This window comes from Coffea arabica, chromosome 3c, assembly GCF_036785885.1.
Source record: "Coffea arabica cultivar ET-39 chromosome 3c, Coffea Arabica ET-39 HiFi, whole genome shotgun sequence".
NCBI classification, from domain to species: domain Eukaryota; kingdom Viridiplantae; phylum Streptophyta; class Magnoliopsida; order Gentianales; family Rubiaceae; genus Coffea; species Coffea arabica.
This window is the reverse complement of record NC_092314.1, coordinates 4577359-4679142: the sequence shown is the minus strand read 5'-3', so window position 1 is coordinate 4679142 and position 101784 is coordinate 4577359. Positions and strand designations below refer to the sequence as shown.

At 34.7% G+C, this 101784-nt stretch overlaps 10 protein-coding genes across 12 annotated transcripts; 6 read left to right on the top strand and 4 right to left on the bottom strand.

Moving 5' to 3' along the window:
* Positions 1-3182: 3182 nt before the first annotated feature.
* On the top strand, positions 3183-5220 carry LOC140037583 (11S globulin seed storage protein Ana o 2.0101-like). The gene is made up of 4 exons (XM_072081985.1): positions 3183-3552; positions 3664-3968; positions 4081-4542; positions 4622-5220. The coding sequence occupies exons 1-4, from the start codon at positions 3249-3251 to the stop codon at positions 5012-5014; spliced, it is 1464 nt and encodes a 487-aa protein (XP_071938086.1). The 5' UTR covers positions 3183-3248; the 3' UTR covers positions 5015-5220.
* On the bottom strand, positions 4626-12732 carry LOC113734293 (uncharacterized). The gene is made up of 8 exons (XM_072083275.1): positions 11992-12732; positions 11322-11696; positions 10218-10442; positions 8714-9031; positions 8036-8417; positions 6953-7103; positions 5748-6160; positions 4626-5602 (listed from the first exon to the last, which is right to left on the bottom strand). The coding sequence occupies exons 1-5, from the start codon at positions 12304-12306 to the stop codon at positions 8052-8054; spliced, it is 1599 nt and encodes a 532-aa protein (XP_071939376.1). The 5' UTR covers positions 12307-12732; the 3' UTR covers positions 4626-5602; positions 5748-6160; positions 6953-7103; positions 8036-8051.
* A 9591-nt stretch (positions 12733-22323) lies between these two features.
* On the top strand, positions 22324-25449 carry LOC140037582 (malate dehydrogenase-like). The gene is made up of 7 exons (XM_072081984.1): positions 22324-22521; positions 23349-23507; positions 23621-23796; positions 24184-24461; positions 24581-24716; positions 24798-24909; positions 25124-25449. Exons 1-7 carry the CDS (start codon positions 22479-22481, stop codon positions 25216-25218), a joined length of 999 nt encoding a protein of 332 aa, XP_071938085.1. The 5' UTR covers positions 22324-22478; the 3' UTR covers positions 25219-25449.
* Positions 25450-31459: 6010 nt separating this feature from the next.
* Positions 31460-34005, bottom strand: LOC140037581 (transcription factor MYB4-like). The gene is made up of 3 exons (XM_072081983.1): positions 33720-34005; positions 33283-33412; positions 31460-32512 (listed from the first exon to the last, which is right to left on the bottom strand). Exons 1-3 carry the CDS (start codon positions 33850-33852, stop codon positions 31927-31929), a joined length of 849 nt encoding a protein of 282 aa, XP_071938084.1. The 5' UTR covers positions 33853-34005; the 3' UTR covers positions 31460-31926.
* Positions 34006-46139: 12134 nt separating this feature from the next.
* Positions 46140-49573, bottom strand: LOC140037580 (chromatin modification-related protein eaf6-like). Its single transcript, XM_072081982.1, has 7 exons — positions 49377-49573; positions 49097-49191; positions 48298-48398; positions 47950-48019; positions 46971-46998; positions 46824-46884; positions 46140-46503 (listed from the first exon to the last, which is right to left on the bottom strand). The coding sequence occupies exons 1-7, from the start codon at positions 49387-49389 to the stop codon at positions 46395-46397; spliced, it is 477 nt and encodes a 158-aa protein (XP_071938083.1). The 5' UTR covers positions 49390-49573; the 3' UTR covers positions 46140-46394.
* A 6317-nt stretch (positions 49574-55890) lies between these two features.
* LOC140037579 (actin-depolymerizing factor-like) lies at positions 55891-59041 on the top strand. The gene is made up of 3 exons (XM_072081981.1): positions 55891-56113; positions 57393-57658; positions 58510-59041. The coding sequence occupies exons 1-3, from the start codon at positions 55919-55921 to the stop codon at positions 58658-58660; spliced, it is 612 nt and encodes a 203-aa protein (XP_071938082.1). The 5' UTR covers positions 55891-55918; the 3' UTR covers positions 58661-59041.
* A 2877-nt stretch (positions 59042-61918) lies between these two features.
* LOC113735387 (putative disease resistance protein At1g50180) lies at positions 61919-63570 on the top strand. Its single transcript, XM_027262398.1, has 5 exons — positions 61919-62269; positions 62430-62448; positions 62596-62739; positions 62925-63314; positions 63362-63570. The coding sequence occupies exons 1-5, from the start codon at positions 61919-61921 to the stop codon at positions 63568-63570; spliced, it is 1113 nt and encodes a 370-aa protein (XP_027118199.1).
* A 2262-nt stretch (positions 63571-65832) lies between these two features.
* Positions 65833-73214, top strand: LOC140037578 (cryptochrome-1-like). Of its 3 annotated transcripts, none has more exons than XM_072081980.1 (6): positions 65833-66923; positions 67998-68219; positions 68524-69230; positions 69592-70276; positions 70546-70603; positions 71716-71971. In XM_072081980.1, the coding sequence occupies exons 1-5, from the start codon at positions 66611-66613 to the stop codon at positions 70560-70562; spliced, it is 1944 nt and encodes a 647-aa protein (XP_071938081.1). In that variant the 5' UTR covers positions 65833-66610; the 3' UTR covers positions 70563-70603; positions 71716-71971. The 3 variants fall into 3 exon arrangements, 2 of the variants coding, with proteins under 2 accessions (XP_071938081.1, XP_071938079.1); XR_011841480.1 differs by lacking the exon at positions 70546-70603 and adding an exon at positions 72616-73214 and having other exon boundaries at positions 65835-66923; positions 71716-71833; XM_072081978.1 differs by lacking the exon at positions 70546-70603 and having other exon boundaries at positions 65835-66923.
* A 3283-nt stretch (positions 73215-76497) lies between these two features.
* LOC113734882 (phosphoenolpyruvate carboxylase kinase 2) lies at positions 76498-79353 on the top strand. The gene is made up of 3 exons (XM_027261642.2): positions 76498-76942; positions 77906-78344; positions 78974-79353. Exons 1-3 carry the CDS (start codon positions 76598-76600, stop codon positions 79057-79059), a joined length of 870 nt encoding a protein of 289 aa, XP_027117443.2. The 5' UTR covers positions 76498-76597; the 3' UTR covers positions 79060-79353.
* A 4218-nt stretch (positions 79354-83571) lies between these two features.
* LOC140037577 (low affinity inorganic phosphate transporter 1-like) lies at positions 83572-87520 on the bottom strand. Its single transcript, XM_072081977.1, has 2 exons — positions 87218-87520; positions 83572-85522 (listed from the first exon to the last, which is right to left on the bottom strand). The coding sequence occupies exon 2, from the start codon at positions 85457-85459 to the stop codon at positions 83834-83836; it is 1626 nt and encodes a 541-aa protein (XP_071938078.1). The 5' UTR covers positions 85460-85522; positions 87218-87520; the 3' UTR covers positions 83572-83833.
* Positions 87521-101784: the final 14264 nt, after the last annotated feature.

Genomic DNA, 101784 nt, shown 5'->3' with positions numbered 1-101784 from the left:
ACTAATTTTTTTCTGATGTTTTCTATGTTCTTGGGTTGCATCATAATTTGTTGAGTATAAGCCAATTATCTGAGAAAAAAAAAATGATATTAGTATCCGAATGGTACTTGTACCATTTTTTATAAAAAATATTGGAATAATTGCTAGTGTATCAATGATTTCAAATCGCTTAGTTGCATTGAATTTGAGTTCTATCAATTTTTTTGTTTGAATATGGTGATAAAAGATAGTAATTAGTTATGGCATATATGATTTGGCCATTTGAATTTTGACAATTTCAAACTTTTGACCAGTAAAAAAATGGTTGGTAGATTGCCTAATACTAGAAATCCTATTAGAGTCTGTGATATATGCGTTTTGAGAAAGCAATAGAGGGATGCTTTTTAGATTGACATATCATGGAGGGCCAAAAAATCATTGGAAATTATTCACTCAGACTTGTGCACTATGGTTTCTTCTAATGGTAGTTGCAGGTATTTTATTACCTTTATTGATGATTTCAGTAGAAAAGTCTTGGTATATTTTTTGAAACAAAAATATAATGCCTGTGATATTTTTAAAATTTTAAAAACTTTTGTTAAAGACAAAGTGGGTATCAAATTAAAATTTTGAGAACAAATAGGGGTCAGGAATATTTGTTGTGTGATGATTTTTTTTGAAAAAAATGTGATACATCATCAATTGACTACCAGGTACATTTTCCAACAAAATGGAGTGGCAGACAGGAAGAATATAACAGTTATGGATATGTAAATCCTACCTACTTTAAAAGTTTGGTAGAAAATTTGAGATATTTGACGTCTATGAGGCCAGATATCAATTTTGCTGTTGGTGTGATTAACAAGTTTATGAAAAATCCACGTCAGTCACATTTGCAGGCGGTTAAGAGAATTTTGAAATATATTGAAAGTACTCGCAGTGTTGGCATTTTATATTCAGAAAATTATCCAGTTGAATTGTTTGGCTACACTGATAGTGATTGACCAGGTGATACAATAGAGAAGAAGAGTACTTCAAGTTATGCATTTTTTATTGGTTCTGACTTATTTTCCTTGAGTTCAAAGAAACGACAGGTGATTGCATTGTTTATAGCGGAGGCAGAGTATATTGCAGCAGCTAATAGTGCTAATCAAGTTTTATGGTTACATTGCATGTTTGGTATTCTACAATACAAGCAGGTTGATCCTACGAAAATTTATTATGATAGTAAGTCAGCTATTGAGTTGTCCAAGAATTTAGTACTTCATGGATGTAACAAGCATATTGGTATCAAATATCACTTCACACGTGAGTTGGTTCGAGATAGAGAGAGGTTGAAATTGATTATTGCAGAATTAAATAGTAAGCGGCTGACATTTTTCACCAAGATATTGAAGATAGAGATTTTTGTCGAGTTGAAGAATATGTTAGGTATGTCCAAGTTAGAGGAGACTGGTTTAATGGAGGCAATATAGAAACACAAACCAAGCCTTTATTATTTGTTTATGCTGTCATGTGGGATTGGTAAGTAGTATTGTTGGTTGGTAGGGTGATCCCATGGGATTGAATTTCTTATGACTAGCAGAGTTAGTAATAGAAGTTAGCCGCCAAGGGGTTTTGATGTGTAGCCGTTGCGTCCGTCTTTTAGCCTTAAGAAGAAGTAGTAACCTCCGTTGTGTTTTGCATAGTGTAGCCAGAGCCTTGTTATGATTAATAGAAAATTTTCCTGTGCCTCAATATCGTTTTTTTTTTATTGTTTCTGTGGGTTTTGTGTATTTATCAATTTGGGTCCACCACCTCTTCCAACCATGATCTTAAGCATATCAGCTCACTTCCACTCTATTTCTTTACCATGATTTTAAGTACAATAATTTCCTAAAAAATCAAAAAAGAATCATATCTATGAATTTTGAGAAAAGCATATATATGCTCTAACATGATTCTACATATAATAGTGGATTATTAAAAATTATTAATTACATATTTTTGAAATGAGCACCATCGGTGTACCAAAAGCACTAATGATTATAACACTAAACATGCAAAGTTGAGTAATTAATTGAAACTGAAATTACACATAGACAAAAACTCAACTAAACAATGTTAGAATGGAATAGATTAGAGAACCATTGATTGATCTAACTCTGGAACTGGGGTTAAGACAGTCTTCCCAAGCAACTTTTTTTGTCCATGATTTGGCTATCATATCACCATCTTGAAATTTGTTCAGACACACTATGGGAGGCTGGAATCAATAGCTTGGACTTGGATCATTTCTAGAAGCTGATGATCATTATTGCTCAAATATTGAATTTGATACAAATGTCAGTGGAATCAACTTCGTACTTTCTTTTTTTTTCTCTTTTCTTTTGGAGTTCAAGCCTACCTACAAGGGGAAGGATAGAGGAAATGCATAGAGGGAGATTTAACCTCTACCCAAGCGGCAGATACAATGGGTCACGATACAGCTGGTTTATTGATGTATTACAGCGGAAAACGATGTAGATGAGCAACCTTTTCAAGAACATAATTCAATTCAATTGTTAGACGTAAAACTCTATTCCATGTCAAATTGGGTTTCTGGCTCTATCTTTTAGTTTGATCCAACATGGATTGGCTGCCTTTTGTTTGCTAATAAAGATTTTAAATCATGGAATTTCCCTGTAGAATGCCTTTAATTACGTGCCACTAGACTAGAAACGGTAATTGTTTAACAGATATTTATTCCAGGCATTGAAATTATGAACTGCAACAGTCATTTGCCTAGAAGTGAAAACCAATTGTCTTCAATAAAGGTGAATAAAAATCGATGAAGATAGATAGGTACTAGAAACTTAAAAGCAGAAGATGATAGGTGTGATGTAATACGCAGCAGTTGTGATCATCTTTCCATATCACATCTCGAAAGATCCCAAGATGAATGTGTGTTTGATTTGGGGTTTGATTCATCAAAAGCCATCGTAGCAGATAATGCACCTTACCATGCCATTGCTAAAGTACAAAAATTTCATGCAAATACAAACACAAAAGGATTGAACAATACATGTCAGAAACTCATTGCCACCAAGGCTTACACATCATCCTTGGTGTAAAGAAGTGTTCCTCTTCATCAGCCATGCACAAGACTGAGTAGCCAAGTGTAAAATGAAAATTTTGACGTGTCGATTCCTCATCTTCCATTACATGTTATAAAAGGAGCCATTTCCAAGCTCTAATCGCCGCATCCCCTCACCACAAAAACACACTACACTCTCCTCTGTTGTCAGAGAATGGCTCACTCTCATATGATTTCTCTTTCCTCGTACGTTCTTCTCTTGTTCCTCGGCTGTTTGGCTCAACTAGGGAGACCAGAGCCAAGGCTCGGGGGTAAAACTCAGTGCAATATTCAGAAGCTTAATGCACAAGAACCATCCTTCAGGTTCCCATCAGAGGCTGGTTTAACTGAATTCTGGGATTCTAATAATCCAGAATTTGGGTGCGCTGGTGTGGAATTTGAGCGTAACACTGTCCAACCTAAGGGCCTTCGTTTGCCTCATTACTCTAACGTGCCGAAATTCGTCTACGTTGTCGAAGGCAAGTTTCATTTCCCATCTTTCCATTATTTCTGGAAGTTTTTCTCTATTTTCTTCTTAATGATCGTATAATTGATTTTTTTCATGATTTAATCATTTTGGCATAATGCAGGTACCGGTGTTCAAGGCACTGTGATCCCTGGTTGTGCTGAAACATTTGAATCCCAGGGCGAATCATTTTCGGGTGGTCAGGAACAGCCGGGCAAAGGGCAAGAAGGTTCCAAAGGTGGTCAGGAAGGGCAAAGGCAAAGGTTTCCAGACCGCCATCAGAAGCTCAGAAGGTTCCAAAAAGGAGATGTCCTTATATTGCTTCCTGGTTTCACTCAGTGGACATATAATGATGGAGATGTTCCGCTTGTCACTGTCGCACTTCTTGATGTTGCCAATGAGGCTAATCAGCTTGATTTGCAGTCCAGGGTAAGAAAACTATCATTCCAAACTTGCCAAGTATTAATCAAAAAATAATCTCTTTCTGGGCATATTTTATTGCGGTACCATCTTAATAAAAAAAATTTTTTTTTACTTTCAGAAATTTTTCCTAGCCGGAAACCCGCAACAGGGTGGTGGAAAGGAAGGCCATCAAGGCCAGCAGCAGCAGCATAGAAACATCTTCTCAGGATTTGATGACCAACTTTTGGCTGATGCTTTCAATGTTGACCTCAAAATAATACAGAAATTGAAGGGTCCGAAAGATAAAAGGGGTAGCACAGTCCGAGCTGAAAAACTTCAACTGTTCCTGCCTGAATATAGTGAGCAAGAGCAACAACCCCAACAACAGCAGGAGCAGCAACAACAGGGTGTTGGAAGAGGATGGAGATCCAATGGACTTGAGGAAACTTTGTGCACGGTGAAGCTTAGTGAAAACATTGGCCTCCCCCAAGAGGCTGATGTATTCAATCCTCGTGCTGGCCGCATTACCACTGTTAATAGCCAAAAGATTCCTATCCTCAGCAGCCTCCAACTTAGTGCAGAAAGAGGATTCCTCTACAGCGTAAGCAAACACAATAGCATTAATACATAAATTTTGTTACGTGAAATGAGTGATTGAGTTTGTTGTTTGGTAATTGCAGAATGCCATTTTTGCACCACACTGGAATATCAATGCACATAGTGCCCTGTATGTGATTAGAGGAAATGCAAGAATTCAGGTGGTGGATCACAAAGGAAACAAAGTTTTTGACGATGAAGTAAAACAGGGTCAGCTAATAATTGTGCCACAATACTTTGCTGTGATCAAGAAAGCTGGAAACGAAGGATTTGAGTACGTTGCATTCAAGACGAACGACAATGCCATGATTAACCCACTCGTTGGAAGACTTTCGGCATTGCGAGCAATTCCTGAGGAAGTTTTGAGGAGCTCTTTCCAAATTTCCAGCGAGGAAGCTGAGGAATTGAAGTATGGAAGACAGGAGGCTTTGCTTTTGAGTGAGCAGTCTCAGCAGGGAAAAAGGGAAGTTGCTTGAGCTAATTATGTAAAAATAATCGTATATTAGTCCATGCATAGTCTACCAACTATATGTGTGAATCTAATTCCAAAATAAAATGGTCAATGGATGTAAAGACATGGCAATCCAAGCCTTACTACTGGCGTTGATTGCGAGAAGTTTGATGTTTGGTGACCATGAGTCAATAATAAACTATGATAATTAATGTAAAATTTTCCCATTCAGTTCTTGTTCCATTCCCTCCAGGTCCTCTATTGATGATTTTACAGCTCAGTCATGTTCTTTAGTTTTGGAACTCCAAGATACCCTGCATGTTCTTGAAGATAACATAACACCATTCCTGTAAGAATTTGTGTAGAAAGTTCACTGGAGCTTCCATGAAATAACTTCAAATAAAAGGAAAGGTACAATACGAACTTAATCTATGTTGTTTAGGCGGTCTCTCCCGTACCCCAAGTTACTTTGCTGCATAGACTAATTCTCCAAATGTTTGCAGTTATTCTTAGCTACAATAAAGATTACACAGATTCCACTTCTAGCCTGTCCTTCCCAATTGAAGCAGAGGAGTCTTCTGATTCAGTTGAGACTTGTAGTACATGATCAGGCCTGATTACCAAGTACTTCCAAATTTTAGTCTCAATAAGAAGCAAAGAAGAAAGTATTATCAGCTGATCCTCAGCCATAGAAGAATCAAATGATATGAACTAACATAAACAATTTAGCATTTACACTGGCTTTAACATAGCATTACCTGATTTGCCGAGGGAATTCTGAAGTACAATGTTCAAAAGCCAGTATCTCTCTGCTTGCTGAATGGGGCGTACTTTTTTGCCTCTAGCAGACTCCTCTTTTCCGTGACAAAACATGTTTTGGGAGTTCCCATTTGGTTCTGAAGTAAATATCTGGGGGAAGCCGTACAACTTGCACATTGGTTTGGGACTGCACTTGATCTTCAAGTCAGATATCTGTGCTTTGGAGGCGGAGTTGCCATATCCTGTATAGACATACCAAAATAAAAGCTATTAATCTAATGAGAAACCAATAGAACACAATTTCAATTTCAGTGCTGAAGGACAATACAGAGGGAAAGAAACTTGCATCTTGGACTCTTGATGTTCTTACTAGTCTTGTCATGGAAATCTTGAATTTGTTCACCAGAAGTACCTTTTATCACAAGATCAACACCCTCTTCAGCATAAAGCCAGAGGACATTAGCTTTGATGACAACAAAAGTACTACTAAATAGTGTCTGCTTCTCATTCAGCATTTTATGATAAGAACTCCCTATCCATCATAAATCTGATTCCAGATCCACGTTTTACACTTTACAGTGTTAAAACCACCAATGTAATTATCATTGTTGCCAACTTTTTGATGATCCATTTATAACCATTTTTCAACCGGTATTGTTGGATTATTGACTGTTGAAACTATCAACGCCTTTTTATGTAATCACAATAAGAGGTATGAACTTTGAAAAGTTCCCTTTCCTTATAATTCTTCATAGGTTGAGGTTGGATTGGGAGCTTTATCAGTTATCAACACAAAATATCAATACGGCGCCTAAAGATCTCTAGAGAGTAGAGAAGGACTGTAACCTAAGGGAACTGGAAATTCTACTGAATCGCCATAGCGCCTATTATAATAACCTCCATAAAATGCAACACAAAACCTCTATCATCCCCAAAAATTGAAAATATCAAAAGCAACAAAAGTTTGTGATGTGTCATCTAGATTTTAATGCAATGGTAGATTGCGACCATCAGTAATCAGTTTTGGCTCTTGAAAAGCCATCAAGGTTGCTGTTCCATTGCAGAGATAAACAGACCATAGCAATTTTCCTTTCAAGAAATTGAAAGTGAAAGCCAATGGACCCAACAATGAACAAATTAGTCATGCCTCACCTTCCATAAGCTTGTCTGACATAAACAGCAGAGATGTAAAAGTGCATAATACCTGCTGAGGAGATGAAGGAAGAACAGTAGAATGCAGTTGACCCTCATCAGTCGCGTGACTCTCGTCAACCACTAGTTGTTTTCTTTTTCTTCTAGCTTTCTTCCAACACTTCTCCATTTTGTTATGCCTAATTTCTTCCTTCATTTCTTGTCTGATCTTGACACTAATGTTACATTAGAATGGCATGCGAGAAATCCAGGAAAATTATAAAAGTAATAAGCATTCACATTCCTCTACAAATTATAAGCATTCCCCAGTAATAAGCGATGCTTAATTTTCTTAAGCATTCTATTATTTAGACTTAGATGCATCAAAATTTCTTATTAACATCAAACAGGGTCCTAAACGCCTAATAAAGTTACTAATTTTCATTGCATAAGAGGAGAACTTCTTAACTCATAACATGTCATACAAATTAAGCCATGAGCATGAACAGGATAAAAGAAACACTAACCATCTATATATATATATATATATATATATATATATGTGTGTGTGTGAAAGTAGTTATTTTTAATCAGAGTTGTTTCTCACTTCTACGTGGCCTACCTAATTGAAAAGAATTAACGGGTTCTGGGCCACTTGGTTTTTACCCATATTAAATTCTATTTGGATTATATTATATGTTTAAAAATTATATCTAATTTTAAAATAACTTTAAAAAACAACTAATCTTATCTTAATGATTCTGTTTTCTATCAAATTATATTTAGCCCATCATATTTAAAATGATGCATTTCAAGTGCTCAAATACTCAAGACTCAGCAATTCGGTTGGAATGCAACACTGATCTCATTCTCTTTTTCTCCTTTTACCTGAAAATTATGTGCTCATCACAGTAAAAGACAGTAGTCGATAGTTCTGTCTTTAATATTCTAATTTTGATGATTAACAAACTGTTAATGAAAAAGAACTAATGCTTTATTTGATTATTTGAATGAAAATTGTAGTATATAGTGGATTATCAAGTAGATACAATATATCAGAACATAGAGTTTCCAAGGCAAATGAAAGCAAAAATACACATTCTACATACTGATCAAGAGGAAAACATTATTAGGACATAAAATTATCATTCCCTACATGTTTTAGTTCTTGATCACTCGTTTGATGAATTCTGAACCAGTATAACGTTGCGTCGGTTGGAAAAGTAAGCAAGCATCTTATGCTTTGGTGGCAACTCTTCCTTAATCAAGGGGTGGTTGAGAAAATTATTGATCCAGTTTGTGATAGCTGGGAATTTTGACGAGTCAAGAATTTTCATCGAAACAATTTCCTCGTACACGGGGAGTTGGTAAGAAATGAAGCCAGCCACAAGGTCTACAAAACCAATTTTATCTCCTCCAAAAAACTTTTTCCCATTTAGCTCCTTTTCCATCTTCTCCAAGGCCTCCATAGCTGCTTTTTTGGCTCTTTCGTGGTCTTCACCTCTTGAACATAGAGCTTCCCATGCATATGCTTGAAGCTACATTAACAAGACATAATGATGAAGCATAACTTAGGATACAATTGTTCAACAATAGACTCTTTAAATAAAATACTAAGGCACGATTATTGAAACTAATACAGATTATGGCAACTAATAAGCTAGTCTGCTATTACATTGATCTATCATGTGGCAAGTTAGTTTAGGTTGCAAATTAAATTGGTAGAGAGTTAGCCGAAGTTTGAAAATGATTTTCATCAAGAAAATTAAGTTGCACACGAAGGAAGTTATTCTAGTAATGATCATCAAAGACAGCAAGCAAAAATGTTAATTACCTTTTCTGCAGCAAATTTAGCCCAGAAACGAGAATTGGCTCTTTCATAAGGATCTTGAGGCAACAACGGACTATGTTTCCACACTTCATCAATATATTCCAGGATTACAATTGACTCTGGTATTGGTTTTCCATCATGAACTAGCACAGGAACTTGTCCCTTAACAGGATTCAGCTTCAAAAGTAAAGGGCTCTTGTTGAATACGTCTTCTTCAATGTATTCATACTCTATCCCCTTCAGTTTCAGTGCCCACTTCACTCTTAGAACATATGGGCTCACCCAAAATCCCAAGAGCTTCACTCCCTGATTTTCTTCCATTTACACTTGGTAGTCTTACCGTGCTTGGGCACTGGCATTTAATAGTCTTTGTTGGAAGAGCTATAGTTTGTGATCATCGTATTTGACCATTATTATGGAGACACATCATGCATGACGACATCAAAATTATGATATTGTATGGCATTGACCATTTTATGTTATTTTTACTTTTTAATTTGGACTTTAAGGAATGCAAGTGATAATTGGATTGGATTGAAAATGCCCTTTTTAGAATTTAAGGCACATCTAAGGTAGGTCTGCCAATCGGGCTATATGAGTTGGGCTTTCATAAGCTCAGATTCAACTCATTTAATTTGTAACACTTTCGGATTTCGGATCATGAGTTTCGAATTAATAAATGTGAAGATCATACTCAACTCACAAAATATTCGAATTTTTATCCTTATTCGGGTTTAGCTCAATCTCACTTATTATTCCTCAATTTTCTTAATATAATTACTATAACTATTACATTGTAAAATTAATTTAACATTCACAAGATTATAACACTAAAACTAAACATAAACAAGCAACAGTTCTTGTAAAGTAAATAAACCAAGAATTTTTCAACAGTATTTATATTTAATTCATTCAAAATACATGGAAAATGGTAATAAAACATGGGTCATAAGCCAATACAACTTCAACGGTTGGAACTTCCTCATAGCTTTATGATTTGAATCCAAACATACTTGATGATTTGTGTTTTTAGACAAAAACAAATCAACCAATATTGTGTCAATACAAAAATTTATTAAACCAATAAGAAAAATTAGTTTCAGTTATGGATTATCAATATTGGCTCTCAAGAAAGTTCATAAAGGAGTCTTCAGATGTATTTTTGTATTTTATAATTTGTATATATTTAGTATTTAATAATAATATATTTGAATAAATAATTATATATACTATCAAAAAATAATATTATATATATCATTATATATATATATATATAGGTAATTAAAGGGTCAGGTCTATATCGAATTTAAATCTAATAAGGCCCAAGCTTGACTCTCTGTTCATATTTAATTCGGATCTAATTTTTAGGTTCAATTTTAGACCTGCTCATTGAAAGGTTGGGTTCATTGGATTTTGGGCCCGAACGAATCAAGTTCGGGCTGACCCGGCTCTATTGACTGTCTTAATCTAAGGATCAAGTAGCCATTCATTAATAAATTGTCCACACCTTCTCTTCAGTAAATTTAGCCCAAAAGCGTGCTTGGGCTCTTTCATAAGGATCTTGAGGCAACAGGTGAGTCTGTTTCCACACCTCATCAATGTATTCCAGAATGATTATGGATTCTGAATTTGGTTTTCCATTGTGAACAAGAACGGGAACCCTTCCATGAACACGATTCAACTTCAACAGCAAAGAGCTCTTATTGTATGTATCTTCTTCTATGTCTTCACACTGAATCCAGTCCCCACTTCACCCTTTGAACAAATGGGCTTTACGCAGAATCCTAAGAGCTTTACCCCCACCAGTTTCTTCTATTTTAGAGTTAGAGACTTGGGAAATTCGGAAGCTGCAAAATATAACCCTGGTATCTATGAACTTGTAAAAGAGCAAGATCAAGTCATCTAGTTGAATTTAAGCAAGCAATACGCTGGTGACATGAAGAACAAATGGCCTTGATTCTGGGACTTAGTCAATCACCATCCAAATTGGATTTTGTTTCTTTGCATTGACCTTTTCTATTTTCTTCCAGTATTTTAACTTTCAATCTACTGCAGATACTTAAAAAATTTCGAATACGTACTTTCTCATTTTTTTGTAGATTAGTTTACATGGTGAAAAATGATTCTTTTAACTTGTTAATGTTTCCATATAGAAGACTAGCAAAAATGTTCCTTCCGTTTGGTAACGAGTGATCTCAGCCAACAGACTGGTTTTGAATGGTTTTGGGCTTTACTGCAACATGCAGTCAGATTTAGGCTTCAGTGGAGTGTTAGGCAGTAACTTTGACATTAATCTCTGTCTTCTGCTATTTGCATTACTACTTATCACCTCATTAGCATAGCAAATAAATGTCAAAAGAATATTTCAGACTTAGCCTTTACCGTACCGAAGTTGCATATCTCGAGGAAACTCAGTTCAACCAGTTTCTTGAAGCACAGATGAAAAAAACTCAGCTAATAAGCCCTTTCACTATACAGATTTCAACAGATTCTTTTATTTTGGACAGACAACAAAAAGGTCCAACACAAGTACCTTGTACATCTACAAAGCTGCCTAGTTTTGTCGAGTGAAACACTGCAAAACGTCTCCAGAACAGGGATGCGTCTGTTAAGCATTTCGGCAAGAATCTTTTTCATCAGATATTTCTTTACTGCGTTTTGCGTAGTAATCAAACATCAGATCCTTTGCTGGCAAATCATCCTTGATCACTGGATGGTTGAGAAAATTGTAGATCCAATCGAATGTCGCTGGGAATTTTGATGAGTCAAGGATTTTCATGGATCCAACTTCCTCAAAAACAGGCAGTTGGTAAGAAATAAAGCCAGCTACAAGGTCCACGAATCCAATTGTTTCCCCTCCAAAAAACTTTGTCCCTTTCAGTTTCAGCTCCTCTTCAAACTTCTCCAATGCCTCTATAGATGATTTTACAGCTTTTTCACGCTCTTCACCTCTCGAACATAAAGCATCCCATGTAGACTCTCGAACCTGAATAATGCATAACATCAATACGAAATTAGGCTTCAATTGAAGCTCAAATCCCTTTTTGTAAAATCAATTTCTAATGCAGCAAAACGCTTTCATCCCCCCCCCCTAGCTATAAAGTAGCATGGGAGAAGATAAGAGCATGAGCTGCAAAATTTTTTATTTTTTATTTTGGTGGAGAACTGGTAAAAACTTCTGCTACGACGAAGGGTTGTCATAAGAAATGCTCAATTTTTAGTTTTTCGTGCTCGTGCTATGAATTAAAGGTAGATTCGAGGATCAAGGGAGAATTTATTACCTTCTCTTCAGCAAATTTAGCCCAGAAACGTGCTTGTGCTCTTTCATAAGGATCATGGGGTAACAAGGGGTTCTGTTTCCAGACCTCATCAATATATTCAAGAATGAGTATGGATTCTGAAATTGGTTTTCGATTGTGAACAAGAACAGGCACCAATTTCTGAACAGGATTTAACTTCAAAAGCAAAGAGCTCTTGTCGAATAGATCTTCTTCAATGTATTCATACTCAACACCCTTAAGTTTGAGCGCCCACTTCACCCTCTGAACAAATGGGCTTGCCCAGAATCCCAAGAGCCACACCCTTTGGCTTTGCATCGAGAATTTTTCCTAATCCTCCTCCTCCTCCTCCTCCTCCGCGGCCGTATTTGATCCTTTTTACCCTGTTGTTTTCCTGGAATTTCTTGGAGAATATCTCGAAGACTAGAGAAATCACATGAACAATATCTGGGCTTGTCTAATCTTTGATCTCATTCTTTGCGGTTCTCAATTCATATAATTATCAGTCGACACAAGGACTTGCCCACGTACTATGCAAATGATGACAGACTCAGTAATTTGTAAGATTTACTTTTACAGAGATTGGTTAAGGAATTCTATGAAGGCTAAAACAAAAAAGTATAAATGAGTAAATTTTTTGGTAGTTGACTCACCGTTTCAACTATTTGTTTCTTTACATTTTCTATAAAAAAAAAATTATATTTTTTCCTTTATAAGAAGATAGCTTCATCAGGGATTAAAAATGGAGCTTTCTAATCAGTAAAGCTGGCATCACATTCCATGGTGTCAAGCTTCTTGATAGGTGCAAACAAATATTGGTCGTCGTAATCATGATGAACTTGTTTTTTCACATAATTTGATCCGCATATTATTGTTTGCCTCAATTAAAACCAGGCCCCATAATGTAAAGCGACAGGAGAAACCAACAAGAAGGCACGTAACATCGAACATCATCATTTTTTTTTTTTTCGGATAATAAATAGTTCAGTGGATTTAGTTCCAGTCACCACCATAGCATGATGGACCATATCTTCAAATGTGCAGTCGTGGACAATGCAATTCAATCGAAGACATAAGAGACCCTCTCACGTCAAATTCACTAATCTTGTTGGGTGACAATTGTTTTGATTTTATATGTGACTTGAGTTAGTGAAATTTACTTGACAATGTCTCATTTGAACAATCGAATTGGAATCGAAAACTTCCGCAACTAAGAATTTAAAGTCACAAACCACGCGTTATAGGGATTCTTATGATCATCCACTCGAACACACAACCTTTTCAACCTTTCATGAAAAAAAAAAAAATGATCTATCCTTATCAACACTACCGGCTTGTGCTCGCACAAAATCATTTGTTTTACAAAATTTTAGCATCACATACAGGTGAACATGTGGTCTCCATTAACCATACACTAAAGTACGCACCTTACGGATCGCCCTCGGGGCTTTGGTCTAATGGTAGTATCCTAATTAGGTGAGTATCACTGTTAAAAATTGAATTTCCGGTGGAACAACGCCCACACGGCTTAGGCAGGTTGGTGTAGGACACGTGTGGACTAGTCTGGTGATTTAGGATACCACACGTGGTCATATAACAAAAAAAGGTTTGGGGCCACTTACTATAGTGCTAATTAATTTTACTTTCTAATATAATAATTTTTTCAAAATATTGTTGGGGCAATTCATTAGTAATTCGTAGGACAGTTTTGAAAAATTTGTATGCTTCAAAAGGGTGAAAATAAAATTTTATGGATCTACACAATAGCCGCACATATAAATTGCGAATGTTGGGATCCTTTGAAAATGTTAGTGATTGCCGCTCATGCAAATAACAAAAGTAAATTTCACGGAAATTGGTTTTAAAATTTTTTTTTGATTTGAAAATTAACTTGTTAAAGAATTTTATGAAATTAAAAATACGTTAAGGAGTAGTAGTTTCTCAGGTAATTATTTTATGCATATGGATAGTTAATAGTCTAAAATTCCCAATAAAACAACAGAAAAAAAAGTCATTTTTTAAAAAAAGGCAATGTTTACTAGAAGCTAAGAATCCACTAAAAAAAATGGGGGAGTAGTAGCTACAGTTACATGACATTGCATACGAAATTCAGGAGCTGAGTTTCTAGGATAACAACTTTTTTATTTAAATGTAGAACAGAACCTCGAAACTGGCCTAAAGTTGCATTAGTCTCAAAAGTTAATAGTTGGAGGGTCAAAAGTTAAACTTTATAATAATTTGAGGGCCATTGTTGCGCATGTCCAGCTATTTTTGTTAAACATAACAGTTCAAGTTGACAAAAGGACTAGAATTATATGTTTTAATTAATTAGATGGCTAAAACTTATTAATTAATAGTTAAAGGGTCAAAAGTTAAATTTTGTAATAGTTGAAGGACCATTGGGATATTTTGCTCAAAAAAAAAGTTCCCATAAGGCCTTCCTTAAAACATGCTGAGTTTGTTTGGATAAGAGTTTATTTGCATGATTTATTTAAGATAATTACTGTAATACTTTTTGTGATGTGACGTATGTAAGATAAAAAGGTGACTGGAAAGATAAAAAAATGGTTGAAATTTGTGAAGTAAATTTTTTTATTTGAAATGAAGGCAATCCAAACAAACTCAGTGTATTCAATAATGTGTTCTAACTCTCTGAACCATGTGGCACCTTGATTTTCGTACAGTGTTTGTTGTCAACTTCCGAACCCTCCAAGCGACCTTTTCGTACGGTACGAAGGATCGAACAGTAGCTACCATAGACATAGCCGTGTGCGAGAGTGTGTGGAGAGGAGATGGTTGAGTTTATTTTTGTATCTTACGGCAAAAGTTTTACAAAGAAATATCTTCTCCTAGTGGTTAGGAAAATAACGGATTTAAGTGAATTTAATCGTGCTATGAGTATCAATCCAAATGCCGTATGCACTAGCCTAAAAGAGTTTAGAGGGGCTCATGCTCCAATTTAAGAAATGTTTTGATTAGGCATAACAAGTTAAGAATCTTTGGGGAGGGAGAGTTGGGTTGGATGATACGGAGAGAGAGAATGTAAGTAAGAGATCTCGAATTCGAATCCTCCCGCTTACACTAAAATAAAAAAAATAACTTAAAAAAAAGTTAAGAGCCTTTAGACCATTAAGTATTTTGTGTAATTTAAACTCTTTTGTATTTTAAATTTTAAATTTTGTATTTCAGTTTTAGGTACCTTTTGGGTCTTGAAATTATTTTCAAGTTTTGTATTCTCCTTTTTGTACTCTCTGTTATAGTACTCTCTTTCATCTTTCTATTATAGTAAATCTACTGTCCTCTTTTTGTTACCCCTCTTTTGTATTGGGTTGGCATAGGTCATTTTCGGCCGATGGGTTGGCATAGGTCACTTCCCACGTAAAATTTCTTGTATTTATCTGTTTGATTTGTTAGTGTCTTTATTGAGTTAGTAAAAATCCTATTATTCTTCTTGTTGGTCAATTTCTTGATACCCAACCCAACCTCTGTGTTTTCAAATTCGGACCAGATCGGCCGGTCCAACCGGTTGAACCGGAAACCGGTCAAGTATCCGGTCCGAGTTGGTCATCAAAACCGGGAGATTCAAAATCCTGTCAACTCCGGTCAAAACCCGGGTTTGACCGGTACAGAACCGGAAAAACCGGTCCAACGGGAGATTTTGTAAAAAAAGTTCAAACTTTTTTAATATTATGTTTTGGCCCCCTAAATTGTGAAAACTTATTAATATACCTCAAATATTTCATACTTTATAAATATTGTCCTAAAATTTGATGTTATTTTTCAATTAAATCCATAATTTTAATTCTAAACTTGTTAATGTTTATTAAATAATATAAATTGTTATTTGATTGTTCTAATTTATTTGTATTTTCTTGTTAAATATATTTGAAACATCAAATATATATGAATATACTTTTATTAATATCAATATGTTATTGGATATTTTATATACAATAATTTAATTTTTAAATAATTTTTATTTATGACGTCATCCGGTTCGACCCCTATCGAATCCCGATCGAATCCATTGACCCCTGACCTCGATCGAGTCGATATCCGGTCCGGTTTTGAAAACATAGCCCAACCTAACAGACTGCCAGTGTGTGAGTATGTGTAGACCAGGACAGATAGCGTGGCGAGAGGATATGAATCATCCAGTACCTGCAAAACAGAGGGAAAAAATGCTGAAATGGGACGGATTTTGCCTCGTTCTCAGAGCAGCAGTTGTATTGCTGCCTATAAGATGGGGGAAAAACCCCCGAGAAGAGCAAGCTCCAGGAACCAATTTGAGGTCTACAATCAATTCCATATATAAAATTGACCTGACCCTTAATTCTGATCATAATCATGGATGGATATATTTGGGTCAAGATATTTTCTGTCAGCTGATGAAGAGGGAAAAATTTCTGTGGCCAATGACCAGACTTTTAACTACTCTCTTTTATGGGAATTTGTCTATTAGATTAGAACTCCATGTGAAAGAAAAATCGAAACGAGAAATAGGGAAGAGGAATTGACTCTTTTATAGTCAGGATAAAGGGTGGTGCCTCTTTTCTGGCTGTAAAGATGGAAGGTTGTCAATACTTTTTTGTCATCGCCAGCTACTTTTAGGTGAAGAAAACCACACAACAAAGTGTGTTAACCTCGATTTTTTTTCCTTGTCCGTTAAGGAAAGACATAAATTATCTAGATACATTTTAAACACTAAAATAATTACTAATTCACAAATTTAAATACCCTCTATATAATTTAAATAACTAGGAGGATTCAAATGAATTTCAAATTTTTTGTCAAATTTCTCGATCGAAACCCATTCAGTTATTTAACTGCTAAAACAATGCAAGTATCGCTAGTACTTTTTTTTTTTTTTTCACAATTTTCTACCTAAACAAGTTGTCCAGCTCAAAAATCGAAGCATTCAGATTCACAACTAGCATGCAGGAGCAATAAATAAAGTCTCAATCGTTCTTGCCTTTTCTTAAGGAATGATCAATGTGTTGTAGGCCCTAACTCATCTCCACTACACTGAAAAAGTCCATTAGCAGGAATATATGAAGCTAATCAATACTTGGGACCCAAGATTTCTTCGGCCAGCAAGGTTTTCAAGGCTACCGAAAGTTAGAATTGTTTTGCCACAAATGACCTAGCATTTCTTGGCCCCGATCCCAGCAGCCATTCTTTAATCACGTAAATTTTTTGCGTTCTAACGACCCAATCAAATTGGAGAAAATATTTCACTTAAATGCTTACACACATCCAAAGAATGATTGACGGTGACATTTGTTAGATTCATGAGTAAAGAGTTATATCTCACATTAGTCTGAGAGATAGAAAAAAAATAATTACTATGTAAGTAAGGGTCCGAAATCTAACGGCATAAATTTTTGGATCATAATTGAATTTCTGACTTATATATTGAACTTTTTAATGGATTCTCTTAAGACGTTTCTTCCTATCAATATAAATCAATAAACCGCTTCCAAAAGAAAAATTAATTACTCTAGTAGTAGTCTTTTACTCAAAGAACAAAAAGGTCATAAAACCGTTCTCCAATTTCAACCTGTTTCTACAGTCATTATGCTCTATTTTTCTTTCTCTATTTTGGGTTCACAAAATCAGCTTCTTCTTCATTCTTGTACAAAACAATACAATGGCATTTTAGTTATTTGAGGAGAACTGCATAGGCATCTTGTACTACCACCCTGAATTAATGAAGCAATTTGTGCCAAGAAAAGAATGAGCAAAGATGCCCTTGACCAGGACTTTGCTAGAGACTTGAAACCACCCAGCCTTAAGTTTTTATGCACTGAAGCAGCAAATAAAATCCAACCTTCTCCTCTTTCTTTTCAATTCCTTGTACCAAGATATCCTCTCAACTCAATCACCAAAGTTCCTAGCCAAATACCCAACGATCTCTTGAATGTCCCGCTTCAACTTGGCTAAGAAGCTTTTGCCCGCTAAGAAGGCGTGGAAGAGCTTCAAAACCAAATTCCAATCAAAACTACAGAAACTAAAGACCTCCAAAGCCATAAAAAGAACCAAGAAATATTGCATCCATACTTTGAACTCCATTCGAGTTTTCATTCCCTGCAAATTATATGCTCTGATCAACCGTTCCCCTTTGCGTTCTCGCCTCCGTTTTTATCATCACGACCACCAGCACACCGGGAGTTCTTCAGCTATATATGTTGATGAACTATTTCCAGGGCATGCTAGGCATTACAGCTCCTTAGCAAAAATGGTAGCATCCAGCAGTTCAGCTGGTAATAAGGTGAAACTCGAAGAAACAACGAGCAGTAATGTTGTGAAAAAGCATCATCAAATTGCTGCACCAGGTCTGAAGATTCTTGAAAAGAAGATCAAGGGTGGCGAGACGAGTACAAGCGCAGCGGCTAGTGCTGCTGATGCTTGGAAAATCCCTCTCTCGCCACACCTTCGTTGTGTGGATGAGAGAGCTGAGGATTTCATCTCCAAGTTTCACCAAGAGATGAAGCTTGAAAGAGAGCAATCCATCATTGATTTCCATGAGATGTTGGCTCGTGGTACCTAATAGTACTGAAACGACTCAGATCAGCATAGTACACAAGAAAATCTTAAGACGTACAACAAGAGGATTTGATTTGACTGAGGCTTCAGATACAGAGTGAGATTTGGTTACATTTAATTCATTTATATTTTGGCTTCCCAAAATTTTGAATGGGGTCCAAAATCATCCTCCTTTTTCTCTTCCGTATTGGTGTGGCTTGTAAGTTGTAACTAGTAGATGAAAGCATAAGTGTGAGGCATTAATGCTTGTTCAATATCTTGTGGATTGTTCTGTTTAAGATTATTTGCTCAGGATTGTATATGAGTGAAATGACAAAAATATATTGGTTTTCGCTTTCAAAGGGGTCAAATTAGCTTGGAACTGAGATTGTTGTCCACAGTTTGGTATTCATTGTTGTTTTATTTTCATGACAGCTATTTGATATTCTTGATCATCTCCCATATTGAACGGACCATGGATAGCTACAATTAGACGTTTTAGTTGAGATGTTTGTAGGTAGGGACGTAAGCGAGTCGAGTCACTGTCGAGCAGCTTGGTTAACGACTTGGCTTGAACTCGGTCAAATCGAGATCGAGTCGAGTCTCGAGCTATTCGAATATACTTTCGAGTTGAGTTTGAATCAGGAATTTGTTGCTTGTGGTTCGTTGAGTCGGATATAATTAATTAATATATATAATTTAAATAATATATATGTATTATAATTATAAAATAATCGTTATGGGTATAATTTATACTGAATTTATAAGTGTATATTTTCCGAGTCGAGTCTTGAGTTAAAAAAAATTTCTTTGAGTCAAGCCTCGAGTTGCGATTTTTAGGCTCGATCGAGCTCGAGCTAGTTACATATAAGTCGAGTTGATCTCGAGTATAGCAATACTCGAGCTCGGCTTGACTCGAGTGCATTCCTATTTGTAGGATTCTAAATATCTTGTGGCATGAAGACTAAATATTCGCTGGCCTTTTCTTCCCCCTTGGTTTTGTTAATCTTCAAAGTCGTATATTTTCAAAGTCATTTACCCTCAATTTTCATTAAATTGAAGCTTTAATCATATTTAACCAACTTAAACCTGTAAAATAAATTATATCTTAAAACTGATTCTAACTTGTCATTGTCTCAATGTGATCTAGTTGTCGCATTAGATTCCTCAACATATTGTACAATTGCAAGTGGACAAAAACACTTTTCCAACAACACCATATTCACGAGGTTCCACAAATTTCTAAAATGACTCAAAATTAAGTGGAAAGGCAAAGTCATAATCTCTTAGCCTGTAAACTTATCATTTTCTAGAATATTGGCATGTGAAAAAGGCCCTTTTTGGTAGTTTCATAATTGAATTTGTTAATTGATGGTACACATAGAACTAGTTTTTTGAATGATAGCCAGTGTTAGAACTAGACGCTGTTTTAGTGGAAAAGTTTATCAATTTGACTCTCTATTTTCAAGCCCAAAAGTGACCATCCAAATGCCTTCGTACGTTATTTTTGTGGATAACATGAAAAAAAAAATGAAAATTTTGCATCTTTTGGTAAAAAGAAAGGAGAGCTATACGTGTTATATTCTTTGCTTTCACAAATATATCTGTCTCTAGTACCTTGCATACTAAATTGAAAACAAATATAATTCCTTTCTCTTCCTAAAAATAATCGGTCCAACTGAATGATGTATTTTTTTTAGGTATTTGTATAAAATTTTATTATAATTTACTGTAGAATTTATAGAAAATTTTTTGTATACATGAGACTTTAGGGAAATTGAATTTTTTTATTTTTATTTTTTTTCCTCTCTTCTTCTTCTTCCTCCTCCCTTGCACCATTGCTGCTCTTCCTTTCCCCTCCCTCCCTATTGCCGCCACTTTTGCCGGTGCTGCTGCCTCACCCTCGCCCTTCTCTTCGTCCCTCTCTCTCCCCCTCCCCTCCTCTTCCCCCGTTACCCCCTCTCCTCTCTCTCCCTCACCCATTCCCCTCTCTTTTTCTCTCCCCCTCCGCGCGACCACTAGTCGGAAGACCAGAGCTAGTGAGATTTGGCCAATATTTTGAAGCACTCGGAGCCCAGGAGAGAAGCTGATGACTATCAAAGTGATGATTTGACCCCATTGCAAATGTTGATTAAGCTGTTCCAAGGAGCTTGTGATCTTCCGGACATGAACCACATGCAATGGGATTATTCCAACGTAAGTAGAACTATATATTATGGTGATTATACATGTATATCTTTTTTCTGTTTGCACAAATACTTATGCATGGCCACCCTTTTTTTTTTTTTGGGGCCAATTACTTATCTCGAAAATCAGACTAATGCAGAAGGGGAAAAAGTTTCCAATGGATTGCAACGATTATGAACGTATGTTTTATATATATGCTTACACTTGTCAAGAAAAATATCTACTGCACTCATATTCTTTTGTAAAAAGGAGAAAACTCAAAGCCACTTAAAAAGTTAGTATGAGGATGTAGAATATTAATAAATAACTGACAATTATATTTGAAAAAAAAAAAAAGAAAGTTAAACTTCTTCTATATAAGTTGCCAACAAGTAGAAAATACCGTTTGGATTCACCCAGCCATCCAAAAACCATATTACTTATTGTCTAACATTATGCATCGATCGACTCTAACAAATTAACGTCTTCCCTATTGGACTCCATCACTCTAATAAGACGCGATTATGCCTCTAATGATCTTGCTTTTTTACTCTTAATTGTTGACTTTTGATGTTAGTATTCATCTCGTTATTTGTTAGTTAATAGTTAATTTGTAGTGTTTGAACTATGTCTAAATTCACCATTATTGTGAGTTAATTGTAAAGGTTAAAAAAAATTGTCTCATTTTTGGACTTCATCACTCTAAAAACAAACCTCATCATAACCGTTTTAGTAAGCTCTAATCCGCATGTTTTAGAAGAAGATTTTTTTATCCGTTTTTAATCAAAGGTCATATATTTAGAAAAAGATTTTTTTTTTCAATCTAATATGTTTGGCATGACTAATGATGTATTTACTGCAATTAATGTAATTTTATTTAATAAATTATCTATGACATTGTCAGTGATATATTTCCTGTTAGAGTTTTTAACGAATCTAGTTGTTTGTGAATATGTTCGTATTCCACCCGTTCGAGATCAAAAAAAGCTTAATTGTTTAATAAATGAACCAAGTTTGAATACAATATTAGGCTTGTTTAGTAATCGAGCTGAACATGAACTTGTTTGCAAATTATTCGAATAGTTCGTGAACACATAGATAATTTATAAAACAAGTAAATATAAATATGTTTAATATTATATATAAATTTTTACTAAAATAATACTTATACATGAATTGTTATTGTTTATTTTTTAAATCCAAGAAATACAATTAAGATTATTCTAGATAATATATTATTTATTAAAACATAATTAAATTATCTCCAAACACAAATTCAACTTTGAACGCGAATATTTATACAAATAAATGAATTGAATTCGAACAATAATTATAGTTCGTTTAATATATTCTATCCAAACTTGCCTGAGCACCAAATATTCGGCACGTTAAATGCTCTATTTCTTGCAATTAATGCAACTTAATTAAAAATTTTCTGTTTATACTTTATATAAAATAAAAAATTAGGAAAAAGAAGAAGACGGCAAAAGTAATTAGCAGCACACTCCTCAGTTTGCGCAACCGTCCACGCCTTCCATCGAAAAAGTCAATAGTACAATACAACTCTCTCTCATTATTCACCAGAAAAAATATGGCAACCAACAAAAAGATAAATAAAAATGGAAGACAATAATCGAATAAGCCAAGTAGACTTTCTTAAAACGACATCGTTCTAGATCCCCATCGAACCAGTATTTAATCGAACCTTCTTCCTCGTCTTATCATCACTCGCTGCTCTCTACTCTCTCTCCTCTGCAGATCAAAATTCAATCCCGCTTTTCCCGAGACCGACGAATCAAATGGCTAAAGATCCCGTTCGCGTTCTCGTCACCGGCGCCGCAGGTAACAATCACTCCCCCGTAGCCCGATTAAAAAGCTCTGTTTGTTTTATTCTTTTTTCTGTTTGTCTAGATCTGATTTTTCGTTTTCTACATCTTTAATTATTGCCTGATTCTGATTGATCTGCTTGTTCATCGGTCTGATTTTGATTGTCGGATCAGCCTGCTAAACTGAACGTGACTGGTGTGTGGGAGTTATAGATAATCATGAATCATTTCGATGATTAATCGCAGGATTTAGCTAGGTTTTAATGTTGAAGTAAAAAAGTAAACTTTTTGTGTTCCAGAAATAAAAGTATGGTGTAAGAGGTAAAGATTCGAGCAATTTCTTAGCTTTCATTTGTTTATTAGTTTTAATAGTAGTTGAAATGATTTAGTTCGGTTTGCAAGGCATGTTTTTCGAAGAAGATTAAACCTTTATTGTATACTTTCGTATATAATGGAAAAGGATATTGGAAACAACGTGTCTATGGTTTTTGGAAAACAAGTTTTGAAACCGTAGGAAATTTCCTTTTTTGCAGGTATTGATATGTTTTTGTTTCATTTGATGTTAGTATAATAGTAGTTGAATGATTATTTTGTTGATCTTCCTGATTTTTCTTGTGTATCTTCATTGCATACCTTCCCTGTTTGCTCAGATTCTTTTTTGGTAACCAGTTTTAGGAAAAGAATCTGAAAAAGGATATGGGGTTGGGGTTGGTGGTTGTTTTTTCGGGGTGGTGGAGTGGGGAGGACAGGCTCTTTTGAATATAAAATTCTATTATTCAAAAAGAGCGGATAATTTCGTGAATTATGAAATATACTGATCTGAAGCATGCTGGTTTATTTCAGGCCAAATTGGATATGCTCTTGTACCCATGATTGCCAGAGGAGTGATGTTGGGACCTGATCAGCCAGTGATCCTTCACATGCTTGATATTCCACCTGCTGCTGAGGCACTCAATGGAGTTAAAATGGAGCTGGTTGATGCTGCTTTTCCTTTATTAAAAGGTTTGTCATCTGGCCATCTTAATTGTTGTTCCTATATGAAAGCTAACATTAGTTAATACTCCGACAAAGTGAAAAATGGATTCATAAGCATAATTATAATTTTCTTTGACTAGGGGTTGTTGCTACAACTGATGTTGCTGAGGCATGCGCTGGTGTCAGTGTTGCTGTCATGGTTGGCGGATTCCCAAGGAAAGAAGGAATGGAAAGAAAAGATGTGATGACAAAGAACGTTTCTATCTACAAGTCTCAAGCTTCTGCTCTTGAGCAGCATGCTGCCCCTAACTGCAAGGTGCTTAGCATTTTTAATAACTTGTAGATTTCTGGTTGCCATCCGTTGATGTTGGTTTCAGCTTTTGTTTTGTTGTGGAAAGGCATTTTTGGTTCCTTTCCTAAGATTCACTTAGATTGTTGGGGCTTGTTACATACTTCCTTTTTCCTGTTTGACTTGTTTGGAAAAACTTGTTTATCATTTCAACTAGATATGATCATGTCAGTTGGTTAGTTTTTCAAACTTTTCTGTCCTCCTGAACTTTTTTGAATGGGGGCAGTTAGTTAACTTGATGCAAATCAGGTTGATGTATGATGAAAATGGTCTAAAGAATTTGGATTTCCGGTTGTATTTCTGTCTCTTTAGATATCATAACTTAAATGGTCTTCTGCTGATTTTTTCTTCCAGGTTTTGGTTGTTGCTAACCCTGCCAACACGAATGCATTGATCCTGAAGGAGTTTGCACCATCAATTCCTGCAAAAAACATTACTTGTTTGACAAGATTGGACCACAACAGGGCCCTTGGTCAAATCTCAGAAAGATTGGGTGTTCAAGTTAGTGATGTTAAAAATGCCATTATCTGGGGAAATCACTCCTCAACACAGTATCCTGATGTCAACCACGCAACTGTTAAAACATCAGCTGGAGAAAAGCCTGTTCGTCAGCTTGTAGCTGATGATGCCTGGTAAAAAGTTCAAGTTTTTGCAATTTGCTTCTTAGGTTTTCTAAGCTCTCCATTCATTGCCAACTTTTGGTTTCACATTTCACATGGTTTTAATGAAGATATGTTATCTGAAATTTTAGGTTGAATGGAGAGTTCATAACCACAGTCCAACAGCGTGGTGCTGCAATTATCAAGGCTAGGAAGCTCTCGAGTGCACTCTCTGCTGCTAGTGCTGCTTGTGACCACATCCGTGATTGGGTCCTTGGAACTCCTGAGGTAAATCTTAGCGTGCATACTTTGAACAATATGCATAGAATACCTATTCTGCTCTCATTCACGGTTTATGCTGCATTCTAGGGCACATGGGTTTCTATGGGTGTATACTCTGATGGCTCCTACAATGTGCCTGCTGGGCTTATATATTCCTTCCCAGTAACCTGTAAGAATGGAGAATGGTCCATTGTTCAAGGTGAGCATGGAGATCTTTGCTCTATGGCTTTTGTTTGAAATGACTTCTTATAGCATCAGATGTTAATAGTTTGTACATGAAGTACTCGTGACTGGCGACTACTTATAATTTTGATTAGTCAATAAGTTTAATCAGTTGTTCTGGTCTGGCCTTTCTTTCATTTTCGCTGCTTTCTTAATGGCACTAAGATCTGGCATTGCTGTCCATGTGCCAGGACGTTCAATTGATGAGTTCTCAAGGAAGAAGATGGATGCGACGGCTGCAGAGCTCTCTGAGGAAAAAGATTTGGCATATTCATGTTTGTCATAAATTTGCCCATTAGATACATAGGGATGTGATAGCTTGGCTGTCCTGGGGTTCTCGTAGAAGTAGCTACAGTTTTGAATAATGCCATTCTTCAATCTTGAGGAACGAGTAATGCATCTGCTTACTCGTGATACGCTGTCTTTTAATTTTTGTGAAAGTTCCTCTGTCATGTACTTCGTCTCAGAAGAGAGTTGTTGAAATCTTAGACAAGGTTCATTTTTCATTAGGAGTTTATTTGTGGGGTGATTTTAAAGCTTTTCAATTTTTCGTTGCAAGTTGTTAATCAATTAGCAGGGAGAAGAAAGGAAGCTAGATGGTTTGGATATGGCTGGCCTGGTGCTGCTCTGCTATAGTTTATGACGTTTTCCTCCCGGGCCGGGGAAAACCAAGTTGAGAAAATCTAACAAAAATTTTCAAAGTATCTAATTTATCCTCAAATGTATATTGAAGGAATTTTCATTAGCATGTGTATGTTCAAAGCACATCCTATTTCTTTTTCTTATATAAACTCTTAAACAGCGTTAAAATATCTTCTGCCTTTTTCTTTTCTTTTCTTTCTTTCTTTCTTCGTGACTTAACACTTCTGTTCTTTTCTATCCTAAACTTCCCAACTAGACAATAGTAGTATTCCTTCGCGTACATTCTCTGCAAAAGCCTAACAGCAGCCCAGCCCAATCTTAACAATTAACCCAACTGTCCACAACAGGAACGACGTCAGCTTCTGGTCACTTGGAAACTCGGATTCTCACCTTCCAAAAGGCATCTTCTTTCGAATTGAGGGCGATAAGATTGCCAAGCACGGTCCTTTGAATTTTCATTACCTTCTCCCATTATGATTTACTAACCCACTAATCCATCCATAACTTAAGAGTAGTTTGGACCTCTAATGACTCCAACGTGATACAATAGATAGATATGCAGTTAAATTAAGCTAAATGCATTACTTTTTTTTTTTTTTTTTTTCTAAATGCGTCTTAGTTTTGGAACGAGTTGTTTCTCAAAAGCTTTCGAGTTTCTTTGTCAGCCATACAAATTTTCAAAGCTTCTTGCACATATCAACATCTCAATAATATCATCTGCAAAATGTTGTCGAGAACCCACCATGCAACTTATACATAAGTTACGGCTATCTTGTTTACAAGTTTCATGCAGCAGACATAAATGGCGCAATGATCTTCTGCATTAATTGCCAAAAATGCTTCAAAATCCAACATTTATGATGGGCTTGACTAGTGCATACTAAGTCTAATTAGCCCGCCAAGACCAAAAAAAAAAAGAAGAAGAAGAACAAGTCTACACCATGGGAGATGAAAACGAGACTAATAAGACATTAATATTCGATTTTGATATAATAACCTATTTTTAAGGATTGTCCCAAGCGTCAAAGTCTTTCATGAAAGAGTGGTGATGTACCACCCCAACTTCAAGAACGTCTATATATATGAGCTGAATTCCACGAGTAGATTAGTAATTTTTTGTGTTAAGATGAAACTCAAGGGACAAGAAAAACCATGAGAACTGAGATATCAAATGGAACAGCAAAGAAGAAGACATAAAACACACAGTTGCTTTCTTGAATTGTTCAAGCAAAGATGATCGTGAATGAAGATTGACTTGGTGACTTAGTTTTGATTGATTTGAGGGCATCAAAAGATTGTTGGCTAGTAAACGCTTATTCAGATATCCAAGATTAGGTTGGTTGACTTAGGCAGTTCTCGGATGTTCAACATTAGCTCGTTTGACTTTTCCAAGATTCTGATTTGAAGATGGCAAAAGCATTTTTTCTTGTGGGACGCTCTTGTGCATTTCTACATGTGCTGGGTGTTTAATTAATCCGGATGTATGCATAGCCAAGCTTTTTTAGGCTAGTTATAGCATTTGTAGCTCTTTTAACATCGGGTTATTGCACATAAAAGTTGATTACGGCAAGTAATTATCGAGAAAGATAGAATCAGCTAAAGTTACTTTCAGACATATCTTTAGATTTTAGTCTCTTTAAGCTATTAAAAAAATAAAAAATTTAGTTGCAAGAGTAAACGAGAATTGCAAAGAGTACATAGTTTATCCACAATCGAAGCCTGATGAGATTAGGTCCAAAGTACTGTACTGTGCCATAATTGCTGACGTTCGCATTTGTTGCTCTCCTCCTTTTGGAGGAGGGGCACGAATGGTTGCAGGAAGCAACCGTTTCTAACCGTTCACGGGTAAGATTTGGCCAAAAAAAATTATACGGTCCAGATCTTATCTTGTATCTCATTTTTAATAATATGCGTGGGATTTACAAAATTTTGTTCTAGAATTACATATTGTTAAAAGTAAATTATATCATGTACAAATAAAGTTACGTCGTGTGCAAAATGCACATAATCTTCAGGAACGATTGCTCATGCAACCGTTCAACCATTCCTGCCCCTGGTCCCTCTTTTTTGATGCCGTCAGAGGAGCCCTTGTAGCAATAGCTCTCGATGAGAGGGATGTTTTCTTTGATTGAAATTGACAAACTGACTAAATATCAATATGATGGTTTTGTAAAACTTTGTACTATTGACTACTAATGGTGAAGTAGCTTTTTGAGTTTTGTTTGCAGGACTTCGAACTATTGACTAATTAATATTTTTGTTGGACGTTAGCATTTTGAGCCAAAAATGATTTTGTTCAAAGAACTTGTTCCACAATGAAGGAGACATGACAAAGATGTGAGTTTACTACCCAAATTTTCTCGCAAACAGTGTATAACATCATGATTCTAAAGTCATGATTCAAACTCAAATTCAATGAATTATAAGCCTGTTAGATAGCGCCAATGACAAATTTTTGTTTCAAATGCTACTGGAACTCAAACTCTTTTATGCTTTCATTAGTACTGAGCATAACTCGATTATGTGAGTAATTTGATGTGTGATTTAAGAAATTGTTAGGGACTTGTACCTTGGTGTAGAGGTGGCAATTTGGATTGAAATCCATTTAGCCATCCATATAATCCATAATTAAATGGATTTGGATTATCCATTTATGGTATTGGTTTTAAATGGTTGACCAAAGTAAAACCATTAAATTAAATGGATTTATATGGATTATCCACAAAAACCACATATATCCATTTATTTAAAAACCAAATAAAAGTAGCCAATCATGATCAAAACTTGCAAGCAAGAAATATATGACAGTGTAGTCCTCCATGCTCCCCAATCATGCGGTGGACTGCATCAACGAATTCAATTTGGGCCCCCCCTCCCCCCGGTTTTGGTCCCCCACCATAACCTTCCCTCCTATTCCTAGCTGGGTTCCCTAACTGTTTCTTTAATTTAAACCCAGAAAAGTTTCCAATGACGAGCTGTATTTGAAAGAATATTATAAATTTTTTGTGACATGACGTGTATGAGATAAAAAAAATTAAAAATTATATTTATGATATAGGTTAAATAACATTTGAAAATTTTATTTATAAATTACTTTAACCAAATTAGACCAATTATTCTTAAATTAGACCAAAATACTACCTAAATTCTTAAATGAAAAATCTAAGTATTTTGCCATCTTTCTCATCCAACTACACCTAAAATTTACGAGTACATAAAAAAGTATCTTCATATTACAAGAAATGGTAATACAAAAAAAAAAAGTAACCAAAATATTTAAATGGATTATAAATGGATAATTGGTTTTTATTTAATCCATTTAGATCCATTTATTAAATGGATTTAAATGGATTGGATAAATTTCATCCACCATCCATTAAGTCAAAACCAATTATGAACCATTTATCCATATTGCCACCTCTACCTTGGTGATTCTATTTTTTCTTTTTTTGTTTTTCTTTAAATAAACGTTATTGATTGACAAATGGACCAGAAGATATATTTTTTTAAAAAAATACTGTAGCACTTTTTCTTTGAAAAAAATATTGTAGTATTTTTTTATATGACGTATGTGAAAAAAAAAGTGATTGAAAAATATATTTATAATATAAATAAATAAATTTATGTAAATAATCCACTGTCTAAACACACCCATTAATGATCTCCACTTCCAATTCTTTCATCCTCAAACTTAAAACGGTTTGGTCGCCCGCATACTTTTCTTTCTTTCTTCTTCTTCTATCCGATCAAACAATGCATGCTAGTAGTCAATGACTTAAATGTTCACTTTTATGGTTCGTTTTGCTAAATCAATGATAGAGAGAGAGGGGTATTAAATGAGAGCCAGAAGGCCGATGACCATGTCGAAATTTGATGGCAAAAAATTGAGGAACTTGCACGCAAAAAGGACTAGGAAAATATCAGAACCAATAGAACAACTTGATGAATAGGAAAGCAAACAATAATGACCAGTTAATTAGAGAAGACGAGTTCAAGTAAGAAAATTTAGGATCATATCCAGTGAATTGCTTTTTTACTTTTCTTCTTTTAGACTGATACGAGTTTGCAGTAAGTAGATAAAAATTCGTGGCATTAGTCTAATGACAACACGAGGAATCGAGGATATACAAGTAAAGAATATTCGTCAATCTTTTGTGTGCTAGGCTGCTAAGAAAAATTTTTCTTTTAGTCTTCAATCTTTTGTGTGCTAGGCTGCTAAGATAAATTTTCTTTCAGTTCTGCTCCTTTTTCACCTCATAATTTCTACAGTGCAAAATTGGTTCTGGCCCTTTGTAGAAGGACCCTTCCACTAAGGTAAAGAATATCTAGTAACCCTGCAGAATTTTCACAAATTTTTGGTTATTTATCCCACCTCATGCACAGGGGAGGAGACAGAATATTCACAGTATTTTTGAACCTCATAGCTTAAAAGTTTTCAAGAAAAAAGCCCTGGAATTGATAGCGTCGGCTAGCTACACTAGACAACAAAATCAGGGGACAAGGAATACTAAAAAAAAAATGCTAATGAATATTGACAACGATCTTGGAATAGCAAAGAAAACCTTTATTATGCTAAGAGAGGCGTGCTAAATCGATTGCCTTCTTAGTATTTTCAGAAAAAAAGATAAAAAGACTTGATGATGCAATTAACTGTTAGGAAAATATGAATGTTACAGTCTGCAAATCTAATCGATGCAAAGCAATGATTGAGAAAGTTTTATATTTATCTGTTATTTTTGAAGCTACAGTGTACGTAATGCTACTAGAATCCTACCTATTAAATGCCCTTTTGAAACTTTATCCTAGTGATTGATAACAGTTATACCTATTAATTAATGCCCTTTTGTTTTATTTACTTGTTTAAGAGGTTATTCAAAGTTTTTGTATACTAAAAGGGGTTAAATTTTAAGTTCAAAAAAATTGTATTTTATGATTGAAGAAGTTAAATATTAGGTATTTGACTCTCTCTCTCTCTCTATATATATGTGTGTATATATATATATGTTCATTTTGCCAGCACATGAAATTGAATGCGACGTGTAAAAATTATGCAGCACCCCTCAAGTTGCAGGTGTGTATACTTGCCTTGTCACCCCATCTCCTACGACCTGCTAGCCAAGGGAATATATATCTGTTGGTCCATTTTTTTTGGAATTTTATTGCTTTATTCGTGTTCAAATGACAAAGGAAAGAGCTATAACACGAGACAGAAAAGTTGGCATGGGATAATGTTCATCTATAGATTCCCAGTATCAGAGCATCTCCAGGCAACGAAAGGATAGTTTGAAGCCAGCAAATGGTTTTTGTATATGGTTTTCTTGCTTATCATCACTTAGATTTTAACAACTGAAACAAAAAGAACGGCATGATTTGATTATTTTAGGTTGGGTAACACATCAAAGGAATCTTGTTTGGGGTCACTTTGACAAGAGATGCTGTGGTAGGACAAGATAACCTTCAAAACTAATGAGATAATATATAAGATTAATTTGTATGACATATAAATGTTGTTTAACATTGATTTAATTAAAAACAATGATTAGTCACTAACCTGGCTAAGGCCCTCAAGCTGCAGATTGAATTTTCCAAAAGGTGGTGGTGGTACGTGGTCTTTAAAGTCGATTAATTAATTGCCTTTTGTGCTTTGTTCTTTTCTCTTGGCATATATAAAGTTCCATGAGGAGGTGGCCATGCATGTTGGTCTGCATGAATTGCGTTGGGGGGGGGGGGATATGTCTTTGGACAATTGTTAATCCCTAAATTCCAATTTTTGATTAGCTTAATTAGCCTCTTAATAAATGAATTTAGCTTTTCCACAATTCAAAAATAGAAACAAAAAAAAAAAGAACTGGGATTATTTGCAAATCAAATAAAATGCTGGGTAATTAATAAAGTATTTTCCATCATCATCATCATCATCATAGTCATAATGACTATAAAATTACAAAAGTTCTACAACATTCATGTGATCATAGCACTCAGCTGAGAAAGCCAAATGAGGATCCAATATGGTAAAACAGATTTGTCAAGACTCTTTTTTTTTTCTCAACACCCCTTTAAGTTGACGTAACCTAAGTCCTGCAATTTAAATGTGTACAAACTAAAATTCCTAATTCAGGGTCTTTATTTCTTTCTCCCACTTTGGCTTTTCCCATGGCTGCTCACGTACAGTTTCCTAATTGGATCAAGATTCAGTGGTATGGAGGAGTCCTGATACAACAACATTGTCCCACCTAGGAATTTGTTGTTTGTGCCCCCCACCCATGTTAATGGTCAAAAACGTCAGCTAGATAAAAAGAATTCCAACTTCTCAATCTAAAAATATGCTACACAACCAGAAGAGCCCTCTTACTTAAAACTCTGGTAAATCAGGTAATTCCCCAGCTCTAATGAATAGATCGTACCAAAAGTCCATGCCATCATCAAAATTTGAAATGTAGGCATTGACATCTTCATCACTAGCAGCCACAGGAGATAATGGAAATTGAAATTGCATGTCATTAGTGGCCAGGCCATCATGAATTCCTGATTGCACATTTGCATTGTCTACTGGGAATTCCTCTGACCAAAAGCTTTCATCAATTTGAGGAAAATACTCTGGCGAGTCCATTTTTTCTTGCTTGATGGCCGCCGAATCGTTCTCTGTCACTGTTGAGAGTTCACTAGAGGAATGTTGTGGTGACACCGGGGCACATCCGAGGCTGGTAGTAACTTTTCCATCTTGGTGATGATGATCATCAGTGAAATTGGATTCATCAGGCTGATCATCAATTTTCACTGGAGTTCTGGGATCTGATCTTTGAACTTGGGTAGACTGTTTCTTGATGTCCTGAGAAGTAGCCTGATGATTTTTGAGCCTTTTCTTCAAGTGGGTATGCCAGACATTTTTTATTTCATTGTCTGTTCTGCCCGGGAGTCTAGCTGCAATTGCAGACCATCTGAAAATAGGACAAAGAATTGTACATAAGATATTTGCACGAGCTCTGCAACTGTTCTTTGTTTATGTGCTAGATGACAACCAAAAAGCTCGAGCCACAAGCTTTGATTATTAAGACACAAAATTCTAAGGCACAAAAAAAAATAATTTAAAAAAAAGGACACAAAATCCTAAGAAGATAGGAGCCATTCATTTATTATCGTATACCATACACAGTTTGGATTTGTTTATAAATTCATATTCATTTTACTAGATCCTATGTGAGTACAATACAAGTCCATTACCATTTATTACATGGGAAGGGAATCTTTCTATCTCAAAACTTTTGCTGAATTTTTTAAGTCTCCTCTTTAAATCAAATACAGGGTTAAACCAAAACGTGAAGCTGCGAGCTAGCTCTGATTACAAGACTAATTAATTATTGATTTAACAATAGTTACCAATGACCTCTATTTTGTAACCTTCAGCAATGCTTGGCTATCTCAATCAGCCTCAAATATTCATCATGACTTGGTACAATGGAAGGAGGTGTTGTTGGTGCTTTCTCCTGTTAATCCACATGTATTTGTCTATTTATGATTAATCAGATAATGTGTTGTGATGCATGTGAAAGAAATAAAATGCATGTACACAGTACACTGGATGACTGCTGGAAATGACAGAAAAGTGGAATTCAATCCATTGCTTTCCATTCCGGTGTTGAATGCAATAATTTGCACCATAGGGACACAAAAAGTGAAAAATATTTGACTAGGTGTTAACTCTTCACACCTGTTCCCAAGCGTTTCATGTAACTTGATGATAGTGTCTTCTTCCTCCTTGCTGAAATTCCCCCTCTTTATATCTGGCCTCAAGTAGTTTGTCCAACGAAGTCTGCAACTCTTCCCACATCTTAAGAGCCCTATAGAAGAATCAGTTGGAACAAATTAGCTATATCAGCGTTTAATATGAATACATCTCCCAAAAACAATAATCTGTTCCCAAGAAAGTTTAAATCCTTTGAAGTTCTACTCGCATTTTTACGTCTTCAACTGGGAAAATTCATCAATTAATCTACACACTGTGCCAGGATCAACAAGGGTTGAATGAACACTGAGGATTGATGTGTTTTTACACGTTCTTGCATTCCACTTCTTTCTATATTGATGCTGTGAGTGGAAGAATACAACAAGAAACAGAAGAAGAATCTACAGGAAATTTGTGTTTACCAGCTTGTTTTGGAAGAGCCCTCCAATTTCCATGGCCATTTTTCTGAATGTGGGAGACCAGAACCTGGTCTTCTTCTGGAGTCCATGGCCCTTTCTTGAGTCCCATTTTTTCACAGCATGGAGCCCTCACCATCTCTGAAACTTTTATATACTTCTATTGATGAATCAGGAGGAGGGGATACTGGAATTCTTTCTTTCTCTGCTTTTCAATATAGTAATGCAGCTGCCGTCTCAGTCTCTCTCTCTCTCTCTCTCTCTCTCTGTCCCGTGCAAATGTAGTAGTCTCAGAGCTTAAGGGGGGAAAGTTGGGTATTTATCGTGAAAATATTCCACATATTATGAGACCAGCGAGAGAGTCCAACAAAAGCATCTACGCTGGAAAAGTCTTTACCTGTGACTTCCGCGAAATTGGATCCATCTTTTCTCTCCTAATGTGTGCACTTTGTGAACTCCACTTGAATAGTTAGGAAACTTAAGGTCAATCTCTTTACATTTATCACTTCATTCTAAATATGATGGTGATTTACTCGTGCTAAGTCTTAATTCGCTGAATCCATAGAGTTTAATTTGTTTGATGATAAACGGTTGATTTTAGCTAAACCCTTGCTTTGGAAAGGAATTTTCCACCAAAAAATCTCTATATTTTCCATGAACACATTTCTCAATCACTTTTACTTCATATATATAAAAAATCACTACAGCACATTTTCTACAAAAACTCCGAAAAATTACAATCTAAACACAATGAAAGTCTATTACTTAAAAAGTTTAGTAGAAGAATACATAGTACTTAAATTTTATGTGGTGTGCGCGAGGTGACATACACCCCCAAATTTACATCCCTTGATTCTAAATTCACGTCTCTAATGCATTAATAACTTGTACTATTAGCATTGAAACTTGTACGAGACGAGATTTTAAGGTGCAGCGTATGAATTTAGCTCTTCCTTTTATATATATATATTTTTTGAATTGAACATATGAAACAAGAATGATTCAACATATTTTCCAAAATATCTTCTTACAGAATTAACTAATTCAAGGGTTTCGTATATTTGCTCCCTTTTCTACAAAATAAGTGGCTCTGTTTGGATTGTAAATTTTGAGATATTTTTACTGTAGCACTTTTTGTAATGTGATGTATGTGAGATAAAAAGGTAATTGGGAAGATAAAAAGGTGTGTTGGAAATTGTAATGATAATATAAGCAAATAAATTTTGGCTAATAATTCTCTATCCAAACAAACCCAGTACTGTGTATTGGCTGGTACAAGTAAATTGAGGTTGACGAAGCTTTTAAACAGAAGAAACAAATTATCTGGGTAGCCACTGACTTTTTGGAATAGTCGAGTTTTGACAACTTAACTATTAATAGTATGTTTTTATCCACCGACCCCATTAAAAGCATAAATTTTGGACCATTATATTTGATTTTACTGTCGAATGTAACTACTAATAGTATGTCTTATGGATTGTGCAGACCATTAAATTCAGTAGAGTTATCAATAGAATGAAATGGAATGGCAAAAGGTTTACACTTTTTATAATTTAATGAATAAAAATATATTATTAATAGTTGAGCGGCCAAATTTTTACTATTCAAAAATTTCAATGACTGCCTGGGTAATTTGGTCTAAATAGAAAAGAAAGCGTTGTTTTTTTGGGAAAAAAAAAAAACAATAAGTGGGCGGGCCACAAGCCTGAAGATTGAAGAAGACCATCACATGCACCTTATAAAATGGGTCCTTGATACAAGAGTGGGGTGAGGTGACCAATGACCGTCAACGAATGACGACACCATTAGATCTTATAAAAGTCCGCACCGTTTCATTTGTATTTTTTCATCCTTCTTTTTTTTTTTTTTGGATAAAAAACATCATGCGCACCACCGATGGCGACAAGTACAAAACAAACACTACTTGATACTACAGATCTAACAAAATAGCAAATCCATAGAAATAATATACTAACATACAATAATATATCACGAGGCGTCTTCCATCTGGACCGCGCCCTAAAGGGCTAACACAATACTTGCAAGCCGAATAGCAAATCCATAGAAATATTATACTAACATACAATATATCACGAGGCGTCTTCCGTCTGGACCGCGCCCTAAGGGGCTAACACAATATTTGTAAGCCGAATATCATCTAAGATGCTCCTAACCATACTGATTGCTTCCTCTCAAATCTGATAATAAATTGATTCAATTCCAAATGTTAAGGTGAGATCTGACAAGGTGCTCAGATCCGATAATTAAATCGGAAAAAGTTAGAAACTCTCATCTTAACAGACTAATAATGCAAGAAACAGACTAATTACTAATTATAAAAACAGACGAATTATAAAATCGCTTACTAGAGATCCCTAAGAGAGGAAGAAACCTTCACCAGAGAAGAGGAGAAAACCTCAGAAGAGAAGAAACTCTCGTTAAGAAACCTACGATAGACAAATTGACCATAAACACAAATTTAAAAGGGAAAAAAAAGTCATCGAGCTTTTTCATATATTTGGTAGGTCTATTCAATTGTTTTCATTCGTTGTAACTAGTAAAATGAGCCAGTCAATTTAGAACAACACAAATTGACCTTTTGCATTTCTTTAATTTGTAGTCACCTATCGATCCCACCTCTAGCTAGTAATAATTTAAGGGTGTATTTTGGATTACAATTTTTCAAAAAAAAAAAAAAATTGTTATGTTTTTCATAGACATATTTTTCAATCATCTTTTTACCTCACATATATCAAATCGTTACGGTAATTTTCTACTACAAAAAGTCTAGAAAAATGCAATTCAAACAAAGTCTAACTGTACACCAGAAATTTTGTGCGGTGGCTCCTTTTAATAAATGCTGTTTTCTTAATGTTCGATCTTAAGCCTCAAAACTTTGAATGTTCTGATTTGCTCAGCTAATGCAATTTTTGAAGTTTACTCTACTAGAAGGTTTTTTTTTAATTAAAAAAAAGATTATATTTAAATTACGTTTCTGGGATTAATACAACGAATTACAATCAACTCCTACACTTTGTAAGAAAAACCAACAAGTTTACCATGCTAGAAGTTTCAATGTACCACAAGTTATACATTTAATTTCCCCATTTTTTTTTTCTTCTCGTTAATCTCTATAAAGATTTGTTTACCAGAGCAACTTGATGAGGTTGGAAAATCTTTCAAAATTGGGCTGCAATTAGAAATGTGTGTAGCTCTAGAAATGCACATTGTCGTTCTTCCATGATTTGTGACAAATATACAGTTGGTTTCTTAACATAAATTAACCATTTGCAGACAATTAAAGCAGCCATACAATTTTATTAAATTGTCTAAAAACCATTATATTAAAAATTTTCTGCACGTGATAGCTGTCTTGGACTGTTGAATTGTAGGCAGTTGATATCATTCACTTGACAAAAACATGATAAGGAAATTAAATACAGAAGCAAGAATGAGAAGGAAAAAAAAAACACACACACACACACTCCTAAGACAATTAATATGTCCTCATTTAAGTGAAAAACCTTTAACACCTAGGGATAATCTATGAAAGCAATAGGAAAACCAATTCTACTAACTACTTCTTGCCCTAAAATTAAAAGGGCACTTTTCATTTTTTTCCCCCATTATTACAGTTTTTTTTTTTTACCTCTAATTGCCCCCTAATTAACATCATTATTATAAAAACTTTCTTGTGGTGGCCCTTTTAATATTTATTACACGTGCGTTTTACGAATTCTAAGTCAGGAACAGTCAAACAACGTGCTTCGTAGACAGTAGTAGTAACTAACGAGTTTCATGTCTTTGAAAATTCTTATTTCCTTGTCCTTTTTTTTTTTTTCCTCCCAATTGCCTTTTTCTTTGTCTTTTATTCTATATACACAACCATATAGCTGTTTCTGATGACTGATTTTTGAAACGTCAACCAGACTTTGTGATAGCTGGAAGGGTTCCAGAAGACATGCATACACCATATAGGACTAGCTAGACAGTAGTGTGTGTGGTTCATGGAAATTCACGTCTGAATAATTAAGGTTATTGACTATCATGATACCATTCCATTTTTAAACAGGCAAAATGGATTCACGTATACCCTCCTTTACATATTGTACAAATTTGATCTTATATTTTGTACATTACACATTTGGGTCCGTTGTTGTTTGGATTGCTAAATTATTCTAAATAATATTTCGCTTGCATCGTAAATATATTTTCCAATTCACCTTTTTATATTTTCAATTATTTTTTATCTCACGTACATCACATCACAAAAAGTATTACAGTAATTATGCCAAATAATATTTCAAATAATACTCTATTCAAACACTATTAACGTTAACATTATCCAAAATCTTCAACATTTCTCTTCTTTGTACCAGTACTTTAGCAATATTACGTTAGCCCTGTGGAGATTTCAGAAATTAACTACACTCAACCTTTTTGATTAAATTGATGCTAATGGTGTCAATTTTGCACATTACATGAAGAAATGTTCATCAGTATAGTACTAGAATTATTTATGGGATGTGGCCAGCCAAAATTGGCCATTTTTGGGATCGCTTGCACCTCTTCCAAAAAGAAAAAAGAGTGCAAGTTGCAACTTTCTTGGGGAATTGTCTGTGGAAATTATTGTTGCAGAAAGAGAAAGAATTCACGCGCAATCTTGTTGCTAAAGACCAAACTGCACTACAAAGGACAGTCAATTAATTACACTTTTGTGTGTGTGTGTGTGTGTGTGTTTTTTTTTTTTTTTTTTTTGGTGAAGAACCCGTTTACTTTGTTCTGATTCTTGGTCAAATCCGGCCTAATCATGAACTTGGGTTAAGGTGAAAATGAGTTTTCTTCCCAGAATATCATTGCACGGAGTTCATCTTAATTAGGTTTTATTCCATTTGCTGCACCAGAACTGGAAGATGTTGTATCCGGTGAATGCATGTGATGGATCACTTCCATCCAAGTTCATTGCCTGCCAAAAATCTGTACATTGCATGTAGAGAAGTTTTGAAATCGCAAAATTTTTGACTTGTAATGAAAAGATTAAATAAATGCCATTTCAGACCCTAAAATTTGATCTTTCTTACTTTACCGGCTCCAAAAGAACGTCAAATTTTGCATTCTCAATTCTTTTTCATATGAGATGAAAATTTTAGACAGTAAAAATTGAACCACTCTCGTATTTGAGGAGTAGCTTTTTATTTCCAAAGACAAAATACCACATCCAGATTAGTACTTGAACTCCGTCATGTTGGTGATCGATTAGTTTAATTGAGAAGTTAACCCACGTTTGCCACAGTAAATAGTTGAAATAAAAGCAATTACTATAAGCGGAGTTTAAAATCGAGAAAAAGTTAAGCCAGACAAAACATTTCTTACCTTTTCACTATTCTGGCGGAAAGTACTTATAAAATGACGACATTAATTATTTGAGTACAGTACTAAAGCAGCTGGTACTTTTTGACCTCTAAATTAGCTTTTGCTAATACATTACATTAAGTCTGGATCCAATTATCCATAAAGCTTCGAGCAAAACAAAAACTCAAGGTCTCAAAACCGCACGCCAAAATCTCCGGCAACCAAAGATGCGTATAGATGAATCAGTTCAAGTACCATTTCTTGATGTCCGAGCATGGAAGCAAGTAACCCCGCCGTACCACAAGAGTCAAATGTTTTATGACTTTTGTAAACTGCTAAAGATGTTGCCAAGAAAAACACTTGGATTTCGGCACTGCTTGGACTTGGAGAATACTTCCTCAGATCCTTCTGGTTCACACCTGTTTAGACTACTTTATGATATCGTTTGTTCTTAAGGTTTTTAAGTTTGACGACAACAATAATTGTTAATATTGCTCAATGAATGAGTACCAAACAACACGTCTACATGTCTTCATGCATTTATTTCGTCAATAGGAACGAACCTGTTATAATGAATATTAGTTAAGAATAATTACTAGCATTTAAGCTCGCGAAGTAGACTAAAACCAAAAGAAAAAAAAAAAAGGGAAACCCTTGTGGAATGAGAGGTATGTATTTCTTGCTTAAGTGCTGGTTATTGTTGAGAAAAAGTTTTAAAACATGGGGCGAATATCCTACCTAGAAACTTTGAAAATTTTCCCCATGAAAGGGAAGGGTAGGTTTTTGGTGTTGCAATGGCATTCCACCTGGATCAATTTCCTTCTTTCAGAAGTCAGTATTTTCAATAGTTTTACATGATCCCAACTTAAAAGGGATCATCGGATCACCGTTTCTAATCTTTCGCCTCCCATTAATTAGCATCCATAAATAATATATCGGTGCTGCTTCATGAGAATCATGAGTTGAAGTTCATGATAATAAGATTACAATGCCCATCTCTAAATCCAGCATGTGTTTATCTGCATAAAACAGTTAATGAGTCTGAGCATTCAACTCAAATATCAAGCAGATTGTCGGAGATGGGAGAATTGGGCAAAAGCACATCTTTTTTGGACCTCCAATTCTCCCTTGATAGCCAAAAAAAGGAACTATAATATGTTTGACAATAATTAAAATTTTGGTTTTCTTCCATTGAATATCTGTCTTAATTTTCAAACATTATTAGAACATTTTTTACATTCAAAACTTTTACGAAACTAATGATCCAAGCAGATAAGCAATTAAGCTTCCTGGCTGTGTATAACAACCAATGATATAGATACTTTAAAACTAAAAAAAATAAAGGAAAACGGCATTAATATTTGCAAATGGTGTCCTAGCTGGTGAATATATTCTTTGGTCTAATTCAGCAGGTTGCATGGTTGTAACTAAACATCTTGACGTGAGCTGCAATGTTATTGCATGACAGTTTAGCACGAACTTGAGAGAAAAGCTGAAAAGACATTTGTGGTGCATGCAAACAAAAACATTTGTGGATTTTGGGGGAGAATTGATGTTGGTCAGAGTCAATGTTTTGGGCTGCTTTCGTTTCAACACCACACGTTTTGCGGCTTGTACGTCTGTGCTTACCTAGTTTTGACTTCTTTATATATATATATATATATATATATATATATATATAAAATCAAATATCAACGAAATACAATTACAACTACTCCTGTTCCTAGGTTCATAGTAAGAAGGAGATAGACTCGACTGAGTCATTGAGAATCGAAGAAGGGACTAAATCATCTCTAAATTAGACGGATTCCTTTTGGCACCCGCTGAATGTGAAAAGTGTCACATATAAGTCACAATTGATGGAAGATAAAAATTCGACTTATTCGATTATGTGACCTTTATCTAACATTTTGTTGTCTCGCTTTTTTTTTTTTTGTTAAGAAAAAATGTTTGGATAAATTTAAACTCAAGTACCACCATAGGTCATATCATATTTTTGGAATCATAAGTCGCTTACAGAAAAAAAAAATTACTTGTGTTTTGTTAAGGTTACAAATATTTTTCCTTTGCGAGGAGTTTCTTTTGGTAATACAGACGGAATGGAAAGAAATATATAATTCAATTTGTATCTACGATATATGTCATTGCGTCATAATGTTGTTGGAAAGGCTCAAGGTACTGAACACATTTTCCCATTCAAAAAATTTACTTAGAAATTTGGGTTCTACTTATCAGAGATTTTCTTGAAGAACTTCATTTATACTTAACAAAGAATTTCTTGACAAAAATCATGAGAACTTCATTTATAATTAGCAATTTTAAATGAAACTCGTAATACTTAGTACTGGATATAAAACTATACGGTATTGTATAATGGATCTACTTTTCTTCATTCTTGTGTTTAACTTTGAACTAGAAAATAAATATGAAGGTTGGTGATTTTTACTGGTGAACTTTTGAGGCATAAAATATAAGCACAACCTGTTTATTTTCTAAGAACAATCCAGATATGATATATAAACGGTCATAATTGATCAATATTACATAAGAAAAATCTTTACATAATAGCAGTTGGATAAGATTAGATTAAAAACCAAAGCAAACTCCGGAGACTTCAGAAAGGAAGTTTAATTGAGTATTTATATAAATATTTCAAAGTAAACCCTTCTTAGTGCTCACCACATAAAAAAGAAAAACAAAGAGAAAAGTAATTACTGTAAGTTTATGAGCTTTATAGGATTTTTTTTTTTTTAATAGCACGGGAAGGATGGAGTTTGAGAAATGGGAAGGGAGAAGGGAGATTAAAATTAACCCAAGAGTACGTCTAAGTTTTGAAATCTTAGCCTTAGTCATTAGACTAATTAAGGCCTCCTCTATAGCTTTATAGGAACTTAACAATTAAGAAAATAATCTGGTAATTGGAATGTTGATCTTTTTTATTTGACTTCATCTGAATGGTTTTAAAGATGAATGGTCAGCTAAAAACTTTTGACGGTTTTGATAATTGATCGTTCAACGATGTTAATATAAAATAAAGTACATGACATTTACCTCAACCTTGAGCCTAACTAATTATGTATGCCATTAATTAATGAGAGAGAGCATAAGTAAGTCAAATTTGATAGCTAGAATTGCCAAGAACATAATTAAGTTAAACTAATCTCCCTCAAATTTTTGACGAAAGTTTATAAGCACAACTTGGTATCCTCCAAAATGACGAGAGGGATTAATTCCATGTTTTAGCCACAATTAATAAGCAAGATAAGCAAAGAATATAAACAATTACCATCACTTACACATAATATGTGCTAATTAATCAAGCATATCCCGGTCGCTAATGTCATTGATTAATTTGTCCGACTTGGCATCTTTTCATTCTGTTTTTTTTTTTTTTGGGGGCTAACAAACAAACTAAGCACCACTTGATATCCCTTCAATATTTTTTGCCAACTATACTTGGGGTACAAAATAAATGTAATTCTCTCTCTCTTTTCTTTTTTTTTGGATCATCAAACAAATGTAGTTTTCATAATTTTTTCTTTTTTAGCAAGAAAATGAGATTGGAGTTTTCTTTTTTTTTTTTTTTAATTCTCGCAGAGAAGGGTCGGAGAATTTAAGAAGCAGGGAAAGAGAAGGGAAAAATGATGCCAAAGTTGATGAACATAATGATTAATAAAACACAAATAAGAACTACCGAAAACATAGATCTTTCAACGAAGAAATCAAAATTAAATTACTAACCCTGAATCCCAAATATTTACTTCAAAAGCCGGCAACCCTTGCTAATAACCAAATACCAAAAACATAGATCGCTAAGGACAATTGCTGCCGACGTAGTATGGTGTCAATTCATCCCAAAGTCATAGTTTTGGTTTTTACTTTCAAAAAATATCAGCAAGAAAGCGACCTCTTCAATTGGGATACCGTAACATAATGGAATACTAATGAAAGTGTTTTACAGGCAAATAATGAAAGTGATTTAGTGCAAACGTAGCTACTTGTTGACTAATGAGCAGCTGCATTGATGCTTCTTTAGTGGAAAGCAGGAGGAAGATTTTTCCTACAGAAAAAGATTGTGTCATGACCTAAAAGTAAAAAATGGTAGCAGCCGTCAGCTGTCATTCACCAGAGATCATGAAAAAAAAACTAAATAAATATTGGCACTGGTGTAAGCACCTTAGACCTAAGAATTAAATTGAATAATAAAAAAAATCTTGGACCTAAGAATACTTATGAAACTGAGATGACTGAGTTAACAGTAGTATATTCAGTCGGAATTTCGACTAAATATATGTGGATTAGTCAATGACAATGAAAGCACCTTGTTGGGGACTTTTTTTGATTGGTATGATGGAATCCAAGGAGAGGATTACAATTCGGATAATTAGCTGCGTAAACAAAAGTGATTAGGAAAAAACTATCACAAGTATGGTCAACTATTTCTTCTTCTTTTTTTTTTTCTTAATTTTTGAAATTTTTTTTTTTTTTTTATGATAAGGTTATGGAAGGAACCTTCGAGGTAGAAGTATTACAAACAAATTACAGCTCAACAATATTGCTAGTTAACCCGCAAATGATGACTTGAATATTTATTAGCATAGAGGGAGTAGTTAAAAAAGCTCACACACGGTCAAGTTTGAATTCAATAATAATTAGCTGGATTTGGGGCAGGGACGGTCATACGGTTCATGGTCCAGATTGGACCATGAAAAAATGTGCGGCTCAGATAACAAGTGGTAACTCGATTTTCGCGTCAAGTGTGGGGCCCACCACTATGTGTTGTGAAAATACAATCTGTGGAAAAAAAGTTACACGGTGAACAAAAGAAGTTACGCGCTGTTGATGAAGAGGGAATTTGCCAGGGACGGTTGCACCTGTAACCGTCCCTGCCCCGAGTCCTAATTAGCTAATGTAGCATCAATCATTTATTAAAAGTTTCAAAATGGCAATTTGTTTCCTAGACTTGCATAATCCTGGTAGAGTATTAGCAAACACAAAGTGCATAACAACATATTATTAGGACCAATAAAATCGGGCCCAAGACGAAAAATCGAAGAGCAGTCATGTAATTAGAGCACGTTTTCATTTGTTTTCCATTAATTGAAAAATTACCCGGAGGGAAGTTGAAGTTGATGTAAGACTTATCATTAATTAGAAAGTTCACTTTGAATGTACTATCCTCCTAATCTATTCTGAGTTTTGAGTGAGTCTTTTGTGGTGTTCGCCAAGTAGAATTGGTAAATGCTCTTATTCGTGTACTCGTTTTTATTAAAGTGTTTGAATTCATGTATTGGTACAAATTGGGGTAAGATCGGGTTGGATAGTAAGATGAAAGAGATCGTAAGTATAAAATTCTGAATTCAAAACCTCCTACTTATAAAATAATAATAATAATAGCCAATCTATAATGTCACAGAAACGTAGACCCTCTTTGGTAATCTGCTCAATAATAAACCTTGTAAACTCTTTTCCCTGATTAAGCAGCTGGGTTAACCTAGATTATCTGAAACTGGTAAAAGCCCTACTGGTAAATGTGTTTGAATTTTCTCAACTCGTGTGGAGACCATGTCGAACGAGAGCCATGAGCATGACTGCATGAGAACTTACTAGGAACAGCAGACAAATGTATTTCATGAAAGGACGTCGTCATTAGCATGACATCATTCTCTTCTAGCCACAAAAAGGAAAAGCAATGAAAATTTGAACATACAAAATCGAAGAGAATGAAGAGCAAGAAAGATCAACCAGAGTTGGTTTCCAAATCTACTGACTTGGTAATTGCTGTACACAAACACAATTGGCGCAGCTGGTTCAACTTCTCTCATTTATGTCCGGGCTAGGACTACTTCCAACTTATGACTACTGCCAACTACTATATTGAAGACATTTTAAACTCTGGCACTGTGCACGATAAGCTAACTGATTTGGAAGCGGCATCTCTTTGAAATTTCAAAGAGTTTTGCACTCCGTACAACCAAATGATGAGGCGCGATATAACTCCTTGAAGTGACTAATTTAAATTGGCATTTGGTGAGGAGTTAAATGACCCATGTATGACAATTAGGATTAAACTTCTATACATTGACAGTGTTCATGCTATTATTATTGGATGCATGATAATTAATCTGAATTTGAAATCCAAAATTTGTTTGTGTGTCATGCAACTAGCGATAATAGTGTATAGACTATTAGCGTATATAAGATTAATTTTAACGATTAGACGTGTTGATCGGTAAAATAGTTCTTCGACGCAAATGTTGATTGACTTTTAGGATTGACGTACGAAGGTTGTCTTTATAATAAGTACTATGTAAAAGATGGACTTCTTCAGAAAATGGTTCTAGTCAAAACTGATCCTCCAATATTTCTGTTCTTGGTAGTTAAAACTACTGAAAATCCCAATCAAACTCTGGTAGTTGATAAAGACACTTGTTGCACTGATTATTTAGTCAATTATGGACAACGAAACAATCCCATTCTCCAGTTAATTTTTGCATTCGGTGCAATGATAATGCATCGTTATCTTTTCCTTTTCATGGCATTATCTGTTACTAAATGTCTGAGCTAACCATGGCCTCTTACGCTTCAAGTAGTTGAAACAGAAGCATGCAGAGGACTGGTTCAGAACAGGTTTGAAAATGTAAAAGGAGAATGTTGGTTACTCAAGAGGCCAGCATTGCAATTTTCTGGAAGACAACAACGTTTCTGATGACTGCTTCTCCTACTGAAGTATCAAGACGTCTCTTTAACAACTGCAACTTTCAAGCATTATCTTATGAGAAACAGATAATCTTAAGTATTCTCTTCTGGAAAACACCTAATCTACATTCAATAATTTTAGCATTAAAGCGTCCACACTCACCTTGTTTCCTAGGTAGTTGCTACATTTATTGTAACAATACCGGTTTTCAAGTCATCAAGATCAACAAAATTTGGCATACATGGCAGCCATAAGTCGCGATTCCGTTTTCCTTTAAGCATGATCAAATCAACTAGCAATATGGATCACTGTGCATAGAAAAATTCCAGTATCAGATTAAAAGCAGCAGCAAATCTCAAAGATGATTGGACAACTTTAGTTTAAACAAGCACAGCTTTTTATTATTCCTCTCATACTGTTACATGGTTTATGGAAACACTAAGATTATACATCTGGCTGAGTTGACAGAAAAACTCCACTTCAGCCATCACCTACTGAGACAATTAGTATTTAGTAATTAAGCAAATAATATTAGTACAATTCATACGTTTAACTTAGCTAAGGGTGATACCATGGAATCAAACTACTTCATGCTACGATTAAATTACAAAATCTCGGTAACCAATTAGCTATCTCAAATTCAGATCATGATCATCTTCAGCATCGACATCTGCATCATTTGAGAGCCTAATTTTCTTTCCATCTCTTTGTCCTGTTCTTCGCTTCTTTGGTTTTCCGCTGAAAGAAGAATTTCAATTTCACTTTGCCATAGATATAAAAAGGTTGGAAGATAACAGAAACGATAACCGCCTCATTTAACATTCAGCATTTGGTGAGATAAACCAACGAAATGATTATAAACCTTTCAAAGCTGTCCTGACTCCAAACGAATAGAAAGGTCTCTAATCATGTACAGGAACAAAAAGTAAACTTACGGCCCATTAATGGCTTTGCCTCCACCAAACGAATAGAAATGATTATAAACCTTTCAAAGCTGTCCTGACACCAAACGAATAGAAAGGTCTCTAATCATGTACAGGAACAAAAAGTAAACTTACGGCCCATTAATGGCTTTGCCTCCACCCTTGGGCCGAACTTGACCAAGATCTGATTTCCCATCTGTGTCCAATGATAATAAAGCACATAACTGGACTACGTGAGTGACTATGAACGATAACACACTCAACATCATAGGAAGCAATTACCTTCTTGCCCAGTTCCAAGCTCTTCTGTCTGAACAAAGACAAAGACAAAGAGCATATTAGTCTCAGAACAATTGTCCTACTTAATTAAAATCCCAAGTAACATGGCATTCAATGTCTTAATTTTATAAGACAAGCAATATTACCATGGTAAACACAAAAAACTTAGAGAAGGAAACTAGCAATAGATAGGAGGTATACATGATGTAAAACTCTACCTCTAGTATAAAGACATGAAGGTTATAGCACTCAAAGTCCAAGACATGTTTGAATCTATGATGATTTTCATCTCCAGAGAGGGGCTTGAAGAAACAGTTTCATAGCACTATTGAAGTTAAATACTTGAGCACAAATTTCAGTAGAAAGCTAAGTTTTCTTGTTCTACACTAAGGCTCTCAGACTTTCCTCCTTGCCAAAATCACGATTACAAATCACTTCAAATTGCAAAAACCTTAAAAAAAAAGAACCCTTCTTCGTCTAAATTCGCAAAAGCATGCAATTATAAAGTAAAAGGAGGAGCTTGGCAGCACAAAACTCTTACAGGAAATTAGCCATGAAGAAAATATCCCAGATGCATAAAGAGAAATATCATCAAACACAAAGTTAGCTAATCAGATAATTAAGAAGAAACCCGCTGGTAGATGCTACATCATACAGATTAGCCAAAAAAGTCTCAAATATTACCTGAAGCTAGAGCATATTCCTAATCTTAGTGCTTATGCAAATCAAGACATGCTCTCAGATGTATAACTAGATAACAAAATTGAGACACCTAACCTCAAAAATCGAACCCTAGAACTCAGAGAGTCAGATTCGAATGAAACAATAAAAGAGTGCTATAAACCTATATATACACAGCAAAAGCCACGAAAATGTGCAGAAAACATTCATGTGGTGATCACTTCTCCATTCTAGAATAAGTTACCAAGACCGTGAAGTAGGAATTTTACAACATACTTCAATATTGAACTATCTCACATACCGCAGGTGAAGTCACAGAGGACAATGAAAACACCCTATCTTCAGGCTGAAACTTTTTGCTTCTCTTAAGGCTGTGACACAATACACAAAGAGGTTACATCAAAAGCACCAGCAATTAACCTAAAATGTCAACAGTAAGCAGTCCTTTCAAAAGATGCAAAAAGAATTAGAAAAAAAAAAAGATTTGGCAGATGTATAAATACTAAACAACAGGTCTATCCGCACCACTTGAAGTAACAAGAATACAAACATGTGTAAATTGGGTGGGCAGGTCGGGAAGAGGTGCTATCTGAGAGGAAAATAAGCACTGATCAAATGAAAAGTAAAGACTGCATAGAAAGTTGCATACTTTGCTGTGTTTTTCGATGCTGAAAGGAACCCATCGAAACCTTTGAAGGCATTACCAAAATTGCTTGTTTCTTGCAAATAACTCGTCTCTAACTCATAAACCTACAAGAATCATTCTCCACAACCTTAAACTCTTAAAATACCAGAAATTTTACATCAAAAAGCAACCTGCGTTACAAGCAAGCAGCCCTCATAAAAGCAAAACAATCAAACCCCGTCACCTATACATTGTCACTCCCCAGTATGCAAACACATATACAGAAGTGCACAAAGTTTCAGCACAGCTGCCTCAGAGTAAACAACAGAGAATGTCTAAAAACAGAGCTCAGATGCAAAACGTAACCAGTGTAATTCTAACTTTTGCTCGTCATATTCAATGCTTGGTTAATGCTGCTAATTACCAGGTACTTGTATAAAAATTCTTACTCTTTACTTCCGTTCTCAAGGATTTAAAACAAAAAGAACTGAGGGTCCGCATAGCCTGCTGTACAAGGGGTTCTGTTTCTGTCTTACAACACGGATTCAATTCTCACTGCCTACGTATCCTTACAAATCTTACTTCCCTTTCCAATCCTTCTAAAAGGATGTAAGAACAAAAATAACCAAAAGTGGCTTTACTTACTATCTTATTTTCACAGGCAATCAGTCTTACAGTACTTTCAGCAGGTATAATTTCTATTCTATACATCCAAAAATAAATAAATAGGTAAATGAAAGAACAAATTTTGACAGTAAAACAAGCCCTGAACGGGTAACATATGAACAATCACTTGAAGATGTAAACACCACATCAAATTTACCTGCTTTTCAACATTTCGGAGCTCTTCTTGAAGCTTTTCTCTCGTACTCAGTAGAGAAGTGAGCATGGCCTTAGGGTTATGGGAACCTCTATGCCCTAAATTATGGGGAAAATCATCAAATCCAATTCTTTAACAAAAACCGAATTAATTAAAAGGGAATAAAACACTTGTATTTAGGTTCAAGAAGCAATATCCTTTTATGCATAAGATTGAGTGGCCAATAAAATTGAAGTGAAGAGTGCAATTAGGGATTGCAAGAAAAATGAGCAGCAATAATCACCTTGAAATTCCATTTTGGCGCATAAGTCACTCTTCAGTTGGGAATAGATAACGGTAATTTGAATATGGAGGGACGTTGAGCCGAATCGAGGTGGGAGTTTTCCGGCTTATCCTTTTAATTATTATGCCTCATTTACTCCACAACTTACTGTTCTCTTCAGTGCGTGGCATTGGGTTGTTTCCCCTAATTTAGACTGTCCTCTACGAAATTTGAAAGTTTTCGTTTTTTGCCCCCTAAAAATTTTAAATTTGAGGGCATATACATTGCGTAAACAAGTCAAACTTAATCCATTAGTTTGCAAATTTACTCGGTCAAAACTCGAGGTCGAGTTCAAACTCGCTTCAACCAAATTCGACCTCGAGTTTGAGTAGTTTGAGCTATTTGACAAGTCAAGTTTGAGATTAATAAATGAAGTTTAAAAACGCGTCAAGTTTAATCAAACTCAATCAACCTTCGCATATATATGTTTTTTCAAATTTTTTTATTTATTTGTATGAATTATTTATTTTGTCAATTGGTTAATGTTATATAAAATATAAATTTACATTTGTTAAACTCGATTAGGTTTGATGAGCACACACTCAAGCTTGAGCTCTAGCTTAAGTAATGCAAAACAAAATCGAATTTGAGTTCAAGTTCGAATCAAGTTTTTTAACTCAAATCGAGTTTGAATAGTGCACTACTTGAATTCGACTCGATTCAATTGCATCCTAATATACACCAAGTTAGAAGTTGATATAGATCACGCCATAGTCGAAGATGACTAGGCTTCTTTCGAGAAAAAAAAAAAAAGGATGATTAATTAGGCTCAATAGAAGCTTGGCTAGGATTAGTTTGACGGCTAATCAAATCAAGCTTGGTTTGTTTGGATAGCAAGACTTTAAAATAAAAATTTCAGATTTTGTTTTGTTTGCATCATACACACAATTTCCAATCACCTTTTTATCTCACATACATCACAACACAAAAAGTGCAATAGTAATTTTTTCAAATAAATATTTCAAATAACTTCCTATCCAAACAAATTAATTGCCTTGTTTTGAATTAATTGGAAAATCTCCAAAATCATCAAAAGATTTCTTAGTGAACATTTAAAATTTTGATAAATATAGAACTTTTATTTCAGTAAAATTTCATTGAGCCTTATAGGCACCAAAATAAAAAAATCAATGGAAGAATATTTAACACATGATATGGAAGAATACATATATATATATATATATATATATATATATATATGGAAGAAGAGGAGATTATTATTAATTACTGAAATTTGAAACGCATCCAACTATGATATATTGACAAGGGCATAAAATTATGCATGGAATTGCCTCTACAAAAATCAAGACCCACAGTAATATCATTTCACGTTTTTAAATGCAATAGAAAAACCACCCGATGTGTTACGCGCAACATTTGGTGAATAAGAAACAACCAGGGCAAAAATAATTAAGTCTCACAAAGAACTATAAATTAATGGCAATGACTATGGCTGTAAACAAATTAAACAGCACGCGAGCGCATGTGAGTCGGCTCGATCAAAGCTCAACTCAAACTCAATCAACATCGAACTCGAGTCAAGTTCGAGCACAGAAAATTGCAGTTCATTAGCTCGCGAGCCGCTCAATTATATATATAATATATATTATTTTTTATTTTAATAAAAAAAATTACATATATATTTTTTTAATATTTTATTATTTGTTAAGGTCAATTACTATTTTATTCATTTTTTCAAAATAAAAATAATTATTTTTTATTTTTTAAGCTCAAGTAGGCTCAACATCAAACTTGTCAAGTTGGAATTTAAATTTGAACTTGATAAAATTGAGTCGAAAATTGAGTCCACGTACAACTAAATATGATTTTTGGTCAAAGTTTAATGGTTTGTATCGTTGGTGGAATGCATAAGATCTTATTTCTTTTCAGGTACTAATATATATAGTATAAAATTGTGTTATGTGAGTCATGTGGATCATCCTTCAAAAGTTGCCGGCTTTTGAAGGTTGTTCGGGGATTTCGATTTATATGCTAAAAGTCTGAATTCTCTCAGAAATTGACAAAAAGACAGAACTCTCCATTACGGGGTACTTGGGGGGTCTTTACTTTCTAGCAGCAGGGTTCCTGTGGAGGTTCTATCCCACATCGACTATGGGGGGTTTGGGGGGTTAGTTTATAAGTCCCCTGAACGCCTTCAAAAGTTGCCGGCTTTTGAAGATTGTTCGGGGATTTCGATTTATATGCTAAAAGTTTGAGTTCTCTTAGAAATTGACAAAAAGAGTCATGTGGATCATAAAGCATCTTGACTTCAATTAACATCTATTCAGAAATGATAAAGAATAGGAGGAAATACATTACTAGAATTAATTGACAAATACCATAAGACTAGGCTATTTAAAAACAGCTCCAGCATTTGTCTAGTGCAACTGAAGCAATAAACAAATGATTCAACGGTAGCGTTTTCTTTTACTGTTTACTGGAGCATGTTAAGATGGAGTTCAGTTTTCATATTTTGAAAAGCTAATTTGCACTCCCAGAGTCCAATTTTTATCTTGACGGGATTCATATTACTTCTATCCTAATTTCTTCCCCTACCCTATTTTGTGTTCACATGCAAGGATGTTGGGCACAACTGTCGTACTACTCTAGAAGGTTAAAAAAATTTTAACTTTTGCTTCTCTTTTTCTAAATCTACATGGCAGTTTTTTAATTTATTTTTCATATTCTTATTTCAATTTCAATTTTTGCAAATTTTGATGAGCACAAGTGAGGTTTCATTGCATCATCTGAATACTAGATGCTGTTATGCATTTGTTGAAATATACTAGAAAACTTTACTCCTTCTATGGTGGCTATATGAGCTATTTTTAGTAGACTTTTTGAAGTATTAGTGTCCTATTTATGAGACATTGTAGTTATATTCAATTTTTGATTATCTTTGAAGTTTGGGATTTATTTATTTATTTTGGATTTGAAGTTTGGAATCTGTTCATATTACATTGTTAGATTGATCTTTGGCATCATATAATTTCTTGAAATTTTGTAGAAAAATATATAATACATATTAGTGAAAATTTTAAATTAGCTATTTTTATGTGTAATGGAATAATTAATTGGTTTTAGAATGTAAGAGAAAATCTAATAAAGTTAACACATAGGCAAGGAGAAGAAATTAAGGAGGGGATAATATAGTTTCATCAAATAAAAATATGATAGTGGGAGTGCAAATAATAAATGAGGAGCACAAATAACATTATCCTTTTGAAAAAATAATATTAATTTAAAAAATATATAGAAATTTAACATAGTTAATAATTGTCAGTGTGCAAATTCATACGACAATAAATTAGGCATGATTTAGGTACATTAATGGACATCCATTAGAAAAACCTATTGTCAGCGTGGGAGGCACTTGAACTATTATAGTAACTAGTTTTGTACCCGTTCATTGAACGGGAATCATTGAAAAAAAAATAAAATATTTAGTTAATTTTATAAATATGTTGATATAAAATACAGATTTTATGTATAATCTATTATAACTTGTCTTAAGTATATTACTATGTAAAGTATACAAACTTATATAAATTATTTTTATAGTATAAAATTGAACATCTAAATCAGTGAATAATAATTCAAAAATGAAAAAAATAACATTCAACAATATTGTAACATTCAAAAACTTGAAAATAAATAAAAAGTGCAGTTAATAGTATCAAATAATATTCTACTCTTCAGAAACTTGTTTTGTTTTTTTTTTCTATTTGAACATTCTCCTCGATTTGTCCGTGCAACTCAGCATTTATTGATTTTTCATTATTACTGCATGATAGCAAAGCAGGATTTAATTAGCCACACTATTTATGGTATTTGATGTATTAAAGTGGGTAATAATTTTATAGTAAATTGTATTTGTAGACTTAGTTGACTATATATTATGCCCATGAAAATCTTGTTGTGTTAACCCTTGAACACCAACATATATAAATTTCGCAAAAGGAACCAAAATAAATTTTTCCCTTTGAGTTCATGATTACTCAAGAGGCATAGGCCAAATGCTTATAATATGAATATTTAACAGCAGTGTCAGACATAGCAAAAAAAAATTCAACTAAAGTAACTAATAGTAATAATAGCTAAAGACACAAATTTCATGAAGAAATGTCTTAGTCAATTGATTATTAAAAATTTAATAACAACATGGGACGTAATCAACAATAACATTTACTTCCATAAAATTCTTACATCTAAAGATGAAGATATTTTTTTAAAAAAGAATCTTTTGGCTCGCTGAAAACAATTTCATTACAAAAATTCTGGACAACAAAACCCATGAAAATTTATATATATGAGGTGAAAATTTGATTAAAAAATATTTACGAAAAACATACATAATTTTTGAAAAAAAAATGGCAATCCATGCAAAACCTCGTTAGTCAAGGAAGTTGTCCGTTTACCGAAGTTTTTACTTAGCATAGTTGCATCCTTTTTAAACTTTTATTCATCTTGTAAACTTGAATCTTTCAGTGATTGTTTGTTCTCATTTTTTTGACATGTTTAAAAAATGAAAATTATATGCATTCGAAACGACCCAATAGGATTCCGTTTTAGTCAATGTCATGAGATTGATCTTCGCATTAATCAGTCAAAAGAAAGACTCCAAAGCTATCCACAGAACGGGTGCACCCATTTAAATGTACTGTCGCATGCATGACTGCATGTGCGATTCCCTTAAAACTTATTTCTGATTCGATGCATGTGACCAATTAAAGAAATTCGATGGAAATTCCATTTGACAATTTTTCAATGGATCTTGCTCATTTTGTCATGTTTAGCTTACAAAGAGCATGTGGCATAATTTTATCACTCAATTATTTAGAGTTATCTACTTGGGACAGTAAAAAAATTATTTTACCCAAAGTGGTCTTTGAACCAATTAAAATATATAACATTAAATCAATTACATTTTGGGACTAAAAACGTGCATGTTAAATCAATTCCTATGTCTTCATACAAAACAAACAAAATAAAACAAAAAAAAAACAAAATTCAAGGTATGTTACTAAACTCTTACAATTGAAGATCAACATGTCTTTTTTAAAAAAAATATGTATTGAAAGAAGATGTACCTGATAATCAAGAGGAGGTTATAAACTCAAAATCGATGTTTTAATGTACCAACCGTTTGTACTGAAAATACCTAACTAATATATTAGAGGCTATATGTAGTGTAGGCATAAGAAATAAGAATTGATAAGAATATAAAGAGATATGGATAAGAACATTAAAAGTAGGTTTATCTTGATTTAAGTTGCTTAAAGTACATAACTTTTTGTAGGAAATAAGAGTCCTATAATATTAAGAATTCTTATAGGAAATAAAACCATAATCGTCCAAATAACTATTTTTTTTAAGAAAAAATGATTTATTAATTGAAATTAGTTACTTTTCTACCTTTTTTTAGTGATAACAATTCCTATCGAATTAAGAATTGATATATCTTAGTATGATTGATATATCTTATCGGACTAACAATTCTTATCGGACCAATCATATAATATAGGAAATAAGAATTGATATAAATCCAAACAAAAAAGGAGCAAGTTACGTAAGAAACTACTTGTCGTCTCGTTAAGCCACGTAAGAAAGAGAAAATATGAAACAATAAGAATGAGAATACGATTTTATTATATATATATATATATTGGTTTCCTTTCTTGGGAGTTTTGCAAACGTACTTCTGAATGCTTCTGGCATTTTTGCAAGTAATACGTCTTCATCTCACCAAGAAAGGAAAGAAACGGCAAAGGACATGGCAGATAGATCCTATATTCCTAAGACGACTTGTTTTTGAGTGTTGTTTTTTCACTTTGAATATAAAACTCCAAAAATTTTGTTAAAAGCATATTTTGGAGCACAGATTTGTATACACAATTGATTAAATTAAAGCATACACCTCCATTTATTGTCTCGTTACCTTTAGTAAATTTTTTATTTAAAAGTGTTATTTTTAGTTTCGTCAAAAAAAAAGTGTTATTTTTAGAAGAGTTTCTAAAAATTATAACATTTTTTTGGAAAGTGCTATATTTGAATTTCTAATTTTTTATAGGATTTCTTGGAATGTGACATATGTGTGATTAAGAATGTGATTAAAACACGTGTTAAATAATTATTTTTTAATAAAGAAAAACTTGTTAATGAGGGGTTTAATCGATAGCTTTTCTAAAATATTTTTTAACAATAAAAAAAAGGCTGTTCAAGAGCCTCAATTAGACGAAGCTGTGAAAGAATGCCAGACGGACAAAAGAAAGGACAATTTGGACTTTCCATGCACTTAGATAAGAATTAATGTAAATAGCTATTGTTTCCAGTCTGTGGGAAAAAAAAATCCAAATTATACTTCCAAAATTCGAATAAAAGTCAAATCCCGTTTGGAAACGAATTAAAATGTATGAATTGACTTATCTATATCGTTTGGAAACGATTAAAATGTATGAATTGACTTATCTATATAGTAATTTGAAAAGAAATTCTCCACTTGTATGCATCATATTCATTGTCTAAGAAAAAACAATTCTTGGGTTTGTACTTTTTATTCTCTTTTTCTTCCCAATACATGTAACTCAATAACTTCACTCCATTATCTGAAGCTACACGAATCCATTAGCCCATCTGCTCATCATCTTCTCTCTTCGGTAGCCATGTCTTTCAGCAGAGCCACGTCTTTCAGCAGGGGGGTAAGATCTCAATTTAGCTGATTTTCAGTTTTTTTTTTTATTCTTTTAACTTTTTATTCTACTGATCTTGTGTTCCGATTTGTAGCATGGATCAAAATCTTATGTTTATCTGATGTATAAAGTATTGCAGCTAAAGGTTAAATCTTTTTTTTTGATTTAATAGTTGGGCTCCCTTTGTTTTTTTTTTTTTTTTTCCTTTTAAAGAAGAAATTGGGTCTGAGTATCTGGATTGGAACTTTTGAGCTTGGTTTTGTGTGCTACTTAGTGGGTTTTTGCTAATTATTGAGTGAAGTAAATTCCTCCAAGATAGTTTTGACCCCAAAAAAAAAAAATCCTCCAAGATCTCGGTTATTTGTGTTAATAGAGAAGAATATTTTTTTTATTGTATTTCTGTGCTTTATTCATCTGAGTGATGGTTTTAGAGTTTTCTGTGTGATAAATCTCTTGATCTTGGAAGTTTTTGATCTGATGTGTCTGTATGTGGGTGTGGTCAATATGTGAATATGTGATGTACCATGTATTATAGAAGCTCAGTTTTGATGGTACTCGTTATTAGTATTCATGAGGATTTTTGACTGGAATTCTTCTGTAATTTTGGATCATATGTTTTAGTTTGTGATTGAAGACATTGGCATGTTATTGGGGATGAAATGGTCCCTCCATGTATGTGGAATTCCTGGAGTTGGGCCTTTAAGCTGAAGTTGTTGGAGAAAGATCACTAATCTACTACATTTTGTATGATTTTTGCTGTTTCTGGTTTCAAGGTTTCAATGTTTGGGATCATAAAACTCAGGATGAGTTTCCTTGGTTAGTGCTATAGGGTCTTGAGAATATCTGGGCAATAATCTCTTTACTGTTGTTTTTGCTGTAGTTTATACTCTTCCAGTGGAAGGATAACTAACTCCATATGAATTGGGAACTTTCTGGAATTTTCAAACTGTTATCTTGATGAGTGCTTCAATCTGTAAGCGTAAACTTCTCACAAAAATGAAGTATCCAAAACAGTGTCAACATTTTTGGTTTTTCAGCTCTGTTGCGTGCTTTGTGAAGATGGAGATTACTTAAAGAAGCATTACCTTTGATTTCCCTTATTATTGCCTTTGTAATTTGCGACAACTTCTTGAGTTTTGTGTGGTGAAAGGATGAATCCTGCAAAAGGATGCAGCTGTTGGTTTTCCATTTGTGTTCACAAAATTACATCCTAATGCTTGGATTTCCAATTTACTCAAGTCTCATTTCTTCTTGGTGCAAAAGCATGATTATTATTTTACAATTTCAGCCCAATGCATCATCTGGCATGGGTGTTGCTGAACATTGCAAAAGCACATACCTCGAATTGCAGAGGAAAAAGGTGCACCGCTATGTGATTTTCAAGATTGATGAGATGAAAAAAGAAGTGGTGGTTGAAAAAACTGGGAGCCCATCTGAGAGCTATGAAGATTTCACTGCATCTCTACCTGAGAATGATTGCCGATATGCAGTATACGACTTTGATTATGTTACTGCAGAGAACTGTCAAAAGAGCAAGATATTTTTCATTGCATGGTCAGTTTTAACTTATATGCGAGGTGTTCATTTTTTCTCGTCTGAAAGTTCTGTTGTTCATGTTTCCTTTAAAGAACGCTGAATCAAGAAACACCAGTCAGTTGATAATTTTAACATTAGCTCCATAAGAGTTCTCATCTTTCCGTCCTGTCCTTGCATTGCTGATTTATGTTCTGTTTCTGCTTTTATGTAGCCCTGAAAAGTTGTGACACTGGATAAGGAATTGTCCACGCCTAAGCATTAAATAGAAGATGCTGACTTGTATTCCGCTGTCTGCTATCTGCTTTCACATAAAGATTTGTCAGATAGTGGATAATGAATTATTGACATCTAGGCTGCATGTTGATCTAGAATCTCTCTCTCTCTCTCTCTCTCTCTCTCTCTCTCTCGGTGATGAACAGACTCTCACACTTAATAAACATTCTGTATTCGTTTATCAGTTGTCGTCGTTGACATCATCTGCAAATTCTATGTACTCTATACTTTACTTGCTCTGTGTTTAGAACTAAGAGTATTGCTCCACACTGCTTCTGGATTCTAATTAGCGTTTCTGATTGGACCAATCATTTTCCTTGGACTGGATTGAGTCCTGCCTTAGTAGGAGAAAAGTCTTCTAATTGTCAAAGCTGTTTCTTATTTTTTTTTCTTAAGCTGCTGCAGAATGATTATTAGAGGCTTTTGAAGTTTGCTCATGAGTAGCTATTTCTTATTTCTTTTTCATGCTGATGAATGATAAATAGAGCTTTTTAAGTTTGTTCATCAGTGTTCTCTACATGTGCTACGTTAGAAACTTAGCATACACCATCTAGTTACTAGAGAACACGATATGGTGCTTGACTTTTGTTTTTCAGGTCTCCATCTGTGTCCAGGATCCGTCCGAAAATGCTGTATGCCACATCTAAGGATAGGTTCCGAAGGGAGCTGCAGGGTATCCATTATGAGATCCAGGCCACTGATCCTACTGAAATGGAGCTTGATGTTCTCAGAGAACGAGCAAATTAAACCACACCCTTTCTATTTCTCAAGGGCTTCTTTCTACCTCTGGGAAAATTACTCATGTCATTTTAACTGTAAGACGGGTTGTGCTTTAATCATTAATGTTGTGCAGAACCTGTTTCTGACAACATATAGGCTCATCATAAATAATCGTTTCCCTGGGAAGGCTGATTAGGAGCTCTTACATATTGTATCCCAACCTATGGGGATTATTGGGGTTCCTCATTTTCATGATGCTTCTCAGATGGAAGATGGGTATGGTTACTGATTATATAATATTACTAGCATTACTTTGTACTTTATGAAACGGCGTTGGCTTGTTTAATTCTTTGTCGGGTGGTTCCTGGAAATTTACTTCGCAAATGAAAATTGTGTGTTTTGGTTTCACAGCAGTTTTGTATACAAAGCAATTGGGCTACTTCCAGTGGTTAAGAGCTGGCCTTGCATTATAACAGGCGTTGGTTTTAACAATAATATATGCAAAACCACTGAAAGTCAAGTGGCTAATACTCCCTCCCTTTTTTTATAACTGGCGTTTAAGGTTTTGCACACCAATTAAGAAAAGTGTTTTATTGCTTAAATTTGTACACTATTTTTTTTTGTACCCTCATTAATTGTTCAATTCACTCATATTTTTTCTCACTAGAGTACTAAATGGTGCTGTTTTACTAGGCTAAAGCCTAAAAGCAATGTAAATTAAATGGAGTAGTAATTAAGAATCTTGTATTGAAAAAGAGAGATAAAAGGGTAAAATTGTAAAAAAATAATTAATATTATATGAAAATAATAAAACGACAAATAAAAGTACACTGAACAAATTTTTTAAACGTCAGTTCTAACAAGTTTTTCCATCTTTACCGTTATCAAACTGATGCATGGTCTAATTTGTACAATACAGAGTACTGATTGCCTTTAAATGGGATCCAACCTTATCTACCCTTGTCTTATTTACCAAACAAAAGAGAGACTTCTTGATTCTGACATACGAGGAAGAAATGACTATGCAAAAAAGTTATAAGCAAGCCAGATGCTGAACAGCATATTTCAATTTGCAAGACTATACGCTTGATGACAGAGAGAAATGACAGGACCTGTTGTTGATCCTGCTCTTTGAACCATTCGTGATTTACTAGATGATGAAGAAGTCAAGTTCTTATCTGGAGTCAATAGCCAAGTTAAAGATGTGCAAGCAGAGCTCAAGCAAATGCAGTGTTTCCAAGAGGACGATGATAGGATAAAATATGCAAAGCGTCCAAAATTTCGTTAAAGAAATCAAGAAGCTTTCTAATCGGATTGAGGATGTTGTGGAAACATATGCAGCTGAGGTTATACTGAAAAGAAGAAAAATGGGAATAGAGGACTATCTCAATCGAGTCGCTAAAAATGGTTGAGAAAAACTTGTGCTCATGGAGTGGAGGAACGTTTTGTCGGGATGGAAGAGGAGATAAGTGCGTTGGCACCAATGTTGCTTGATGATGATAGGAAATACAGAGTTGTTTCAATTTGTGGAATGGGCGGATTGGGTGCATGATTCTCGGTCGCGGGAACTTGTAAACTTGGCGTTCTTCAGTAGCAAGTTGTAACTTATATGGCAAATAGTATAAATTCACCCTTCATTGAGTGGTGATGATTGATGGCCTGGTAACAAGCTTCATCCCTCTTTATGAACCATAATATAAGAACTGCAACATAGGTATATTCCTCTTTTCTTCTTTGCACCAGGAAATAACGATAATCTCGTACATTACCCCATTCTAACCTGAATTATTCTCAACTCCAAAGCTACCTGCCTCCCTCATTGATTTTTCATGTTTCTTCTGAAGATCATCTCCAAAGTTCAACCGTGAACCATAATTGAGGTTAGCATTTACTCTTTCGGGCCCTTATTGCAACAGATGTTCAATTTCTGCCCAGCATCCCACCTCTATCACTATGACCTACTGCTTGTGGTAGCATCTTAATCTTTTTCTGCTCATAAGTCAGATGCTAGACTGAGCATTGGAATTCCAAGAACTAGGGGGATTTTTCTAACCAGTGGGTAATGACAGTGACTCTGAACGAGTGCCTAATGACAATGCCTCATTTTGAGCTGGATGAAGCTGAATCAATCAAGGAGCAACTTCAAATTAAGGGAAGAGGGGTGGGCTCATGTAGACTGTAGAGTTGCAGGCAGAGAATCGCTCTATAATCAGGAAGCTCATCTCTCAGAATAGTGATAGCTGTGCACTATTAACTACTATCCTTGAAGATATTTTAGGCCTCAGTTCTCTGTTTCTTGTATGGTCAAAAAATTATGGGTACCTTGTAGAATAACATTAGATTGTATAGAATAAGTAGTGTGCATAACTAAAAAATCTTGATTATCACATATCTTGATTGCTCAGAGGTTAATTATGCTCCAAAATTTACATATTCAAAGCTAAACAATGCGGCAGTACCATACATACTAGTTTTAATTTGTAGGAGTACTATTCTTTGATATGGATGACAATGGGGTGGATTTGGAGCGGGAAGCCATATATCTCCCCTTGCCCGGCATTTCCCCGCCCCCTGGCCCCATCGTTCCCCTTGCACGTTGTGGGCATCCGTCCCAATTGCCATCGAAGAACTAGTCAACAAAGTGCAGCTGAAGATTTAAAGCTCGTGTAACATGTAACTCTTCCAAAAAAAAAAAAAAAAAAAATCAATTTTGTGATATCGATTGTTCCGCACTCAAGAAAACAATTAATGGCAGAAAATGTAGTCAATCTAGCTTTGGAAACCCTTAGGGAATTATTAGTTCAAGGATTGAGATTCTTATCAGGAGTTGGCAGAGAAGTGAAGGAAGTTCAATCCCTGCAGCAGCGGATGCAGTGTTTCCTGGAGGACGTGGATAAAAGGAAACATGAAGAGTGCAGCGTCCGTAATTATGTAAAACAGATCAGGGATCTGGCCTATCGGATTGAGAATATTGTCGAGACTTATGCTGCTAAAGTTGCATCGAAAAGGGAAAGGAAGGACATCTGCAGCATGCTCAAAAGATTTGCTTGTATGCTAAGAGAATCCACAAGCCTTCACAAGGTTGGTTCCCAGATTGCAGATATCAAAACAGAGATCAGCAACCTCACAGCGAGCATGGAATCTTTTGGCATAAAAGCTGCAATGGAAAAGGAGAGTTCGGATGCAAGAAATGAAAGAAGAAAATGATTGAGGCAAAGGTACGCCCACGATGTTGATGAAGACTTTGTTGGGATGAAAAAGGACATCAATCATCTGGTATCGCTAATGCTTGATCATGACAAGAGGGATGCTCGAGTTGTTTCAATATATGGGATGGGTGGCTTAGGAAAGACAACTCTTGCCCGAAAAATCTACCACCACCGGGATATTCAACGCAGTTTCAAAGGCTTTGATTGGGTTTGTATAACCCAAGATTGCAAATCCATGAACGTACTACAAGATATCCTGAAGCAGCTTGCTCCAGAAAAGAAAGAAGAGATTTCTCGAATGGGAGAGAGGGAAGTTGTGGAGGAGTTTTCCAAGGTGCAGAAAGTGAAAAGTTGTCTAGTTGTTGTTGATGACATATGGAGGGTGGATGATTGGAATAGCCTTAGACCTGCCCTCCCAATTGCTGAGGCAAGCCTCAGCAAAATTTCCTCTAGGTATCAGAAAAGTTTCAGTTTTTTTGGGGGTCTGGATATATTTCAATGCTTCAAAGCTTGTAGAACTAGGTAATGAAACGTTAGTGAATGAGAATTGTCAGTTCATTAGCATTAATTTAGGCACTTTGATGCAGGTCATTTCTACACTAAGCAGTAATTCTGTCAACCACAAATCTGCCACTAGATAAAATACCTGTACAGTGGCAACAATTTGCTGCATTGTGGACGTCCCATCACGAAAACATTTCGCATTTAGCGATTCAATTAAATTAATTAATCTTTTAAACAACCTATTTTCAGACTCAAGAATTGAACCAAAGCTCGTGGAAGAATTGGGAAGAGAAATGGTGGCCAAATGTGGACACTTACCTTTAGCAATCTCTGTCATTGGAGGCATTTTGCGTGAAAAGAATTGCTTAGATGGTTGGAAGAAGGTGCATAAAGGCATTGATTCGTACTTAAGGAGGAGCGAAAGCAGTGAAAGATATCAAGCAATAGATCAAGAATTGACCTTAATTTATGATGACTTGCCTTATCATTTGAAACCATGCTTTCTTTATACGTGCCATTATCCAGAAGATAAAATGATACAAGCAGAAGAATTGTGTTTGTGTTGTGTTGGATGGCAGAAGGCATAGTTTCATCAAGGGATCAAGGAAAAGAAGAAGCACTGATGGATGTAGCAGAACGCTACTTCAATGAACTGGCGAGCAGATCTTTGGTGCAGGTGCAAGCGGATGAACAGTTTTCAGGATCAATGCAATTTTGCCGCCTACATGACCTTATGCGAGAGCTATGTCCGGCAAAGAGTGAAGAAGAAGAGTTCTTCCAGATGATGTCTCTTCGAGATGGAAAACCACATTCACAGAGGCCTCATTCTTTCAATTCTAATACTCCGCGAAGATTGGTGATTTACAAGGATCATTCATTTGATTATAATGTCATACAGGAATCTGCTCAACAACTTCGATCCCTTCTGTTATTCAGCTCTCACTGGGTAGATGATCTTTTGTTACCAAGTGAGTAGATGAAACTAAAGTTTCTTAAGAGTTCTTTACCTTTTCAGGTGTCCGTTTCAATGAACTACCTCAACGTTTTGGTAGCTTGCTCCATTTGAGGTTTCTATGCATAAAAGACTGTGGAGTGAAAGAGTTGCCATCATCCATCTGCGACTTGCCATTCTTACGGACCCGTGATCTTAGAGATGATATAACCAATGAGGGTGACTGTGCATTACCCAATGCTTCGTGGAAATTGAAGCAACCTTTATCTTAATCGGAAGTATCATGCAGTAGGAGGAGAAAAATTGACATTGCCTGGCCTGGATAAGTTGGAGACATTGGAAGGATTTGCATGTGAACACATGGAAATTTCAGATCTTTATATCATGAAAAATCTGCGATATCATGCAAAAGTTAATGGAAACGAGAGCATCTCCAAGATGATCAACTACATTGAGGCTGCTAAAGACTTACGTGTCCATCTAAGTTCAGACGCAGGTTTTGTTCTTCTCAAAAAGCTTTTGATGAATTGCAACATTTATGAGTTAAGTATACATGCATCTAGTGCTCTGTGCGGCAAATTACCCAAGCAAGCATCTCGTTTGTGTCCAAGTCTCCAATCTTTGACCTTGTCAGGCTGCGAAATTGGGGATGATCCAATGGAAGCTCTGGAGAGGCTTCCCAATCTAAGAATATTGAAGCTGGGAATGCTGTCCTTTGTTGGAAAAAACATAATGGTTTGTCATGCCAGTGGCTTCCCTCAACTCGGGCATCTTTTCATTGACAATATGCCTTACTTAGAAAACTGGACGGTGGAAGAAGGAGCCATGCCACATCTTTCTACTCTAACCATTTGGGATTGCAACAAGTTGTTGAGTTGGATAGGTTATGTGCCAATTAGTGTTTAATGAATATGTTTATTCCGTTATTGATCCCTCAAAACCTAAATCAATTCCAAAACTTGGCCTTGATGCCTTTTATAGATGAAATAATATGTTAGTTCTTCTATATGTATTGTAATTGTTTATAGAAAAAAATTTTAAAAAACCACATTTGCATATATATATATATATATATATATATGTGTGTGTGTGTGTGTGTGTGTGTGTGTGTGTATTTGATAAATAAAATTTTGAGTTGACGTAACATTTTTTTTAGAGGCAGTGCTCCGTCCTCATCAATGAAGTTGACATGTATTGTAACTTGATAATATTTGAGGCGGCAATGATTTTAACAATTACAATGAATATGTATGAATATGATTGGGACAAATGATGGTGAGGATCACTCCAATTTAATTTTATATGATAAAAAATTTTTTAAATATTATTTTACTTGTATCAAAAATAAATTTACTAATTAACTTTTATTTTTTAATAATTGATTTATCTTATATATGTCATATTACAAAAATTATTATAATAATTATTTCAAATAATTACTTGAAATAATCTCCTATCCAAATACAGCATCAATTAGCAATGATTCAATGATTTTGTTTGGATAAGAGTTTATTTGGATGATTTATTCGAGATAATTACTGTAGCACTTTTTGTGATGTGATGTATGTGAGATAAAAAGGTGATTAAAAATATAAAAAAATGATTGAGATTTGTGAAGTAAATTATTTTATTTCAAATTATCTCAATCCTCCTCATCCTACAGTAAAAGTACACAATAATGAATTATACAATTTACAGTGCTTTGACAAGGAATGTACAATTATTTTGGTGGTGAGTGGGGGCTTATCTTAATCTTTTTGTGCAATCCTCATAGGCCAGTAATAATGCAGTCAATCTCGGCTACATTCATCTTCATGTTGTCCCCACACAGCCCAGAAAAAAGGGATAATTTCGAAAACCTCCTCTAAGGTTTTTGATAATTTCATCTAGTTAGGTTTTGAAAATTACACATATCTCCCTCCAGGTTATTATTTTGGAAACAAAATTTTATTAATGGTCATATTTTTGAATAAAAATTACACATACCTGCCTTCAAATTAACATTTTGGAAACAAAGAATGAACGAATAATCCAAAATGCTCTCGTGAAATTGTGAAGTTTATTTTACTTTTTATAAAATTCTTAAAAAGTTTGAAATCTATATTATTTCACAAACCCACTTTCGACTCTGATTACTACTATTTTAAACCTTCCATACCCCCACATTCCAAATCAACAGCACTATCTCCGTGACTAGCATCATTATTAGTCCCTAAATTTCAAAACTTCAATCTAAAAAAAAATCAGCACCATTAAACTAAAAAAAATTTCATCAAATGCATTAATATAACATCCTATTCTTCAAATATTGAAGCATCAACACCAATTCCATGCTTTTTAAACCTTTAACCCGCATCTTTTCCTATTCAATTGTAGATTCTCCAAGCAAAATTAAAATATAACTGTGTGAAATGTATTCATTGCATAAGATTATGAACTGATTATTTAATTGCATGAAAATATTGATATTTTAAGATTATTATGGTCATTTTACATGGTTAATGGAGGTAAGTGTAACGTTAAAAACAAAGATAACCATACTAGCTGAAATTATAAGAAATCTCGAGATGCTTTCTGAAATTATCCCAAAAAGTCCACAAAAAGCTTGGCAGATTCCTCTGGAGGACTGACAAAGTTGCACCGAATCAGTATACAGTCAAAAATCTTGATTACTTTGCTTTTCTCTCTCCAAAATCTACCTTGATAGTTACTGCTGTGCGGTTGTTTAATAATTTCCTATTCTAGTTGTTACTTGTGGTCCTCTGGATAACATTGTTTAATGTTAATATGATCCCCCGAAGTAGTCATGTTGATTTGTCTTGATTTCATGCCCTTGAGTGTTTTGATCACAGCCCCCTTCTGCTCTAATCTTTTAAGACTGTGTCAATAGCTCTTCATACTCCATTGGGTTATCTCTGGTAGGTGATTCTTGATTGATTAGTCCTCCAAGCTTTGATCTTTTTGTCATAGTTTCTGGATTAGCAATATAGCCATGCATATGGATTTTATGTCTGAAGTCTGATGAAATTGCATGAAAAGTGGAAGTATATTCAGTTAATATATCAAGCTATGTGGAGTAATTGAGAATTTGAGATGATGATCAAGATCTGAACTTGAGAGTAGGAGGTCAAGTCTACTGCTTTCTGAGTGGAACTGTAGTGGGATTCTTGTGATTAGTGATAATCGTTGCACGGATGTAGAGGAGCTGGAATCTTGATGAGGTTCCATAACTTAAGGGGTTTTCTGAGAAACAGTGTTGTTTAGAAACCATTGATTTTTTTCATAAGTCCAATTTCAGGGATCCGAGGAACTATGGATGGTAAGGCTAAGACCATCGTGTGGTTTAGGAGGGATTTGAGGATTGAGGATAATCCTGCCTTAGCTGCTGCTGCTAGAGATGGTTGTGTTTTCCCTGTTTTTATATGGTGTCCTAAAGAAGAAGGTCAGTTTTATCCTGGTAGAGTGTCAAGGTGGTGGCTAAAGCAGTCTCTCATCCAATTGGAACAGTCATTGACATCCCTTGGGGCTAAATTGGTGCTGATCAAAGCTCAGAGTACTTTGGAAGCTCTTTTGGAATGCATTGGTGCTGCTGGGGCAACGAAAGTAGTTTATAATCATCTTTATGGTAAGCCATTGTTCACTGCTTTTTTACATTTCCAATTTGTGCTTATTCCTTGATTTATGAAGCATAGAATCGGAAGCTTGAATGCCCTTTTGTCGGTTTATGGTATTCTTCTGGGACTTCTCCTCTTTAATTTATGGCTACTAAATAGCTAGATTAGGATAATAACGAGAAGATGCTGTATATTTGCAAGAGAAGGCCAATATAGATCATACATCAGAAGTTTGGGGCAAGAGATAGATATACAGCACCTACATGTATTCCCGCACAGTGTGAAATTAGGATGGGTGACAAATTGAGTTAGAACTGGCAGCTTAGAGTATCTATGGTATTAGACAAAGGAAGATGCCTGAAGTGCATTTAAATCTTACTTTCAAATGGCTGTAACTTCTGGAGTTGGGGCAGTTCGACAGGCCAGCACATGGGTCAAGAGTACCCTAAACATTGCATGCAAATTTGTCTACTGGAATTAGGCCTCTTTTGGTCCTACAATTTGGTGTTTTTGATGACATCGCAAGAGTTTTTCTAAATTTGTTTTAAGTCAATTCTGATTTATGGTTTTCTAAGTCAAAGAAGTTGCCTTCCATTTGGCATAAAGTTCTTCACTTTATTTCTTTCTTTTAAGTGTGAGTTTTGATAATTTTTTGAACCAAAAAAATTCTTAAGTTCTCTTGATTTCAGAATTTGCATACTGGTTATTAACTTTTTAAGAATTTCACATGGCCTATTAGTACCGTGGCTCCCAAGTGGTTGCAGTATAGTAGTAACCATCCATCGACAAGGTAACCTTTTTCAACAGCACTATATGTATATTTTCTGCCTTGGAGATTGTATCTTTCCTGATTAGATACATCTGCTTTATGCTGTTAGAATCTTCTGTGTCACCCCCTGATTCAATGATGTAGAATACAAGCTAGAGTTTTAATTGCAGCCTGGGCATTAATGTTTTGTGGTTCCAGTCTCCATTATGGAGATCCCTTAGAGATAATTCATATTTCTGCTTGATTTTTATAGGCAGGACTCTTTAGTTGAATACTTAAATTGGTCTTTTATTTTCTGTTCACTCTTTGTTCTCAGATCCTGTCTCGCTGGTTCGTGATCATGATATTAAGCAGAAATTAGGGGAGCTCGGCATTTCTGTGCAAAGTTATAATGGAGAGTTGTTATATGAACCATGGGAAGTACATGGTGATGATGGACATGCTTTTACAACATTTGATGCATTTTGGGATAACTGCGTGCACATGCAAAATGAACCGGCTTCACAACTTCCTCCGTGGCGATTAGGTCTGTGTGCAGGTAAGCTTATCACTCTGCAAGATCATTAATCAGTTGTCTTTCAGAACCTTTCTTGTAATGATTTCTATAGCACCTTACTAATTGGTCAGTTGATCAACTTACTAATTGGTCTCTGTAGCACCTTTTTTTTTTGGAGAAAGGTATGTCACACTGGCCAGTTTGGATACACTGAAGAGAAGAGAAAATGATCGGTTGAAAAGGAAATAACTAAAAGAGGAAGAAGAAGGACCTGAGATTAGAGAAAATGCAAATTTAAATGTGGAAAGAAAATAGAGCTTTATGAACTCATTTCTACTATTTGCAGGATCAGTTGATGGGTGTTCAATTGATGAGCTGGGTCTAGAAGATGAATCAGAAAAGTCAAGTAATGCTTTGCTTGGAAGAGGATGGTCACCTGGTTGGAGCAATGCTGACAAAGCCTTAACAGAATTTGTAGAAAACCATTTGTGTGATTATTCAAAGGACAGGCTCAGGGTTGCAGGGAACTCCACATCGCTCTTATCCCCACATTTGCATTTTGGTGAATTAAGTGTGAGGAAAGTTTTCCATCTAGTACGTATGAAACATTTGCTATGGTCAAAGGAAGGGAACCATGATCAAGAAGAGAGTGCTAATCTATTCCTCAGGGCTATTGGCCTTAGAGAATACTCTCGCTATCTATGTTTCAACTTCCCATTTACTCATGAGAGGTCATTGCTAAGCACCTTAAAATTTTTCCCATGGCACGCTGATCAGTCACATTTTAAGGCTTGGCGACAGGGTCGAACTGGATATCCTTTAGTTGATGCGGGTATGAGAGAACTTTGGGCAACTGGATGGATCCACAACAGAATCAGAGTAATTGTTTCAAGTTTCTTTGTCAAGTTTCTACTTCTTCCATGGCAGTGGGGTATGAAGTATTTTTGGGATACCCTTTTGGATGCAGATTTGGAAAGTGATATTCTTGGTTGGCAGTATATATCTGGGAGCTTGCCGGATGGACATGAGCTTGAGCGCTTAGATAGCCCAGAGGTGAGAGCAGTATCTGAAACTTATGCGATGGTTACGTGTTCTTCCAACTGATTTGGTGATTTTCTTTCTTTGTGTTCGTATTTAGCATGATTTTTCACCAATTTTGTCAACTTTTACCTGGTTAGCTTCAAGTAAAGAATTCTCTTATCAGTTTTCTGGGAGTGACACCATTTCATTCTCAAGTGTACGTTTTTGCCTTAACATGTATACTGAAAATGTTTATTTAGTTTTCTGGGTGCTGCCTCTATCACCATCCAGTATAATTGATTCTGTTGAGATTATTGATTGATGGCACCCTACGGCAAGCTTGAAAAACTGATGCTTCAATTTTCCTTGTGTTCATTTCGGAATCTCTGAGCAGGTTCAAGGATTTAAATTTGATCCTGAGGGTGAATATGTGAGGCATTGGCTGCCTGAGCTAGCAAGAATGCCTGCTGAGTGGATCCATCATCCATGGGATGCACCTATTTCTGTGCTTAAAGCCTCAGGAGTGGAGTTGGGATTAAATTATCCAAAACCAATAGTTGATATAGATGTGGCAAGGGATCGTCTAATTGAAGCTATATTCACCATGAGAGGGAAGGAAGCAACTGCAAGAGCTACAAATTTTAATGGAACAGATGAAGTTGTCTTTGACAACTCTGAAACTAGTGAAATTGTAGGTAATCCAAAGGCTATCTTAAGGGAAAAGCTTCCTTGTCCTACTAGTTCATCTCATGATCAGAGGGTTCCATCCCTGCAAAATTCTAAGAATGTTATATTGAATAGAAAGAGACCAATGCCTGCTGAAGATAAACCTCCTCTGAGAGATAATGTACATAATTGTAATCATAATGGTGAGACCTCAAAAACAGATGATGACTTGCGCTCTACTGCTGAATCTTCTTCAACAAAAAAGCAGACCACCAGTAGCAGAACCTCATTTTCTGTTCCACAAGCTGTTTCCTTACCGTTGAAAGTCAAACCTTTTCCAGAGTGTGAATCTTCTGGTCTCAAGTTGCCAGTGGAAGAGGAGATTGACACTGAAGAGACATCAAGAGAAAACAGTTAGTAAAATTGCATGACTTCTTTGTCAAAAGGCATTTTTTTGTTCTTGCAGTTAAAATTAGTTACAATGATAATAGTATTTGTTCTGTGGCTCTCACTATTGATACATCTGATGTAAATACTTGAATCCTCGGCACTGAATGCATATAAAAGAACAAATGTCAGTTTTATGCATGTGCTACCATTGGTTGGTTTTTCTTTTTGGATTTTGCAACACGCGCACAGATAAAATTCCCAAAATTTCCTCTGATGGCTGTTTGTTCTATAGGATGGCTGTTATACTAAATGAGGCACATTGAGACATACTCTAATTCAATGATGAATAAGCTGAGTCCATTTCACTTTTCTTTGTACTCTTCATTTGTTTTCCAGTTAAACAATTTGTTTGTATCCAGCTGGATTAGACATATTGTCATCATCAATGCTTCTAGGGAAAGTGAATATTTTTAATGACTAAACAATGAAAGTAAGAATTAGATTCCATGAAGGCATTACTGATAAGCAAGTTGAAGTAATGAAAAACATTCTCTTTAGCAAGTTCAGGTTGCTTTGTATCTACAACCTGTGATGATAACACAAACAAACAGGCCAGAGTGCGTCATTTGCACATACACAAGCATCTGACAGGACATACTGAGAGACTCCATATAAGTGCAATGAAAGGTCATGGTAAATTCCCCATAAATCCTTGTACTATATAAGAATGAGTTGTGGTCAAAGAGGGGTTTGAATTTTAACTGCATGGAAAGGGGTTTTCGGGACTATGAAATGTTGTGTAGGTTTTTTAAAGCTTTTGGTACAATTGAGGGTAGCATGTGTTTAGGTATATTTACCGAAATGCCTTCATTTTGGTACATTTAAAGCTTTGATTTATGGAGACATTTGGGTATATCTGGAATATAGAATTATTTTGCAACCATTTTTGCATTGAGTACAACTCATATAAGGTGTTGGTATAATTACTGAAATGGTGTTATTGATACATTTAATTGAAGTGTGGCTTTTGTTGTGCAATTAACACAAAGACGTATTAATACGTTGTGCAATTAATACGTTGCTATAACTAGCCGTTAGAGGGTATTCTTTTGTCTGAAACAACTTATGTCTCCTTTTGGACGATTTTCAATTGACATCTGTAGGGGCCTTTTGAGAATCGTAAAATTGTAAAAGTATTGATAAAGTAAAGTATACAAGGGTGTGCTGCAATTAGAATGTACTATTAGTAGTTTTGTCATATTTGATGACTATTTCTTTTTCGAATGTATTATTATTTGTCCAATGAAAATCCTCTTTAACCACAGGCACTAAACACCCGCATGATGCGCGGGCACTCCCCCCTAGTAAAGATATAAATGAAGAAGAAATTGTAAATTTAGCTGATAAATGTACTTTCAAATGAGGCATCAGTTAGTGATCTCTTTTGGTTTTTTTTATGCAGGAGCTGTAGGAGTCTGATGCCATAGAGCTTTGAAACCCTGCCAAACTTTCATGATCGTAGGAAAGCATTAATAAAATGTGGATGATGCTTGCTGAGTCACTGAAGATTTACTAATGTGGTATGACTTATACGAGTCTTCTTGTATGTATATGCATATCTCAAATCTACTGCTTGTCTCTTATTCAAGTACTGAAACGGAGAGAAATGGCATTGTAGAAGTTGACACAGTTTATGAATGACACGTTTTTTCTCAAAACTACGTAGTCTATCTTAAGTTTTGCTCATCAGACGTGCAAGAATTTTAGTCTTCACTACTTTTCAGCTATTCTCTTATAATTTGCACATGTATTGCCATACTTACAGTTTAGAACAGTAGTAATCCAGATGTTTATGTGCTGAAAACGTATGACTAAACTATTTACTGTTCTTAATGATGTATTTGTTCATGTTTGTACTGTTCAAGTCAACAAAAGCCAAAGTAGTGGTACTGTTAGAATATGCAATCATAAGTATGTAGATTTACAGGTTGATTTAAGCTAATACGCTCTGAGTTGGGGCTGAATCAGATGTCAACTACTTCAATAATCAATATCATGGGCTACGTAATTGCCCTGAACCCGTGAAACCAAGTAAAAGAGGTACTACTGTGCTGAATAATTAGATTTAACTGCCAATGTTTATTAGACCATCATTACATTCCAGTGTCTTTCTTTCTCTAGCATAAATGGTATTTCAGTTTATGCTAGAGAAAGCAGTTAGATAACATAAAATAATAGAAACTCTATCACAGATATCTCACGCATTATTAAAACATAGTAACGTTACAACGTATACAGTACAAAACCAGAAGAATTTGCTTTGATTTGTATACGTACGTGCTCTTTAATAGACATTTTTCAGGTGGAATAGTCTCAAGAACAATCGGCAGAAAAGCATTATTATGAACTATCTAGCTGTCTACTGGAATATTGCTGAGTACTACTAGTATTATCATCACCTACGAGGCTGCTTGCCGGCCAGAAGAAACAAATGAGCGGGGTAGAGTTTGATTCTTGTATTTCCTTTCTTTAGAATTGACACGTTTCCTAAATTTGTTTATATGTTCTTTCTCTGGGTTAATTTTATTTTTCACTTTTCAACTATATCCTAGCTCTTACTATGGTCCCTGAACTCTAAACTAGGATATTTTAGTTCCTAAACTTTACCCTGACTCCTACTTTGTTTCCTAAACTATAAACTAGGAAACCTTAGTCCCTAAACTTTATCCCGATTTCCCCTTTGTTCTCTAAACTCCTTTGTTATTTTCTAATTTCGGGATTTTTTTAGGTTATTGGTTAATCTAATTTTCCTTTTATGCTCTTGTAACATGCAACCCTGCCGCTCAAGTTGCTAATATTTCATTACTTTTGGGGATTCTGTTAACGATTGTACTTAAGTGGGATGTTTTACATAGTTTTGGGACTAAAGTGGAAATTGAAGCATAGTTGAATGGTGCAAAATGGAATTAACTCCTCTTCTCTACTGACTCCGCTTGAATCTTCAAGAAGGTATTCGTTTTATGGCTGAGTCTCATTGAGAACTTTCATAAAGTTTGGCCTAGAATAGAAGTAAGAAATCTCAAACTACAATATTGAGTCACCATACTCTATCATAGTGTTATATAATAACGAAATCTGATAGTTATCTAGAATAGAGTAAGTTATTCTGCTTGCTATTCTTTCATGAAATCATAAGTGTTTGTGATGGCAAGTTCTGATCTGTGTTGTTTCAAATTTGATACAAGGCTCCAACAAAAGCAAACGTCCTTGTATCACTTCAGAAAGTAATCGAAATGCAGAATGTAAGATGCAATTTATTTGGCTAATCATTCTGTTGGAAGCAGAAACAACTTCTTGCACATTACAAGTATAAACCATCTTCATGAATGCTATCATTTTCGTGTTTCTGTACCGATATTCTGTCGAATCAAGCAGCTACACAAGATATACATACTATGAATTCATTATGAAGTAGCTTTTCTTTCCGGACCATAATATGCATGGTTGGCAATCTGATTTGTAGCATATGTAAGAACAACATAGCTTAATCAGTCGTCATTTTCATCTTTATGTGGCTGTCTCTTGCATTGTATCTAATGTCGTCCGTACTCTCAACGCATATGTCGATTTGTAAAGAGCCAAAACTTCAGATAAAACCCCTTCCCTTCGTCGAAAAGTCAGCAAGAGAGGATTGAGGCACGAGACTCTACAGAAATCTTGATATATACCAGGTCTACACATAGCCTGTATCTAATATATATATATATATAGAAAAACCCATATCAGCCTCACTCTGAGACTCACAATTATGTGAGATTGTCCATAGCAAAACCTCTTCAACACTGGAAGGGCTAAAACTTTATGACAAAATCTTTTAAAGATTCAAGTTGTCTTCATCAGCTGCAGCTGCTTCTGATGTGGATTTTTTTCTTGTCTGTTAAGTAATGCTTCAAAAGTTTTGCTATTCATTCGTGGGACAGATCATTTTAGCTTTTCATTTGTTAGGGTCTGGTGTTTACTATCATCCTTGATAAAAAGTAGTGGACGGCATTGAAAACATGAAACAATAATATGTAAGGCAGGTAGGTGGATCATGCACTCGTACCAAAAAGAAAGAAAGATGATGATGAAAAATCGCACTAAATGTACTCTTCAAGCATGATCTTTTCTTAAATGTACATCCAAACAGCAATTACTGCAATTTGTTTTTAAAGTAAGAAGGAGAACCAGGAATCTACATATTTACTTATGAGTTACTCTTTTTTCCCCTCATATAATGCTAATTTAGTGACTATTGACGAGGGTTGAAAGTAGAACAGGAACTTCGTGCACCAAAACTGGACCTTATCAATTACAAAGAAGGAACAGAAGTGGCTAAATCATAGAAGGTTCTTGTTATTATTATTTTTTTTAAGAATTAATCACTATCATAGTTTAGTTGAATGCATAACACGTGTTAAATTCGAATTTATGCATTTAATGGTGATAATGTAAAAGCGTAAACTTAGATTCATGCATTTCATAAAAACGGTGAGTTTATAGAAGATTAATTCTTTTTTTTTTTTAAATTTCCTACACAGTTTTTGTTCTGCCTATTGTAATGTTGAAGCTCACATAGGAGTTAGAGATTTGGCAAGATTTCAAATTTTTTTAAATTTGTTTGAAATTTAAGGTGTAAAGTGCTATTGTATGTTTTAACCATCAAATCTTTATAAAATCTATTCAAGGAGAGAGAGAGTAAGAGAAATACATCAAGATTCAAAATTTTCGCTTCAAATGATCTGTCTCGACTTAACCTTCAATAGAATCCTAAGGGCTATTGATTGTTGAATTTATCCACAACAAAATCCCAATGGTTATTAATCAATATACATGGTAATTAAATAGGTATGGGATAGACGGGACAAAGACAAAATTCAAAACAAACAATTTCAAGTGAAAATTTTAAGTCACATATTTGTTATCGAGTTTTTTTTTTCAATAATGTCATTTTTTTTTTTTTTGAAAATGTACCCTTATTTAGAATTTTTTAGAACACTAGAGAAACGGAATCATAATGATTATTAGTAAATCAAATTTTTTTTTCTCTCAATTTTCAGCATGATGAAAAATAATTGTGAAGTGTGTTATGAACTGGAAAGCAATTACCCTAGGAAAAGTACATTTGTTGTAAGTCCAGTGCATGAATAAAGGACTTAAAACACCAGTCGACCAACTAGGCCTTGTGCCTTTATACGGGAGTGGTTGTCGCTGTTGTGGAGGGCCTTAATCAACCGCACATTTAATATTCAGATACTTCAATTCCATTTTACCATTTCTATCGCCACAAAATCTGTTCCTCATTTATCTGTTACATCTACCCTCTGTTCTGTCCCAGAGTTTGAATGTGTTACTTGCCTTAATTCCTTCCAAGACTATATGTTCATTTAGACTATAACAAATTAGTTGATGAATCTATTTACATCTCAGAACATTATTGAATGTGATATTTTACCCTACCGCACATTAGACACCATACATCTCCTGGTGATGAGTTTCTCCTCTCTAGATGAAGCCCCCTCTATGGTATGATCTATGGTATTTAAAAAAAAAAAAATCAAGATAAATCGAGACAATGAATCACGATTCTAGAATTATATTACAGGGTCCGTTTAACATATGCTTATTGGGCATTCGTTAAGTTGTCAAAATGTACTTTTAGAAATGTAGATTAATTAAGAAAATTATATAAATACTACGAAAAGTAATAATGTTAGTGTGTGTACATGTGTGTGTGTATATATATATGGAATATGTGAAGCGGAATTTAGGTGTGTTAAGAAATATCCATTAACACCCATTGGGAATACAAATCTTATATAAATATCTACTGTTACTAATTTTCCAATTCTCCTATCATTCATTGTCCTTGATTTAGTTTAAAAAGAAAAAGGAAAGATTATCCACAATTAAACACAATTAGCTGATAAGAAGGATATTGGATTAATTCAAAAAAGTAATGAATCCGTTTTTCAATATTTAAGATACCAAAAAATAGAACCCTAATCCTAATCCTAAGCAAATCTTGTTTCCCTTCCAAAGCAAAACGCTACATCAAAATCCAATTCAAACTGAAACCGTTACTTTATCCGTGCTACACTGCTACGTGGCCTTCTTCCATTGGCGGCAGGACCCAGAAATGGAATATTCCCTCCACAAAATTCCCTTTTCCCTCGACAACTCTTCAACTGTATAACAACCTCAAAGTACCCTAACCTTGACAAAACCGAAGCCTAAGTTCAGATAAAAGAAGTGAAGAAAAAAAGAAAAAGACTGCAGACAGTAATAAAAAGAGAAAAACACTAATGAGCGAGGCATTGAACAGAGACTACAGAGTGAGCGAGGAGCTAGGAAAGGGAAGATTTGGGGTGGTTTTCAAGGCTTATTCGTCAAATTCTGGGGAGCCCTTTGCTGTAAAATCCATTGATAAGAGACTAATAGCTGATGATTCTGTGGATAGACAATGCCTGTACAACGAAGCTAAGGTTATGCAGTTGTTGTCACCTAATCCACATGTTTTAAGGATTTTCCATGTTTACGAGGATGAGTGTTTCCTGCACATTGTCCTTGAGCTTTGCAATGGTTCTGATCTTTACCAAAGGATTGCTGCAAGGACAGTTTTTTCTGAAGCTGAAGCCATCGTTGTTATGGTATGTTGCTGTTATCACATTATTCTTGAGGGTTATTTTTTGGATGGAAAATGTATTTTGTTTAAAATTGTCTAAGTTGATAGAAGAATTGTTGTTATTAGGATTTGGTTGTTTTAAACCATTCTGGTCCATGTAGTTTTAGATGAAGTCACGAGGGCAAAAAGTTCTCTTCGTTCTAGTTTTTGTGCATAAGCTATTTTCATGGAGCTGATTTTATTTTTCCCACTAGGTTGATTGGTATTTTTTGGATTTGCACTTTAACTTTGATTTTACTGAGTGGAAAAGGTTTCGTCAAAACCAAGAATTACACTTTCCTCTGCAGATCTTTGGAAACTAAAAATACCTTTCTGCAGGCACTTTGTCTTGTTTTCCTCTGTTTTTTGTACGGGAAATCTCCCAAAGCGCCATTCTTTTTCCCTTTCCTCCCAGGGCAAGTTTTGAAAAACCAAGAATTTTACTTTGAGTTTCTTTACTTTATCATCTCTGAATTTTGGTCTGGAGGGTATGACACTAAATGCATGAAAAACAAGCATAAAATATCGTTTCCTTGATAATTTCAGCAATTGATAATATCGTTTCCTTGATAATTTCAGCAATTGGACTCGAAAATCTCTGATTGTCTCTTACTCAATGAATTAGAGGATTAATAATTTGTTCAGTCGATCATTTGTTAAAAATGGCATAAAATACCTGTGACCTAATGTGCAATGTTGAATATTAACGCTTCCATTGTTTAACAATGTCTTCTTTATTACTTCTTCTTCTTTGGCTTTAAATGAGGTCATATAGCATTGTTTCTGGATCTGATTTTGCACGGAGCATGACCGTTCACATAGGAACAAATTTTTTTCTCCTTTATTTTGTCAATGCTACCCAAACAACGTCAACTATGCTAATGCTGTTCATTTTACTATTTTCATCAGCAAACTTATATTTTCATGGCCATTTTCTAATCATCTACAGAGACCATTGATGGAGGCAATAGCACATTGTCACCACTTAGGGATAGTCCATCGCGACATCAAGCCTGATAATGTACTATTTAATGACTGGAATGAACTTAAGCTAGCTGATTTTGGCTCAGCAGAATTCATTGATGATGGACAACTAATATCTGGAGTAGTGGGGACTCCTTATTATGTGGCCCCTGAGGTAGTAGCTGGTAGACATTATGATGAAAAGGTCGATGTGTGGAGTGCTGGTGTGATCTTGTACATAATGCTGGCTGGATTTCCACCATTCTATGGTGATTCAGCCCCAGAGATTTTTGAGGCTGTGCTCAGGGCAAATGTGAGGTTTCCTACGAGGGTGTTCAATTCACTGTCTCCAGAAGTCAAGGATTTGCTTAGAAGAATGCTTAGTAAAGATGTCATCAGAAGATTTTCCGCTGAGCAAGTACTCAGTAAGTATAGATGTGCTGATTTTAATCTGAATGTTCTCGTTTAATTCATGTAGGAAATATGATCTTGTTCTATGTACATAATTTTTATTTCACCTCCAGTCATGAACTTGTCAATGGAACATCTTCTAGTATCTTTTGATAATGTTGTTTCTTGTTATATATCTCAGCAACACTGCATCTTAGTTTTGTTTCTTAATTGTGGGATGGATGGAAGGGGGGGGGGGGGGGAGCAGATGAAAGATTGATGCTGTAGTCTATAGACACAATAGTGATCATCTCTTCTGTTCCTTGAATATGGATCTTGACACTGACCTTTTCTATTGATAACAGTTACTATTTTTCTACAATAATCTATGCATAATTTGTTGTCCTTTTAAGCAGAGGAAAAGAGAGACTATAACATTACGGAGTTTTAGTATGAGTTTAAACATTCTGAGGTTGGATTTTTGAGTGTTCCAAAAATGAACTTAACAGGCCTTTCAGATCAACTTAAATTACCATGTCAATTCTTACTCCTTATCTTGATATCTCTGAAATGCAAAGATTAATTTATGGTCTAGAAATTCCATATATTATAAACTTTTGGTATAAATTAACTGGAATTTCGATCCTCTGATCTGTTACTTCAGGGCATCCATGGATGACAGGGGAAGGAGGTGGTGAAATCAGACCCGTGGCTGTTGAAGAAGCTAGACCAGTGGCTGTTATAAGTTGAAACTTCTATATCCCCCGACCTATGTATAATCTCAAACTGTACAGGCACCTCGTTGTCTAAATTCCCATCTACCTGTCTACTTATTAGGTCTGCTTTCTTCTATAAATGTTGCAAAAAGCATAGGCTTAATATTTTGGAGCTCGAGTTAAAGAGCCGAAGCCTAGATGAGACTTGATAAATCTTGATCTTTGCAGTGTGAATGTTGAATGATGATCAGAGCTCGTAAAGGATTATCTGAATTTGTTCACAAAAGTTCATCAATCAGTTATATCTACTTATGTTGTTTTCATCCTCTACTTGGGATTTTACTCTTCTTGCCAATCAATTTTTATATCCTTCTACAAGCCATGCTGCATCAACTCTCTCGAGTTAGGAATAACAAAGTTGACATGGTGATTTGAACGGTAATACACTTCCAAACCAATTGACTTTGTTTTAATATGTGACTAACCTTTCCTTGCTTAACCTAGTTTTGGCTAGGCCACCAGGCGTTACAAAAACAATGGTAGGAGATTTATCTTTAAAGCTATAACAAGAATCAAGGATTAACTTTCTCTAGAGATTTATCTTTAAATAATTCAACACACAGTGGAGGATGGAGATTTTTTTTATTAAGTCTGTCTTCTTTAGTGGCGGTCAGTACAATTTCTCATGATTCTGGTCCAGGCCTCCTCGATGCGGCTAATTCCTTAGAATATTTGTATTTAAAAAAAACAACCGTCAAATACACCTCTGACATGGGTCTTTCTCATTCTATAGCGGCGGTGAGTCAGCACGGCCGCATAATTAAATATTCCACCGAAATCTTGTCTGCAAAAAATTCAGTGGTGCAGAGGTGTCAGCGCGGACGTGCTGACTGGGCACGTCCGCGGCTGAAAAAGCTGACTCCAAGTCTGCGCATGTGTCACACGGGGACGTGCTGACTGGGCACGTCCCCGGGAGACACAAAATCAGTGCTGGTCTGTTGTGTCAGACGCGGACGTGCCCAGTCAACCCGTCCGCGTCTGACACATGCTAAAAAAAATAGTTTTAAGATGAATGCTTATTGCTTCAGAGTGGAATGTCATGATGAGGCTTCTATATACTTTTCCAGGGCCACTTTGCACTTGTTCTGGAGATCACTTATATCATATATAAATATATATATATATATATATACATATATATATATTTAGTGCAACATTTTGGGAAAGTAATTAATATTCGTATTCGATCATTTTATTTGGGCTGTACAGAAGTTTGTTAATGGTCAATGATATTCTTCGCATTTTAAAAAGAGTTAAATGACATAAACACTCACTCCATAGATTTTTCTAATTTTTTAAATGCCAAAATACGCTCAAGGTATAATTTAACGATAACTTTGTGTTACTTTTGTAGAAATCTTTTTTTAATTTTAAAAAAAAACTCTAACATTGTTTAATAAATCCTAAAGTAATACACAATTTCAAAAAAAAAAAAATAATAATAATAATAATAATAAAGTTTAGTACTTTACTGAAGAACTACTAAACAATTGATCATGGTTGTTAAGATTCTCTTCTATCACTAGTTGCATTATAATCCAAGACTAATTTAAGAGTAGGAAAAATTAAGTGATAAAATAAAGAAATTTACTACCATTAAATACATAGATGGGCACTTTTTTGTCTCCAAAAATATTTTGCAGCTTTTTTGTTGTCATTTTATTAAGAACAAAAAAAGAAAGAAAGGAAGGATGAAGTGTCTGAGCATTCTTCGAAATGCTTACATCATTTGCATTGATATTGATCACAGTTTCATAGCATTTGCATCCGTCTGACACATGCGCAGAGTTGAGTCACTTTGGTCAGCCGCGGACGTGCACAGTCAGCACGTCCGCGTCTGACACATGAGCAGACAGCTATTTCAGCTGCGGACGTGCCCAATCAGCACGTCCGCACTGACACCCTCTGCACCACTGAATTTTTTGCAGACAAGATTTAGGTGGAATATTTAATTATGCGGCCGTGCTGAATCAGCACGGCAGCTATACAATGAGAAACACCCCATGTCAGAGGTGTATTTGATGGTTGTTTTTTTTAAATACAAATATTCTAAGGAATTAGCCCCTGGATGCCTGATCACTAATGATATAGTGCAGAGAGAAAATATGGCAGAGAAGAAGCACCCCTTTATCTGCTGATTTAGTTATTCTTGTTATTCTTTTTCTTGATGATAGCTTGCTATGTTCTTGTTTGACAGTAAGCACCAAAATAGTTCTTTTTTTCATATATATTTTTCTATATATATGCTAATTAATTACAATTATCAACCATCAAAACCATACTAAATGACTAGGATTTGAACATTAAGCATCAGATTTTTCCTAAAATAAATAATCATTCTTCTTGACTTGGAGTTTGCTGTGGAGGACTAAAGTATAATCTCTCATTTACATTCCTTCATCATGCCACCCAATCTATCCCTTCCTCTATTTGGCATAAAATTTATTTGTGAAAAATATATGTATTATAATCATTCTTTATTTATTTGGTAATACATATATTTTTAACTCATGTTAAAGTACATTTATGTCCACTAATTAAATATATGTGTAGGTTTTCAAAATATCACTAAATAAAATTTTGGTAGAGGTTTCCAATTTTTTCCCTTATTGTTAACTATAAATCTTAATTTGATATTTCAATAATTATTATGTATTTCAAACCACTTTTATTATCAGGTAAGTATATTTTGTATGTGCCATGTAGATATAATCAGAATTGCAAGGGAAGCTCATTAATTAATTTTAAAACATTTAAGAGCCATGATACAATATTTTAAAAGTTTTATTTTTCGTAGTCAATTCTTCGCATATGTCTTGCTTTTACTCTAATTTGGTTAATTCTTTTTTCGTATAGATATTCTACTTTTGTTTTAGGGGCCTAAAAATTTAACTAATTTATATATGGACATAGTGCTATGTTAAATACAAAAGGACCTTAATAGAAAATTTATTTTTATTTGTGTATAATCAGTATCTCTTTAATTTTTATGGCATTAACCATAATTAAAATCCCTTTATCAATAAATAATATAAGTATGGACAGCAATGCATTTTGATTTTTTAGTTTCGATCTTTATTCCGGCAATTCTTTTTCCTTTTTACTTTGTACAGCTTCAAACCGAAATGGGAATATCTTGTCAAAGCAACCAAAAAATGAGAATTGCAATTTGCAATGTTTTAATGCAGTTTGAGATAAGAAACTCACGTTCGCAAACTCCCTATTTGTCCAATAAGCAACAATATCCTTGGAAAATTCCTCACAACTTCTCTAACTATTCCGATCATAACCACTGCTACTCACTTTTGCCAACTTAACTGATCCATATATATGGATCCCATGGATGAATTAATTTCTCCGATAATATCATCTACTACTGTTTATCTATTATTTCGACTTCATCAATATTCTCTTTTTTTTTTTTTTTTTTTAGGTGTGTCCCGCAGGGAGTAGACCCCGCAGACTATTCACCACCCTCAGCAACTTGCTGGCAGCAAGGTTCGAACCAGGGACCTGAGACTCCATCTTCAGCAACCTCAACCACCAGACCAAGCCCCTGAGGGCGACTTCATCAATATTCTCGTAATTTCAAATTGTTCAATAAGATTATTGTACAAGGTGAATGTGGATTTCCATCAGAAAAGTTATGGCATGCTTTCTTTAGATGGATGTGTCCGTGTGCATAAATAAGCATTCTATTCTTTGTCCTTTTATTTTTGTTTCTATAAATTTTTCACAATTTTTTAAATACTTTTATTCTTTTTCAGAGCTATCTAATTCTTTGTTTATGTGCGTGATTAGAGTTAAATATTGATCAATTTAAAGTGTTTAACCGTAGTTCTGACTTCGTGAATTTGATGAATGTGACGAGACTTCTTTACGTAATAAGCAAAAGACTTTTTATTTTACCCCCAAAAAAAAAGGGAAAAATCATAAATTGGCATAAAGAATGACAAAATATCATCCAAAAAATTGAAAAATTCAATTCAAATGTCATAGAAGGGAATATTGACATAGTATATGATTAGATGATTTGCCAAAATAAATTGGATACAAATAATGAATGTAAAATAAATGATTTAGTGGCCACATGTAGCACTATTATTAAAGTAGGATATTATGGTTGTTCATAATAACAAAAAAGAATGTTAAACAATATAGTAATCATATGGTGTTAAATAGCGTAATAGAATCACATATACAGCACGTGAAATATTACTAGTTGTACAAATAGCAAATATTAAGGAAATATCATCATACCTGTGCAATGATTAAATGACCTTTGCCCTCGTTGCATCATATTACAAAATTTTCTATGGTTAAAAAGCCCAATTTTTTTACTGGTTCCTTGAAATGAAATTTCACTATTAACAAATGATACCAAACATGACAAGAGCAGAAGTAGAAGACAGAAGGTAAGGAAGAAAAAAAATTTTTCAAAAAAAAAAAAAGGGAAAGGAAGAAAACTACTGTAGGCTATAATTAATTAAACACAAAAGAGTCTTCTTTTATAAGAGCATCTATTTTTGTTCACAACTCACACTTACTATGGCAACTCGAATTTAGGCATTGAACTATTCTTATTATACAAGAGAGTAATACAGCTATAGGAGATTAGGAAAAAAGAAAAGGAAAAAGAAACTTATCCATATTTCATCTTAAGATGAGCACTAAGGCTAGAGAGCTTAGAAATCTGAATCTTAAGCTCTGAAGATACAAGCACGAAACCATGCTTAAAATAATTTATTTCAAAATGGAACTGTTCTATTATCACTCGCTCCTTGCAGTCTCGTATCAGTTGCAGTCTCATTTTCTTCATCAATCTCTCCAGAGATCTCTTCCAAAGATTTTCCTTTAGACTCAGGCACCAAGAATGTGAACATCATTCCGAGGGCGTTAACACAGCCCAAAACAATAAGGGAGTTCTTCACACCAATACCAGGAGGATAGCCAGCATCAGTCTTTTTTGGATCAGTGGATTGAGCAGCATACAGAAATCCGAATGCTCCGACAATAGCTCCTGCCTTCCCAGCAGCTGCCGATATACCGTGGCACGTGGACCTTAACCTTGCTGGGAAAATTTCTGCTGGAACAACAAATGTTGTTGCATTAGGACCGAAATTTGCAAAGAAGAAGGTCAGTGAGTACATGATCACAAAGCCAATCCTGTTGTCCCTGTGAGTCCAGTGATTATAAGGAAGAGCTAGGGCAAACATAAACACAGTCATAAAGAAAAATCCCATCAATTGAATGGCAAATCGTCCTATTTTGTCGATCAGTGCTACTGTGAACCAGTATCCCGGGACAGTACTGCAGAGAGCAATAAGAGTTTGAGCCCTTGCAATTCTGTAAACTTCTTCAATAGCACTCATTGTTTGGGCCGGTGGGATCCAACCAATGGCACTGAAGATGTCCTTCTGAAAAAGATTCTGACTGTAAAATGCAATATCCAACAAGAACCATGTGGTAGTTGTTCCTAGCAAATGAAGTCCATGGCGCTTAAGGAACTTCTTACTCCACAAACCAAAATCATTTCCAGGCGCCTGAACATGCTTCTCAACCTTGTCTGGTTCTGCCTCGAGTTCAACTTGCAATACCTTGGACATATCATTAGCAGCCTGTTTGGCATTTTTTGCAACTAAGGCCGTGTAACGGGCAGTTTCAGGCATTTTCATTCGCCAATAGTACGTAAGAGCAGCTGGAATTGCACCAAACATAACAATTATGCGCCAAACATAATCAGCTTCAGACACAGTTGAACCAAGAGCATCATCTTTATATGCAGGAGCAGGAAATCCAGCCTTGAAGGCAGCAGAAACAATAATTGCCACCATCCCACCAGCTAGAATTCCAAAACCTTGCATAGCAAACACTGCAGCAATAAAGGCTCCTCTGGTCTTCTTGTTAGCATACTCAGACATGATTGTGGCAGAAAGGGGGTAATCACCACCAATACCGAATCCTAGCCAGAAGCGGAAGAAGCAAAGAGTGGCCATAACAGCCTTTGGTTTATCCCCAAAGGAAAGGCCGGATGCAATTGAGGCAATAACCATGAGCATGAGGGTCATGCCATAGACTCTTTTTCTCCCCATCTTGTCACCAAGCCAACCGAAGAACAATTGGCCAGCAAGGGTGCCACAAAAGGCAACACCATTGACAGCAGCTGAAACATTTGGAGGCAGAGTGCCAGGCTTGGGTGCATTAGGGACATGATAATAAATCCGGCCGAGCAATTTGGTGACTAAAGAGATGCAGAAGAGATCATAGGCATCAGTGAAGAAGCCCATGCCAGCAATCACAATAGCAGTAAAATGGTACCATTGTGTTTTGGCAGCATCAAGTGCATTAAGCACCTGCAATTGTTGCTGAGGCATGATTACTCAACTTGCTTCACTAAAAACTTTTATGCTGCTAGTAATTTCTGAAACTCTTATATCCTGTAAGATGGCACATAAAAGAACAAGAATTAGAACATCTCGCACCATAAATCAAAGAGTTTCTTGTGACTTACAAATTATGACATCTCATCCATGATAAGGGCCAGAAAAACTATATATATTCAGCTGTGGGGCAAACTTGTGGTTTCATTAGTGTAACAAGTTGGGTAGGTAGACATGTCTGAAATAAAAACAAATACAGGCATGCCCTTTTTTCTTTGCCACGGTTTTGACACTTCCTATGCATGCAAGAATTTTCAAAGTTGGTGGCCCAATTTGTCACCTTTGTGAATTGTGATGGCCACTAAGATGTAGTAGCACTTAATTTGACAATTCAACGATACCATCTGAACCCAACATAAAGCTTAGATTCAAGAAACTTGCGCCAATTATTTGTGTACATTAAAACTTGTGTCATATAATTATCTATAGAAAATTTGATTATACCCCACTGCCAGTCTAACATGGTACAGTGTTAATGGCTCTTGGTCTAGACTCTAGAGTACACCCCCTTCCCACTAAATCTGCAACAAGAAAAATGAAAAGAAAAAAGCCCAAACACATTAGCTATAAAAAACTAAATAGCCGTAGGGTTCGGAGAGGCTCTCCCAGGCAGAATTCCCTTTGTTTAATTATCGGGTGGTTACTATCTGGTGCATAATTTCAACAGGAAAGTTCTACCCCGTTGAACTTTCCAGCACAGTATCCTTCTTAACCACTTTTAAAAGTTCTTTAAAAGAAAAGTTGCTACGTAATTAATCGAAAAGGAATCACTAACATGGTGTTTAAGTATAATTTCCATAAAAAATCTCCAATTCTGCAGGAAGGGGATAAAAAAAAAAATGAGCTTCTCAACATTAGAAACAGAGCATGTGAACCAGGACTAAGCGGACAAAATAGTAGTGGTTCTAAAAAGTGAAACCAAAAGGCTACAAAAAACTTAATCGAACAAAAATAATAGAATCACGCGTTTTTATGGGTTGATATATACAGGAGAAAAGATTCTGAAGTGTTTAAAAGTACAAGAAATTACGATTCTTTGAATCTGCAAGACCACACTCTTGAAGGAAAAGAAAAAAGCAAACTTCCCACCAACCCCACAATCCCCCTCTCTCTGGCCTCTATCCAGTAGACCCCATAGGAAGAAGAATAAATGTGAAAAATCAAATTAACAAGTGTCCAAGAGACAAGGCTGCTATATGGATTGAAAATGGATGGTGGAATTACAAACTCCATCATCCGTTTTAGCTTGTCAATATCAGTGATGAAGTGAAATGATGAAACTAAATAAAAAAGAAGAAGAAGAAGAAGAAAGTGCATAATTGAATATGCAGTGAAGGTTGGTTTTCAGCATATATGTAGACCACAAAACTCATCTATGGAATTAAATATAAACTTTCATAAAGTCCCAAGTCGAATTCCACCTTAAAAATATTGCCAGTCCCTTAACCGGTTTCATTTTCCTTCTTCTCTTAAAACTTAAACTCAAAAAAAAAAAAATTTGTCTAAACGTTTTTGCAGCTAAAATAATGGATAGAACTGGTATTACCATTTTGCTTCAGTCCATATACAAATTACTAACTAAAAAAATCGTGGCAACCAGTGTGTGAACCACATGCATGGCAAGTTCTCTGCACTGCAAATCTTGGATAACAAAAATCCCGACTTAAAAAAGGAAAGAATAGAGCAACTGACCTTTAAAGAACTCGGCTAGAGTTTCAGAAAAATGCACCGTCAAAGGTGGAATAGCTATGGGGCTGTGATATACACTCGGTTTGATAGAAACTTATGGGATGTAATGTCTAAGAAATCCAGCCAAAGAAGGAAAAATGTTCTTGCATTTATGAGGTAGTATAGCCTTGGACTAAAGACACACTAACGATGGAAAATGGCAATAAAAGAGAGCAGAAGAAAAGCTCAATTAGAGCTGTATCTGTATACGAGGATTGCAGTCTAGGAGAGATTATGGATTTATATAGTCTAAAGAGAACGAGCAACCCGTAGGAAGGGGGCATGGGCAGGCGGTAGGGTACGGAGCGGCGTGGGGGGTTGGTTTAACTGCGTGGCTGTGGATGGTTCCGCTTTAACTGCAGTAAATAAGTGAAGTCTTATCAGGCATGACCCGAAAAATATTATAAAAATAAAAACTCATAATTATCTATGCATCTAAAATATATCGTATTTATTTTTTAATGCACTAATATTTATCACCTCTTTCGCAGTAGATACAGAGACTCCGGGTGAATTAAGTGTTCTTGGGGATTTTTCCGGAAGAAGGAGGGGAAAGGTGATGGCGGTGTAGCAGGTAATTGTGGTGGAAGATGAAAATATTATAGTATTGGGTAATTATTTTATTTTTTCCGTAAATTGTATTTGACATTATTGTATGCATTTTTTGAGTTATTTTTTGGAGTTGGTACTACAAAATCTGCAAACTAAAACTGTTTTTGATCCAATCCACGGGGAGCTATTTTTCAAAACATTAATATTTAAAAAATTTTCCTTTTAAATTGCTATTTTCTAAAATTTATGTAGAAAAATATACTTTAGCAATTTGATATATATAAGATACAAAGATAATTCAAACATATGTTTAGGGGTGCAAACGAGCCGAGCTCGAGTCGAGCTTTGACTAATCGAGCCGAACTCGAGTTAATTTTGTGAAACTCGAGCTCGAGCTCGACGAGCTCAAAATATCAAGCTCGAGCTCGAGCTCGACTCAAATTCAAGTCGAGCTCGAGTTCTTAAAAAATAAAAAAAATAATTATTATTATTTTATTTTTTAAAAAAATAATTATTTATTTTTAAAAATGAATAAAATAATAAATTTTTTAATAAATAATAAAATATTAGGGATATATATGTAATTTTGCTATTAAAATAAAAAATAATATATATATATATATAATTGAGCTCGCGAGTCAATGAGGTTAATGTTTTTTAGCTCGAGCTTGAGGTCGAAATCGATTTAATTAGCTCGAACTCGATATTGACGAGCTCGTATTCGAGCCGCTCGCGAGCGGCTCGATTCGTGAACACCCCTACGTATGTTTATGAAAAATATAAATTTTTTTTGAAAAAAATGACTTTTCAAATAAGTTGGATTAAGAGGTGTCAAGTGGACAATAGCTTACATAAATCCGAAATTCAAAAGTAAAATGCAAGTCACCTGCTCAAGGTATCCATTTTAATACACTGATTTACCTTTATTATGCCTTTTGCATTGAAATACATGTGTGATTTAAATTTATTTTGCGAAAAATTAATACTTGAGAAATCTATTATATGTTTACGATAATAATTAGTACCATTGAACAAACAAATCCAAAACTAGTAAAGAAAATCACGGAATCCTCTAGTCTTTTGGTCAAGGTATCTGTCAAGCGTATTCTTATCCGCGAGTCCGCGACCTCGAACCACAAAATGAGATGGGTTCGAAACCAATAGGATTTCGACGAGTTAATGCTTGGAATCGGAAGTACCCAACGTGGCAATATCTGAGTCCCAACAGGGGCTGATTTGTTATTTTTTCGTTGTTTTTGGGGTGCAAATGTGAATGGTATTTTGTGGTCAGCATTCAACGGATGTCTGGTCAACGCTCCACATGTAATGAAATCAGATGAAACGTGTTTGTTTCTCTTCATCTGATCTGCCTTTTCCCGTGTGTTGACTGTCCTGTGATTGATGTATAATTGAGAGCCCTTTTTATTCAAAAGATGTTTTGTTAATCGAATTAATTGACTAATATAATGTGTTCGTTTATTTTTAATATGTTTCGTTTTAAACAATGATTTTTTTCTAACAGATATTATTCAATGAGCACACGTTTATCTACGTATTACATTCTAATACCACTATTTCTTTTTTTAGAAATATAAAAATAAACCGTGGTACGAAGACATATTAATAATTTATCAACTTTAGTCTAATTTCAACAAAAAAATTATATAAATTTCCTATTGTGTCCGTCTCCGTACACGTATCCACCTTTAGACTTCTCCGATGTCAGAATACGGAAATTATTCTAGAATTGATGGACTATACTATCAGACTTTTTTGAGCATGGATAAGAATATGCCTGAGAATTCAATTAGTTTCACTCTCTTTTTTTTTATTGTTATTTTTTCTTATGGGATGGTTGCTTGGTATCCTCCAAAATACATTTGATTGCATGTATAATAGCTCTTGACAGGTACAGGTTACAAGTTATATAACCTTTCCTTTTTTTTTTTCCCCTTTATTTAAAAAAACGATGTGATTGTTTGCATGACTGAACTTAGTGAATTATACTCATAGGATCACATTAGAACCAAAAAAAAAAAAAAAAAAATCTCATGCGCCGATTTGAACTCGTGATAATTCTTTTTCCTTGGTAGGTAATCCGTGACTTCTAATGAACTCCCATTTCTTCTGTTTACACTTGAACTTATGTTTAATTGGGTAACTAATCAAAGGAGTTGATTTATGTCTTGAAAAAGGCTTCTTAATCACTTCATGATAAGCGTTTTGGTCCCGGCAAAAGAGGGTAAGAAGAGCGTAGAAAGAGACGGGAGAATTAAAGGAAAAAAAAAAAAAAAAACACTTTATGTTAGCTCGACACTTACGTCATAGAATACATTAAAGTGATATCTACTTTTTGGTACTCGGTTATTTATTAGTCTAACTTTTAATTTGACAATGCTCTTGTTTTGTAAAATATCAAGCAATTACGTGGCTACGCTACAAACAACAAACTATAACCAAAGCAAGTGTCAATGATAGGATTAAGACAACTAATTTGAACAAAATGTTTTGACCAGATATGATGTTACATCCGTACATAACTGCATATGTATTTAACTAACCAAAAGCTTTTGTTTTTTTTCACGATATGAACTCATTTTTTGTTGCAATTGAGTTTCCACTTACGTACGAAAAAAATATACGTGTTAAACTAATGGCAGAAATTGCATCAGACATTTCCAAATCGCCGAAACCTTTGATTCTTGTACCGATGAGATAAAATAAAATAGAGAAATTGGCGTCATCAAGATCAGAAGCAATGGATCTTGTGCCTAAAATACAATTAAGTGTGTGTTAATTTATTTGTAATCAGTAGACACTCGTCTAGTTCATCATTTGCAAAATGCGAAGATTTGTTTGAAAATTGCTCCTCATCGGTATTAATAAATGGGCGAGCGGGTGGGCTGGGCTCTGAGTGGTTGCACGTTAATTAGGTGGGCCCCGGAATCCTTAACGCACATGAACAAAGTCTTGAGTCAACGACCCAACCGGGTTTTAATGATGGGAAACCGTGAGACGAAAAGGTTTTGTCCTTTTCGACATGGGTCCCACATCCTTTAACTTAAAGTAGAGCACTCGGAAAGTAAACGACATCGGAAATGGTTGGCACATTGCTCAAGTTTGACTACTCGCTTTTGCCTTCTTGACCGTCGTTACCTGTTGGTATGAAAATTGGTTGGTTTTTAATTGCTATGGCATTTAATTGTTTGTAAGTATTAAAAAAATTAAAAAAAAAAGATTAAAATAGAGTGTTGAAGAGATTATTCATTAGTGGGGCTTTTGCAGTTCACAAGTATAATATATGTAGTAGTTCGAATATTAGTTGGTTTTCTTAAAAAAGAAAATGCTTACATCAATTTCATCCTTCATTGTATCATGTCTTAGGCTTTTACTCTGCTTTTAAATAAATATTAGTATAGTAACGTCTATCCAGAGAAATTTGAAACTTTGTTTTATATGAGGCTTCATTTCGACTGAAGAATTTGACAAAGGATTTGAAATCCACTAAAATCGCTTTAGTTGTTTGGATGGTTTAAGAAGAATTTGGAATTGTAATTCACCAATTATTTAAACACACTTTAAACACTAGAATAATTAATAATTTACAAATTCAAATGCATTCTAAATAATTTAAGCACCTACAGAAATTTGAGAGGATTGCAAATCCTTCGTCAGATCTGCCGATCCAAATGTAGCTAATAATGAGTATTTTATCTTACCGCGTTTGTAGCGTAGACATTAAATAGCATACCCAATAAAGGCTAGGAGTGCTCAATTTGTTTTATATCGTCATATTCGAGTTCGACTTCACATGCAGGAAGGATACTCGAACTCGAGCTCAAGTGAGTAGCATTATTTTGTGGTGTTCAAACTCGATGCAATGCTCATAGAACTTAAACTCGACTTGTACGGGGTTCGAGTCAATGCGAGCTTTATATATCAATCTTGACTCAGGAAGATTTGGGAATTTCATTTTTCTTGACAATTTTTTAGTAAAAAGATATTATTACCCTTCAAAAAATTTCATATGACCTGAAACATTTCGTAATTTCAACCACTCTTGTAAGCACAAGGATAATTTTATAATAATAATATATTAAAGAATTAAAATTTAAAAACTTGATAAAGCTCGACAAGCCTTGTTATTGAATACTAGAACTCGATAGTTGCTAGATCCATTGAGCTATTCGAACTTGGTCAATTCAAATTCGAGGGGAGTTTTTGATCGAACTGCTCGTGAATAGCTCGATTCGATTACGGCCCTAATTATCATAGAGTTTGGTTCGATCACAGCCCCAATTATCATCTATGCACGACAAAATATCATCTATGCACGACAAAATAGTGCATGAATCAGGGACCACAACCATGCTCTTCCCGGCAACTCGGTTCAATTACAATCCTAACTTTATCATCTATGCACGACAAAATAGTACATGAATCAGGGACCAAAACTGTGCTCTTCCTCGTCTTTTATTCTTTTCTCTTCTTTCTTGTACTTTGGCTCATCTTAGTCGGGCGGGGCTCACCCTTCCTTGCGAAATTACACATCAATTTCCCAGCATCTCATCCTCATTGCGAGCACAAACTCGTTATCCCATCATCTTCCCCTCATTTATCATTTATGTAGTCAACAAGAACTTGAAGTAGCTAGTGTACATTATACTGCACTAGCTAGTCAACTGTGTCATATCACACTAGTGTAATTTTTTTCATGCTGCCAATCAATTTCCAAACTCATCTTTGTGTCGACCTAATTGCTAATGGTAGGGGTGTACAATGAATTCGAATTCGGTAATTTGAAAGTTTGAATTCAAAAATTTTAAAAATTTTGGCATAAGAATTACCGATCGATTTCGATTTCGATTTCGAATTCACCAGTTCCGATTTCGAGTTCGATTCTGAATTCACCGAATTCGAAAACATTTTTTTCCCTTTTTTTTTTCCTTTTTTGTTAGATGTATTGTTATATAATATAAATTTTATATTACATATTTTATAAAAAAATATTACTATATATATAAATATATATTATAAAATGAAATTGAAATAAAAAATTATTATTATTTTATATATTTATAAAACGAAATTGAAATAAAAAATATTATTATATATATAAATATAGATTAATATATATTATAAAACAAAATTGAAATCAGAAATTTCGATTTCGATTTCCGATTTCAAAATTTGAATTCGAAATCAGAAATTCCGATTTCAGTGCCAAATTCAGAATTACCGATTTCAAAAATTCTGAATTCAATTCGAATTCGGCCGATAAATCGAAATTTTTCTATTTTGCACGCTCCTAGCCAATGGTACCATATCCCAGGCATCAATTGCTATAGTAAATGGCTATGGTGAAGTTATATGGGGTGTACAAACCAATTCTTACTGAATGAAGTTATGGGGAAACTATACCTCGCTTCTCATGTCATTTTCGAAGCATTGGCTAATTGATTGTGCCCATCCTGCATAAATTCTCAGGGCCTTTTTTTTTTTTTCCTTTTTTTTGGTGGTTTCAAGGCTCTGATGTAACAGTATATGGTTGGAGTCCTTGGGTTCCTGACTATGTATAGACAAGAAAAGCATGAAATTTTGGGGCAATGATACCTTAAAAATGATAAAACGTTTTTGTTAGGGTCACTTTGGTGTGGACGAAGTTGGTTACACGCTGAATTATTGGCACACTAAATTTTTTCCAAACATATCGAGAATCTTATTCACGTTTCCGCCCTTTTCAGAGTGCTTTGGTACGCATATATATAAAGAGACACAAACACATCCATTGAAACTTTGGTCTAGGTCCACATGAGCATTTTCTCTCTTTTTTCTCTTCTAGTAAGTCAATGCATTTGTAGCATAGGCACTATTAGCATACACAACAAACGCTAGGAGTGCTCAATTTGCTTTTATTTCTTTCCCATTTTCGTTATAATGTGGTCCAATAACTAGATCAATTATCCTTTATGCACGAGAATCAGGGACCAAAACTATATGCTTTTCTTCGTCCTTCTTTCTCCTCCTTTCTTGTCCTTGGCTTATCTGAATTGAGTGGAGCTCACCATTCCTTTGGAAATTTCACATTAGCAGTTGTGCTGCACTATCTCATCCCCATTTTGAGCACAAAGTACCGATACAATCATCTTCCCTTCATCAATCATGGCTATATTCAACATGAAGTAGTTAGTGCATATTATACAGCACTAGCTAGTCACTTGTGTCATATCATGCAGGTATAATTCGTTTCGTGCCAACCAACTCAATTTCCTCACTCATCTTTGTGTCGACCTAATGCCCAGCGGCGCCGGGGCTAGCTCCTGTTTCAACTACCATATACTAGGCACCAATTGTGGCAGTAAATGACCATGGTGAAGTCATGTAGGCAATGGATCAATTTTCTGTGCTATTAAGCACTTTTTGTATAGATATAAGGGACTTTTGCTCCAGGTGTAAAGTTCAGTTGATGATCAATATATCTCTAATATCGTTAAAAAAAAAAAAAAAAAGTCATGTAGGCGATGGCGGAATCAGAATTTTGCTTTAGGGGGGCAAACATTACACAAATATATTATAACCTGATACTCATCATAAATTTTTAAGTTATAAATTTAGAATAAGAATAGCTATTTAAATATTTAATAACTAGGATTTGTGATATTTTAAAATAAAATTGTCTTTAAAAATAGAGTCCAGTAAAATAGTTAATGCTTGAAGTGGTTTAATGGAGTTGGCGGATATCAATGCTTGATCAAATAGAGATAGAAGCTAAAAATTTTGGTTTTTATTTTGACTAAGACTCCTTTTTTTCCTTTTTTTTTTTTGGAGGAGAGAGGGTTGGATTAAAGGATAGGATGAAAAAGATTATAAGTGGGAGGTCTTGGACCTCCCACTTACAAATATACATACACAAGACCTCCCACTTACAAATATACATACATATATATATATATATATATATATATAACACATTGATAATTTGTACCCTATCGTTAAATCTTCTTTTACTTGTGTTCGATTTATTCTCTTTGTCTTGTCTTTTTTTTTTATTTTGCATATTGATATAGTGTTTCTTAAGTTACTATTTTAATTAGTTATTATTTAAAAGTTAGACTCATTAATAATGCTATAAAAATATTGAAGTGAAAACTGATATGTGTGCTAATATAAGGAAACTAAGACTTGAATTGCTATACATAGGATTTTTTTTTATAAAGAATAATTAAAGGAGATTCTTTAGTTAGTATTTAAAAATAGTATATACCAAACACAAATACTAATTACATATTAAGACTAGTTGTATAATAAATTTGTATCTTATGCTAATATAAAAAAAAAACTAAAAGTTGGTTTTAAACAATGACATTTAAGTAGATTCTCTAAATGATAAAATTTGATTTAGAAATTAGGACTTCATATATAAGTTTGAAAAAGTTTCAGGGGCCTATATACATTTTCTAAGAAATTCGCGAGACCCCTATCGCTCCCCCTTAGTTCCGTCCACGGGGGGAGATAGTATTGGATAGGTATAATGTACCAGCTACTAACGACTAAATGAAGTTTCTCGGAAATTAGCAAGACTTTGCTTCTTAAGTCATTTCTGAAGCATTGGTAAAGTTCTCAGGTTATGTTTCTTTGTGCTTTTCAAGTCTTTGATGTATCAGTATATCGTTGAAGTCCATAGGTTTCCTGACTATGTATAGACAAGAAAAGCAAAAAAATTTGGACTCCTTCCTTAAAAATGTTAAAACATTTTTGTTAGGTCACTCCTGTTTCAATTTTGTGCTTCAATTTTGCTGGCGCTATAAAATCAGCGGGGGTCTTCGTCACTGGGGCCTTGACGGTTGATGGCCAAAGATGTTATGATAATATTTTCCTTTTGTTGCCGAAATTATTTATTATTATTATTATTATTATTGTCCTTTTTTTTGTCCAAGAAAATAAAGTTTGATTTAATCTCTATTTTCATTGTTTAAGTTTAAAAATAAGTCAAATCAGCTGTTTTTAACAAATTTTGGTTAAGTATTTAAGTTTTGAATAATTTGACAAACACAAAATAATAATAATAATAATACTTTAACCTTCTACATGAACTAATATAATAAAAAAAAAATTTTTAAAAATGAAAGTTTAAAATTGCCTTCTATATATATATATATATAGAAGGATTGGGAATTCGTATCTCCACTCATATGTGATCGATCATACGGCTACAAGCTTTGTAAATTGTATGCACTTCTAATTTTTAAGTAAGCTAACACATTAAAGGCTCATAGATAAAAATTTGTACCTTCATATACTCTAAAACTAAAACTGTATTTTTTTCCCTCTTTGGACTAAAAATTGAAATTGAGGCCTCCTGGGAAAAAATATCAGTTAAACCCATATTTCTCAAAAGTAACAAGCACGGTCAGCTTGTTATGTAACAACTTCCCAGTCTCATTTTCTAATTATAAATTAGTGTAAAAAGAGCTTGAATATTTATGTATTGACATTTCTTCAAATTTTAAGTCTTCGTTGGCCAAGGGAGCTTGCTGGAGAAAATTTCTTTTAGGTGTATGTGATTTCGAGAAATTACAGAAAAAAAAAGTAAATACAATTTCGATGTCCATGGTCTTGACAATGAAGCTGCATTATAAATGATTCTATTGAATTGATTCGAAGTCACGAGCAAAGAGAGTTTGGACATCACTTATAAGACATTCCAAACCATATTGGTGCATGCACTTTTGAGGGTTAGATAAATCAGCATAAAGGCGACAACTTCTCTTCTTACTTTAACTTAAAATCATTCGCCCGTAACCTTAGATTCTAAGTGCTAATAAGTGTTTTATTCTTTCCGTACGCGTTTATCCAAGTACTAATGCAATTAGTGGCATCAGTTTCCTTTTCCAGATATATTGTTAGGTCTGGTCCCAGAAAATTGACCAACGAGAATAACAGGATTCTTGCCAACTCAATAATGATAATACCAAAACAAATAAATCAAACAGAGAAACACTAAATTTATGTGGTTCAATCAAATCGACCTACGTCCACGGGCGAAGGGATAATAGATTTATTATGACAAAAAGAGAGAGTACAGCAGAGAGAGTACAAAACCCTAAAAAATAATTTTCGAGCCAAAAAGGCACCTAAAATTGAAAACACAATAGAATCTAAATAACACTAAATGCTTAATGGCCCAAAAGCCCATGACTTGCTTTTTTGGTTTGATGCCAAACCAAAACCTCTCTTATTTGGGGCGTGAGCTCCCTAAAACTCTCTTGAACTGGTGCACACGACACTTGGACTAGTGACCTTAACACAATTAAACTCACTTAAGTCTACTATATTTATAACCACTAAGAGGAGATACTTCTTTATAAAAGTTCCGATATGGGATATAAAGATATACTCAACAAATCTCCACCTTGACGTGTATTCAACATCGGTAAATAGTAGACAAATTGCAAACAAACTCCATCTTCTCCATAAAAATCTCAACGGATCTCAACGAATTACAAAAGTCCCAACGAACCACAATGAGTCCTAACGAACCAAGATACAAAAGGCTCAACATGCCCCACAAAGGTTCAACAGATCCCAACGGACTAAAAAAGCACGAACATAGTAATCTTGCTCCACCTTTTTGTCAAAACCCTTAACGAGTTCTAACGGGTCAAATAACTCTTCTTCAAATCCCAATTGAACTCCAATGAATTTTTTTTTCTTTTACTCTCTGTAGCACCCAAAATTTGTTATTGTCATCAAGAAGCCAAAATCTGACCATGACCCCAAACTTGAAGTTGAATCTGAAACCTGAAACTCTGATACCAATTTGTTAGGTCTGATTCTAGAAAATTGACCAATGAGAATAATAGGATTTTTGTCAACTCAATAATGACAATAACAAAACAAATAAATCAAATAGAGAAACACGAAATTTACATGGTTCGATCAAATCGACCTACGTCCACGAGCAAAGAGGTAGCAGATTTACTATGACAAAAAGAGAGAGTACAAAACCCTAGGAAATAATTTTCAGATCCAAAAGGCACATAAAACTGAAAACACAAAAGATCTAAATAGCACTAAATACATAATGGCCCAAAAGCCCATGACTTGTTCTTTTGGTTTGATGCCAAACCAAAACCTCTCTTAGTTGGGGCATGGGCCCCCTAATACTCTATTGAACTAGTGTACACGACACTTGGGTTGGTGCCCTTAGTACAATTAAATTCACTTAAGTCTACTATATTTATAACCACTAAGAGAAGATACTTCTTTATAAAAGTTTCAATGTGGGACACAAAGACATACTCAACACGTGTTTCTCTTGGTTGTGTGAGTGGTTAGCATTAGAAGCGTTCTAAATTGGTGATTTCGGCCTAACAGCATCAATTTTCTATCGACTTCTTTGGATTCTTAAAGATCATGATTTTGAGAAGAGTGAAAAATTGATGGCCCTCAAATATAAAGTTGATGGAGTTGATTGAAGTCCACAGTCACAAGAAATCCTTTTTCAATGTCAAAGGAAATACTCCCTATTAATTAACCCTTAGGCCACTTGTCTTCCTCTTGATCCTACAATTGTGACAATGCAAAGCAAGTCTTATAAGTTACCACATTCGAGTCAAGTTTTAGAAGACAAACGTCCTAACCCTATCCATCCTTCCTTGAGTGATGTATATATGCTTTCTCATGACAATTGTCTTACCTCCACTTTGTGTGAACATCGATCAACAAACAAACAAGTACGTTTCTAATGGTATCCCTAGCTAGTAATTCATGAGATCAAAGAAAAAAAATACCTAAAGTATCATAGTCTAGTTTGATTTTTGTAACGCGAGAATTCTTGAGGCCGATGGTCAGATATGCCACAACTTTGGCTGGATTACAGGATTAGGCGGTTGATCAAGTCAAATCTTGATCATTTTAATTTGTCATATCATAACATACCATACATGCACAAAAGTCCAACTTTCTTTTCTTGGATGGAGCGAGATAAAATTCCCATTTATTATTGAAAAATAGGATGCATGTGTCCTTGTAAGTTCTAGAAATTCTACCAGTTGGTAGTGACCAATTAAATTTATAAAAAAAAAAAAAAAAAAAACCCAAAGGTAATCGACAAGGGGACACTACAATTTTCATTTGATTGTGTTAAGTTGACTTATTTGTCCCACTGAAATTATATCTTATACATATGACAAAATCAATGTGCATAAAGTGTGGACAATTTTTTGCTCCTAATCTTGCTGAGTTTGAATGTAAGATAACTTGATATTGAGCAATATTCGCTTAAAATAATATTTTGAATCTTTTCATCAAGTTCAATTTGCTTTGTCGGGCCGACACAGCCTTAATCTTGAGATTGAAATAGACCTTCTACCGTACCCACTTAGTATAATTAAGTCATTCTTCGCCAGACACTTTGAACCAAAGAATGTTTTTTATTGTGGTGATGTGATATCACCAGTCAAAAAAGGGAAAAATCCGAAAAAATTAGAAAGATATGTAAAAGATATTAACACTAGCTATGGGCCTCTGAAGCCATTCTATTTCACGTACTGGGATCAATTTGTCATCACCAAAATGATTGTTTTTACTAGGAAATGGTTGGTATATATATATACAAAAGTAAATTAGAGAAGAGAAAGAAAAGCACAAACGCTTCTAGCTAGTGTCACTACTAGTCTACTAGCATATAGTCTATCTATCACAAGATCAATTTCAGCTGTGAAGGTTAGCCATTAAATAGTAAATCTACACAAATTTCAAAGTTTATTCGCACTCGGATTTTTTTTTAATTAAATGGTTTGAAAATGGTACAAATTTTAAATTGTCTCTTCTCCCATACACAAGTTTCTCCCTTAAAATCAGAATTAGCCCCCCCCCCCCCCAACTTCCAAATGCCAACATTGATCAAACCAGAAGCATGATAATAAAAATTTGGAAATGGGACGGGAACGGTTAACTTGATTTTCACGTCATGTATGGAGCCCACAAAAAATTGTTCTAAAGTTACTTCATGTGTAAAGAAAATTACGCGATATGTAAAAAATATTACGCGCGGTTGAAAAATGCACAAACCGGCACAATCGGTTGTTTGTGCCCCTTGTCCTAAAAATTTGAACCTAACATTCATGTAAAAAGATGCTTTCTTTGTCGTCCTTCTTCCCCATATTTTCAATAACATTAGATGTCTTTTCGTTCATCATGCTATCTATATTCAGGCGATACATTACCTGGAGGGTGGTGCTAGAACCACAAAAAAAGATTCTAAAAATTGTATTTTCACCATTTTAGAATTGAGATTTTTCTCAAAAAATAAAAAATAAAAAATCTGCCAGAACAGATTCCTCTCACAAAAGGCTTAAAAGTTTCGTATTGAACTTCCCCACTTGTACAAATGTCATTTTTTGCTTCCCTCAAAGAAAATTTTCTGGGTCTTGCATATGGCATCATATGCCAAAATTGTTTTGTTCCTTATTTTGTTGCGTGTCAATTTCTCCTGGGATTCGGAAATCGTCGTCAATAGCAATATGTTTGTAGTTTGCAAAACGTTTATACACGGGCAACGAATCTTAGAAGTTGAAATTACCTCCAAAAGTAGCGGCCACCAACTGCTCCAAAACAAAGACAAATGCATGAACCGAACTGAATAATATGTTACTAGACAATGAAACGTTATTAAGGAGGAAAAAATGTCAATAAAGTTAAAAAGACAACCATGACTTTGATATCCAGGACTTTTGGAACTTGAATAGTTGGGTAGTAAATTTCATGGGATGTGAAAGTCATGAAAAATCTCCATAAAATGGAAAACAGATTCCTCACGGGTTCCTGTAAGGGGAGTAGCAATTATTTATTTACACGTTATCCAATTGTCTCAGACATCAATCTAAATGCACGCGCAAAGTTTTGTTAATCAAAAATTGAACATTTGATAATTTTTTATTAGATTTTTATACATGGAAAAGTGAAAATTTGAGAATGACTAAAACATAATAAATGAGATTATCCAATTGTCTCAAACATCAATTATTTACACGTTATCCAATTGTCTCCGACATCAATCTAAATTCTCACGCAAAGTTTTGTTAATCGAAGATTGAACATTTGATAATTTTTTATTAGATTTTTATACATGGAAAAGTGAAAATTTGAGAATGACCAGAGAAAAAAAAAAAAAAGCTATCCGATGCTCCCATATTTTTTCGTTTTTTGATATTGGGTCAACAAATTTGTTTGAGATATTGGTTCATGCAAGTTATTTGTCATTGCACGTTAAAATATATTATTTTAACGGAGAAAAGCCCATGCAACGCCAACAGAGCTTTAATAAGCATACTAAATAGGTTAAGATGATGGATTATAGCAGATAAGTACATAAATCATTTTTATTTTGCTAAGCTGCAGTCTAATTATAAACTGCTTGAAAAGTTGAAAGGGTTTGTTTACATTTTGGCAAAATTCTGGACTTTTATGTTTGCAAATTAATGAAGATCAATCACTCAATTCTTGGGTCCCTTTTGGAATTGACTTCGATGATGATGGCATGCAATTTACGGCGACGACTTGGAATTTGGGATAGCTTGGTTTTCTGCAAGTGGGGCTAAAAACAGCCTCACGATGGACGAGGGGATTTTGGTTATTTTGAACGGCACGTAACTTTAGTTGCACACAACGTAATTTTATTTACATAATATATAATTTTAGTATAAAATTTTATAAGTCTCATATATGATGTGAAAATCGATGCATAACTTGTGATCTGTACCGTATAATTTATTAAAATCAAATCATGATCATTAACAGCTCAAGAACGATCATTCTATGACCGCTCCTGCCCCGTTTCCCCTCGTGATCCCATCTGAGCATCCACGGAACTAACCAAATAATCAGATCACTTTCTCATAAAAAGTGTCTCGTTTTCGGTGTAAGTGCTATATTAATAAATGATTTATAAGAATCTTACAATTAACCTATGGCCT

Excerpts from the sequence above, each read along its gene's own strand:
- LOC140037578 (XM_072081980.1), top strand. The coding sequence starts at position 66,611 with ATGGATGGTAAGGCTAAGACCATCGTGTGGTTTAGGAGGGATTTGAGG. Across the intron at positions 68,220-68,523 it reads GCGATTAGGTCTGTGTGCAG|GATCAGTTGATGGGTGTTCA; the intron begins GTAAGCTTATCA and ends TACTATTTGCAG. Across the intron at positions 69,231-69,591 it reads AGCGCTTAGATAGCCCAGAG|GTTCAAGGATTTAAATTTGA; the intron begins GTGAGAGCAGTA and ends ATCTCTGAGCAG.
- LOC140037582 (XM_072081984.1), top strand. The coding sequence starts at position 22,479 with ATGGCTAAAGATCCCGTTCGCGTTCTCGTCACCGGCGCCGCAG. Across the intron at positions 23,508-23,620 it reads TGCTTTTCCTTTATTAAAAG|GGGTTGTTGCTACAACTGAT; the intron begins GTTTGTCATCTG and ends TTCTTTGACTAG. Across the intron at positions 24,910-25,123 it reads AGAATGGTCCATTGTTCAAG|GACGTTCAATTGATGAGTTC; the intron begins GTGAGCATGGAG and ends TCCATGTGCCAG.
- LOC140037577 (XM_072081977.1), bottom strand. The coding sequence starts at position 85,459 with ATGCCTCAGCAACAATTGCAGGTGCTTAATGCACTTGATGCTGCCAAA.
- LOC113734882 (XM_027261642.2), top strand. The coding sequence starts at position 76,598 with ATGAGCGAGGCATTGAACAGAGACTACAGAGTGAGCGAGGAGCTAGGA. Across the intron at positions 76,943-77,905 it reads CTGAAGCCATCGTTGTTATG|AGACCATTGATGGAGGCAAT; the intron begins GTATGTTGCTGT and ends AATCATCTACAG. Across the intron at positions 78,345-78,973 it reads TTCCGCTGAGCAAGTACTCA|GGCATCCATGGATGACAGGG; the intron begins GTAAGTATAGAT and ends CTGTTACTTCAG.
- LOC140037581 (XM_072081983.1), bottom strand. The coding sequence starts at position 33,852 with ATGGTGAGGGCTCCATGCTGTGAAAAAATGGGACTCAAGAAAGGGCCA. Across the intron at positions 33,413-33,719 it reads GGCTCTTCCAAAACAAGCTG|GGCTCTTAAGATGTGGGAAG; the intron begins GTAAACACAAAT and ends ATTCTTCTATAG. Across the intron at positions 32,513-33,282 it reads CATGAAACGCTTGGGAACAG|ATGGTCTGCAATTGCAGCTA; the intron begins GTGTGAAGAGTT and ends TCCTATTTTCAG.
- LOC140037580 (XM_072081982.1), bottom strand. Across the intron at positions 48,399-49,096 it reads TCCGAAATGTTGAAAAGCAG|GTTTATGAGTTAGAGACGAG; the intron begins GTAAATTTGATG and ends TGATTCTTGTAG. Across the intron at positions 46,999-47,949 it reads CCTCTGTGACTTCACCTGCG|ACAGAAGAGCTTGGAACTGG; the intron begins GTATGTGAGATA and ends GTCTTTGTTCAG.
- LOC140037579 (XM_072081981.1), top strand. The coding sequence starts at position 55,919 with ATGCATCATATTCATTGTCTAAGAAAAAACAATTCTTGGGTTTGTACT. Across the intron at positions 56,114-57,392 it reads CCACGTCTTTCAGCAGGGGG|CCCAATGCATCATCTGGCAT; the intron begins GTAAGATCTCAA and ends TTACAATTTCAG. Across the intron at positions 57,659-58,509 it reads AAGATATTTTTCATTGCATG|GTCTCCATCTGTGTCCAGGA; the intron begins GTCAGTTTTAAC and ends TTTGTTTTTCAG.
- LOC113735387 (XM_027262398.1), top strand. The coding sequence starts at position 61,919 with ATGCTTGATCATGACAAGAGGGATGCTCGAGTTGTTTCAATATATGGG. Across the intron at positions 62,740-62,924 it reads TTGGAAGAAGGTGCATAAAG|AAGGCATAGTTTCATCAAGG; the intron begins GCATTGATTCGT and ends GTTGGATGGCAG. Across the intron at positions 63,315-63,361 it reads AGATGATCTTTTGTTACCAA|GTGTCCGTTTCAATGAACTA; the intron begins GTGAGTAGATGA and ends TTACCTTTTCAG.
- LOC113734293 (XM_072083275.1), bottom strand. The coding sequence starts at position 12,306 with ATGCAAAGCCAAAGGGTGTGGCTCTTGGGATTCTGGGCAAGCCCATTT. Across the intron at positions 10,443-11,321 it reads AAGATTCTTGCCGAAATGCT|TGTGAAGACATAGAAGAAGA; the intron begins TAACAGACGCAT and ends GACTGGATTCAG. Across the intron at positions 8,418-8,713 it reads CTAAATTTGCTGCAGAAAAG|CTTCAAGCATATGCATGGGA; the intron begins GTAATTAACATT and ends TTGTTAATGTAG.
- LOC140037583 (XM_072081985.1), top strand. The coding sequence starts at position 3,249 with ATGGCTCACTCTCATATGATTTCTCTTTCCTCGTACGTTCTTCTCTTG. Across the intron at positions 3,969-4,080 it reads AGCTTGATTTGCAGTCCAGG|AAATTTTTCCTAGCCGGAAA; the intron begins GTAAGAAAACTA and ends TTTTACTTTCAG. Across the intron at positions 4,543-4,621 it reads AAAGAGGATTCCTCTACAGC|AATGCCATTTTTGCACCACA; the intron begins GTAAGCAAACAC and ends TGGTAATTGCAG.